Source organism: Oncorhynchus clarkii, chromosome 25 (assembly GCF_045791955.1).
Source record: "Oncorhynchus clarkii lewisi isolate Uvic-CL-2024 chromosome 25, UVic_Ocla_1.0, whole genome shotgun sequence".
In the NCBI taxonomy this organism is placed as follows: Eukaryota; Metazoa; Chordata; class Actinopteri; order Salmoniformes; family Salmonidae; genus Oncorhynchus; species Oncorhynchus clarkii.
The window spans coordinates 26018094-26130953 of record NC_092171.1 but is presented as its reverse complement, the minus strand read 5'-3'; the positions used below and the strand labels follow the sequence as shown (position 1 = coordinate 26130953).

Here is a 112860-nt window from a genome sequence, read left to right as displayed (position 1 = left end):
ATGACTGACCCACCGCCAAACCGGTCATGCTGGAGGATGTTGCAGGCAGCAGAACGTTCTCCACGGCGTCTCCAGACTCTGTCACGTGCTCAGTGTGAACCTGCTTTCATCTGTGAAGAGCACAGGGCGCCAGTGGCGAATTTGCCAATCTTGGTGTTCTCTGGCAAATGCCAAACGTCCTGCACGGTGTTGGGCTGTAAGCACAACCCCCACCTGTGGACGTCAGGCCCTCATACCACCTTCACGGAGTCTGTTTCTGACCGTTTGAGCAGACACATGCACATTTGTGGCCTGCTGGAGGTCATTTTGCAGGGCTCTGGCAGTGCTCCTCCTTGCACAAAGGCGGAGGTAGCGGTCCTGCTGCTGGGTTGTTGCCCTCCTATGGCCTCCTCCACGTCTCCTGATGTACTGGCCTGTCTCCTGGTAGCACCTCCATACTCTGGACACTACGCTGACAGACACAGCAAACCTTCTTGCCACAGCTCGCATTGATGTGCCATCCTGGATGAGCTGCACTACCGGAGTCACTTGTGTGGGTTGTAGACTCCGTCTCATGCTACCACTAGAGTGAAAGCACCACCAACATTCAAAAGTGACCAAAACATCAGCCAGGAAGCATAGGAACTGAGAAGTGGTCTGTGGTCCCCACCTGCAGAACCACTCCTTTATTGGGGGTGTCTTGCTAATTGCCTATAATTTCCACCTGTTGTCTATTCCATTTGCACAACAGCATGTGAAATTTATTGTCAATCAGTGTTGCTTCCTAAGTGGACAGTTTGATTTCACAGAAGTGTGATTGACTTGAAGTTACATTGTGTTGTTTAAGTGTTCCCTTTATTTTTTTGAGCAGTGTATATACACAGTGGAAGAACAAGTATTTGATAACCTGCAAAAATCAGCAGTGTTTCCTACTTACGAAGCATGTAGAGGTCTGTAATTTTTAATCATAGGTACACTTCAACTGAGAGACAGAACCTAAAACAAAAATCCAGAAAATCACATTGTACAATTTTTAAGTAATTAATTCGCATTTTATTGCATGACATAAGTATTTGAAACATCAGAAAAGCAGAACATAATATTTGGTACAGAAACCTTTGTTTTGCAATTACAGAGATCATACGTTTCCTGTAGTTCTTGACCAGGTTTGCACACACTGCAGCAGGGATTTTGACACACTCCTCCATACAGACCTTCTCCAGATCCTTCAGGTTTCGGGGCTGTCGCTGGGCAATACGGACTTTCAGCTCCCTCCAAAAATGTTCTATTGGGTTCAGGTCTGGAGACTGGCTAGGCCACTCCAGGACCTTGAGATGCTTCTTACAGAGCCACTCCTTAGTTCAATGCTCTTACTGAGGGAAGGAGGTTGTTGGCCAAGATCTCGCGATACATGGCCCCATCCATCCTCCCCTCAATACGGTGCAGTCGTCCTGTCCCCTTTGCAGAAAAGCATCCCCAAAGAATGATGTTTCCACCTCCATGCTTCACGGTTGGGATGGTGTTCTTGGGGTTGTACTCATCCTTCTTCTTCCTCCAAACACGACGAGTGTAGTTTAGACCAAAAAGCTCTATTTTTGTCGCATCAGAACACATGACCTTCTCCCATTCCTCCTCTGGATCATCCAGATGGTCAGTGGCAAACTTCAGACGGGCCTGGACATGCGCTGGCTTGAGCAGGTGGACCTTGTGTGCGCTGCAGGATTTTAATCCATGACTGCGTAATGTGTTACTAATGGTTTTCTTTGAGACTGTGGTCCCAGCTCTCTTCAGGTCATTGACCAGGTCCTGCCGTGTTTAGTTCTGGGCTGAACCCTCACCTTCCTCATGATCATTGATGCCCCACGAGGTGAGATCTTGCATGGAGCCCCAGACTGAGGGTGATTGACCGTCATCTTCTTCCATTTTCTAATAATTGCACGAACAGTTGTTGCCTTCTCACCAAGCTGCTTGCCTATTGTCCTGTAGCCCATCCCAGCTTTGTGCAGGTTACACTTTTATCCCCGATGTCCTTACACAGCTCTCTGGTCTTGGCCATTGTGGAGAGGTTGGAGTCTGTTTGATTGAGTGTGTGGACAGGTGTCTTTTATACAGGTAACGAGTTCAAACAGGTGCAGTTAATACAGGTAATGAGTGGAGAACAGGAGGGCTTCTTAAAGAAAAATGAACAGGTCTGTGAGAGACGGAATTCTTACTGGTTGGTAGGTGATCAAATACAAATGTAATGCAATAAAATGCAAATTAATTACTTAAAAATCATACAATGTGATTTTCTGGATTTTTGTTTTAGATTCCGTCTCTCACAGTTGAAGTGTACCTATGATAACAATTACAGACCTCTACATGCTTTGTAAGTAAGAAAACCTGCAAAATCGGCAGTGTATCAAATACTTGTTCTCCCCACTGTATATATATATATAGAACGCGTCTCCTTCCTGAGCGGTATGATGGCTGCGTGGTCCCATGGTGTTTATACTTGTACAGATGAACGTGGTACCTTCAGGCGTTTGTAAATTGCTCCCAAGGATGAACCAGACGTGTGGAGGTCTACAATTACTTTCCTGGGGTCTTGGCTGATTTCTTTTGATTTTCCCATGATGTCAAGCAAAGAGGCACTGAGTTTGAAGGTAGGCCTTGAAATACATCCACAGGTACACCTCCAATTGACTCAAATGATGTAAATTTGCCTATCAGAAGCTTCTAAAGCCATGACGTCATTTTCTGGAGTTTTGCAAGCTGTTTAAAGGCACAGTCAACTTAGTGTATGTAAACTTCTGACCCACTGGAATTGTGATACAGTGAATTAGAATAAGTGAAATAATCTGTCTGTAAACAATTGTTGGAAAAATGACTTGTGTCATGCACATAGTAGATGTCCTAACCGACTTGACAAAAAGATAGTTTGTTAACAAGAAATGTGTAGAGTGGTTGAAAAACAAGTTTTAATGACTCCAACCTAAGTGTATGTAAACTTCTGACTTCAACTGTATGTTTGCAGTAAGAAGAGAGTTTTGATAAGTAATAGTTTCCCATCTTTATTTAATGTAACAGAGTTGAGTTGAGGTCGATGACTCCAATCTAACAATACAAATCAATGAAATATAGATATACAATAATGTGATAACTTGCCATTCTTTGCACCATATTGTTCAGAAGACTTGTATGATGGTACTTCCAGTTGATATTGTCACATAAGTATAGTATAAGTTCCCTATTTTTATGGGGGAGTTTGGTTGGTTCAACAGGGTTGAGGGTAGACTGAGGTACGCAACTAAATATTGTGATTTTAAATCAAAATCATGCATTTATTTGGAAAAAATACATTCTCAGCAAAACACAGATGTTTATATCATTGGCAAAATGTATAGGTTATATATCCTAAGTACAAATTCAGTGAAGGCGAACGGGGGACATGACAAAATGCTTAGTGTCAGTTGAAAACAGGATAACATGAATTTCATCTTTATCAGAAGTTATGTTTCTTACACTTCATTACAGGGACATATCAATTTATATATATAAAAAAGCTTTTTAAATTAGATGGTGACACAATACTTAAAATATTGGACTCAAATCCTACCGTTTCATGGAATGACCCAGATGTGTAAGAAACAGAAAGTGTGCCTTTTGAATTTTGTGTAATGTCAGTAGTCTGGTCAAGGAAGCATCATGCAAATTATAATGGCACACTCCACTTACCAAGACCATTACCAAATAAGGCACGAGGTCACCTGCTTTTATAGTGAGCCTTGAGGTGGTACCACCCAGCACATCTTGAAGGGAGTGTATTTCATACCAAACCCTCCCTTGATATGACAGGAGCACTATCACGAGTTGAACTGCTAGGGGCAAAAAGAGCTAGATGTACTTACTAAAGGACCAAAATCTCACTTTTGCAACGAACTGTTAAAATGAAAACCAGAATTTTTCATTGAAGTTACTTATGTACAATTTGGTTGCACAGTGCATATGTAAAGTCTCCACCATATTAATATAACACTATGGACTCCCCTCGGATCATAAGGAAACCTGAGGAGGAAAGAGAACGAGTGAAGTCTTCAAAAGAATCCCACAAGATTAAAACTCACCATTTTATTATGATAATGTTATTTGATATGACAAATTACAAGTGTATGCATATTTACATTATATATTTATGAAAAGTAACAAGTTACATCTGTATAAAGAAAATACAACTATGACATGAGTTATTGAACTATACATTTCACATCATATACTTAGAATTTTCAAACCATGGTAGAAATACCTAGACATATATAAACCAATATAACCAGAACAAGAGCTGTTAAGTTTTAGATGGAAACTATGATGGACGTGAGGCACTTTTTCAAGGTTGTCAGGATGTGAAGCCAATGGCACTAAGAAACTGATAGAAAAGAGACATGAGAAAGAAAGGAAACAGGCAGTGTTCACAGAAGAATTAAGAGTACCATTTATACTGCAATTTACAAAACACAAATGTTTTCCACAATTTAGAACTAATCACAGAAATGTTACATCATCAAGCGCTGTAAGAAAATAACCTACATTCATCATCAGTGCACCAAAGCATTGGAGAATTGAAAAGTAACCACTCAACTGCTGTGAAAATAAACCCTTTTAAGCAATACACTGAACACGTTTATATAGGCATTTCTTTTTAACGCAGACAAAGTCAAGAATGTACATTTTTAAGCATTCCAAAAATATGCACACTTTCCAAGACTGAAAGAAGAATAAAAGACTAGCAGCAAAGTGGTTAAGAACTGAAGTCTTATGCAAAGTTAACTGACAGGTAAAACATAACTATATTAAAGCAGACAAACATGTTGCATATATAATACAGTACATGATAGCGAGTTACACTGTGCTGGTTAATGCAGAATGAAACAGATGATTTCAGTATCTCTCAGCTAAACTTGTATGAATGTACGTCCTACACTTTACTCCTCAGCCAGCAAGTTTTTAAATCAGGTTCATCTAATCTTGGGTTCAGCTTGAAATATGCAGGGCAATCCAAATTACAATATGGGAGAATAAAAACATTGATAAACCAACCAAATGAGCACGCACACACACGGTTATATGCGGCCATAGGAACTAGGTGCTGACTTTTCTCTCAAATCAATAAAAAAAATAGTGATTGTATCTAGCAGCTTTATATATATATATACTTTTTTTTTTAAATAAGTGGACTGCCACTACTGTACCATGTTAGCATTCTAGCCTTCCTCCCTTCATAGAAAACTAGAATGAAACTCCATTAAAAGCTTAATTGTCATTTCCATCATGAACGCCCTCCACTTTCAATGTGAAGTAATACTAAAAGGTGACCTATGTACATAATGCTGTCAATTGAAGCTACAGTATATGCTGACAGCAATGACAAATACAGCTCTCTTTTAATTTCCAAAAAACAAAATGGGATTCTGATCCGGTATTTAAATATAGTGTTACTTATTTATAGGTGCTTGGAGTTTAGTACCTGGGGTAACGTCTACATAGCGTTAGTAAAGTGTCCTGTCACTGACTCAGTGTGGAGAGGTCTATGTGTTTCTCATGGCCAACAGTTTGCATAGAAAGTAAAGAGTGTTGGTTGGTACCTCGCATGGGGCATAAGAGAGGGATATGGAAAAAGTTGACTGCCCCCATCCAGTCTGGCGACGACAGGGTTGCCACGTCCTTCTCAAGAAGGGGTGGTCCGGGGGATGGTGTGCATATCTATTGGTTACAGTACAGGGCTGTAATGACAAGCTTTTTAAATAGGGGTGATTTTAAATCCTTTTGATAACGATTTTGTCTAAATCACGTGTCAAACTCATTCCATGGAGTGTCTGAGGGTTTTTGCTCCACCCTTGTACTTGATTGATGAACTAATTAGTAAGGAACTCCCCTAACCTGGGTGTCTAGGTCTTAATTGAAAGGAAAAAAACAAAAACCCAATGACTGACACCGCTAGCCTAAATGATCAAAGAAACCAATTTCTTTGTTCTCAAAAACGATTCCGGAACACAGGCAGACAGATTTCTTAAAACAGTGGAATTAGCAATAACATACTGTCTTTTAAAGACGCAGCATCAAATGAATACAACCAGAGGTATGTCTACAGTTATTGTGGCTATGTTCCTCGGAGTGAAACATGGATTTCAACAAGGACCTTCATACTGCATCTCCCCATCAGCTTTCAACAAAGTCAGGTTTGTAACAACGAGTCAACATAGTTATCAGTTTCTATGATCACTGTGCTTGACATCTCACTGCATATGAAGACCTACGCACATATAGTGTGTAACAAACAATCATACCCATATGCTATAATTACCTATAGGCAAATGCCCTTTGACATTTAAAATGAGGTACCTGTTCATTCATGACTGGGTAAATGCCCTTTGACATTTAAAATGAGGTACCTGTTCATTCATGACTGGGTAAATGTTAAACTATGTATTCTCTGACTTACCGTGGACAAGCTGCAAAATGACTTAACAGTAGTACATTTGACTCGTTACAAATGCTTCAAATCGCAAGGGGACAGACATCAAGTACTTTTGAAATTTGAAGATGGTGCTGTAACCAAAGCTTGGAGACCAGTGCTTTCAAGGTTGGCTTTTCGCACACAAAATTGGAGTTTTAGTTGGTAATTTCTAGTTTCAGACTAATAAAAACAAAAGGTTTTCCCCAAACTAGTCTAATTTAAGTGCCTTGTTCAACAAAGGGGCACTCAAGACCCCTTACTCACCAACATTAAACAGAAAAACTTGCTGGTTGAGAAAAACTTCAGCTTTAAATAAAAAAACAACAGTTTTACCATGAAGCGAAGATGTGATGGAGTCAAAATAGAAAATCTGGTAAAGTACCTGGAATTGTGACATTTTGGTCTCATGGAAGGTGAGTCAAGAAGTGCTAACATTAATTCTTGACTAGTTCGGGGGATGGAGGATTGCAGAAGACAATACCATATTTTCCCTCCTGCTCATGGAATTGATCACTTTATGTTGGAATGCAATTAAGTGGTCCAAATCACCTTACCAAAACAAGGAAATCATTCTAACATCTAGCTATGTCAGACTGTACCAGCAAAAGATAAAAAGGTGTTACCTTCTTTTTTTGTTCAACATTTGATGAATAGGAAAAATAAGGAAACACGTACACATCCACCACAGCAACTGTTAAATGACTCAATAAGAATGGTCTTAAGGTTAATGTACCATTAGAATTGTGTGAAGGGGGATAAACATTTCTAGTGCACCTTCTCTAACAATTACACCGTCAGCGAACGCTCGAGTCATAAAGGACCTGCCAATGTTAACCAACTACAAGTTCACAACAACATATCCCTTTTAGCAGACTTCAAGTTGGTTTTCTGTATGCACAAATGTTTTGTTTTTTGCTGTTGTTGTTGTGTAGTTGCTGCACTCTGTACAAAAGACAATATTCCTTCATAAAGTTACACATTACTTGTAGGGAGAGTGACATGGTGGCCTGGTTGTTGTGTGTATTATGTACGAGTGTGAGTACGTGTGTTTGTTTAATAATATTTCCATGTCTGCTAGTCTCAATGCCTTCTCCTCGCGTTCAGCTCCTGAACTCTACTTCACGATCAGAGCCCGTAAAGCACAAGGTTAGTCTTCCGCTGCTCTCTGCGTCGAAGGACACAAAAGACCTCCAGAGCCCGGCGTCTACAACAACATGTCACCCCCTCTGAGGTGAATGAAAAACAAGGTTGCCGGCATTTGAATACCCAGCTTTTTTCCGCTTTCCTGTGTCAGCTAGCTGTGTTGTGGGTAGGTCATCCCGGGTGAGGGGTCAGAGTTCAGTCAGGTCACCCAGCGGCCTTGTGCTTGCCCCCGCAGCATCTGCAGGCCTCCCCACAGTGGTGGCAGGCTCTCAGCGGCAGGTAGCAGCACATACAGGGAGCGATGAAGGACAGTGCCGTCAGGGCCAGCCAGCGCAGGCAGAACTGCTCGTCAGCCGTGTCACACGAGCACGGGTCCGAGAAGTCTCCCTCCGAGTCGGACATGCAGTGGTACAGCATGCTCTCGGCACACAGCATGCAGCTGACTTTATAGATGCACTGCTTGATGGGGTCAGGAGCATCCTGGCACTGGCCCCGCTGGTTGTCCTCATGGTTGAACATTTCCCGGCAGTAGATGCAGCGAGAACGCTCCCCGTCTTCCCTCCTTCGCCGCCCTTTTTTGGACTTGAGCAGTGGTGAGGGCTGCACCTTGGAGGAGTCTTTACCCAGCCCTAGCCCCAGTCCTGTGCCCATGCCCATACTCCCAGGGCCTGAGTGGGACTCCATGCCCGGCCCCTCGGGGAAGAGGTACTCACACTTCTTGCTGTCCAGTTTGTGGAATAGGGCAGGGAAGTCAGGGTCCTCTCGCTCTGCCTCCTGCTTCCACATGACTGGGTGGCGGTAGTCCTCGTAGCCGCGAATCAGAACATCCTTACGAGGGTTGATCCTTACAATCTCCTCCTCATCCATGTGAAAGCTCACATGGCGCGTAGACTTGAAGGACACCTGATGGAGACAGTGTTATTTTATTGAATTCAGTTCAGAGAACACAGACATTTTAGCAGTGTCAGTATATATTTAATTTATTTGAGTATGCATTGTGAATGATCTTTACTGTCCTTCCATGTCATGTAGGACATTCTTCAGAATTAGTATACCTTATTAAACTAGATCTAACATGGAGGCTTAATCTCCAGTGGTAATACAGGGCTATTCATATACTGTAATATAGTGGGTCACGGGTCCAACTTAGGGAATGGAAAGTGGCATTCCCACCTGACCTGATATGAATAAATTAACTTTATAAAAATGGAGACCCTTTTCCGAATGAACCCGAGGACTGTCAGACATGTTCTGAAAAGGCCGTGGAGAAACAGACCCAAACAAACGCCTCCCGATCTGGATCCAAAGACCAGTCAAGATCCGAGAGCAGAAAGAAACCTCAGACTGGACGATGCCAACGCCATCAATAAACAAGTGATATTGGCCAAATGATCAACAGTTGTGTCCTTAAAACCTGCCTATAACAAATAAAATAAAACATTGTAATTTTCGATGTGTAGAATATGAAAAACTTTATAGCCTATTGTTATATTGGTTTTTACTTTCCTAAAACAATAAGTTGTCCACTTCACGGCTCAGCTGTCAGAGAGATGAGTGCTATATGCGCCAGGGCATTGCATGCATATAGGCGTATCGGTCCAGGTGTCCACTGTATGATATTAATATTTAAAAATATATATATATAAAAAAGGAAGATAAGCTTAGGCCTAGCCACACAGAGTTCCTATCTATGTTCACCTGGACAAAAGGAACACCTACGTGAGAATGCTGTTCGACTATAATTCAACGTTCAACACCATGGTGCCCTCCAAGCTCATCACTAAGCTCAGGACCCTGGGAATGAACACCTCCCTTTGCAACTGGATCCTGCACAATCCTGGTGTGGAAAGCTCTTAAGAGACTTACCAAGAAACACTCACAGCTGTAATCGCTGCCAAAGGTACTTCTAAAAAGTATTGACTCAGGGGTGTCAAAAAATATGTCAAAATTAGATTTCTGTATTTAGTTTTCAATAAATTAACTAAAATGTCTAAAAACCTGTTTTAATTTTGTCATTATAAGATATTGTGTGTAGAGGGGTGATATTTTTAATTTATTTAATCCATTTTGAATTCAGGATGTAACACAATAAAATGTGGAATAAGTCAAGGGCTATGAATACTTTCTGAATGCACTGTATATTTACATATCTACCTCAGTTACCTCGAACACCTGCACATTGTCCTGGTACTGTGTACTTATTCCTTGTGTAATTATTTATATTTTTCTCCCTACCAGTTCTTCCTCTCCTCTCTACCCATTCTTCTTCTCCTCTCCTCCTACCTCTCCTCTCCTCTCATTCTTCCTCTCCTCCTTCCTCTCCTCTCGTTCTTCCTCTCCTCTCCCCGTTCTTTCTCCCCTCTAGCAGTTCCTCTCTCCTCTCTACCCGTTCTTCCTCTCCTCTCCACCCGTTCTTCCTCTCCTCTCCACCCGTTTTTCCTCTCCTCTCTACCTGTTCTTTGCCTCATCTCCTCTCCTCCCGTTCTTTGCCTCCTCTCCTCTCTACCTGTTCTTTGCCTCATCTCCACCCGTTTCACCTCTCCTCTCTACCCGTTCCTCCTCTCCTCTCCACCCGTTCTTTGCCTCCTCTCCTCTCCACCCGTTCTTTGCCTCCTCTCCTCTCTACCTGTTCTTTGCCTCCTCTTCACCCGTTTCACCTCTCCTCTCCACCCGTTCCTCCTCTCCTCTCTACCCGTTCTTTGCCTCCTCTCCTCTCTACCCGTTCTTTGCCTCCTCTCCACCTGTTCTTTGCCTCCTCTCCTCTCTACCCGTTCTTTGCCTCCTCTCCTCTCTACCCGTTCTTTGCCTCCTCTCCTCTCTACCCGTTCTTTGCCTCCTCTCTCTACCCGTTCTTCCTCTCCTCTCTACCCATTCTTTGCCTCCTCTCTCTACCCGTTCTTCCTCTCCTCTCTACCCGTTCTTCGCTTCCTCTCCTCCCGTTCTTTGCCTCCTCTCCTCTCCTCCTGTTTCTCCTCTCCACCCGTTTCTCCTCTCCTCTCCACCCGTTTCTCCTCTCCACCCGTTTCTCCTCTCCTCCCGTTTCTCCTCTCCTCTCCACCCGTTCCTCCTCTCCACCCGTTCCTCCTCTCCACCCGTTCTTTGCCTCCTCTCTACCCGTTCTTTGCCTCCTCTCTACCCGTTCTTTGCCTCCTTTCTAACAGTTCTTTGCCTCCTCTCTAACCGTTCTTTGCCTCCTCTCTACCCGTTTCTCCTCATCTCCCGTTTCTCCTCTCCTCTCCACCCGTTCCTCCTCTCCTCTACCCGTTCATTGCCTCCTCTCCTCTCTAGCCGTTATTTTCCTCCTCTCCTCTCTAGCCGTTATTTTCCTCCTCTCCTCTCTAGCCGTTCTTTTCCTCCTCTCCTCTCTAGCCGTTCTTTTCCTCCTCTCCTCTCTACCCGTTCTTCCTCTCCTCTCTACCCGTTCTTCCTCTCCTCTCCACCTGTTCTTCCTCTCCTCTCCACCCGTTCTTCCTCTCCACCCGTTTCTACTCTCCACCCGTTCCTCCTCTCCTCTCTACCCGTTCTTTGCCTCCTCTCCTCTCTACCCGTTCTTTGCCTCCTCTCCTCTCTACCCGTTCTTTGCCTCCTCTCCTCTCTACCCGTTCTTTGCCTCCTCTCCTCTCTACCCGTTCTTTGCCTCCTCTCCACCCATTCCTCCTCTCCACCTGTTCCTCCTCTCCTCTCCAGCCGTTCTTTGCCTCCTCTCTACCCATTCTCCCTCTCCTCTCCACCCGTTCTTCCTCTCCTTTCCACCCGTTTCTCCTCTTCTCTCGTTCCTCCTCTCCTCTCAACCCGTTCCTTTTCTCCTCTCCAGCCGTTCTTTGCCTCCTCTCTACCCGTTCCTCCTCTCCTCTCCAGCTGTTCCGCCTCCTCTCTACCCGTTCTTTGCCTCCTCTCCACCCGTTCTTCCTCTCCTCTCCACCCGTTCCTCCTCTCCTCTCCACCCGTTGCTCCTCTCCTCTCTACCCGTTCTTTGCCTCCTCTCTACCCGTTCTTTGCCTCCTCTCCACCCGTTCTTTGCCCCTTCTCCACCCGTTCTTCCTCTCCTCTCCACCCGTTCCTCCTCTCCTCTCCACCCGTTCCTCCTCTCATCTCCACCCGTTCCTCCTCTCCACCTGTTCCTTCTCTCCTCTCTAGCCGTTCTTTTCCTCCTCTCCTCTCCACCCGTTTCTCCTCTCCCCCCGTTTCTCCTCTCCACCCGTTTCTCCTCTCCTCTCGTTCCTCCTCTCCCCTCCTTCCTCCTCTCCTCTCCTTCCTCCTCTCCTCTCCACCTGTTCCTCCTCTCCTCCCCAGCCGTTCTTTGCCTCCTCTCTACCCGTTCTTCCTCTCCACCCGTTTCTCCTCTCCACCCGTTTCTCCTCTCCACCCGTTTCTCCTCTCCTCTCGTTCCTCCTCTCCAGTCGTTCTTTGCCTCCTCTCCAGCCGTTATTTTCCTCCTCTCCTCTCTAGCCGTTCTTTGTCTCCTCTCCTCTCTAGCCGTTCTTTGTATCCTCTCCTCTCCACCTGTTCCTCCTCTCCACCCGTTCCCCCTCTCCTCTATAGCCGTTCTTTGCCTCCTCTCCGCCCGCTCTTCCTCTCCGCCCGCTCTTCCTCTCCGCCCGCTCTTCCTCTACTCTCCGCCCGCTCTTCCTCTCCTCCCGCTCTTCCTCTCTGCCCGCTCTTCCTCTCCGCCCGCTCCTCCTCTCCACCTGTTCCTCCTCTCCAGCCGTTCTTTGCCTCCTCTCTACCCGTTCTTCCTCTCCACCCGTTCCTCCTCTCCAGCCGTTCTTTGCCTCCTCTCTACCCGTTCTTCCTCTCCACCCGTTCTTCCTCTCCACCCGTTCTTCCTCTCCTCTCCACCCGTTTTTCCTCTCCTCTCGTTCCTCCTCTCCTCTCCAGCCGTTCTTTGCCTCCTCTCCACCCGTTCTTCCTCTCCTCTCCACCCGTTCTTCCTCTCCTCTCCACCCGTTCTTCCTCTACTCTCCACCCGTTTCTCCTCTCCTCTCGTTCCTCCTCTCCTCTCCACCTGTTCCTCCTCTCCTCTCCAGCCGTTCTTTGCCTCCTCTCCTCTCTAGCCGTTCTTTGCCTCCTCTCCTCTCTAGCCGTTCTTTGTCTCCTCTCCTCTCTAGCCGTTCTTTGTCTCCTCTCCTCTCCACCTGTTCCTCCTCTCCACCCGTTCCTCCTCTCCTCTCTAGCCGTTCTTTGCCTCCTCTCCTCTCTAGCCGTTCTTTGTCTCCTCTCCTCTCTAGCCGTTCTTTGTCTCCTCTCCTCTCCACCTGTTCCTCCTCTCCACCCGTTCCTCCTCTCCTCTCTAGCCGTTCTTTGCCTCCTCTCCTCTCTAGCCGTTCTTTGCCTCGTCTCCTCTCTAGCCGTTCTTTGCCTCCTCTCCTCTCTAGCCGTTCTTTGTCTCCTCTCCTCTCTAGCCGTTCTTTGTCTCCTCTCCTCTCTAGCCGTTCTTTGTCTCCTCTCCTCTCTAGCCATTCTTTGTCTCCTCTCCTCTCTAGCCATTCTTTGTCTCCTCTCCTCTCTAGCCATTCTTTGTCTCCTCTCCTCTCTAGCCATTCTTTGTCTCCTCTCCTCTCCACCTGTTCCTCCTCTCCACCCGTTCCTCCTCTCCTCTCTAGCCGTTCTTTGCCTCCTCTCTGCCCGCTCTTCCTCTCCTCTCCGCCCGCTCTTCCTCTCCGCCCGCTCTTCCTCTCCTCTCCGCCCGCTCTTCCTCTCCGCCCGCTCTTCCTCTCCGCCCGCTGTTCCTCTCCTCTCGCTCTTCCTCTCTGCCCCGCCCGCTCTTCCTCTCCTCTCCTCTCCGCCCGCTCTTCCTCTCCTCTCCGCCCGCTCTTCCTCTCCTCTCCGCCCGCTCTTCCTCTCCTCTCTACCCGTTCCTCTTCCCCGTTCTTCCTCTCCGCCCTACCCGTTCTTCCTCTCCGCCCTACCCGTTCTTCCTCTCCGCCCTACCCGTTCTTCCTCTCCGCCCTACCCGTTCTTCCTCTCCGCCCTACCCGTACAGCAATAGAATACATTTTATAACATACCTACTTTTAACCCATCTTAAAATAAAATACGAAGTACAAAATTAAAGTTAATTTTAGATTCATAAGTCTACAATAATAATAATAAAACATATGATAATAAACACAAAATTAAATGAAAGTTTGAAAATTGCCTCAAACCCGAATAGCGAGTTGCACAGAGTCCATTAGGCCACATCAACGTTCTTCTCATCTTTGTCCACTACAACATTAAAACTTAAAACACTCCCCTTGTTGGCTTCTTTTCACTATACTCTTTCTCTTAACTTCAATTAAAACCTGTTGCGACTCTAGGGGCAGTATTTTCATTTTTGGAAAAAAAATGTTCCCGTTTTAAATGGGATATTTTGTCAGGAAAATATGCTAGAATATGCATATAATTGACAGCTTTGGATAGAAAACACTAACGTTTCCAAAACTGTAAAGATATTGTCTGTGAGTATAACAGAACTGATGTTGCAAGCGAAAGCCTGAGAAAAATCCAATCCGTAAGTGCCCCAGGTTTTGAAAGCGCTGCGTTCCAATGACTCCCTATTTGACTGTGAATGTACCATCAACGAGCTTACGCTTTCTACGTATTCCCCAAGGTGTCTACAGCATTGTGACGTAGTTTTACACATTTCTGTTGAAGAATAGCCGTAGGCGAGCACATTGCGTAAGTGGTCACATGGTGGCTCCGAGAGAGATTCTCGCGTAAAGTACAGAGGTAGCCATTACTCCAATCGGTCCTAGAGAAAAAAGAATTGTCCCGACAGATATATTTTCGAATAGATATTAGAAAAACACCTTGAGGATGGATTCTAAACAACGTTTGCCATGTTTCTGTCGATATTATGGAGCTAATTTGGAATATTTTTCGGCGTTGTGGTGACCGCAATTTCCGGGCGATTTCTCAGCCAAACGTGAAGAACAAACGGAGCTGTTTCGCCTACAAAAATAATATTTTGGGAAAAAATGAACTTTGGCCATCTACTTGGGAGTCTCGAACGATTTAATTTGATTGCTTTTCTGATTTCCGTGACAAGGTTGCCTGCTGCTAGCAAGGCATAATGCTATGCTAGGCTATTATAAACAAACACAAATGCTTGTCTAGAGGGTGATTAACAAAAGGCTAAGCAGTTTCTCAATATATTTCATTTGTGATTTTCATGAATAGGAATATGCGGGTTTGGGAGTCACTAGAGGTTAAAAAGGCCATCTTCACAATCAACAATGGCCTAGGCCAAGGCTCCTTTCACTCGCTCCCTGTCTCTCTCTCCTCAGCAGCAGGAGCATGTGAGGCGAGTGGCGGGAACCACTTTTAGCTGGACATAACTTATGTTTTATTGAGTTGCAATTGGCTGACAGATAAAAAGTCGGATCTCAGAATTCCAGGTCTGTTGTACCCGTGAAGACTTCCAGTCTAGAGGTGTTTGGTTCTGACCTGAGGCGGCAGGTAGTGGTGGTTGCTGGAGGGAAACTGGTCAAAGGGCTGAGCGCGGACGTAGCAGCCCCGGTAGGGTTCAGTGGACACCACATTGTGGACACTCAGGGGGGAAAAGGGCTCCTTCATTGGCGTACAGATGGAGGGCAGCGCCTCACACAGGGGCTGCAACACAACGACAAAACTTCTATATCATTCATTTTTCACATTTCACCTTAATTATACAAGACACCATTTTATATTTCACAAGTAGGTATAAGATGCATATCACTGACTCACATTAGCTACAGACACCATTGATATTCTAACTATATTTGTCCCACATTTGTCCACCAGGTAGCGCCCAGAGAACACATTTCTCCCTGTGCCTTTGCCTGTGATATGAGATGACTCAAGCCCCTTCTGTTGAGAACGCAAGAGTTCCTTTCAGCCTCCCATGTGTTCTCACAGGCATTTTATTGATGACAAATCCTAGTAAACTGTATTGGACAACTACTGTTGAGAACTCTAACACACACAAATACATGTATACATACACCCACCAGCCTATTAGGTGACAACAATGGACTATGAGCTCTGGTGCGGAGGAGAGGTAGAACCGGAGGAGAGGAGAGGTAGAACCGGAGGAGAGGAGAGGTAGAACCGGTGCAGAGGAGAGGAGAGGTAGAACCGGTGCGGAGGAGAGGATAGGTAGAACCGGTGCGGAGGAGAGGATAGGTAGAACCGGTATGGAGGAGAGGATAGGTAAAACCGGCATGGAGGAGAGGATAGGTAGAACCGGTATGGAGGAGAGGATAGGTAGAACCGGTATGGAGGAGAGGATAGGTAGAACCGGTATGGAGGAGAGGATAGGTAGAACCGGTATGGAGGAGAGGATAGGTAGAACCGGTGTGGTGGAGAGGTAGAACAGGCCTAATGGTGAGTTCTTAATGATGGCCAGCACATTTCAGCACTCACACAAGCATGGAGCTCGCATCTGCGCACGTACACACAGCCACACACTTAGACATGCAGTCGCACACAAATTCTCTCGCACATATTGGTACACAAACTTATACGCAGTAACACAAAGATGCATATTCTCACACAGATAAGCATATACTTTGTATTTGAAACACAAGCAGAAACACACCGTTCCTCATTCAGGCCACACACTGCCTCGCTCACTCACACTGCCTCGCTGACTGCGTGTGGAGGAGGCTGCTGGCTTTGGTTAGTCAGTGCTGTGTGTAAAGAAGCCCACGCCAGTGTTTTAACACACAGCGGAAATCTGGTTTGCTCCCAGCTGCTGCTACAGTAATTACTGTCCTGTGGTTGCTAAGAGATGCTTCCTTTGACCCCCCCACCCCCCTTCTTTCTCTTTTTACCCTCTTCTCCCCCTCAGACTGCTAAAATACTGTGTGTGTGTGTGTGTGTGTGTGTGTGTGTGTGTGTGTAGCAGTCTGAGCAGGAATGCCAGAATTAGGAGAGGGGAAAGAAGAGAAAGAACAGAACAGGGAAAAATAAAAAAGTGTGTGTATGTGAGCATATGCATACGTGAGTGTGTGTGCATGTGTGTGAGAGAGAGAGAGAGAGCACAGCCAACAAATCTGCTGAGGGAATGTCATAAACCAACTCCAGCTGGAGAAATGCAGGCCAGAATTTAAAATGCCAGATGACAGCTGTGTGTGTGTGTGTGTGTGTGTGTGTGTGTGTGTGTGTGTGTGTGTGTGTGTGTGTGTGTGTGTGTGTGTGAGAGAGAGAGAGAGAAAGAGCGAGAGAGGGGGTTAGGGGGATGAAATTGGAACCAGACTTGGGCTTCCTTTTAAAGCGCTGTGCTGAGCCCCTCCATTCAAAAGGCATGCGTGGGTGCCAATCTGGTTCCGATCTGACCCCAGAGATGTGGAGATGGTGGGGGGTGACCTGGCTCAGGACCAACATACGAGCTCCACGCGGTTCCACCCTCCCAGGCACACACAGGCGAAGGGGCTGGCCTGCTGTTTGTGCATTGTATCAGTGACTCAAAGACTCCCAGGTCCAAGCATCTGCATGTTCACATCATTTCATTGTGAAGCATCCCAAGAAAAAGGAATTCAGATGTGTGTTAGAGAGGGAGAGGAGGAGGGTAGAGAGTGGGATTGTGTATGAGTTCTTCAGTGTTACGGATGATGACTCATCCTTAGAATGCAACCTCGTAATGCTGCTCAGCCCTGCTCTACAAGGATTCTACTGGGGCTTCTCTCCCGTACGCTTTCTCCTCAACCAAACAACCAGACTAGAACATGCCAGGTGCCATTTGACCCACATTTGGGGTTTACTTGTTTAATCTCTCCAGGACTATGGCACCCCACCTCCTCTCAAATACTTGGTTGAGTTCAAATCGCACCAAACACTACATTTCTACAAGTCCTATATCTATTTAAGATGGAAAGGCTCACCCATCCCCCTCAGCAGATATTGTGCAGTACAAAACAGATGTGGTTTTGCGTTCTCAAACACCTGTCAAATGTTGCACTTAAACAGGGTTCTGCAAGAAGGGTGGGGGTGTATGCAATTTGTGCAGTATGTCAGCCTTTGAGTTTGTATGTATGTGTCGACTGTGTGATTATGCATGTGTGTGACTGGCTGTGGGGTGTGCGGTGTCGGGGTGAGAGGAAGACTGTGGCGTTTTGGTGGGGGTGCTGAACCCTGCTGGGCAGGATGTGGGCTGATAAGAGGGTCCTACACGCTACACACACAGCAGGTTAAGAGGTTCCAGAAACCAAGAAACCTGGCTGGCCATTGATGTCTGCATGGGCTCAGAGCTTCAGATTATAAGGGGAAAACCAGACATCCCTCCCAAAACACTACTTGGCAGACATGTCACTAGGCCAGTCCAGCTTATGTAGAGAAAGACTAGGCTAAATCCAATACAGGCCCAAACGAGGCTCCAGAGTACCCTCCAGCCCATGTCAAAGTGACTCGTCTCATGGCTCTCGGCTGGGCTACAGCACAAGGTCACTTTCAGCTAAATCAATTAATGTCAGACCTTTGATGAATAAATGAAACTGAACAAAAAACTCTGAACAAATGTTTTGTCTGTGTACACAGTTCTCATCATTGGAGTCATATTATGTGATGCAGCCAAGGCTGGAACGTGTTAAATTATGAAGAGGTGCAGGCTAATGGCACACATTGTGTGGTGGCATTTAAGTGGAGCGTTTGTTATCTCTCTCTAGCTGGGTGGCTTGGTGTTAGAGTGACTAGCCTCACGGTTTCTCGTCCGTGTAGCTCAGGTCACAGACCGCAACACTCGGATGCCAAATTACCATGGCGACACCCTCAGTTGCTCACTCACTGAACCCCCCCTTTCCTCCCACCGCCTGCTCTTCTGCTGCTTAGCAACAATGCTGCTCTCCACATGAACAGATTCCCCCTCCCTCTCACGCCCTCTGACCTTCTCTACTCCACTCAGTGAATGAGGTCAGATACTGAGGGGTCAAAGGTGACTGCAGCCCAGCCACCGGGGTCACTGATGGACACAAAACTCACAAATACTGAGAACTAAAGAGCAGCAGGAGCTACTAAATGATTGGCTTGGCAGGTCTTCTGAAACAAGGACTTTCTTTAAAGGGGTTCAGTTTGCCATGTATACTTAGCAAATATCAAATCAAATTTTATTTGTCACATACACATGGTTAGCAGATGTTAATGTGAGTGTAGCGAAATGCTTGTGCTTCCAGTTCCGACAATGCAGTAATAACCAACGAGAAATCTAACCTAACAATTTCACAACTACTACCTTATACGCACAAGTGTAAAGGGATGAAGAATATCTACATACAAATATATGAATGAGTGATGATACAGAACGGCATCGTCAAGATGCAGTAGATGGTATAGAGTTCAGTATATACATATGAGATGAGTAATGTAAGGTATGTAAACATATAAAAAAGTGGCATTGTTTAAAGTGGCTAGTGATACATGTATTACATAAAGATGGCAAGATGCAGTAGATGGTATTGAGTACAGTATATACATATGAGATGAGTAATGTAGGGTATGTAAACATTATATTAAGTGGCATTGTTTAAAGTGGCTAGTGATACATTTTTAAATACATTTTTCCATTATTAAAGTGGCTGGAGTTGAGTCAGTATGTTGGCAGCAGCCACTCAATGTTAGTGTTGGCTGTTTGACAGTCTGATGGCCTTGAGATAGAAGCTGTTTTTCAGTCTCTCGGTCCCAGGTTTGATGCACCTGTATTGACCTCGCCTTCTGGATGATAGCGGGGTGAACAGGCAGTGGCTCGGGTCGTTGTTGTCCTTGATGATCTTTATGGCCTTCCTGTGACATCGGGTGGGGTAGGTGTCCTGGAGGGCAGGGAGTTTGCCGCAGGTGATGCGTTGTGCAGACCTCACTACCCTCTGGAGAGCCTTACGGTTGTGGGCGGAGCAGTTGCCGTACCAGGCGGTGATACAGCCCGACAGGATGCTCTCGATTGTGCATCTGTAGAAGTTGGTGCTTTTGGTGACAAGCCAAATTTCTTCAGCCTCCTGAGGTTGCGCCTTCTTCACCACACTGTCTGTGTGGGTGGACCAATTCAGTTTGTCTGTGATGTGTACACCGAGGAACATAAAACTTACTACCCTCTCCACTACTGTCCCGTCGATGTGGATAGGGGGGTGCTCCCTCTGCTGTTTCCTGAAGTCCACGATCATCTCCTTTGTTTTGTTGATGTTGAGTGCGAGGTTGTTTTCCTGACACCACACTCCGAGGGCCCTCACCACCTCCCTGTAGGCCGTCTCGTCGTCGTTGGTAATCAAGCCTACCACTGTAGTGTCGTCTGCAAACTTGATGATTGAGTTGGAGGCGTGCATGGCCACGCAGTCGTGGGTGAACAGGGAGTACAGGAGAGGGCTCAGAACACACCCTTGTGGGGCCCCAGTGTTGAGGATCAGCGGGGTGGAGATGTTGTTACCTACCCTCACCACCTGGGGGCGGCCCGTCAGGAAGTCTAGTACCCAGTTGCACAGGGCGGGGTCGATACCCAGGGTTGATGATGAGTTTGGAGGGTACTATGGTGTTAACTGCTGAGCTGTATTTGATGAACAGCATTCTCACATAGGTATTCCTCTTTTCCAGATGGGTTAGGGCAGTGTGCAGTGTGGTTACGATTGCATCGTCTGTGGACCTATTGGGGCGGTAAGCAAATTGGAGTGGGTCTAGGGTGTCAGGTAGGGTGGAGGTGATATGGTTGTGGACTAGTCTCTCAAAGCACTTCATGATGACGGAAGTGAGTGCAAGTCGTTTAGCTCAGTTACCTTAGCTTTCTTGGGAACAGGAACAATGGTGGACCTCTTGAAGCATGTGGGAAAAGCAGACTGGGATATGGATTGATTGAATATGTCCGTAAACACACCAGCCAGCTGGTCTGCGCATGCTCTGAGGACGCGGCTGGGGATGCCGTCTGGGCCTGCAGCCTTGCGAGGGTTAACAAGTTTAAATGTTTTACTCACGTCGGCTGCAGTGAAGGAGAGTCCACAGGTTTTGGTAGCGGGCGTGTCAGTGGCACTGTATTGTCCTCTAATCGAGCAAAGAAGTTGTTTAGTCTGTCTGGGAGACATCCTGGTCCGCGACGGGGCTGGTTTTCTTTTTGTAATCTGTGATTGTCTGTAGACCCTGCCACATACGTCTCGTGTCTGAGCCGTTGAATTGCGACTCTACTTTGTCTCTATGCTGAAGCTTAGCTTGTTTGATTGCCTTGCGGAGGGAATAGCTACACTCTTTGTATTCGGTCATGTTTCCGGTCACCTTGCCCTGGTTAAAAGCAGTGGTTCGCGCTTTCAGTTTTGCACGAATGCTGCCATCAATCCACGGTATAAATACCACACATTGTACCATCGTGTCACAAATCTGATGGGGTTTTCTACTTGAAGTGTGTTGTTTCTACACCACAAAATCAACTTGGGTGTGTAGTCATATACCTGTACTCCCTCTTGTTCAGATTGAGAAAACCTTTCTAACCGCACCTGTAGCTTGTGAAAGCTCAGACTGAAGAGGACAAAGTGATAACCAACTCCTTTATCAGCTTACCAACAATACGCCTGAGCACAGCTCAATCTATTAACAGACGAGGAACATGAGTAAATACAAGTGGATTCCGATAATCCACGCAATTATTTTTACACAATTGGGTTCCCCCAGGTATCAGTTTTGACCAGATGACAGATGCACACACCTAAGCCGTGGGCACACTCGACAACTCCCCAGCAAAGGAAGGTAAGGTAAGGCCCTGGCTGTTCAAACAGACTCAAATCCTAAAGACAACTGACAGAGTAGAAGACAGAAGGGCCTGAAGCAGTACAGATTTCCCTCTTCCATGCTTCCTGGATTCAAGCACCAGCAAGAGAACTCAAACACACACTAGACTTGTGAGAAGTGGAGTTAGTCCTACAGCAAACCTCAGTGCTAGCAAATAGAGACACAATTACATGGAGAATATGAGGACCCCAGTCTTTGGACTCACCTGTAATCCATCTTCAAGAGAGTCCGAGTCATCAAACGCAGGACAGCCTGGAAAAGAGAAGATATAATAAAATTAGATATTCAATAAGACTTCCAGCTACACAGATACAGGTGAGCTACAGAGAGAGACAGAAAGAGTTCTCATAACACACAGTATGTCCACAAGTCACCAAGTCCCTAAAAATGACTTCCCCACAAGTACGTCACTGGTGATCGAGGAAAGAGAGAAGCCATTAAGGGAGGTATGGTTGGCAAAGACTTCCATTCACCCGAGAACAGCTAAAAAGTAAATGAAAGCGTTTGTGTTAGTGGGACACGTGGCCTAATGAAATCGACTCTACTTGTAGAGTCGAGGCTAAAAAGCCATGAATGTTGCATTCACTGACACCTAATGTCAAGTAAGTACTGATAAGAATACTAAGTCAAATCGTACTGTTGAACTCGTACCCGACTCTTAGCAACATGTCTAAAACAAGCTTATCCTGAAATCTTGGGGAAAGTAAATTAGTCCAAAGTTAAATGTTGGCAGTAGTGTAGAAAACAGATATTAGCTAATTTCCACTGGGACGGACGAAGAGGAAACTGTTTGTACCGGAGGCATCAAGAGGCTCTTTTAAGACTCCTAGTTCACTTAATTAGGATCACTAAGACCTCATTTAAAACGAGCCAGGCAGGCAGCAGGAGAAACCAGGCCTCCGTTTTTTACGTCCGTCTGTGTCTCTCTCCGTTAGTTTAGAGAAGACCGAAGAATATTGTTGGAGCATTGAACAGCGTGTGGGTATCCATCTTCCTGTCTGTCAGTCTGCTATGGTGAGACCCAGGCCGTCTGTCTGTCTATAGCACGTTGAGACAGAGACGACTCTGCCAGTGCTGGGTCACGGAGCTGCCTGGGCCATGTGTCCACTGTTCCCATGGCAACAGAGGACCGCAAGGCTGACACACCACACACTCAAACACACACTAAGAAGAACACACACACACTGCAGTCCGGCAGCAGAGCGATGCAACAGGAATACAAAAGGAACCTGCCTGTGTGGAGAAGAGGTATTACACAACACTGGCGGAAAACAGCTAGAACAGATCAGAGGATACAGAGAGGAGAGGAGTAGAACAGGCACTGAGAGCTAAGCAGAAGTCTTATTATAAACCCATGAATGACAACAAGACCAAAGACAGGTAGCCTAGCAGTTAAGAGAGTTGGTAGAGTAACCGAAATGGTCGCTGGTTCGACTCCCCTAGCCAGCAAGGTGGAAAAATCTGCCGAGAGCAAGGCAGTTAACCACCAACAACAAATGCTCCCTGGGCACTGATGATGATGTCGATTAAGGTAGCCCTCGCACCTCTGATTATTGGGTTGGGTTCAATTTGGAAGACAGATTTCAGTTCAATGCATTCAGGTCTGCAACTGACTAGATATCACCTTTTCTTCCCTTTCCCATAGGCCTGTGTGCTAATTCTGCTAATATGCTTGTATTGATCATCCGTACCTAAAATATCCATAGCTAGAGTTATAAGATTCTTTGGTGTAGTCCATTGTGCTTTATTAATTTAAACAATTGTCATGTTGTTAGACCCCATCAGTTTCCTCCACAGGTCTACAGGGCCGAGGACCGGAGGAGATACAGTAGAGCCCAGGCCAGGTACTAGTTTTAAGTAACACATGTCTACAGGGCCATGGCCCGGATGAGATACAGTAGAGCCCAGGCTAGGTTCTAGTCTTAAGAAACACAGGTCTACAGGGCAGAGGACCGGAGGAGATACAGTAGAGCCCAGGCTAGGTTCTAGTCTTGAGTAACACAGGGCAGGAGGCTGGATGAGATACAGTAGAGCCCAGGCTAGGTTCTAGTCTTGAGTAACGCAGGGCAGGAGGCTGGATGGCAGATTGCTGAGCTGGCGGGTCTCCTGCTAATTGGATGACTTTGCTACCTCTGGCACTACCTCTGCTGGAAATGCGTAACAGAGCCCCAAGCTGTTGTATCAACTTCAGCACATCTCCAACCAGGTTAACGTAGACTAGCCTCAGCCCATCTCCAACCAGGTTAACCTAGCTTCAGCTCATCTCCAACCAGGTTAACCTAGCTTCAGCCCATCTCCAACCAGGTTAACCTAGCTTCAGCTCATCTCCAAACAGGTTAACCTAGCTTCAGCTCATCTCCAAACAGGTTAACCTAGCAGAGCCCAGCTTATCTCCAACCAGGTTAACCTAGCTTCAGCCCATCTCCAAACAGGTTAACCTAGCTTCAGCTCATCTCCAACCAGGTTAACCTAGCTTCAGCTCATCTCCAACCAGGTTCACCTAGCTTCAGCTCATCTCCAACCAGGTTAACCTAGCAGAGCCCATTTTATCTCCAACCAGGTTAGCCTAGCTTCAGCCCATCTCCAACCAGGTTAGCCTAGCTTCAGCCCATCTCCAACCAGGTTAGCCTAGCTTCAGCCCATCTCCAACCAGGTTAGCCTAGCTTCAGCTCATCTCCAACCAGGTTAACCTAGCTTCAGCCCATCTCCAACCAGGTTAGCCTAGCTTCAGCCCATTTCCAAACGGGTTAGCCTAGCTTCAGCTCTTCTCCAAACAGGTTAACCTAGCTTCAGCTCATCTCCAAACAGGTTAACCTAGCTTCAGCTCATCTCCAAACAGGTTAACCTAGCAGAGCCCAGCTTATCTCCAACCAGGTTAACCTAGCTTCAGCTCATCTCCAACCAGGTTAACCTAACAGAGCCCAGCTCATCTCCAAACAGGTTAACCTAGCTTCAGCTCATCTCCAAACAAGTTAACCTAGCTTCAGCTCATCTCCAAACAGGTTAACCTAGCTTCAGCTCATCTCCAAACAGGTTAACCTAGCTTCAGCTCCTCTCCAAACAGGTTAACCTAGCTTCAGCTCATCTCCAAACAGGTTAATCTAGCAGAGCCCAGCTCATCTCCAAACAGGTTAACCTAGCTTCAGCTCATCTCCAAGCAGGTTAACCTAGCTTCAGCTCATCTCCAAGCAGGTTAACCTAGCTTCAGCTCATCTCCAAACAGGTTAACCTAGCAGAGCCCAGCTTATCTCCAAACAGGTTAACCTAGCTTCAGCTCATATCCAAACAGGTTAACCTAGCAGAGCCCAGCTTATCTCCAAACAGGTTAACCTAGCCCAAACTCCACCTAGCCTATTCCCCAGAAAAATATTCCTGCAGCAACAGGATTGTAACATTTAGTGGATAATGTTGCTTGACCTGTAGTAAGGCAATTAGCTGACTAAAATTAAGCTACATGAAAAGTGCAATAATGTTGATATTACTGTTTCAGTGTATTTATGTAAATCACAAAGCTCATCTGCATTACCTGCGGTGCAGGAAAATTCTCAACAAAATAGTTATCCTACATCTGTACCTTAAAGCCTGAACTCCAAATTCCAGACGACCCCTATCCTGACCTAAAGGTGTCCCTCAGCTTGTAGACCTATCCTCTAACTCGACTGTCTGGGCACGGGCTTGTCAGTCTGTACAGGAAGTGGTGCCCTTATGTCCTAGACAGCTGGCACAGATAAGATAGGAGAGCCAATCATAGGTGAGTGAGCCGGGAGCAGGGGAAGTCATCAGCAAATCAACACTACACATCTACCACCAGGAGAACAGGCCAACCATTACATGTCACAGACATAGAACGACACACACACACACAGAAACCAACACACAAATTACTATGAACACAGGCATAATGTCAGAGGCAAGGAGTCTACAAAAGCATATGTTCTGTGAGGTGAGACTGTACTGAGGTGGACTGAAGCTCAGGGGTCCTTCCTAACCCACCTTGGTTGATGTCCTCGATGGCCCTGCGGATCCCTCTATCAAAGGCCCTGGCGTCTGCAGGACTCTGGAAGGTCAGGCCAAACTTCTTGTCGTTGATCCTCCAATGGTGAAATATGGGGTTGACCTTGTTGTAGACCAGGTCCTTCTTTAGAATACACTCCAGAACAACCTGAACAGCGAGAGAGAGACATCTGCTAGTGACTTGAAGTTCACATTTTTCTACACTGACATTTGAGTCATTTACCAGACGCTCTTATCCAGAGAGACTTACAGGAGCAATTAGTGTTAAGGGCATTGCTCAAGGGAACATACTTGCCCAACGATCTTAACCACTAGGCTACCTGGCCAGATGGTAAAACGTTGGTCCCATTACCTTAATGCAGAATAATATGATACAGAACCACACAGCACAGAATCTAGTCTAGATTTCTCCAGAAGCAGCTAGAAAACCCCAAAATCAGTCTCTCACAAAAGCAAAGCCGTAGAAAGTAGAAATCCAACATGGTATAGGAGTGTAAAATCCCTAAATGGAAACTTTGCTATTTACCCCTGTCTGAGAGAGCCTTTGAGGAACAGACATCATTATTTTTAAAATTAGGAATCCAATGTGCCATTTGTTTATTTCTGTGTTTACGTGACTAATGCTACTACTTTTTGGAAAATGTGTTGTATAATTGCCATCTTCCTCATCACCCTAAGCTGTTTAAATGTGTCCCGTTTAATTACAACACGTAGCGTGTTGAGAAAAATTAAAAGCCCCAACCCTGGATAAATTGAAACACTCCAAATCCAACCAAATAACCCTTTTTCCTCCCCTCTTCATTTGTAAAACAGATTACAATATAGTGTGGTTTTATTTTACAAATGATACAGCTGGAGGGTAAGAACAGTTTTGGAGCCAGGCACAGAAACTAAGTGTGAAAGAGAGAGAGATATTATTAATCAAGACTGTTGGGTGGCCTCCAGCCCTTCCTCCAGCCCTTCCTCCAGCCCTCCCTCCAGCCCTCCCTCCAGCCCTCCCTCCAGCCCTCCCTCCAGCCCTTCCTCCAGCCCTTCCTCCAGCCCTTCCTCCAGCCCTTCCTCCAGCCCTTCCTCTAGGCAGATTCAATGAAATTAGATATGGCCATTAGTCTTTAAGGCTTTGGCTTTGGGAGAACGTGCACGACGACGAGGGCTGGGTGAGTGAGAGGGTGCGCGCGCACGTTGGGTTGAATGAGGGCGGGAAGGGACGACGTTGTGTGGCAACTTGTGCATTCTGTTAGACGTTCATGTTTGAAACCGTTACTAGGGTGTTGTCTACGACATGGTAATCTGTGCTATACTGTCACCTTTATAACAAAACGGCAGTATTAGTAAATAAAAAAAGATTGGCAATAACATTTAATTGTCCCTGTGCAAAAATAACATAAGAGACTCGTAACACAAAACAACAGTCAAAGAGACTCAAGCCCCAATGGCATCCTGACGGTCAGTATACAAATCATTGTCACCGTGTACACCTTTGTCTATGTTTGATAAGAGTGCATACGTGGCAGCTGAATGTGTGGGTTGGTGATATATCTGGTGTGTGACGGATCGCATGAGTAGTGCACCAAAACATCTATTACAAATAGGCCTATTAGCTGGAAATGCAGGTGTGTAGACAGACAGGAGTGTTTCGCTCACCCAGAGAAAGAGAGGAGTAAGGGTTAAACCCTTGTATTTACACAGAGCCTGTGGAGGAAAGGAGGGAGGGAGAGAGAGGCGGGAGGAGGTGTCCGCCTCTGGGGCTGATTGTGGGAGACGAGACTGAACGGAGCCGGAGTGGGTAAGGTGAGCGGCTTGCCTGGGAGAAGAGGAAGTATCGTCGTTGAGGAAGGATGCCACTCAACACCGCATTCATTCAAGTCAGGGAAATAGAGAGGTGGATCCACAGAAAGATGGAGAGTGGAGACCAGAGTAGAGACCAGAGAAGAGACCAGAGAAGAGACCAGAGTAGAGACCAGAGAGAGACCAGAGTAGAGACCAGAGTAGAGACCAGAGTAGAGACCAGAGAGAGACCAGAGAGAGACCAGAGAGAGACCAGAATAGAGACCAGAGTAGAGACCAGAGAGAGCGAGGGAGAAAGAACATTCAGATGTAGGATCTTCATTTGAGCCAGTCTCCTACAGCAGGAAAATAATCACGCAGCAACAGGAAATGTGAATTGTGTGTGAACAATTTTGTAGCAGTACATTTTTAGTAAGGGAAAATCAAGTCAAATTTAAAAGTGGAAATTACAAACTGTAGAAGCCTTTTTAAACCACAAATACACTAAGTTATCGTGCAACAGGGGGATCAAATTAAGAACCTATGTATGTAGGAGACAGAGGTGTGGCGAGAGGGGGATTGGTAAAGAGATAGAAGGAGAGAGAAGATGAATTGAATTCAGAGTGAGTCTTAACAGATTGGGGAGTTTGTAGTTGCACTCTGGCTTTTGTGACAGAGGGAGGACTGATTCCACTCTGAGATGTTATCAAGAGGACTGGACTGTTTCTCTGTGTGAGAGCAGAGGACAAGCAGACACCAAACAGCAGACATAAATGCCACATACATTCATTCAGTTATCCATTTGATAATCTACCAAGCAGCAATGCAATAAAAGCAAAGCAATAAACTAAGTACAAAAACGACTTCCCATGCATATAGAATAACTGGGGCAGAGTCATCTTAGTTTGTACAATCTCTTATCTTTATTAATTTATGTGTTAAGAACAAGTCTATAAAATCCTGAAGGAAATTAGTTGGTTCAATCTTTCTTAATCAATCCAATACAAAAGTAGCCTATTGGGCAGGCGACACAAATAAATAAGTACATCTAAGAAGGTTAGGTTAAATCTAGCAGTGGAGAAAGAAATGCCATATTAGAGAGAGTCAGAGAGCTTAGAGAGAGCTGTTATAATCTGAGAGCTGGTAATTCAGCAGCCAATTAAAGCTGTGCTCTTTGACAAAACACAGAAAATGAGTGAGAGGGGGAAAGAGAACAGAGAGAGAAGGGGGGGGTCAGAGAGAGCAGAGAGAGAACAGAGAGCGAGAGAGAACAGTGTGAACAGAGAGAGGAGAGTAAGCAGAGAGAGGAAGAACAGAGAGAAAACAGAGACTAAGAGAGCACACAGAGCAGAGAGCGAGAGAGCAGAGAGAACCGAGCAGAGAGCGCACAGAGTAGAGAGAACCGAGCAGAGAGAGAACCGAGCAGAGAGCGCACAGAGCAGAGAGCGCACAGAGCAGAGAGCGCACAGAGCAGAGAGAGAACAGAGAGTGTGAACAGAAAGAGCAGAGTGTAAACAGAGAGAGTAGAGTGAACAGAGAGAGTAGTGTGAGCAGAGAGAGGAGTGTGGACGCAGAGTGTGGACAGAGAGAGCAGAGAGGGTGAACAGAGAGAGTGAACAGAGAGAGCAGAGAGAGTGAACGGAGAGAGCAGAGTGTGAACAGAGAGAGCAGAGAGCGTGAAGAGAGAGCAGAGAGTGTGAAGAGAGAGCAGAGAGTGTGAACAGAGAGAGCAGAGAGTGTGAACAGAGAGAGCAGAGAGTGTGAACAGAGAGAGCAGAGAGTGTGAACAGAGAGAGCAGAGAGTGTGAACAGAGAGAGCAGAGAGTGTGAACAGAGAGAGCAGAGTGTGAACAGAGAGAGCAGAGTGTGAACAGAGAGAGCAGAGTGTGAACAGAGAGAGCAGAGTGTGAACAGAGAGAGCAGAGTGTGAACAGAGAGAGCAGAGTGTGAACAGAGAGAGCAGAGTGTGAACAGAGAGAGCAGAGTGTGAACAGAGAGCAGAGTGTGAACAGAGAGAGCTAACAGAAAGAGCAGAGTGTGAACAGAAAGAGTAGTGTATGAACAGAGAGCAGAGAGTGTGGAGAGCAGAGTGTAAACAGAGAGCAGAGAGTGTGGAGAGCAAAGAGTGTGAACAGAGAGAGCAGAGAGTGTGAACAGAGAGAACAGAGAGAGCAGAGAGAGAAAACAGAGATAGTGAGCGAACACACAGAGACAGCGAGAGAGGGGAGAGCGAGAACGGAAAGAGAACAGAGAGAACGGAAAGAGAGAACTGAGTGGGAATATAGAGAGTGAGAAATACCGGAGTGAACAGAGAAAACAGAGAGAGTGAGCGAACACACAGAGACAGCAAGAGGGGAGAGCGAGAGGGGAGAGCGAGAACGGAAAGAGAGAACTGAGTGAGAATATAGAGAGCAAGAAAGAACCGAGAGAGCGCAAGCTAGGGAGAGAGAAAGAACACAAAGAGAACAGCGTGAGAGAGAACAGAGTGAGAACAGAGAGTGGAGAGTAAGAGAACAGTGCGAGAGAACAGAGCGAGAACAGAGAGTGGAGAGTAAGAAAACAGAGAGGGGGAGAGCAGTGTGAACAGAGAGAGTGAACAGAGAGAGAAAGTGCAAACAGAGAGTGTGAACAGAGAGAGTGTGTGTGTGTGAACAAAGAGAGTGAACAGAGAGTCTGAACAGAGAAAACAGAGAGAACAGCGAGAGAGCGGAGAGCGAGAGGGGAGAGCGAGAACGGAAAGAAAAAGGAGGGTAGAGAAGACAGAGACCACTGAGAGCGAGAACAGAGATGGAGAGAACGAGAACAGAGGTTAGAAAGAGGGGAAGAGCAGAGAGGTCAGAGAGTGAACAGAGAGAAAGCGAGAGAGAGAACAGTGGAAATAATTTATTTCCTTCTTAATGCATTTGAGCCAATCAGTTGTGTTCATGACAAGGTAGGGGTGGTATACAGAAGATCGCCCTATTCTGTAAAAGACCACGTCCATATTATGGCAAGAACAGCTCAAATAAGCAAAGAGACTATTACGTTAAGACATGAACGTCAGTCAATCCGAAAAATGTCAAGAACTTTGAAAGTTTCTTCAAGTGCAGTCGCAAAAACCATCAAGCACTACAATGAAACTGGCTCTCATGAGGACCACCACAGGAAAGGAAGACCCAGAGTTACCTCTGCTGCAGAGGATACGTTCATTAGAGTTAACGGCACATCAGATTTTAGCCCCAATAAATGTGAGTAACAGACACATCAACATCAACTGTTCAGAGGAGACTGTGAATCAGGCCTTCATGGTCGAATTGCTGCAAAGACACCAATACTAAAGGATACCAATAAGAAGACGAGACTTGCTTGGGCCAAGAAACACGAGCAATGGACATTAGACGGGTGGAAATCTGTCCTTTGGCCTGATGAGTCCAAATTTGAGATTTTCGGTTCCAACCGCCGTGTCTTTGTGAGATCAGGTGAACAGATGATCTCTGCATGTGTAGTTCCCACCGTGAAGCATGGAGGAGGAGGTGTGATGGTGTGGGGGTGCTTTACTGGTGACACGGTCTGTGATTTATTTAGAATTCAAGGCACACTTAACCAGCATGGCTACCACAGCATTTTGCAGCGATATGCCATCCCATCTGTTTTGCGCTAATGGGACTGTCACTTGTTTTTCAACAGGACAATGACCCAACACACCTCCACGCTGTGTAAGGACTATTTGACCAAGAAAGAGAGTGATGCAATGCTGCATTAGATGACCTGGCCTCCACAATCACCAGAACTCAACCCAATTGAGATGGTTTGGGATGAGTTGGACCGCAGAGTGAAGCAAAAGCAGCCAACAAGTGCTCAGCATATATGAGAACTCCTTCAAGCCTGTATGAAAAGTATTCCAAGTGAAGCTGGTTGAGAGAATGCCAAGCATGTGCAAAGCTCTCATCAAGGCCTACTTTCAAGAATATAAAATATATTTAGATTTGTTTAAAACTTTTTTTGGTTACTACCAGTTTCATCGTAGTACTATGTGTTATTTCATAGTTTTGATGTCTTCACTGTTATTCTACAATGTAGAAAATAGTACGAAATTAAGAAAAACCTTTGATTAGGTGTGTCCAAACATTTGACTGGTACTGTACATAATCAAATACTAGTCTTAGAATCAACTTAAAGACAACCAGAACCCACTGGATTCTCCAATTACATTGAATTTACTACCAGACAAAATACAAACCCTCCATGCCAAAAAGGCCTATGGTGTTGATGGTATCCTGAATGAAATGATAAAATATACAGACCACAAATTCCAATTGGCTAGAGTTACTCTTTCACATCATCCTTAGCTCTGGCATCTTCCCTAATATTTGGAACCAAGAACTGATCACCCCAATCCACAAAAGTGGAAGACAAATTTGACCTCAATAACTAACGTGGGACATGCGTCAACAGCAACCTTGGGAAAATCCTCTGCATTATCAATAAAAGCAGATGTACTGAAAACAATGTACAGGGAAAATGTCAAAATGGCTTTTTACCAAATTACTGTACGACAGACCATGTACTCACCCTAATTGACAAACAAACCAAAACAAAGGTGAAGTGGTCTCATGCTCTGTTGATTTCCAAAAAGCTTTTGACTCAAGTTGGCAGGAGGGTCTGCTATACAAATTGATGGAAAGTGGTGTTGGGGGAAAAACACACGGCATTATAAAATCCATGTACACAAACAAGTGTGTGGTTAAAAATTGGCAATAAATACACATTTCTTTCCAAAGGGCCGTGGGGTGAAACAGGGATGCAGCTTAAGCCCCAACCTCTTCAACATATATATCAACGAATTGGCGAGGACACTAGAACAGTCTGCAACACCCAGCCTCACCTTACTAAAATGTGAAGTCAAACGTCTGTTGGCTGATGATCTGGTGCTTCTGTCCCCACCCAAGGAGGACCGACAGCAGCACCTAGATCTTCTGCACAGATTCCGTCAGACCTGGGCCCTGACAGTAAATCTCAGTAACAGAAATAATGGTGTTCCAAAAAAGGTCCAGTTGCCAGGACCACAAATACAAAATGTATCTAGACACCGTTGCCATAGACCACAGAAAAAACGATATATACCTTGGCCTAAACATCAGCGCCACAGGTAACATCCACAAAGCTGTGAACAATCTGAGACAAGGCTAGAAGGGCCTTCTTTGCCATCAAAAGGAACATACAAAACCGACATACGAATTAGGATCTGGATAAAAACACTTGAATCAGTTATAGAACTCATTGCCCGTTATGGTTGAGGTCTAGGGTCCAAGAATTCATGGGACAAACAACAAATTGAGACGGCATGAAGAATTCTTCAAAAAATATGCTCTGTCTACAACGTAAAACACCAAATAATGCATGCAGAGCAGAACTAGGCCGATACCCGCTAATTATCCAAATCCAGAAAAGAGACGTTGAATTCTATAACCACCTAAAAGGAAGTGATTCCCAAAGCCATCCATAACGAATCCATCACCTACAAAGAGATGAACCTGGGGCTCTGTTCAGAAACACAAACAGACCCCAAAGAGCCTCAGGACAGCAACACAATTAGACCCAAACAAATCATGAGAAAACAAAAAGTTAATTACTTGACACATTGGAAAGAATTAACAAAGAAACTGAGTATACTAGAATGCTATTTGGCCCTAAAACAGAGATTACACAGTGGCAGAATACCTGAACACTGACTGACCCAAAATTAAGGAAATCTGACTATGTTCAGACTCAGTGAGCATAGCCTTGCTATTGAGAAAGGCCACTGTGGGCAGACCTGGCTCTCAAGAGAAGACAGGCTATGTGCACACTGCCCACAAAATAAGGTGGAAACTGAGCTGCACTTCTTAACCTCCTGCCAAATGTATTAGAGACACATATTTCCATCAGATTACACAAAACCCACAAAGAATTCAAAAAAACAAATCCACATTTTGATAAACTCACAAACAGCTGAAGTTGGAATCTTAGCCAGATATATTTCAAATCAGTTTTTCCACAATTCCTGACATTTTATCGTAGTAAAAATTCCATCTTAGGTCAGTTAGGATCCCCACTTTATTTTAAGAATGTGAAATGTCAGAAGAATAGTAGAGAGAATTATTTATTTCTGATTTTATTTCATTCATCACATTCCCAGTGGGTCAGAAGTTTACATACACTCAATTAGTATTTGGTAGCATTGCCTTTAAATTGTTTAACTTGGGTCAAACATTTCAGGTAGCCTTGGCCAAAATTCACCCAACTTATTGTGCCATTCCTCCTGACAGAGCTGGCGTAACTGAGTCAGGTTTGTAGGCCTCCTTGCTCGCACATGTATTTTCAGTTCTGCCCACAAATTTTCTATAGGATTGAGTTAGGGCTTTGTGATGGCCACTCCAATACCTTGACTTTGTTGTCCTTAAGCCATTTTGCCACAACTTTGGAAGTATGCTTGGGGTCATTGTCCATTTGGAAGAACCATTTGCGACCAAGCTTCAACTTCCTGAATGATGTCATGAGATGTTGCTTCAATATATCCACATAGTTCTCCTGCCTCATGATGGCATCTATTTTGTGAAGTGCACTAGTCACTCCTGCAGCAAAGCACCCCCACAACATGATGCTGCCACCATCGTGCCTCACGGTTGGGATGGGTGTTCTTCAGCTTACAAGCCTCCCCGGTTTTCCTCCAAACATAACGATGGTCATTATGACCAAACATTCTATTTTTGTTTCATCAGACCAGAGGACATTTCTCCAAAAAGTACGATCTTTGTCCCCATGTGCAGGCGATTTTGGAACAGTGGCTTCTTCCTTGCTGAGCGGCCTTTCAGGATATGTCAATATAGGACTCGTTTTACTGTGGATATAGATCCTTTTGTACCGGTTTCCTCCAGCATCTTCACAAGGTCCTTTGCTGTTGTTCTGGGATTGATTTGCACAATTCAAACCAAAGTACGTTCATCTTTAAGAGACAGAACACGTCTCCTTCCTGAAGGTTATGACGGCTGCGTGGTCCCATGGTGTTTATACTTGTGTACTATTGCTTGTACAGATGAACGTGGTACCTTCAGGTGTTTGGAAATCGCTCCCAAGGATGAACCAGACTTGTGGAGGTCTACATTTTTTTTCTGAGGTCTTGGCTGATTTCTTTTGATTTTCCCATGATGTCAAGCAAAGAGGCACTGCGTTTGAAGGTAGGCCTTGAAATACATCCACAGGTACACCTCCGATTGACTCAAATGATGTCAATTAGCCTAACAGAAGCTTCTAAAGCTATGACATAATTTGCTGGAATTGTCCAAGCTGTTTAAAGGCACAGTCAACTTAGTGTATGTAAACTTCTGACCCACTGGAATTGTGATACAGGGAATTATAAGTGAAATTATTATTTATTTAATATTTACTATCCCTTTTTGTACTTTAACTATTTGCACATCGTTACAACACTGTATATAACCATTATGACATTTGACATCGTCACAGTGCCATGCGTTTTGTCACCAATGCCCCATATACTACCCATTCTCATTGGCTGGACCTCGCTTCATATTTGTCGCCAAAACCACTGTCTCCAGGTCATCTACAAGTCTTTACTATGTAAAGCCCCATCTTATCTCAGCTCAATGGTCACCATACCAGCACCAACCCGTAGCACGCGCTCAAGCAGGTATATTTCTCTGGTCATCCCCAAAGCCAACTGCTCCGTTGGTCGCCTTTCTTTCCAGTTCTCTGCTGCCAATGACTGAAGTTGGAGACTCATCTCCTTCACTAAATTTAAGCATCAGCTGTCAGAGCAGCTTACCGATCATTGTACCTGTACACAGCCCATCTGTAAATTGCCCACCCAACTACCTCATCCCCATATTGTTATTTATTACTTGCTCCTTTGCACCCCAGTATTTCTACTTGCACATTCATCTTCCGCACATCTATTTCTCCAGTGTTTAAATGTAATTATTTTGCCACTATGGCCAATTTATTGCCTTACCTCCCTAATCTTACTACATTTGCACACAAAGTATATGTAATTTTCTATTGTGTTATTGACTGTACGTTTGTTTATCCCATGTGTAACTCTGTGTTGTTGTTTGTGTCACACTGCTTTGCTTTATCTTGGACAGGTCACAGTTGTAAATAAGAACATGTTTTCAACTGGCCTACCTGGTTAAATGAAGGTGAAATAAATCAAATAAAAATATTCAAAATCAAATCAAATTTTATTAGTCACAAGCGCTGAATACAACAGTAAATTCTTACTTACGAGCCCCTAACCAACAGTAGAGTTTCAAAAAATACAGATAAGAATAAGAGATAAAAGTATCAAGCAATTAAAAAGCAGCAGTAAAAAAATATATATACAGGGGGGTGCCGGTATAGAGTCAATGTGCGGGGGCACCGGTGACTATGCAAAAAAAAGAAAAAGTGACTATGCATAGATGACGACAGAGAGTGGCATTGGTGTGGAGATGGGAGGGTGGAGAAGGGAGGGGGGGGGGGGGGGCAATGCAAATAGTCAGGGTAGCATTTGACTAGATGTTCAAGAGTCTTATGGCTTGGGGGTTGAAGCTGTTTAGAAGCCTCTTGGACCTAGACTTGGCGCTACGGTACTGCTTGCTGTGTGGTAGCAGAGAGAAGTCTGACCAGGGTGGCTGGAGTCTGACAATTTTTAGGGCCTTCCTCTGACACCGCCTGGTGTAGAGGTCCTGGATGGCAGGAAGCTTGGCCCCAGTGATGTACTGGGCCGTTCGCACTACCCTCTGCAGTGCCTTGCGGTCGGAGGCCGAGCAGTTGCCATACCAGGCAGTGATGCAACCAGCCAGGATGCTCTCGATGGTGCAGCTGTAGAAACTTTTGAGGATCTGAGGACCTTTTCGGTCTCCTGAGGGTGTATAGGTTTTGTTGTGCCCGCTTCACGACTGTCATGGTGCGCTAGGACCATGTTAGTTTGTTGGTGATGTGGACACCAAGTAACTTGAAGCTCTCAACCTGCTCCACAGCAGCGTGCTCTGTCCCCATTTTCCTGTAGTCCACAATCATCTCCTTTGTCTTGATCACGTGGAGGGAGAGGTTGTTGTCCTGGCACCACACAACCTCCTACCTGTAGGCTGTCTCGTTGCTGTCGGTAATCAGGCCTACCACTGGTGTGTCATTGACAAATTTAATGATGGTGTTGGAGTCGTGCCTGGCCATGCAGTCATGAGTGAACAGGGAGTACAGGAGGGGGCTGAGCACGCACCCCTGAGGGGCCCCTGTATTGAGGATCAGTGTGGCGGATGTGTTGTTGCCTACTCTTACCACCTGGGGGTGGCCTGTCAGGAAGTCCAGGATCCAGTTGCAGAGGGAGGTGTTTAGTCCCCGTGTCTTTAGCTTATTGATGAGCTTTAAGGGCGCTATGGTGTTGAACTGTAGTCAATGAATAGCATTCTCACATAGGTGTTCCTTTTGTCCAGGTGGGAAAGGGCAGTGTGGAGTGCAATAGAGACTGCATCCTCTGTGGATCTGTTGGGGCAATATGCAATTTGGAGTGGGTCTAGGGTTTCTGGGATGATGGTGTTGATGTGAGCCAACACCAGCCTTTCAAAGCACTTCATGGCTACAGACGTGAGTGCTACAGGTCAGCAGTCAGTTAGGCAGGTTACTTTAGTGTTCTTGGGCACAGGCAATATGGTGGTCTGCTTGAAACATGTTGGTATTACAGACTCGGACAGGGAGAGGTTAAAAATGTCAGTGAAGACACTTGCCAGTTGGTAAGCGCATGCTCGCAGTACACGTCCTGGTAATCCGTCTGGCCCTGCGGCCTTGTGAATGTTGACCTGTTTAAAGGTCTTACTCACATCGGCTGCGGAGAGCGTGATCATACAGTCTTCCGGAACAGCTGGTGCTCTCATGCATGTTTCAGTGTTACTTGCCTCCAAGCGAGCATAGAAGTAGTTTAGCTCGTCCGGGAGGATATTCCTTTGGGACGTTGAGTGTAATGTTTACTGTTAATTTTATATTGTTTATTTCACTTTTGTTTATTATCCATTTTACTTGCTTTGGCAATGTAAACATACGTTTCCAATGTCAATAAAGCCCTTTGAATTTAATTGAGAACAGAGCGCGCGAGAAAACAGAGAGAGCCGAAAACACAGAGAGAGAACAGGAGAGAGAGAGAGAGAGAGAGAGAGAGAGCGAAAACAGAGAGAGGACTGAGCGAGAGAACAGAGCGAGAAGTCCCATTGGTGGCAATATCAGGAGCCAGCTGACTCATCAGTACACTCTGTGCCGCATCATTGCGCTTATAGGCAGATCCCCCCCCAAACATTGCAGTCACCACCTCATCTCTCTCAATCTCTCCCTCACTTTCTCTTTTTCAGTCTCTATTTTGTCACCCTCCATTTCTTACAGTTTGACTGGCGATCTTTTTTTCCTCCTCTCCATCTCCTTCCCTTGTTCCCATTGTCTCTCTAGTAAAATGGTGGTTTGGACCTCCCGCTTTAACAAGCCCCTGGGGTGGGTGACATCACCAGAATCATGCTCTATATAGCACGGTGGCCCAGGCTCAGAATAGACAGTTATAATCGAAGTGTCTTAGCAGGCACGAGCCACTTATCCACGATACTTAAGAGTCACCTATTAATTATTGTCAAAGGAAATGGTCATCAATCTAATTGTTTAATATGAATAAAGAGACGCAAGGGCTTCACAGTTTCAGGACGAGAGCATAGGAATATATGACTAGAAGCTCAGCGCACCAATAAGTTCTGTCCTTCATTCCCTTTTTCCTCTATCTTTTTAGTTTGACTTCCTACATCCCTCATCCCATATTCCCCTCTCCTGAGCAGTCTGCCCATCTCTTCTCTCCAATGATGTCAGCATGCACCACACAATCACGCAGCCCGCTCCTATTTACAGATACCTTCCCTGCGCAGAGGAGGAAAGCCAAACAGCCACTTCCTGTGTGACAGTGTATGTGTGTGTGACTGTGTGTGTAAGGCGTAGGTTGATGGTGATCTCATCCCACGACCCCCTCTGTGTGGAATGTGTCACAGGCTGAGTTGGTGCATAGTACATTGCGAACATGCTTGCTCTCCATTGTGACAGATGAGTGTGTGTGGTGTGTATGAGGCCCTCAGAGTGAGTGTGAGGTGCTTTAGGTTTGTGTGACTCCCTGAGTGGGAGGTTTGTAAAGTTTTATACGATTCTTCGGCTACATGTCATTAGGCTGGGCGTTATGGGCTGGGTGACATATTTCCCACATTATTAACGGTATTTGATGTTTTTGAATAATAAAAGTTCTACATTTGCTTTACGAGCAGTGCATGACTCTAGGGTGGCAACACATGAAATACCAGTCAAAAGTTTGGACACCAACTCATTCAAGGGTTTTTCATTATTTTTACTATTTTCTACATTTGAGTATAATAGTGAAGACAACAAAACTATAAAATAACACATATAGAATCATATAGTAACCAAAGAAAGTGATAAACAAATCAAAATATATTTTATATTTGAGATTCTTCAAAATAGCCACCCTTTGCCTTGAAGACAGCTTGGCAGTCTCTCAACCAGCTTCATGAGGTAGTCACCTGGAATGCACTTCAAATAACAGGTGTGCCTGATTAAAATGTACATTTGTGGAATTTCTTTCCTTCTTAATGCGCTTGAGCCAATCAGTTGTGTTGTGACAAGGTAGCGGTGGTATGCAAAAGTGCAATCGCAAAAAACATCAAGCGCTGTGATGAAACTGGCTCTCATGAGTACTGCCACAGGAAAGGAAGACTCTTCAAAGCCGCCACCCTTTGCCTTGATGACAGATTTGCACACTCTTGGCATTATCTCAACCAGCTTCACCTGGAATGCTTGTCCAGCAGCCTTGAAGGAGTTCCCACATATGCTGAGCATTTGTTTTCTGCTTTTCCTTCACTCCGTGATCCAACTCATCCCAAACCATCTCAATTGGGTTGAGGTCGGGTGGTTGTGGAGGTCAGGTCATCTGATGCAGCACTCCATCACTCTCGTTCTTGGTCAAATAGCCCTTACACAGCCTGGAGGTGTGTTGGGTCATTGTCCTGTTGAAAAACAAATTATAGTCCCACTAAGCGCATAACAGATTGGATGTCGTATCACTGCAGAATGCTGTGGTAGCCATGCTGGTTGAATGTACCTTGAATTCTAAATAAATCACAGTGTCATCAGCAAATCCCCCCCCACACCACCTCCTCCATGCCTCAAGGTGGGAACCACACCTGCGGAGATCATCCGTTCACCTACTCTGCGTCCCACAATGACAGGGCAATTGGAACCAAAAATCTCAAATTTGGACTCATCAGACCAAAAGGACAGATTTCCACCGGTCTAATGTCCATTGCTCGTGTTTCTTGGCTCAATAAAGTATCTTCTTCTTATTGGTGACCTTTAGTAGTGTTTTCATTGCAGTAATTCGACCACGAAGGCCTGATTCACGCAGTCTCCTCAGAACAGTTGATGTTGAGACGTGTCTGTTACTTGAACTCTGTTAAGCATTTATTTGCGCTGCAACATCTGAGGCTGGTAACTCTAATGAACTTATCCTCTGCAGCTGGTTTTCTTTCCTGTTTCGCACAAAACTACTCAAAACGAAGTCCGAAGGGTTTTTTACTTTTCCCGAAATAGTCACATTACGTCACAAACCCTGCTGCTGTGGTAATTCTTCAAAGAGAGGATGCCGTATTGAGATAAATTATGTAGCCTAAGCTACTGATAACAGGCCTTTTACAAGACAAAATTATGAGAGGAGCATTTGATTATTATTAAAAGAGATTGAGTCCAGACAGGCTAATTTAAGAAACTTTCTGAATGGACATATACAGTGCATTCGGAAAGTATTCAGACACTTTCCCTTCTTAAGCAAAAAAAAAAAAAAAAAACAGAATACCCTTATTTACATAGGTATTCAAACCCTTTGATATGAGACTCAAAAACTAACCTCAGATGCATCCTGCTTCCAAAGACCATCCTTGAGATGTTTCCACCTGTGGTAAATTCAATTGAATGGATACGATTTGGAAAGGCATACACCGGTCTTTATAAGGTCCCATAGTTGACAGTGCATGTCAGAGTAAAAACCATGCCATGAGGTTGAAGGAATTTTCAGTAGAGCTCCGAGATAGGACTGTGACGAGACACAGATCTGGGAAAAGGTAGCAAAAAATGTCTGCAGCATTGAGGGTCCCCAAGAACACAGTGGCCTTCTGCCCGGCCAAACTGAGCAATCGAGGGAGAAGGGTCTTGGCGAGGGAGGTGACCAAGAACCCGATGGTCACTCTGACAGAGCTCCAGAGTTCCACTGTGGAGATGGGAAAACCTTACAGAAGGACAACTATCTCTGTAGCACTCCACCAATCAGGCCTTTATGGTATAGTGGCCAGACAGAAGTCACTTCTCAGTAAAAGGCACGGCAGCCTGCTTGGAGTTTGCCAAAATGCACCTGAAGACTCTCAGACCATAAGAAACAAGATTCTCTGGTCTAGTGAAACCAAGATTGAACTTTTTGGCCTGAATGCCATGCGTCACATCTGGAAGAAACCTGGCACCATCCCTACGGTGAAGCATGATGGTGGCTGCATCATGCTGTGGGGATGTTTTTCAGCGGCAGGGACTGGGAAACAAATCAGGATCGAGGGAAAGATGAACAGAGCAAAGTATAGCGAGATGTTGGATGAACCTGCTCAGGACCTCAGACTGGGGCAAAGGATCACTTTCCAACAGGACAACGACCCTAAACACACAGCCAAGACAATGCAAGAGTGGCTTTGGGACAAGTCTCTGAATGTCCTTGAGTGGCCCAGCCAGAGCACAGACTTGAATCCGATATAACATCTCTAAAGAGACCTGAAAATAGCTGTCCAGTGACACTACCCATCCAAACTGATTGTGCTTAAGAGGATCTGCAGAGAAGAATGGGAGAAACTCCCCAGATACAGGTGTGCCAAGCTTGTAGCGTCACACCCAAGAAAACTCGAGGCTGTAATCGCTGCCAAAGGTGATTCAACAAAGTACTGAGTAAAGGGTCTGAATACTGAAATGTGACCGACCGGCTCTAAATCGGTTTTCTGCAGCAAAATTTTAAAGTGTGTTTTTCACATTACACAAAAGAGCCTCAAAGCTACAAAATGGTATATTACACACTACAGTTGAGGAACAATTTGAAAGTAATTCTGCTTTTAAAGTTGATAAACTTGTAAACTCACTTTTGAGAAATTAGCCTTCTGAATGTTTTGGTACTACTGCTGGAGAGTCCTTTGTCTACACCTAATTCAGCATCGTTGACACCCTCTTAAGCTTCAGCCCCACCCATCTCTTTAAGGATTGATCCGAGTGTTCTGTATGAACAACAGCAGTCAAGCACCCAAGCTAACTTGCTAGCTACTTCCAGACAAATGAGTGAACAACTCACTGAACATTACTCGCCCTAGCAGAGCGGGTTAGGCTGTTATGTTATCCAGAGCATTGGTGACTAAAGGTGCTGTCAGATTGTCCGGCTGTAAATTCAGAGCGCTTCGCACTCAGAGCGTTCAGAGTGCACACTGGACGCTCTGGCCGATGAATAGGGTTGATCCGACCTCACAACGGCAGTCAAGCACACAAGTTAACGTGCTAACATTGGCTAGCTACAAATGAGAGAACACCCCACTCCGACCATTTTACTCGCCTTAGCAGAGCTGGTTAGGCTGTTTCCATGGTATTCAGAGCGTTCGTGCCTGTAACTGTGCTGCTGGCAACAATTTAATTACGCTTTTATGCCGACGACACCGGCCATATTCAACAAGTGTTAAGCGTTCATAAATTCATCATCACTTATTCTGTGCTCTGGCACACTCAGATGAGAGTGCTCTGAAATCTGAGTAGATGGTCAGACTGGATTTACAATTTTTTTTATTTTATTTTTTATTTTGTTAAAGACATGTAACGGTAACTAACGCACTTTTGTACATTGCGCTATTCCATACAATTGACCTTATTTTAGCACCCAAAAAACGTAATACTTCCAGGTCAACTGTAATATGAATAACATTGTAAAGCACAATTTCTCCCCTATCCAGCAAAATCAATGACAAGACTTTCATGCTGCCCGTCTCTGCATGATTGAAGAAGGCAATGAGCTCTGTCGGGTATTAAAAAAAATGGTGGATGGAGAAGCGAAACCTATTGTGTGCTAGTGAAAGGGGGAGATATGTTGTGTGGGGAAACAGCTTTCTTCACCCGATCTGTCCAACTTATCACATGTAAAATGTAAATAAAACACCATAAAGAGTTTATATAATGTGTCATTACATACCTACTTGAAGGTTTGTGTCGAATTTGAATCAGGTTTTTAGGGCAGCGCTAAAGTTTTTAGAAGTAAACAGCAGCTGTCGCAGCTTTTGAGAGTCATGCAGAGATGATGCAAAAAAATAATGGATTCAGTTGTACAAATGACTAGGTAACCCCTTTACCCTGTGCCTTTCTTGTTTTTAATCTGCAACAGAAGGGCTACCCCTGGTGGAAAGAGACTGTACGGCACAAAATGAGATACAAATGCGTAGTATGTTACGTAGTGACACGTCACAACGTCCCGCATGTCAGAGGGGTCAGTTTTGTCAACACTGAATCGAAACTTAGTTCACACCCCGGATTTTGATGCCAACACAGTAGCTACAGTCCCATTAGGTTTCATTGTAGCCTCGTTTGAATGCTGCGGATGCGCAAATTTGTATGGAATGCGGTTAGTCACCGTCAGCTAGCTAGGTAAACAATGAACAATAATCCCAACTCATGAAGTTACTAACCTGCATGAATCTGCAGGTAGCTAACCAACCAGGTTCAATGTTAGCTAGCTAACAGACTATAGCTAGCCAAGCAAATTGCTCTTAGATACAAATAATAAGATCATACACGTAACGTTAGCTAGCCAGCCAGCCAGCATATGCTAGCTAGCTAACAGTATACTTTAACTTGAAATGAAACCACTTTGTCAAAATTAGAAACGTGCAATATCTGAAAAATGTAGCTGGCTAGACTATCTTACCCGTATACATCATTCATGGATGGACGCGTCTCCTGTCGGGATGCCATGGCTGCCCTTAGTTTGAAGATGTAATCCGGAAACAGGTGTTTTCTCCATCTCCTTAGCTATCACTCAAATTCCACGGATTTAAATAAATAAAGAGTCCTCCAGAAAGTGGAGAGCAACACTTATGCAGCTTTACTACACAATATATATATATTTTTAAATCCGCGTCTAGGATTACCTAGACATACTGAACAACTCAAAAAGACAGAAGCATGCTATATGGCAGACCATTCCAAACTCATCTCTCGGCATGTCCAGCCCACTCATTCTCACCGAATCCCGGCTTGAGTGATGGTTGTCGTCTTTTCTGTGGCTAAACCAACTAGACTCGTAATTTAACAATTTTATTCGTATTTACAGAAGGCATACAACTTTGTTAATGAGGCACATTAAAGTTCACATGTTCGAGAAAGCATTTCTGCCAAAAAAAACATTAAAAATTTGATTAAAACGGCTCTCCTGTGAAGTAGTAATGGGTAAGAAATGTGATATTTCAGTTTTTATTTTTAATACATTTGCAAAAATTTCGAAAAACCTGTTTGCTTTGTCATTATGGGGTATTATGTATAGATTGGTACGGTTGTAATGTAACAAAATGGGTCTGAATACTTATAGCCTATAGTGCTCTTCACCCCTGCACATCATCAGTTGGAAAGAGACGTTTAACGTTTAATAGACAGACTAAGTTAGCAAAACAATGGCTTATAATCATTAGTAAAATGCTCCCATTATTAGGTAAAGTTTATCTACATTAAAATAATGTCAACAAAAACGTAAATAAATCCTAAAATGAATGCAGGCCTATTTTAACAGTTCTGACAGTTATTTTTTTTAGCTTAATGAGGAGAATTGCACTCAGTGTGTGTGTGTGTGTGTGTGTGTGTGTGTGTGTGGAAAGCGAGGTGAACCCTTACCGATTTGTCTTTGAGCCGCTCCCCCTTGATGAGGAAGTCTGCTGTGGTGCTGCTGTCACTGTCCGGTGTCCGGCTGACTTTGTAGACGGTGACGCAGCTGAGGCCCCCAGCTCCCAGAGGCAGCCACCCACCACTGGAGTCATCCCGAGTCATGACCACTGCTCTCACACGCGCATAACTGTCACTGAACAGAAAGAGAGTGAAAGGGAAAGACATGATTAGGGTGGGACTGTAACAAGACCATGGCATCAACTACCTCTGCATATAGAGAGAACACATACTATGACAACACAACCATGTCGCCTCACGGGTACAGGGCTACCATTGCACAGACAAAAAATGGTTAGGCATAATGACCGCAACACGGCCACTGCTTGAACACTTCATGACTTGTCACGAAAGGATATGTTATGGCTGTCCTGTAAGGATCCAAATGTGTCAGATCAGCTTCTCAATAAATAACTTCAGCCAGATCCGTCTCAACTGCAGTGTCGGAAGGAGGGAACTGGTGGGGGTTGACAGCTCACACCCTGTTGTAAATCAAGGTCAAGAACTTTCAGCCATTTCCCTCTGCAAATTCACACAAGAATGTGCCTTCGTTTCACAGACATATCCCGCCGAAACCCTAATATGTTCTAAAGCAAATACCGGAACAATATTTCTAACATAAAACGTGGGGAATGGGCAGAGGTTACCTCGGTGTGGTTGTTACTTTGTGATGTCATAAAAAATGTTTTAAAAGGAAACTAACTTGAAAGGTATACACAATGTGTGAAGTGTCCATCTGATGCGTTGTGCATGAAAGTAATTTTGTTAAAGAGAGGGACGTGATTTTAGAAACTATAAGAGGAAATTATTTCTATAACTTTGTACCGCCCCTGAGATCAGAGAGCGTGTCAGCCTCATTAACTGCCTCTTTTGAACGAACTGTATAAAACAATGGGTTAAGAAATAACATATCAGACCAGCTCACGTCCAAAGTGGTTCAAACTCTGAAATTTCAACAAAAGGTAGAGGAGACCTTTAGAGTTCAATTCAGGAGATGGTAACTCTTTAAAGAACCGCTCTCATGGTGCATCAATTCCTAATTAGTTAATTGTTACATGATTCATTTAAAATTGGATAACAATTAAACAGTTAGTTGATTAGATAAATAACAGTCATCAGATTAATGAAAGTAAATTCACAACACACACCATAACCAACCGTAATTTGACTCACAAATGTCAGTAAGAGTGAGAGAGAAAGAGAGAGAGGATAACAGAAAGATAATTGGGGATGTAAGCGAAACAGTCATTAGAAATGACAGGTAATAAAATACAAGTGGCAGGAGGGCCTGAGAACCCAACACATCCCAAAAAACCTAGAACAATTGTTTACTACCTCCATATCCCATTGGACCTCATGAGACCTCATGAGATGTCACTGACAGAGCCCAGAAATGTTGCACAAGCACAAAAAGCTTACATCCAAGTCAGTGAGCATTTATCCTTTGCCAAGATAATCCATCCACCTGACAGGTGTGGCATATCAAGAAGCTGATTAAACCACATGATCATTACACAGGTTCACCTTGTGCTGGGAACAAAAGACCAGTCTAAAATGTGCTGTTTTGTCACACAACACCACAGATTTCTCAAGTTGAGGGAGCATTCAATAGGCATGCTGACTGCAGGAATGTCCAGCAGAGCGGTTGCCAGATAATTGAATGTTAATTTCTCTACCATAAGCAGTCTCCAAAATCATTTTAGAGAATTTTTAAGTACACTACTGTTCAAAGGATTTAGAACACCTAATCATTCAAGGGTTTTTCTTAATTTTTTACTATTTTATAAATTGTAGAATAAAAGTGAAGACATCAAAACTATGAAGTGCAGAAGTGCAATCGACATGCGCTGTGATAAAACTGGCTCTCATGAGTACCGCCACAGAAAATAAAGACTCTTCAAAGTAGCAACCCTTTGCCTTAATGACAGCTTTCAACACGCTTGGCATTCTCTCAGCCAGCTTCACCTGAAATGCTTTTCCAACAGTCTTGAAGGAGTTCCCACATATGCTGAGCACTTGGTGGCTGACTTTCCTTCACTCTGCGGTCCAACTCATCCCAAACCATCTCAAATTGGTTGAGGGATTGTGGAGGCATGGTAATCTGATGCAGCAGTCCATCACTCTCTTTCTTGGTCAAATAGCCCTTACACAGCCTGGAGGTGTTTTGGGTCATTGTCCTGTTGAAAAACAAATGATAGTGGGACTAAGCGCAAACCAGATGGAATGGCGTATCGCTGCAGAATGCTGTGGTAGCCATGCTGGTTAAGTGTGCCTTGAAATCTAAATAAATCAGTATCACCAGCAAAGCACCCCCACACCATCACACCTCCATACTTTACGGTGGGATATACACATGGAGATCATCTGTTCAGCCACACCGCGTCTCACAAAGAGACAGCGGTTGGAACCAAAAATCTCCAATTTGGACTCCAGACCAAACATGACAGATTTAAAACAGGTCTAATGTCCATTGCTCATGTTTCTTGGCCCAAGCAAGTCTCTTCTTCTTATTGGTGTCCTTTAGTAGTGGTTTCTTTGCAGCAATTCGACCATTAAGGCCTGATTCACGCAGTCTCCTCTGAACAGTTGATGTTGAGATGTGTCTGTTACTTGAACGTGAAGCATTTATTTGGGCTGCAATTTCAGAGGTGCCATTGACTCTAATGAACTTATCCTCTGCAGCAGAGGTAACTCTGGGTCTTTCTTTCCTGTGGCGGTCCTCATGAGAGCCAGTTTCATCATAGCACTTGGTTTTTGCGACTGCACTTGAAGAAAAGTTCTTGAAAATGTTCCGGATTGACTGACCTTCATGTCCTAAAGAAATTATGGACTGTTGTTTAACTTTGCTTATTTGAGCTGTTCTTGCCATAATATGAACTTGATCTTTTACCAAATAGGGCAATGTTCTGTATACCACCCCTACCTTGTCATGAACACAACTGATTGGCTCAAACGCATTAAGAAGGAAAGAAATTCCACTAATTAACTTTTAACAAGGCACACATGTTAACTGAAATGCATTCCAGGTGACTACCTCATGAAGCTGGTTGAGAGAATGCCAAGAGTGTGCAAAGCTGTCACCAAGGCAAAGGGTGGCTATTTGAAGAATCTCAAATATAAAATATATTTAGATTTGTTTAACACTTTTTTGGTTACTTCATAATTCCATGTGTGTTATTTCATAGTTTTGATGTCTTCATTATTATTCTACAATGTAGAAAGCAGTAAAAATAAAAGAAAAACACCTACTCATTCAAGGGTTTAAAACTTTTGACAAGTAATGTATGTCCAACCAGCCTCACAACCGCAGGCTTCTTCAACTGTGGAATCGTCGCAGACCAGTCATCAGGACAGCAGCTGAAACTGTGGGTTTGCACAACCTAAGAATTTCTGAACAAACTGTCAGATGGTAGACAGTACATCGCGCTGCATGAGGCAAATGGTGGTCACACCAGATACTGACTAGTTTGCTGATCCACAACTCTATTTTTTATTATGGTGATTTTTTTTAAAGGTATCGGTGACCAACAGATGCATATCTGTATTCCCAGTCGTGAAATTCATGGATTTGGGCCTAATGAATTTACTTAAATTGACTGATTCCCTTATAGTTCATATAACTCAGTAAAATCTTTGAAATTGTTCAATGTATATAAATTTGGCGACAGGTCGAAAGCACTTGAATAATTCATGGACATTTAGCTAACTTGTTGTTGCTATCCAATTTGTCCTGAGAGATAAACATTGTGTTGTCATTTTACCTGAGATACATATGGTCCTTTTTTCCCCCTGGATCTTTGTAGAATTATGACCCATTTTGAGTCACACAAAATCATGAGTTCTCTATGCCGACAATTAATCCACAGATAAGGGAAACCTAGTTAAACCTATTTTTATTATTAATCTCTCCTCGTTTATTCTTCTTCTATGGATTTTATAAAGAGGCTGGCAACCAACTTTAAGGTACCGCCACCAACTGGATTGGAGTGTGGACCTCGTCCATCTTTCAATCACCCACATGGGTAAGTATGCTCCTAAAAACGAATGAAAAGACCAGAGAGGCGGGACTTTCAGTGAATCAAGCACCAAAAATAGAATCAAGTTCTATTTTAGCGCCTGGCTACGCAGACGCCGTTTTCGAGCGCGAGCAGTTTGGATGAAATTATTGAATAATATGCGTGTATATATATTTGCAACGATCGCAATGGGGGTGGTTTGGGCAGCATGTTATGATAATCTTGGGCAAATTAACATATTTTTTAAATAAGTTAAACACATTTAGTTGAGGTCCTACTAAAATTCAATAAATGTTTGATTATTGTTGAATACCGTTGCAGCAAGCACCAGTTAGCCTGGAGCTAGCATCGTGCTAGGCCCATCTCCCGGCAAGCTGAAGAGGTCCATCAGCCAATTTCTTGGGCTACCTATTTTGCCAATTGGCCTGGGCCCTTTAATTGCCAACAGGGAGCCCCGGCGATCCATCGTGACTGCTCAGCAGACGTAACCGTCCGAGGGGGTTTGAACAAACTCATCCGTCGCGACATCCCCCTAAAGCCCTTCTGCTAGCTGTCTGAATGGCCGTGTCTCCAGGTCGTCTAGCTACTCACTGGACCCTATGATCACTCGGCTACGCATGCCTCTCCCTAATGTCATTTTGCCTTGTCCATTGCTGTTTTGGTTAGTGATTGTCTTAATTCACTGTAGAGACTCCAGCCCTGCTCAATATGCCTTAGCTAGCCCTTTTGTTCCACCTCCCACACATGCGGTGACGGCACCTGGCTTAAATGTTGCCTCTAGAGACAAAAACTCTCATTGTCACTCAATGCCTAGGTTTACCTCCACTGTATTCACATCCTACCATGACCTTGCCTGTACATTATGCCTTGAATCTATTCTTCCGCGCCTGGAAACCTGTTCCTTTTACTCTCTGTTACGAACGCACTAGACGACCACTTCTTATAGCCTTTAGCCGTACCCTTAACCTAATCCTCTTCTGTTCCATTGGTGATGTAGAGGTTAACACATGCCCTGCAGGGCCTAGATCCACTTCCATTCTCCAGGCGCTCTCATCTGCTTTAGCACACTCTGCCAACCCAGATGTCCAAGCCGTGTCTGAATCCTGGCTTAGGAAGGCCACCAAAAACCCTGAAATTTCCATCCCTAACTATAAAATTTCCTGACAAGAAAGAACTGCCAAAGGGGGCAGAGTTGCAATCTACTGCAGATATAGCCTGCAGAGTTCTATAGAGTTCTGTCATACTATTCAGGTCTGAGCCCAAAAATTTGAGCTTCCACCATAAATATTCACCATTCCAGAAACAAGCCTCTCACCGTTGCCGCAAGTTATAGACCACCTTCAGCCCCCAGCTGTGTCCTGGACACCATAAGTGAACTGATTGCCCCCCATCGATCTTCAGAACTCGTACTGTTAGGTGACCTAAACTGGGACACGCTTAACACGCCGCCCTACAATCTAAGATAGATGCCCTCAATCTCACACAAATTATCTAGGAACCAACCAGATACAACCCTAAATCCTTAACCATGGGCACCCACTTAGATATCATCCTGACCAACTTGCTATCTAAACACACCTTTGTCGTCGTCAACCAGAATCTCAACGATCATTGTGTAATGGGTCCACGGTCAAACGACCACCCCTCATCACTGTCAAACGCTCCATAAAACACTTCAGTGAGCAGGCCTTTCTAAATAGACCTGGCCAGGGTATCCTGGAAGGAGACTGACCTCAACCTGTCAGTAGAGGATGCCTGGTTGCTTTTCAAAAGTGCTTTCCTCTCCATCTTAAATAAGCATGCCCATTTCAAAAAATGTAGAACTAAGAACAGGTTCACCCCAGACTTGACTGCCCTTGACCAGCACAAAAACATCCTGTGGCGTTCTGCATTAGCATCAAATAACCACCTCGATATGCCACTTTTCAGTGAAGTCGGGAACCAATATACTCAGTCAGTTAGCTTTCCAAGGCTTGCTTTTTCAAACAGAAATTTGTATTCTGTAGCATTAATTCCAAAATGTTTTGGGTCATTAAATTCCATGGAGAACAAGAGCAGCTCCTCCCAGCTGCCCACTGCACTGAGGATAGGAAACAATGTCACCACTGATAAATCTACGACAATTGATCATTTCAATAAGCATTTTTCTACAGCTGGTCATGCCTTCCACCTGGCTACCCCTACCCAGGACAACATCTCAGCACCCCATGTAGCAACTTGCCCAAGCCCCCCAGCTTCTCCTTCACCCAAATCCAGACAGTTGATGTCCTGAAAGAGCCAAAAAAATCTGGATCCCTACAAATCAGCAGGACTAGACAATCTGGACTCCCTTTCTAAAATGATCTGCCGAAATTGTTGAAACGCCTATTACTAGCCTGTTCAACCTCTCGAATCGTCTGAGATCCCCAAAGATTAGAAAGCTGCCGCGGTCATCCCCCTCTACAAAGGGGGAGACACTCTAGACCCAAACTGTTATACACCTAAATTCATCCTGCCCTGCCATTTTAAAATCTTCAAAAGCCAAGTTAAACAGATCACCGAACATTTCGAATCCCACCGTACCTTCTCCACTATGCAATCTGGTTTCCGAGCTGGTGATGTGTACACCTCAGCCATGCTCAAGGTCCTAAACGATATCATAACCGCCATAGATAAAAGACCGTACTGTGCAGCCATCTTCATCGACATGGCCAAGGCTTTCGACTCTATCAATCACCACATTCTCATCGGCAGACTCAATAGCCTTGGCTTCTCAAATGTCTGCCTTGCCTGGTTCACAAACTACTTCTCTGATAGAGTTCAGTGTGTCAAATCGGAGGGCCTGGTGTTCAGACGTCTGGCAGACTCTATGGGGGTGCCACAGGTTTAAATTCTTGGGCCGACTCCTTTCTCTGTATATATATCAAAGACGGCGCTCTTGCTGCTGTTGATTCTCTGATCCACCTCTATGCAGACACCATTCTGTATACTTCTGGCCCTTCTTTGAACACTGTGGTAACAAACCTCCAAACAAGCTTCAATGCTATACAACTCTCCTTCCGTGGCCTCCAGAAGCAAGTAAAACTAAGTGCATGCTCTTCTACCGATTGCTGCCCGCACCCTCCCGCCCGACTACCATCACTACTCTGGACGGTTCAGACTTAGAATGTGGACAACTACAAATACCTAGGAGTCTGGTTAGAGTGTAAACTTTCCTTCCAGACTCACATTAAGCATCTCCAATCCAAAATCACATCTAGAATCAGCTTCCTATTTCGCAACAAAGCCTCCTTCACGCATGCTGCCAAACATACTATTATCCTACCGATCCTTGACTTCGGCAATGTAATTTACAAAATAGCCTCCAACACTCTACTCAGCAAATTGGATGTAGTCTATCACATTGGTGCGGCTGGCTTCTGGGTTGGATGCGCCGTGTTAAGAAGCAGTGCGGCTTGGTTGGGTTGTGTATCGGAGGACGCATGACTTTCAACCTTCGTCTCTCCTGAGCCTGTACGGGAGTTGTAGCGATGAGACAAGATAGTAGCTACTACAACAATTGGACACCACGAAATTGGGGAGGAAAGGGGGTAAAAAATAAATAAAAATAAAAATGTAACAAAGAGCATAGCAGTAAAATAACTATAGCGAGGCTATATACCGGGGGTACCGGCACAGAGTCAATGTGTGGGAGGACTGGTTAGTCGAAGTAATGTGTACTTGTTGTTAGAGAACATGCATAGATAAAAAAAAATTATAATAATAATTTAAAAAATGAGTAGCAGCAGCGTAAAGGGGGGGGGGGGGCACACAAAGCAAATAGTCTGGGTAGCCATTTGATTAGCTGTTCAGGAATCGTATGGTTTGGGGGTAGAAGCTGAATAGAAGTCTTTGGACATAACTTGGTGCTCCGGTATTGCTTGCCATGCGGTAGCAGAGAGAACAGTCAATAACTAGGGTGGCTGGAGTCTGACAATTTTTAAAGTCTTCCTCTGACACCGCCTGGTATAGAGGTCCTGGATGGCAGGACGCTTGACCCCAGTAATGTACTGGGCCGTACGCACTACCCTCTAGGCTTTGCCATGCCCTATTCACGAGTGTGTTGGTGTGTTTGGACCATGATAGTTTGTTGGTGATGTGGACACCAAGGAACTTGAAGCTCTCAACCTGCTCCACTACAGCCCCGTCGATGAGAATGGGGGCGTTCTCGGTCTTCCTGTAGTCCACAATCATCTCCACTGTTGCGTCATCGGTAAACTTAATGATGGTGTTGGAGTCGTCCCTGGCCACACAGTCATGATTGAACAGGGAGTACAGAAGGGGACTGAGTACGCACCCCTGAGGGTCCCCCCTGTTGAGGATCAGCATGGAAGAGGTGTTGCTACCTACACTTACCACCTGGGCGCGGCCCATCAGGAAGTCCAGGATCCAGTTGCAGAGGGAGGTGTTTAGTCCCTGGGTTCTTAGCTTAGTGATGAGTTTTGAGGGCACTATTGTGTTGAACTCTGAGCTGTAGTCAATGACTAGCATTCTGACATAAGTGTTCCTTTAGTCCAGGTTGGAAAGGGAAGTGTGGAGTGCAATAGAGATTGCATCATCTGTGGATCTGTTTTGGTGGTATGCAAATTTGAGTGGGTCTAGGGTTTCTGGGATATTTGTGTGATGTGAGCCATGACCAGCCCTTTAAAGCACTTCCTGGCTACAGACGTGAGTGCTACAGGTCGGTAGTCATTTAGGCAGGTAACCTTAGTGTTTCTGGGCACAGGGACTATGGTGGAATACTTGAAACATGTTGGTATTACAGACTCAGACAGGGAGAGGTTGAAAATGTCAGTGAAGACACTTGCCAGTTGGTAAGCGCATGCTCGGAGTAGACATCCTGGTAATCCATCTGGCCCTGCGGCCTTGTGAATGTTGGACTGTTTAAAGGTCTTACTCACATCGGCGTGATCACACAGTTGCCCGGAACAGCTTATGCTCTCATGCATGCTTCAGTGTTGCTTGCCTCGAAGCGAGCATAGAAGAAATTTAGCTTGCCTAGTAGGCTCGGTTCACTGCTTCCCTTTGTAATCTATAGTAGTTTGCAAGCCGTGCCACATCTTACGAGCGTCAGATCCGGTGTAGTACGATTCAATCTTATTCCTGTATTGAAGATTTGCCGGTTTGATGTTTCGACAGAGGGCATAGCGGGATTTCTTATAAGCTTATGGGTTAGAGTCCCGCTCCTTGAAAGTGGCAGCTCTACCCTGTAGCTCTATGCTCTATCCAGGCTGTATCACAACCGGCGGTGATTGGAAGTCCCATAGGGTGGCGCAAAATTGGTCCAGCGTCGTCTGGGTTTAGCCGGTGTAGGCCGTCATTGTAAATAAGAATTTTCTTAACTGACTTGCCTAGTTAAATAAAAGGTAAAATTTAGCTCAGTGAGGATGTTGCCTGTAATCCATGGCTTCTGGTTGTGGTAAGTACAGTCACTGTAGGGACGAAGTCATCGATGCACGTATTGATGAAGCCAGTGACTGATGTGCTATACTCCTCAATGCTATCGGAGGAATTCCAGAACATATTCCAGTCTGTGCTAACAAAACAGTCCTGTAGCTTAGCATATGCGTCATCTGACCACTTCTTTATTGACAGTCACCGGTGCTTTCTGCTTTAGTTTGTGACCACGTAGCTACATGGCCACGCTACAGACTCCTCAGTGCTGTGCCCTCACCTTTCCCCTACAGCAGGTGAGGCAGGTAGCTGAGGATGTCACGGTTAGGTTACTACAGTGAATGTATCCAGCCCTCTTCCTTCTCCCTGCAGTCTGATGGCTGTCTGATTAGATAAGAACACTCCCCTGGGCCACCGGAAACGACAAAGGGCAGCACTTTACAGATCCTACCAGTAACATATTTAAGCTGAGAGAAAGCAAGAGAGGAGAGAGAGCGAGCGAGCGCAAAACGTATTTTGCTGTGGCATGTTGCACCCTCACAGGGGTTAGTTTATTAACCTATTGATGACACGGCCAGTGCCACTGGATTTGGTTGACAATGGGTATATACTCCCTTCTGTTTATTGTAATCAATTGTAGTAGTCAGTGAACCATGGATGAGAGATACAATGCCAAATTACACTTGATTTTATATTGAACTTTTATTTAAGCTGGGAGTCATGCTGAGATCATGGTCTCTTTCGCAGGTGAGCCCTGCATGAACACATCAATAAACAACATTTACACTATACATATCTACAGTGCATTCAGAAAGTGTTCAGACCCCTTCCCCTTTTCCACATTTTGTAACGTTACAGCCATATTCGTATTCTAAAATATAGTGAATGAATTTTGTTCCTCAATCTACACAAAATACTCCATAATGACAAAGTGAAAACAGGGAGAAGGGCCTTGGTCAGGGAGGTGACCAAGAACCCGATAGTTACTCTAAAAGAGCTCCTGAGTTCCTCTGTGGAAATTGGAGAACCTTCCAGAAGGACAACCCTCTCTTCAACACTCCACCAAATCAGGCCTTGATGATAGTGGCCAGCCGGAGCACCTCCTCAGTAAAAGGCACAGACAGTCCGCTTGGAGTTTCTGCTTTGTCATTATTGGCTATTGTCTGTAGGTTGATGGAGAAAAAAAACAATTGAATCCATTTTAGAATAAGGCTGTAACTTATCAAAATGTGGAAAAGTCAAGGTGTCTGAATACTTTCCGAATGCACTGTATACACACATCAATTCCACAAAACATGAAAAGCAGAACACAATCATATCAAACAAACACATTCAGTAAAAAGGCCCTGTAGGGCAATTCATGCTATGACAATCATAGCTGTATAAGGGTTGAAAAGATGCTGAGAAATGCAGTAAATTACAAGGACTATGTATTTTGAAAGATGAGATGTTGAGGATTAAAATAAATTATCTGGTTGCAATCTATGATATCACACAAGCAAGCCGAACACCCAGGAGTCTAAATGTACACCTCAAATTTCCATAACATAAAATGTATGCGAATGTAGTCTCAACATTTATGATCACTACATTTGATGTACAGTTACAAGATTTGGCATTATACCCTGGGTTGTCCTGAACAGAATAACCGTTTTTGGATTGCGTAAACAGTAATAAAGGTGGTGATGCAGGGCTGTGTTCCAAAGAAAAACAATTACAAGTGTGCTTGCTCTACTTCCTGAACAGCACAAACAGGGGGAGGGGGGGGGAGCACTTATGAACTGCACACTTTGGACTCAACCCTTTTGTTGTCTAATGTTGCACCTACCCATAATATTCCTTATCATGTTACTGAATGTATTTTCAGATTTAGTCATCTACAAAGGTGGCGTAAAGTACAGTAAATGTAAAATGCACATACAATCAACAGCGTAATGCTTGGATTCAGTCTCGTGTCAGGTGAACCATTGTGTCCTCACCTTTAGTCTAATCATTTTCCCATAACCCCCAAACTGTTCCCTTTTAATTGCTACTATGGTTATGAAAGACAAGACCTGTTCCTATAGGAGAAGCCTATTTTGATTCTTAATTTCTTAACTAAAACATCAATATGCAATCAATATCTTTAAAAAGATAGCTTTTCATCATTCCTGATAAGAGGGGAAACGATAAATGTCATCTTAAACTGTAAATTGTCATGGTCAAGGCATTTGATGTAATTTTTGATGGGGAGAGGTCTGTCTGTGATGAAAAAGATGTTCAGCATTTTTAACACTACAGTCGACCAAACAAGTCCTGCAGGTTCTCATTTTTATGACTCTTGACTATTGCCCGGTGATATTGTCAAGTGCTGCAAATAAGGACGAGAACAGAGCAGCACTTTATCCCTTGAATGACACTTAATTATTTTGTCTTGCCCATTGACACTCTGAATGGCACGCACACACAATCCATTTCTCAATTGTCTCAAGGGTTCTACATGAATTTAATTGGATTCAACAGGTGACATCAATAAGAGAAAATCAAAAACTTTCACCTGGATTTCGCTGGTCAGTCTGTCAAGGAAAGGACTCAAGTAAGACTAGCTTTTCCGTTGGTGTCGGCTAATGGGGATCCTAAATAAAATAAAAATCAAAGCATACACCACAGTTTGCATACAGGTGAAAGTATTTACAAATATTTTTTACAGAACCAATATTGTTCATGTAAATAGTGAAAAGAACCCGACCAAGAATCGATCCCTGTGGGACACCCTTTGTTATATCCAGAAAACCTGATTTAACACCCTCAATAAATACACACTGTGCTCGGTCTGTTAAATAATTTGATGACTCAACGTCTACAAAAGAGATATTTCAAGCAACGTCCAATAGGATAATGGTTTCCGTCACAAGGCAGTTCCTGTCACAGCGTTTTCCATTTTCTCCATTCATACCAGTGTAAAGTCTCTTCCCTGCAATAACAACTCAAACAGGTGCCCTTTGCTCTGCATCCACACCCTTGCAAAACCTTGATGCCAAGGTTATTTGTTATCGATTCATCCATTTGAGCCATCAAGCATTAAACTTAGGTAGGCCTACTTACAAATACTAGCTACCCCTGGTAATAGTTGACCAACGTTCCTTCCACGATCAATGACCAAGGTTAATTACTCCAAAATAAATTAACCAACAAAACAGAAAAGTTGGTTTAAGCAGCCTTGAAACCACACAGTCTATTCCGGCCCCGTGGGAGTGGAGGAAGGAGGGATGAGGCCTACTGCATTACACCCCTTGTGCACACAATGTGGTAACAAGCTCCTGGTCATGCTAATCAAAAGTAGCCTTCCTTCCTAGGAAGGTGGATTCATACAAACAATAGGACTTGAAACACAAACAGAAGAGATGTGAACTAATGCATTCTTTACATCAGTAAAATATGTGTAGTAAGATCTGACTTTCTTCAACATCTGTTTTTCACTATCCTTACATTATCCTTGGATGCGGTGTGGCCAAAGCCACATTTCTGTTTCGTGTGTATAGCTTCAGCAAACACTAACTACCATAGTAGTGTAAAGACAAAGAAAAAAAGGATCGCTATCGCACTATACAGGAGCTCATCTAAACCGTATTGCCAATAATGTTGCACACTTGATTAATGCAACGATTCAAATGTGCCTTTCATTTTTAATTTGCTAACAACAAAAATGCTGTGTACTGTTATTAAAAGGGATACTTCAGGATGTTGGCTATGAAGTTGTTTATCTAATTCCCCAGTCAGATGAACTCGTGGACAGAATTTGTATGTTTCTGCATGCAGTTTGAACAAAGTTGCTAACTAGAGTTGGCGCAACTGCTAACTAGCGTCAGCGCAATGACTGAAAGTCTATGGTAACTGCGGTGATATGGTAATATACAGTGTAGATGTGTCTCATTACCTACGGAGGTGGCTTATGAAATATATTTTAATCTAGATCAGTCTCTTTACACTTCAAAAATGTGTGTCCTGGAACTAGTATGTTTCGTCAAACTAGTGAAGTGTAAAAAGGCCATAATAATGGTCTGTGATGACCTGACATCAGGTCGAGTTGCATTTGGCAGCTCTTTACAGGGTTCTACACTAACTATTTCCATGATTTGGTGGCACCAATGTTGTTATAAAATAATTAATAATGACCGGGCCTGTGTCCCATAATATGCATGCATTCCATATAGAACCAGGGTAATAATGACTAGCCATCTTTTAAATTAGCATGCCCTTATGTTCTTACACTGATTGTGGTAGATTTACTGTAACAGAAAATAAAATATAAATGTTGCACTTTATTTTAAGCATTTATTGCAGATTTCAGTGCTATGTGTAATGAGTAATCCTCTAGAAGGCAGAATTAGTCAAAACAATACTTGATACCTAAAACAAAACATGTCAGGTTTTCTTTCTCAGAATCACACTTTAACAGAAAAACAACTAAATTGGATGTTCTAAGTCCACAACAATGCTTAACCTCTCTAGGGTCGGGGGCAGCATTTGGAATTTTGGATGAAAAGCATATCCAAATTTAACGACCTGCTACTCGGGCCCAGATATGATATGCATATAACTGGTAGATTTGGATAGAAAACACTCTAAAGTTTCCAAAACTGTTAAAATCGTGTCTGTGAGTATAACAGAACTGATTCAGCAGTCGAAAATCTGCCCCATTTTTTGAAAGCCCTGCATGCCAATGACTCCATATATGGCTGTGGAGGAGCTAGGAGTCAGCTTACGTTTTCCCCAAGGTGTCTGCAGCATTGTGACGTATTTGTAGGCATATCATTGGAAGATTGACCATAAGAGACTACATCTACCAGGTGGTCGCTTGGTGTCCTCCTTCGCAATTATTGCGTAATCTTCAGCTGCAGTATTTTTCCGTTTCCCTTTGATGAGAAACCGACTGCCAGGAATGATTTTTCATCAAAGAGAATTGTGAAAAACACATTGAGGATTGATTCTAAACAACGTTTGCCATGTTTCTGTCGATATTATGGAGCTAATTTGGAAAAAAGTTTGGCGTTGTGTTGACTGCATTTTCTTTTTTTTTTTCTTAGCCAAACGTGATGAACAAAAACGGAGCTATTTCTCTTACACAAATAATATTTTTGCTATCTAACTGAGAGTCTCAGTTGCGTTATGGTAATGAGCTTGAGGCTATGATTACGCTCCCGGATACGGGATTGCTCGACGCTAGAGGTTAATCTTTAAACCTATGTAAAATATGTTTTGTTTTCTGAATTTTTATAATTAGCATTTCTGTAATTGAATTTGGCGCTCTGCAACCTCACTGGATGTTGGCCAGATGGGACGCTAGTGTCCCATATACCCTAGAGAGGTTAAACCATATTAGGGGACAATTTTTTAGGTCTGGGAAAAATCAGAGAAATTTCGATTTTTTTCGTAGCTACCCTTTAATTCTCATCAGCCAGACAGTTGTGTTTGGCTAGCAGTGTTTCTGTAGCGTACTCATGACGGAGTTTCCAAAAATAAATGGACACTAAATTGATGCAAATAATCATGATTCTGCCAGGTAGGCATAGGCTACTTTGTAGTTACCTTTAAATTGCCTTTCCATCTACCTGAAAATTCACTGAACAAAAATATAAAACGCAACATGTGAAGTGTTGTTCCATGAGCTGAAATAAAAAGATCCCAGAAATGTTGCACATGCACAAAAATCTTATTTCTCTCAAATTTTGAGCACAAACTTGTTTACATCCCTTTTAGTGAGCATTTTACCCTTTGTCAAGATAATCCATCCACCGAACAGGTGTGGCATATCAAGAAGCATAATCATTACACAGTTGGTGGGAACAATAAAAGGCCACTCTAAAAAGTGCAGTTTTGTAAAAAAAAAAAAAAAAAACAATGCTACACAACTCAAATTGAGGGAACGTTTTTATACCATTTAAAAATATATATATAACCTTATTTGACTTGGCAGGTCAGTTAAGAACAAATTCTTATTTACAATGACGGCCTACACCGGCTAAACCCGGACGACGCTGGGCCAATTGTGCGACGCCCTATGCTGACTGCAGAAATATCCACCAGAGCTGTTGCCAGAGAAATCAATGTCCATTTCTCTACCAAAAGCAAACTCCAACGTTGTTTTAGAGAATTTGGCAGGGAAAAACTAATTTCCCTTTTGTGGGGAAAAACTCATTCTGATTGTCTGGGCTTGGCTCCCTATGCCCTCTCTCAAATTGCTGCGCCCCTGTCCAGTCATGTGAAATCCATAATATTAGGGCCTAATGAATATACTTCAATTGACTTATTTCCTTATATGAACTGTAAAAGCAAAATATTTTTAATTGTTGCATGTTGCGTTTATATTTTGTTCAGAATCATTAGCATCGCTAACGGCTACACAAAGTGGTAGATATATAGGCCCTACACGCATCGCACACAGAAGGGCTCGATATTCATGTACATTTTCTAGTGGCACACCGGGACAGTGCCCGAATGATTTTTTTTTTTCAAGGACCTATAATTCATATTTAATTGTTGTAATAGCATATAGAAAGAAAAACTAACCCTAAAATGTATGCAAAAAAGAATGCATTACCACTAATGCATTTTTTAAATAAGCCTACACAATGGCATTATGAGACTTGAGCTCCTTCCTGGTTCCCGCTGGTGTCCCGAGCTCCTTCCTGGTTCCCCCTGGTGTCCCGAGCTCCTTCCTGGTTCCCCCTGGTGTACCGAGCTCCTTCCTGGTTCCCCCTGGTGTCCCGAGCTCCTTCCTGGTTCCACCTGGTGTCCCGAGCTCCTTCCTGGTTCCCCCTGGTGTCCCGAGCTCCTTCCTGGTTCCCCCTGGTGTCCCGAGCTCCTTCCTGGTTCCCCGAGCTCCTTCCTGGTTCCCCCTGGTGTCCCGAGCTCCTTCCTGGTTCCCCCTGGTGTCCCGAGCTCCTTCCTGGTTCCCCCTGGTGTCCCGAGCTCCTTCCTGGTTCCCGCTGGTGTCCCGAGCCCCTTCCTGGTTCCTCCTGGTGTCCCGAGCCCCTTCCTGGTTCCTCCTGGTGTCCCGAGCCCCTCCCTGGTTCCTCCTGGTGTCCCGAGCCCCTCCCTGGTTCCTCCTGGTGTCCCGAGCCCCTCCCTGGTTCCTCCTGGTGTCCCGAGCCCCTTCCTGGTTCCTCCTGGTGTCCCGAGCCCCTTCCTGGTTCCTCCTGGTGTCCCGAGCCCCTTCCTGGTTCCTCCTGGTGTCCCGAGCCCCTTCCTGGTTCCTCCTGGTGTCCCGAGCCCCTTCCTGGTTCCTCCTGGTGTCCCGAGCCCCTTCCTGGTTCCTCCTGGTGTCCCGAGCCCCTTCCTGGTTCCCCCTGGTGTCCCGAGCCCCTTCCTGGTTCCTCCTGGTGTCCCGAGCCCCTTCCTGGTTCCTCCTGGTGTCCCGAGCCCCTTCCTGGTTCCTCCTGGTGTCCCGAGCCCTTTCCTGGTTCCTCCTGGTGTCCTGAGCCCCTTCCTGGTTCCTCCTGGTGTCCTGAGCCCCTTCCTGGCTCCTCATTTTCTGAGACAGCCGCACTATGGGACCATGATGACACACACACACAGTTGAAGTCGGAGGTTTACATGCACCTAGGTTGGAGTCATTAAAACTCAGTTTTCAACCACTTCACGTCTTAGTTTTGACAAGTCGATTAGGACACCTACATTGTGCATGACACGTCATTTTTCCAACAATTGATAACAGAGATTATATCACTATCAACTAACTGTATCACAATTCCAGTGGGTCAGACGTTTACATACACTAAGTTGACTGTGCCTTTAAACAGCTTGGAAAATTCCAGAAAATTATGTCATGGCTTTTGAAGCTTCTGATTGATTCAAATTATGTCAATTAGCCTATTGGTGGATGTATTTCAAGGCCTACCTTCAAACTCAGTGCCTCTTTGCTTGACATCATGGGGAAATCAAAAGAAATCAGGCAAGACCTCAGAAAAACAATTGTAGACCTCCACAAGTCTGGTTCATCCTTGGGAGTATGAGCGGTATGACGGCTGCGTGATCCCATGGTGTTTATACTTGCATGCTATTGTATGTACAGATGAACGTGGTACCTTCTAGCAATTAGACATCTTTGGGACTGGGGGGCAGTATTGAGTAGCTTAAATGAATAAGGTGCCCAGAGTAAAATGCCTGCTACTCAGTCCCAGATGCTAATGTATGCATATTATTAGTAGATTTGGATATAAAACACTCTGAAGTTTCTAAAACTGTTTGAATGATGTCTGTTAGTATAACAAAACTCATATGGCAGGCAAAATCCTGAGAAAAAAATCCATCCAGGAAGTGGGAAATCTGAGGTTGATCGTTTTTCAACTCAGCCCCTATTGAGGATACAGTGGGATATTGGTCATGTTGCACTTCCTACGGCTTCCACTAGATGTCAACAGTCTTTAGAACATTGTTTGAGGCTTCTACTGTGAAGGGGGGCTGAATGAGAGGGGATTGAGCCAGGTGTCTGGCAGAGTGCCACAGGCTCGTGACGCGCGGTCATGAGAGAGTGACCTTGTGTTCCATTGCTTTTCTAAAGACAAAGGAATTGTCCGGTTGGAACATTATTGAAGATTTATGATCAAAACATCCTAAAGATTGATTCTATACATCGTTTGACATGTTTCTACGGACTGTAACGGAACCTTTTGGACCTTTCGTCCGACCTTTCCGCTGGACTTGCCCGCGCCTCGTGAGTTTCGATTTGTTTACTAAACGCGCTAACAAAAGGAGGTGTTTGGACATAAATTACAAGCTTTAGCGAACAAATCAAACATTTATTGTGGAACTGGGATTCCTGGGAGTGCATTCTGATGAAGATCATCAAAGGTAAGTGAATATTTTTTATGCTATTTCTGACTAATGTTGACTGCACAATATGGCGGATATCTTTTTGGCTTGTTTGAGCTCTGAGCGCTGTACTCAGATTAATGCATGGTATGCTTTTTCCATAAAGATTTTTGAAATCTGGCACAGCGGTTGCATTAAGGAGAAGTTTATATAAAGTTCAATGTATAATAGTTGTATCTCTTATCAATGTTTATTATGAGTATTTCTGTGAATTGATGTGTCTCTTTGCAAAATCACTGCATGTTTTGGAACTGCTGAACATAACATGCAAATGTAAAATGAGATTTTTGGATATAAATATGAACTTTATCGAAACATGTAACATGAGGTCCTATTAGTGTCATCTGATGAAGATCATCAAAGGTTAGTGATTCATTTTATCTCTATTTGTGCTTTATGTGACTCCTCTTTGGTTGGAAAAATGGCTCTGTTTTTCTGTGACTTGGTGGTGACCTAACATAATCGTTTGTGGTGCTTTCGCTGTAAAGCCTTTTTGAAATCAGACACTGTGGCTATAATTTTATCTTTAAAATGGTGTAAAACACTTGTATGCTTGAGGAATTTTAAATATGAGATTTTTGTTGTTTTGAATTTGGCACCCTGCACTTTCACTGTCCGTTGGCGGGGTGGGACGCTACCGTCCCACATTTCCCAGAGAGGTTAAGCAGTTAGATTATACAACTCCTTTGTATGATAAATGTTTTAAATGAAACATGTATGGAAAACAGGCACAAGCAAGCTAAAGCAAACATGGTAGCAAAAACGAACTAGCAGAAATTATTAACACGGTAGAAATGATTTAAACACTTTCCTGTACGCTACTATTTACTAGTTAACAAAAAAGGTGATGGCTGAGGGTAAAACTGGCGAGTGTAGAGATTATAGGGATATTGTTATCATGTCGGCACCAACGATGTTAGGATGAAACAGTCAGGTCACCAAGCGCAACATAGCTTCAGTGTGTTACTTTGCCAGAAAGATGTCGGCACTGAGTAATTGTCTATGGCCCCCTCCCAGTTAGGGGGAGTAATGAGCACTACAGCAGACTCGCACAACTGGTTAAAAACTGTTCTGCCCCTACCAAAATATAGAATTTGTTGATAATTATCTCTCTTCCTGGGACTTGCCCACAAACAGGACCAAGCCTAGCCTACTGAGGAGTGACGGACACCATCCACGCTGGAGGGGTGACCTCATCTTATTCATCAACATAGACAGGGCTCTAACTTCTAGCTCCACAATAAGATAGCCAGCCTGCCAGCTTAGTCAAGTCTGCCCCTAGCACAGTCTTCCCCATTGAGACTATCTGTGCCCCGATCTAGGTCGGGAAAAACTAAAAATGGCAGTGTTCGCTTTAGCAATCTAACTGGAATAAAGACCTCTTCCATTCCTGACATTTTTCTAAAGAGATGTGATAATACCGCAAATCTCAAAATAGGACTACTTAATGTTAGATCCCTCACTTCCAAGGCAGTCATAGTCAAACGAATCACTGATGATAAACTTGATGCGATTGGCCTGACTGAAACATGGCTTAAGCCTGCTGAATTTACTGTGTTTAATGAGTCCTCTCCTTCTGGTTACACTAGTGACCATATGCCCTGCGCATCCAGCAAAATGTGGAGGTGTTGCTAACGTTTGAAAGCAAATTCAAATAAAAAAAATACGAATGCGGTTTTGTCTTTTGAGGTTCTAGTCATGAAATCTATGCAGCCTTTTCAATTACATTTTATAGCTACTGTTTACAGGCCTCCTGGGACATATTCAGCATTCCTCACCAAGTTCCCTGAATTCCTATACGACCTTGTAGTCATGACAGACAATATTCAAATGTTTGGTGACTTCAAAACTCACTTGGAGAAGTCCACAAACCCACTCCAAAAGGCTTTCTGACCCCATCTTATTAGGTTTGCAATCGCAAAAAATAATTTGCTTAGACCACAACCAAGGATTATTAAAAGCTGTGCTATAAATTCTTTGACAAACCAAAGACTCCTAGATGCCCTTCCAGACCCCCTCCATCTATCCAAGGACGTCTGACCTAAAAAAAAAAAAAAATCAGTTAACCACCTAACCAAGGATATAAACTTTACCTTGTATAATACCCTAGATGCAGTTGCACCGCTAAAAAAAATATATATATATTGTCAAAAGAAACTAGCTTTCTGCCATACAGAAAATACCCTAGCGTTGAAGCAAGCTTGGAAATGGAGCTCCACCAATTTGAAAGTCTTCCGACTAGCTTGGAAAGAACGCAACATGCAATATCAAAAAGCCCTCACTGCTGGTCCTACATTAAATGTATTTTTTGTACTGTCGCAAGGCTAACTAAAAAGCAGTATTCCCCAAGTGTGGATTGCCTTCACTTCAGCAGTGACAAACTTCTTTGATGAAAAGATGACGGACTCCTCACGGAATAAGCGTATTTCACCAAAACTCATTTGAGTCTACACATAACTGCCAGGACAAGGGATCAACGGAGATGCAACATTTTTCTCCTCAACACATTCACAAATGTAGTAAGGGCCTCTAAACCTTCCATACTGGACCCTATTCAAACTAAACTACTGAAAGAGCTAATTACTGTGCTTGGCCCTCCTATGTAGAGAATAATCGGCGTCTCCCTATCCTCCGGATGTTAACCAAATTCACTAAAAGTGGCAGTAATAAAGCCTGTCCAGAAAAAGCCAAACCTTGAACAATAAAAAAAATATAGAATCTCCCATGTCCATTGCTCAGCAACTCACTGTCTTCCTGAAGACAAATAATGTATACGAAAGACCCCATCATAGTACTAAGACTGCACCCGCGAAGGTGGTAAATGTCCTTTTAATGGCGTCAGACCAAGGCTCTGCATCTGTCCTCATGCTCCTACACCCTAGTGACACCTGACACCATCGATCACCACATTCTTTGAGAGATTGGAAACCGTAATTGGTCTACACGGAGAAGTTCTTGCCTGGTTTAGATCTTATCTGTCCGAAAGATATCAGTTCGTCTCTACGAAAGGTTTGTCCTCTGACAAATCAATTGAACGTTTCGGCGTTCCTCAAGGTTCTGCTCTATGACCCCTATTGTTTTCTCTCTGTATCCTACCTCTTGTTGATGTCATTGGAAACACAATGTCAACTTCCACTGCTATGCAGACGACACACAGCTGTACATTTCGATGAAACATGCTGAAGCCCCAAAATGGCCTACTCTGGAAGACTGTGTTTCAGATATAAGGAAGTGGATGGCGGCAAACATTTGTACATTTAAAGTCAGACAAAACAGATGCAAGTTCTAGGTCCCAAAAAAACAAAGAGATCTGCTGTCGGAAATAACAAGGAATCTTGGTAGTACATTCATCTAAAATCTAAAAATTGAAAGACCTCTTACTCTGGGCCCTGATCTCTTTTGACAAACTAAAATATTTAAAGAGCAGCCTTTTTCCATCTTCACACCATTAGATAAATCTGAAAATATATATATTTTTAATTATGCAGAAAAGCTCATTCATGGTGTTTGTGACTTCAAGATTAGACTACTGCAATGCTCTACTCTCGGCTACCCAGATAAGGCACTAAATAAACTTCAGCTAGTCCGAAATACGGCTACTAGAAACTTGACAAGACTAGGGCTGATTTCAAGGCTTTGCTGCAAACCTACAAAGAATTACATGGACTTCTTCCTACCCATCTTGATGATTTGGTCCTGCCAAAAACGTTGGCCTCATTGTTCCTCTAATTTCTAAGCAAACAGCTGGAGGCAGGGCTTTCTCCTATATAGCTCCATTTTGATAGAATGGTCTGCCGATCCATGTGAGAGATGTAGGCTCTGTCTCGACCTTTAGGTCTTTACTGAAGACTCATCTCTTCAGTAGGTCCTATAATTGAGTGCAGTCTGGCCTAGGGGAGCGAAAGTGAACGGCAAGGCACTGGAGCGACAAACCACCATTTCTGTTTCTGCCTGTTTCAACCTCAATGTTCGGGTATGAAAAAGCCAACTAACATTTACTCCTAAGGTGCTGACAAGAGGTCGGCCGATTAATCGGAATGGCCGATTAATTAGGGCCGATTTCAAGTTTTCATAACAATCGGAAATCGATTTTGCCGATAAAAAAAAAGGGGGTTTATTTAACCTGTTGCGACTCTAGGGGCAGTATTTTCATTTTTAACGTTCCCGTTTTAAAAACGGGATATTTTGTCAGGACAAGATGCTAGAATATGCATATAATTGACAGCTTTGGACAGAAAACACTAACGTTTCCAAAACTGTAAAGATATTGTATGTGAGTATAACAGAACTGATGTTGCAGGTGAAAGCCTGAGAAAAATCCAATCCGGAAGTGCCCCATATTTTGAAAGCGCTGCATGCCAATGAGTCCCCATTGAGCTGTGAATGTGCTATGAACCAGCTTACGCTTTCTACGTATTCCCCAAGGTGTCTACAGCATTGTGACGTAGTTTTACGCATTTATGTTGAATAATACCCGTAGGGGGCCACATTGCGCAAGTGGTCACATGATGCTCCCGGAGAAAATCTCACGTAAAGTACAGAGGTAGCCATTATTCCAATCGCTTCTACTGAGAAACTAATTGTCCCGGTGGATATATTATCGAATATATATTTGAAAAACACCTTGAGGATTGATTCTAAACAGCATTTGCAATGTTTCTGTCGATATTATGGAGCTAATTTGGAATATTTTTCGGCGTTGTCGTGACCGCAATTTCCGGTCGATTTCTCAGCCAAACGTGAAGAACAAACGGAGCTATTTCGCCTATAAAAATAATATTTTGGGAAAAAATGAACTTTGGCTATCTACCTGGGAGTTTCGTGAGTGAAAACATACGAAGTTCAAAGGTAACCAATTTAATTTGATTGCTTTTCTGATTTTCGTGACAAGGTTGCCTGCTGCTAGCTAGCAAGGTATAATGCTATGCTAGGCTATCGATAAACTTACACAAATGCTTGTCTAGCTTTGGCTGTAAAGCATATTTTGAAAATCTGAGATGACAGGGTGATTAACAAAATGCTAAGCTGTGTTCCAATATATTTAACTTGTGATTTTCATGAATAGGAAGATTTTCTAGGAAGATTTATGTCCGTTGCGTTATGCTAATTGGTGTCAGATGATGACAACGGTCCCGTTCACAGGATGGGGTGTCACTACAGGTTAAGAACACATTCTTATTTTCAATGACGGCCTAGGAACGGTGGGTTAACTGCCTTGTTCAGGGTTGGAACGACAGATTTTTACCTTGTCAGCTCAGGGATTCAATCTTCCAACCTTACGGTTAACTAGTCCAACGCTCTAACCACCTGCCTCACGAGGAGCCCGCCTGTTACGCGAATGCAGTAATAAGCCAAGGTACAGTGCCTTGCGAAAGTATTCGGCCCCCTTGAACTTTGCGACCTTTTGCCACATTTCAGGCTTCAAACATAAAGATATAAAACTGTATTTTTTTGTGAAGAATCAACAACAAGTGGGACACAATCATGAAGTGGAACGATATTTATTGGATATTTCAAACTTTTTTAACAAATCAAAAACTGAAAAATTGGGCGTGCAAAATTATTCAGCCCCTTTACTTTCAGTGCAGCAAACTCTCTCCAGAAGTTCAGTGAGGATCTCTGAATGATCCAATGTTGACCTAAATGACTAATGATGATAAATACAATCCACCTGTGTGTAATCAAGTCTCCGTATAAATGCACCTGCACTGTGATAGTCTCAGAGGTCCGTTAAAAGCGCAGAGAGCATCATGAAGAACAAGGAACACACCAGGCAGGTCCGAGATACTGTTGTGACGAAGTTTAAAGCCGGATTTGGATACAAAACGATTTCCCAAGCTTTAAACATCCCAAGGAGCACTGTGCAAGCGATAATATTGAAATGGAAGGAGTATCAGACCACTGCAAATCTACCAAGATCTGGCCGTCCCTCTAAACTTTCAGCTCATACAAGGAGAAGACTGATCAGAGATGCAGCCAAGAGGCCCATGATCACTCTGGATGAACTGCAGAGATCTACAGCTGAGGTGGGAGACTCTGTCCATAGGACAACAATCAGTCGTATATTGCACAAATCTGGCCTTTATGGAAGAGTGGCAAGAAGAAAGCCATTTCTTAAAGATATTCATAAAAAGTGTCGTTTAAAGTTTGCCACAAGCCACCTGGGAGACACACCAAACATGTGGAAGAAGGTGCTCTGGTCAGATGAAACCAAAATGTAACTTTTTGGCAACAATGCAAAACGTTATGTTTGGCGTAAAAGCAACACAGCTGAACACACCATCCCCACTGTCAAACATGGTGGTGGCAACATCATGGTTTGTTAAAAAAGTTTGAAATATCCAATAAATGTTGTTCCACTTCATGATTGTGTCCCACTTGTTGTTGATTCTTCACAAAAAAATACAGGTTTATATCTTTATGTTTGAAGCCTGAAATGTGGCAAAAGGTCGCAAAGTTCAAGGGGGCCGAATACTTTCGCAAGGCACTGTAAGTTGCTAGCTAGCATTAAACTTATTCAATCCTAATCACTAGTTATAACTACACATGGTTGATGATATTACTAGTTTATCTGTGTCCTGCGTTGCATATAATCGATGCAGTGGGCATTCGCGAAAAAGGACTGTCGTTGCTCCAACGTGTACCTAACCATAAACACAAATGCCTTAAAATCAATACACAGAAGTATATATTTTTAAACCTGCATATTTAGCTAAAAGAAATCCAGGTTAGCAGGCAATATTAACCAGGTAAAATTGCACGCAGAGCCAGGGTATATGCAACAGTTTGGGCCGCCTGGCTCAAACTAATTTGCCAGAATTTTACGTAATTATGACATAACATTGAAGGTTGTGCAATGTAACAGGAATATTTAGACTGATGGATGCCACCCGTTAGATGAAGTACAGAACGGTTCCGTATTTCACTGAAAGAATAAACGTCTTGTTTTCGAGATGATAGTTTCCGTATTCGACCATATTAATGACCTAAGGCTCGCATTTCTGTGTGTTATTATGTTATAATTAAGTCTATGATTTGATAGAGCAGTCTGACTGAGCGATGGTAGGCACCAGCAGGCTCATAAGCATTCATTCAAACAGCACTTTCGTGCGTTTTGGTAGCAGCTCTGATGTTTATGACTTCAAGCCTATCAACTCCTGTGATTAGGCTGGTGTAACGATGTGATGTGAAATGGCTAGCTAGTTAGCAGGGTGTGCGCTAATAGCGTTTCAAACGTCACTCGCTCTGAGACTTGGAGTAGTTGTTCCCCTTGAAGCAGCGTTACCCATGCAGAGCAAGTGTGGCTGTTGACGTTGTGTTCCTGGTTCGAGCCCAGGTAGGAGCGAGGAGAGGTACGGAAGCTATACTGTTACACTGGAAATACTAAAGTGCCTATAAGAACATCCAATAGTCAAAGGTATATGAAATACAAATGGTATAGACAGAAATAGTCCTATAATTCCTATAATAACTACAACCTAAAACTTCTTACCTGGGAATATTGAAGACTCATGTTAAAAGGAACCACCAGCTTTCATATGTTCTCATGTTCTGAGCAAGAAACATTAGCTTTCTTACATAGCATATATTGCACTTTTACTTTCTTCTCCAACACTTCGTTTTTGCATTACTTAAACCAAATTGAACATGTTTCTATACTTATTTGAGGCTAAATTGATTTTTTTGGTCCTCCAATAATCGGTATCGGCGTTGAAAAATCAGAATCGGTCGTCCTCTTGTGCTGACCTGATGCACTCTCTATAACCACTGATTATTATTTGACCCTGCTGGTCATCTATGAACGTTTTAACATTTTGAAGAACCATCTGGCGTTAATGGCCATGTAGTCCTATGATCTCCACCTGGCACAGCCAAGAGGACTGGCCACCCCGAAGAGCCTGGTTCCCCTCTAGATTTCTTCCAAGATTCCAGCCTTTCTAGGGAGCTTTTAGCCACCGTGCTTCTACATCTGCATTGCTTGCCCTCCGGTGTTTTAGGTTCAGTTCATGAATAAGAACTTTGTGACAACTGCTGATGTAAAAAGGGGTGATTGTTTTTAAAGGTTATTGGGAAAGCCTTTCCAATTACCAGAAGATTTGCTAATCATTTCTAATAGTGCACCGCACAAATAGACAGGGGGAATTCTCATTGCTTCTTCAGACATTTAATACATTTCCCTACTAATTTTCCTAAATATTTTTTATATTGTTGAATACAGTTTTAAAATGTCTAGATTCCGTCTGTGTTTTCCACATCGTGTATTTTATAGGGCCCTAACATGCGCACACACAACCCCCTGTCCTGTACAGAGTGGGGCGGTCCATGGAGACAGGCTGGGCTCCGTGCCCCTCGCTGGGTGCACAGTCCATTGGACACACAATGAGAGCGGAAGCGGATCAGCTGGCTTGGGCCCGCAAGCAGAGAGGGAAAGAGAGAAAAAGAGAGAGTAGCCCTGCCTCAGTCCCCCTCCCAATTCCAAATTATTCCAAGTTATTCTGCTGGATGACCGACTTCATTTCCAACAAAAAAGTAGAAGAAAACAGAGGGAATGAGTGAGTGAGGGGAAGAACGGGGGCATGGTAGGGGGAGGGAGGGAGTCGACAGCACTCATACGGATTTAAACCCCTCAAGTCCATCAACAAACTATGGCATAATTCTCCTCTTCTCTTATAAGAGCGTAGCCTATATGCGCATTTCAGGATTATATCATCTTCCTCAATATAGGCTAGACAAACAGGTTTGTTGAGAAAGGTCATTGAGAAAGTTCGCTCAGCCTTCTCAATACAATCTAGTAGCATGTATGACGACAGAGATATCAAACTCAACATAAGGTTGTTTTACTCCATTGTTTGTAAACATTGTATTTGTCAACAAAAATATCAGTGTCCCTCTAGCTTTATAGTACCCTTTAGCTAAAAAATGAATTAAGGACTGTCTAACTGAGCAAGTAGACAACATACTACTGGAGAAGCAACAGCAAAATACCTCTAAATACCTAAAATTATAGAATGGTCTAAATAACCTAATAAGCTTTGGTGAAATAAACAGAAAGACACTTTCAATCACTTGCAGTTTTTCTTATACCACAACTGCTTGCCTATAATTTCATACCTAAACCAGTGTTTGAAACGCCGTCCATAAGCGGCACTTCATTAACCAGGCTTCTTTTCATTTAAAAGTTTAAATTCACTAGTCAGAAAAGTCTGTATAGCCTTCTCCAACTACAGAATAACGATATGCATCTTCTAGTTATCTATTGATTGGACAGGCACCTGTCAGTCACAAAGCGAGGAAAACACTTCTGGTTTTCAGTCTGCAGTCTGTCCAGCCTCTCAGCAATCTGTGTTACTTGTGTATGCTGTGGTTGGTTGCAGTCAAATTTCATTTCACGGAGGAGCGAGAGCATGATGAGTCTCCTGCGAGTGAATTTTCACTTCCCATGTAGTGGTAAGGATGAGTTGAAACCTATTTAAAAGCTCAATATAAACTTTCTGGGTTGACCCGACTAAAATCACATTGAAAAAGTCACTCATTGAAAGCAAATCTAAGAAGTGGTAGATCTGTTCTATGTGCACTATTTCTATGCTTCCCAGTCTTAAATTTAGTTTTTTCTTTCGGTTTTGTACACTAGCTTCAAACAGCTGAAAATACAATATTTTGGGTTATTGAAAGGATATTTCACAGTGGTTTAGATGGTACAATGATTCTCTACACATTGATTGTTTTCTCATACTGAAATTATAATTTTTTTCAGGACCCTTGACAGATCTTCATTGTAAAGGGTTTAAACACCGTTTCCCATGCTTGTTCAATGAACCATAAACAATTAATGAACATGCACCTGTGGAACAGTCGTTAAGACACTAACAGTGTACAGACAGTAGGCAATTAAGGTCACAGTTATGAAAACTTAGGACACTAAAGAGGCCTTTCTACTGACTCTGAAAAACACCAAAAGAAAGATGCCCAGGGTTCTGCTCATCTGAGTGAACTCTGCCTTAGGCATGCTGCAAGGAGGCATGAGGACTGCAGATGTGGCCAGGGCAATAAATTGCAATGTCTGTACTGTGACAGGACGGACAGCTGATCGTCCTCGCAGTGGCAGACCAAGTGTAACAACACCTGCACAGGATCAGTACATCCGAACATCACACCTGTGGGACAGGTACAGGATGGCAACAACAACTGCCTGAGTTACACCAGGAATGCACAATCCCGCCATCAGTGCTCAGAATGTCTGGGCTTGTAGGCCTGTTGTAAGGCAGGTCCTCACCAGACACCACCGGCAACAGCGTCACCTATGGGAACAAACCCACCGTCACTGGGCCAGACAGGACTGGCAAAAAGTGCTCTTTACTGACGAGTCGCGGTTTTGTCTCACCAGGGGTGGTGGTCGGATTCGCGTTTATCATCGAAGGAATGAGCGTTACATCGAGGCCTGAACTCTGGAGCGGGATGGTCTGGGGCGGTGTGTCATAGCATCATCGGACTGAGCTTGTTGTCATACAGGGAAGACATCCTCCTCCCTCATGTGGTACCCTTCCTGCAGGCTCATCTTGACATGACCCAGTCATACTGCTCGTTCTATGCGTGATTTCCTGCAAGACAGGAATGTCAGTGTTCTGCCATGGCCAGAGAAAAACCCGGATCTCAATCCCATTGAGCACGTCTGGGACCTGTTGGATCGGAGGGTGACGGCTAGGGACATTCCCCCCCCCCCCCCCAGAAATGTTCGGGAACTTGCAGGTGCTTCTCACAGCAAGAACTGGCAAATCTGGTGCAGTCCATGAGGAGATGCACTGCAGTACTTAATGCAGCTGGTGGTCACACCAGATACTGACTTTGATTAACCCCCTCCTTTGTTCAGGGACACATTTAATTTCTGTTAGTCACATGTCTGTGGAACTTGTTCAGTTTGTGTCTCAGTTGTTGAATCTTGTTATGTTCATACAAATATTTACACATGCTAAGTTTGCTGAAAATCAACGCAGTTGACAGTGAGAGGACTTTTCTTTTTTTGCTGAGCTTATAATTATTGTTTTGTGGCACCTATACAGCCAGCCATGTATTTGGAGAACATGGGCTATTTACTGCACTTCGATTGATGACAGAACAGCTTGTGTCGACTAGCATATAAAAAGGTGTTGAATTGACTAAATAAAGTAAATACCTACAATATTTCTTTGCTATTCATAAATCATACAACATAGTCATGTCCATGGTATCGCATCGGGACAAGTAAACCAAAAAATCTGGTTTATATTTTCCAATAATTTGAAGCCCTTGACTGCTAAAGTGACATGACAGTGTAGCCTAGTGTTGGGTTGGGTTGTTCAAACCATTTGTTTAACTTATCTGTTAGGTCAACGGAACCTGAATCGAGTGAGAGAGCTAGCTGTTAATTTGGTTCCCTAATTTGCATACTGGTAGGCTACTACGGCTTTTGGCGATTATCTGCAGATCAATTATGAAAACACTCATTGAAGATGTTGAATCTCCACTGCAGGAACCATAGGTAGTGGAGAGAGAGCCTCATTCTGGTACATAATATGATAAAAGAGGACAGATTGAAGGTTATAAAAGCTAATGTCACGATACACTACATGATCAACAGTATCTTGACAAACCATTTCTGTATGGACCTCGCTTTTTGGCTTAGCCCGGACCAAATTTGACATTTGGCACTATGCATTGGGGCAGGTACTGTTCTCCTGGTATCTGCAGAATTTGACAAATTGACTTGTTGGAAAGGTGGTATCCTAGGACGGTGCCACATTGAAAGTCACTGAGCTCTTCAGTAAGGCCATTCTAATGCCAATGTTTGTCTATGTAAATTGCATGGCTGTGTGCTCGATTTTATACACCTGTCAGCAATGGGTGTGTCTGAAATAGCCAAATCCTCTACTTTGGAGGGGTGTCCACATACTTTTGTATATATAGTGTACTTATGTCATTGTTAAAGATATTGAGATAGGCCTACTGACTTGATTAGTGTCAACAATGGAGTAGTCAACTGCTGCTTTCTGTGTAGCAAAGCCCATGTTTAACACCTGCTTCATTCTTCAAAACATTCTCGTAGGTCTATTCACGGGCGCCTGTCTTGTGCACCCCTACTTTTATACAATTTGGCGGGGGGGCTGGGGGTACTCCCCATAAATGTTTTGTTTTAACCATTTTCCTTGATTACTATATTGTTTCTCAACAGGGAATCCATGTTTACTTTACAGAGCATTTTTCATTAGGTTAAGAAAATAAACCAAACTGAAAGAGTCGACTAGTTTTAGTTTGTCACGATATGTTAGATTGAAAAGGGTAGACTAGAATAATAATCTACCGCCTTCCCTCAAAGTCCCACCCACAGTGATTGATTGACAGGTCTGAAACCCTACCATGTGACTCACAGACATCCTTGATTGACAGGCCAAACTGTTAAAGGGATAGTTTACCAAAATAACATACTGGTTTCCTTACCAGTGTACACAGCAGCAGAGCCCCCAAAAATACATAATTTGAAGACCAAACATAATTGTGGTAATTCATACCTTGCAGCAAAAACTGGAGATATGGGAGGTAAAGTCATTAAAGTAGTCCATAACTTAGCTGTGTATTTCAGATGGAATTATGGGCGTTAGAATGTACCAGAGGTCACCAAAAGAGCTCATTCTGGAATTGTTTTTTCCTCAGGGGGCATGCCTCCCGGACCCCCACCGCCCAGAACTACCTGGCTGGCTACTTTTTCTATTTGGCTGGCAACTCCATGTACTTGCGGAAAACACTGCTAAACCAGCTCAACTTCCACAAACTAGGCTATACATTACACACACCACCACAGTACACACACCACCACAGTACAAGCCACCCAAACACACAGCAGGAACAGCAACATAAAGGGCTGTAGGCTAGGACTGTACTTGAGAGCACGTGCTGGCCAGGCCTGCGCCCAGAGGGCCTGGCTGCTTCAGTGTGTGGTGGTGAAGGGGGATCCTGGGACAACCATTTCCTGGCCTAACAAAGTGGCCGTTTGTCTGTGGCCCTGGACCGTGGCTCACAGAGCTCCAGCATGCCATCATGCTCTGCTTCTGCCTCAGCCCCTGGGCTTCCCAGCCCCTGGGGGGACAGGAGGAGGAGGAGGCCTGAAAGTAAGACAGGAGTGGGACGATGTGGCCTGAGCCCTGGGTGATCGCCAAGTCACCCTCGCCTCCTTCCCATCCGCCCATCACCCTCCATGGCTGCCTCTCTACACAATGGCTGCTTCTCTGCTGATATTTCACGTTATTGGATCCCAGGCCTGGAGTTTTGTGCTCTCACAATGTCCAGGCAATGGAGCATGCTGCAGGAGAGACACACTCTGCAAGCTAAAGGCTGGAAAACCATTCCTCTTTTCATTAGCATTAGAAAAGTGGAGAGACATCACCACCACTCCCCCTTGTACCTAAAGGGGAGGCAGGCCGTCAAGCCCCAGCAGCCCACTTTGGGATTAAGATTTAGAATTTAAAAAGTAACTCGGAAAATAAACACAAGCTACTTATCCCAATCTGATTCTTTAGATTATCCTTCCGCAGAGTGGGAAAGGAACCGCAAGCAGAGAAAACATTTAGAGCACTTATTTTTTTCACTAGCATGGACTCATTTTTTTTTATTATGTCTGAATCATCTGAATACCTTCTTCCATGCAAACTGAGCAACTGCATCAAGGATGAACATACTCTAAACACACACATATCTTTACGTTTCCAAAAGGACATTGGCTACTGTTTAAATGTTTTATAAATACACAACAGGCATGTAGACCCAAAACAAAACACCAACACAACCCTTTGGATGCTGGACAAAATGACAGAACCCAACCATGGAATTGAACAATTTTAGTCATTTAGCAGACGCCCTTATCGAGAGCGACTTAAGTCCATAGTTTCATTCTCGTCCCCCGTGGGAATCGAACCCACAACCCTGGCGTTGCAAGTGCCATGCTCTAAAGGGTTCTATGTACAGCAAGTATTAGGGTAGTTAACGATGAACCTAGCTATCCTGAAATTCAACATGCCTTCCGTACAAGAGCAAATCTACCCAACAAGATGGCTATAAATAGGCTACGTATCCTAGCCTATATAGAACTGTAACAAAGAATGAGAGACTGGTTGAAGAACAACCTTTGTTAAGCTCTAATCACAGAAAACAGGTAGAAAATGTAAAAAGAAACTAAGAACTAATTTACGTTGACTAAAGTTAAAGTACATTCTCAAGGAGTTTTTTTTTTTTAAATACAGAATAGACGTATTACTGTAATGTAGGCCTAAAACTGGGGTTGCAAAGGGTCAGAAAATGTCCGGTAAAATTCCCAAAATGTTCCATGTGAAGTATATCCCAGTTTCTGTGGGATACAAGGCAATTCTAGGTCTTGAGGCATATTTTGGTTAAACTATCCCCAATTCAATGGAATTGCAACCCTCCGCATGCACAGTGCACTCTTCCATCACATGTACAGCTGATTCTCAAGATCTTGCACACTAATGAGATGCTACTGATCCCACACTACTACACTGTCTGAGCCAAGTACTACATGCTTTCTGGTAAGTTTTGATTACAATACTGGGTGGGGTCAATATATGTTATATGACATACATGATTTCTTGTTAACTAGTAAATAGTAGCGTACAGGAAAGTGTGTCATAAATCATTTCTACCTTGTTAATCATTTCTGCTAGTTAGTTTTTGCTACCATGTGTGTTTTAGCTTGCTTGAGCCAGCTAACTTAGGAGTGTTAATTCACCTGTTTCCATACATGTTTAGTTTAAAAAAAAAATATCATACAAAGGAGTTGTTTAATCTAACTGCCTAACTATTTATCTATACATGGAATTGTATTTGATGTTTTTTTACTCCTTTTTAAAAAATCTTTACAGAAAAATGCCACAGGCACTATCTGATGTGTGGAGGCATTTCACTGCACCTAATGTAGAAGGAAAAGCTGTGTACATTTGCAAATACTGTGCCAAAATCATGTGTGAAGAATGCAGCAGAATTTTGATTTTGATTGGCAGAATCATCTGGCCAATTGCATAAAGTTCCTTGAGCGCTCACAACAAGCAACCTCTGACAAAAGTTCCTATACTTCTAATCAAGGTGAAAATTATGAATCTGACGATAGCAACAGCTCATGGTCCTCCTGGAATTAGAAGTTTTATGGACTCAATGGAGGAACGTAGTCAGAGAAATGCTGATGAATGTCTTGCTCGAGCTGTGTATGCAACTGGTTCACCTCTGATGCTCACAGGCAATGTGTATTGGAAGACCCCCCCCCCCAAACAGACATGCTTTCTCTACTAATTTTCTGGATGCAGAGTTCAACAGAGTTCAAGTGAAGGTCAAGCAAATCATTGAGAAAGCAGACTATTGCAATCATCTCTGATGGGTGGGCAAGGAATAATTAAAACTACATAATCGCCACCCCTCAACCAGAATTCTACAAGAGCACAGACAAATGGGACAACAGACACACATTGCAAATGAGCTGAAGCCAGTCATCAATAACCTTGGACCACAAAGTATTTGCACTGGTGACAGACAATGCTGCGAACATGAAGGCTGCTTGGTCTAAAGTGGAGGAGTCCTACCCTCACATCACACCCATTGGCTGTGCTGTTCATGCATTGAATCTGCTCCTCAAGGACATGATGGCACTGAAAACAACACTACAAGAGAGCCAAGGAAATGGTTAGGTATATGAAGGGTCATCAAGTTATAGCAGCAATCTACCTCACCAAGCAAAGTGAGAAGAATAAGAGCACCACATTGAAGCTGCCCAGCAACACCTGTTGGGGTGGTGTTGTCATCTTGTTTGACAGTCTCCTGGAGGGGAAGAAGTCCATCCAAGATATGGCCATATCACAGTCTGCCGATATGGACAACCCCATCAAGAGGACCCTCCTGCATGATGTATTTTGGGAGAGAGTGGTAAGCAGCCTGAAACCTATAGCAGTAGCCTTTGCACTGATTGAGGGAGACAATCCCATATTGTTTGATGTTCAGACTGCTTGCAGATGTAAGAGAAGAAATCCGTACTGCCCTGCCCACTTCACTGTTGCTCCAAGCAAAAGAAACTGCAGTTCTGAAATACATCAAAAAGTGTTAAGACTTCTGCCTGAAGCCCATACACGCCGCAGCGTGCATTTTGGACCCCAAGTATGCTGGCAAGAGCATCCTGTCCAGTGCAGAGATCAACAAGGCCTATGATGTCATCACTACTGTGTTTTGTCACCTTGGCCTGGATGAGGGAAAGGTTCTTGGCAGTCTGGAAAAGTACACTTCCAAGCAAGGGCTTTGGGATGAAGATGCTATATGGCAGTGGAAGGGACTTTGTGGATCTGAGGCTCTTTCACCTGTGTCCTCCATCATCCTCCATATCCCACCAACATCAGCTGCCTCCGAGCGCAACTGGTCCTTATTTGGGAACTCACACTAAACAGGCTGACCAATACAAGGGTTGAAAAATTGGTGGCCATCTGGGAAATATCAGGATTTCTTTAGCCTGACAACATGCCATCCTCAACAAGGTAGTACAGAGACAGTGAAGATGAGGCCTCGGTCTGATGTTCAAGAGGTGGACATTGAGGAAGTCCAGGGAGAAGACATGGAAGCCTGAGAGAAAGACAGTCCAGAATCTAAAGCTTTGGTTATCATTTTACAGATGTATACTCAGCATAAAAATAAAATGTCCCTTTTTTAGGACCCTTTCTTTCAAAGGCAATTGGTAAAAATCGAAATAACTTCACAGATCTTCATTGTAAAGGATTTAAGCATGCTGCAAGGAGGCATGAGAACTGCAGATGCGGCCAGGGCAATACATTGCAATGTCCGTACTGTGAGACGCCTAAGACAGCGCTACAGAGAGAAAGGACGGACAGCTGATCATCCTTGCAGTGGCAGGTCACGTGCAACAACACTTGCACAGGATAGGTACATCCGAACGTCACACCTGCGGGACAGGTACAGGATGGCAACAACAACTGCCTGAGTTACACCAGGAACGCACAATTACTCCATCAGTGCTCCAACTGTCCGCAATAGGCTGAGTGAGGCTGGACTGAGGGCTTGTAGGCCTGTTGTAAGGCAGGTCCTCACCAGACATCACCGGCAACAACGTTGCCTATGGGAAGAAACCCACCGTCGCTGGACCAAACAGGACTGGCAAAAAGTGCTCTTCACTGACGAGTCACAGTTTTGTCTCACCAGGGGTGATGGTCGGATTCACGTTTATCGTCGAAGGAATGAGCGTTACACCAAGGCTTGTACTCTGGTGCGGGATCGATTTGAAGGGAGGGTCCATCATGGTCTGGGGCAGTGTGTCACTGCTAGAGGTCGACCGATTAATCGGAATGGCCGATTAATTAGGGCCGATTTCAAGTTTTCATAACAATCGGAAATCAGTATTTTTGGGCGCCGATTTCCGATTATTATTTATTTATTTTTTTATTATTTTTATACCTTTATTTAACTAGGCAAGTCAGTTAAGAACACATTCTTATTTTCAATGACGGCCTAGGAACTGTGGGTTAACTGCCTTGTTCAGGGGCAGAACGACAGATTTTCACCTTGTCAGCCCAGGGGTTCCAATCTTGCAACCGCACAGTTAACTTGTTCAACGCTCTAACCATTGCACTCCACGAGTAGCCTGCCTGTTACGCGAATGCAGTAGAAGCCAAGGTAAATTGCTAGCTAGCATTAAACTCATCTTATAAAAAACTATCAATCATAATCACTAGTTATAACTACTAATCCAGTTTAGCAGGCATTAACAACCAGGTGCAATTGTCATTTCTCTTGCGTTCATTGCATGCAGAGTCAGGGTATATGCAACAGTTTGGGCTGCCTGGCTCATTGTGAAGTAATTTGCCAGAATTGTACGTAATTATGACATACATTGAAGGTTGTGCAATGTAACAAGAAAATTTAGACTTGGGGATGCCAACCTTTAGATAAAATACCGTTCCGTATTTCACTGAAATAATAAACGTTTTGTTTTCTAAATGATAGTTTCCGGATTTGAACATATTAATGACCAAAAGGCTTGTATTTCTGTGTGTTATTATGTTATAATTAAGTCTGATTTGATAGAACAGTCTGACTGAGCAGCAGCAGGCCCGTAATCATTCATTCAAACAGCACTTTTGTGCGTTTTGCCAGCAGCTCTTCGCAAGCACAGCGCTGTTAATGACTTCAAGCCTATCAGCCTAATGGCTGGTGTAACCAATGTGTAATGGCTAGCTAGTTAGCTTGGTGTGCGCTAATACTGTTTCAAGCGTCACTCGCTTTTAGATTTGGAGTAGTTATTCCCCTTGCGCTGCAAGGGCCGCGGCTTTTGTGGAGCGATGGGTAACGATGCTTCGAGTGTGGCTGTTGTCGATGTGTTCCTGGTTCGAGCCCAGGTAGGGCGAGGAGAGGGACAGAAGCTATACTGTCACACTGGCAATACTATAGTGCCTATAAGAACATCCAATAGTCAAAGGTATATGAAATACAAATGGTATAGAGAGAAATAGTCCTACAAAATACTATATTAACTACAACCTAAAACCTCTTACCTTGGAATATTGAAGTCTCATGTTAAAAGGAACCCCCAACTTTCATATGTTCTCATGTTCAGAGCAAGGAACTTAAACGTTAGCTTTCTTACATGGCACATATTGCACTTTTACCTTCTTCTCCAACAACTTTGTTTTTGCATTATTTAAACCAAATTGAACAGGTTTCATTTTTATTTGAGGCTAAATTGATTTTATTTATGTTTTATATTAAGTTAAAATAAGTGTTAATTCAGTATTGTTGTAATTGTCATTATTACAAATAAATAAATAAATAGGCCGATTAAACGGGGCTTTAATGGTCCTCCAATAATTGGTACCGGCGTTGAAAAATCATAATCGGTCGACCTCTAGTCACAGCATCATCGGACTGAGTTGTTGTCATTGCAGGCAATCTCAACGCTGTGCGTTACCGGGAAGACAACCTCCTCCCTCATGTGGTACCCTTCCTGCATTCTCATCCTAACATGACAATGCCACCAGCCATACTGCTCATTCTGTGCGTGATTTCCTGCAAGACAGGAATGTCAGTGTTCTGCCATGTCCTGCAAAGAGCCCGGATCTCAATCCCATTGAGCCCGTCTGGGACCTGTTGGATCGGATGGTGAGGGCCAGGGCCATTCCCCCCAGAAATATCTGGGAACTTGCAGGTGCCTTGGTGGAGGAGTGGGGTAACATATCACAGCAAGAACTGGCAAATCTGGTGCAGTCCATGAGGAGGAGATGCACTGCAGTACTTAATGCAGCTGGTGGCCACACCAGATACTGACTGTCACTGTCACTTTTGATTTTGATCCCCCTTTTGTTCAGGGACACATTATGCCATTTCTGTTAGTCACATGTCTGTGGAACTTGTTCAGTTTGTCTCATTTGTTGAATCTTATGTTCATACAAATATGAACATACGCTTGTAAGCAAGCATTTCACGTTAAGGTTGTATTCGGCGCATGTGAAAAATAAAATTTGAACTTGACAGAGCTTGAATTGTAAAAATGTGTAAATATTGTACAATCCAGGTGTGCAAAGTTTAGAGACTTACCCAGAAAGACTCACCGCTGTAAATGTGATTCTAACATGTATTGACTTAGGGGGGTGAATACTTATAATTTTCAATACACTTGCATAATTTAATAAAAATAAACATGTTTTCACTTCATCATTATGGGGTAGTGTGTGTAGATGGGTGAGTAAATAACGATTTAATCCATTTTGAATTCAGGCTGAAACAAAATGGAAAAAGTCTAGGGCTAAGAATACTTTCTGAAGGCACTGTATACATTGCATTCGGAAAATACTCAGACCCCTCGACTTTTTTCACATTGTTACATTACAGCCTTATTAGAAGAAAAAAAATCTCTAATCAATCTACACAATACCCCATAAACAGGTTTTTCAAAATGTTTGCACATTTATTTAAGAAAAAAATATATATACTTTATTTATACAAGTATTCAGACGCTTTGCTATGAGACTCAAAATTGAACTCCAGTGCATCCGGTTTCCATTGATCATCCTTGAGATGTTTCCACAACTTGGAGTGCACCTGTGGTAAATTCAATTGAGGAACACACAGGTCTATATAAAGGTCCCACAGTTGACAGTGCATGTCAGAGCAAATGGAATTGTCCAAAGAGCTGAGACAGGATTGTGTTGAGTCACAAATCTGGGGAAGGATACCAAAAAAAATGTCTGCAGCATTGAAGGTCCCCAAGAACACAGTGGCCTCCATCATTCTTAAATTGAAGAAGTTTGGAAGCACCAAGACTCTTCCTAGAGCTGAACGCCCGACCAAACTGGGAAAACGGGGGAGAAGGGCCTTAGTCAGGGAGGTGATCAAGAACCCGATGGTCACTCTGACAGAGCTCTAGAGTTCCTCTGTGGAAATGGGAGAACCTTACAGAAGGACAACCATCTCTGCAGCACTCCACCAATCAGGTCTTTCATTGGTAGAGTGGCCAGACGGAAGCCACTCCTCAGTAAAAAGGCACATGACATCCCACTTGGAGTTTGCCAAAAGGCATGGGGTATTGTGTGTAGATTGATGAGGAAATTTTAGAAAAAGGCTGTAACTTAACAAAATGTGGAAAATGTCAAGGGGTCTCAATACTTTCCGAATGCACTGTATCCCATGTAATTACTTGCATTACAGGATAAAACAAAGCCTGGTTAGTTGAGGTAGTTATCTTAAATTGTAATATACTCTAACTGAACAAAAATATAAATGCAACATGTTAAGTGTTGGTCCCATGTTTCATGAGCTGAAATAAAAGATCCCATACACACAAAATGCCTCAAATTTTGTGCACAAATTTCCTCACATCCCTTTTAGTGAGCATTTCACCTTTGCCAAGATAATCAATCCACCTGACAGGTGTGGCATATCAAGGTGATTAAACAGCATGATCATTACACAGGTTCACCTTGTGCTGGGGACAATAAAAGGCCACTCTAAAATGTGCAATTTTGCCACACAACACAATGCCACAGATGTCTCAAGATGAGGGAGCATGAAATTGGCATGCTGACTGCTTGAATGTCCACCAGAGCGGTTGCCAGAGAATAGAATGTTAATTTCTCTACTATAAGATGCTTCCAACGCTGTTTTGGAGAATTTGGCAATATGTCCAAATTGGCCTCACAACCGCACACCACGTTTAACCACGTCAGCCCAGGCTCTCCACATCCGGCTTCTTCACCAGCGGGATCGTCTGAGACCAGCCACCTGACAGCTGATAAACCCTCTTAAAATGGTCTGCACATACGTGTGAATTGGTGTATAATGTTGTATTATTGAAGTACTGTAGGTCTAATGGTTAAGATGAGAAGATGCTCGCATAGCATTCTGTGAGATTTACAATACTAGAGGTAGGGCAGAGAGAACATATTGTCGCTTAAGCCACGGCAAGTGTAGCTAATGTGAACACCGGTGCTGGTAACAAGTCTAGTAAATCTGAACGGGCACTAAAGCGCCATGTCAAGCTACTCCAGCAATGTTTCTGTAACAATGATTTTATGCCTCACACCAATGCTAACCAACCTCATTACACGTTTGGGCCTGTAACACCAACGACAATGTTCTGTTTACCCCAGCACCAGTGTACTGAAATAAATCAAAAGAATCCCATATGTGTATCAAAAGCCCCAAAACTATTCTCAAAACATCAAAGCACAACATATTGAGATGATCATAATTAAAACAGCAAGCATTTGGCAAATTAAAACCTTGCACTCACCATTACAGAAAAAGAGGAATGGCAAATTTGGACTGCTACGACGTCTACGGGCGGCTTTGATGTGGAAGTAGTCTTTGGAGACCCTGCTTCTAATTGCAATAGTTACTGCAGAATCTCAGATTTAAGACTGGGGAGTGCTAGGAACGGGTACTAGGACAAGGCTGAGAAGAAGCAAGACCTCATTACAAGGAATGCACCATGCTGTAAAGAAGCCATCATCCATCCACCATGGTTGTTAACAATCACAGAAATGGCACATTAGTATGCTGTAAACTATCCCTGTAATCCACACTGTTGTTAAAGCATCACAACCACAGCATAATATAAAAAAATATTCACATTGTGGCGAGTTGTAAAGAAACCATAAAACTAGACTACTGTACTGCCCTTTACAATCTAGCACGCTGTAAAGAACTGCGCTGAAAAATGTTCTAGCTAGAAGACCTTGTGAGAAACACTTCACACGTGTAGGCTACACATTGGAGAAGTGGCTTCTCATAGAAAGTCAGGTTCAATTTCTAAAAATGGCTAATAAGATGACTCAGCAGATGAGCATCAATTTCCCTATAATAGGCTACATACCCGGTCAAACGTTTGGTTCATAAAATATTACTTCTATAAAATTAAGTTGTTTGCTTCAATCCCCTCATCTAGCCTATAGCTACTTGTATTTTATAGACACAAACTAGAAAAGCATGTACACATGCGAATACACTCACAGGCCCCAACTCCTTCCTGTTTTCAAAGAGTTTGGAAACTCAATCAAAAGACAAGGTTTTGGATTTACATCTGTGCCCTTTTATGTCAGTGGTCTTGCAGGAAAGAACCGTCTTACCTCAGCTGCAGCAGCTCCCAGCAAAGCCTTCATGCAGCAGCACAACTGAAAACAATACCTAAAATGCAGACGTTTTACTGCTCAAAGAATTTCGTAGAAGCATTGCGATATGGCCAAGGCACACCAGAGAGCTCTTTTAGCCTGGTCTAATACGACACAGCATAGCCTAGCATTTTCAAAGGTAAATGGGCATTGCATACGCATTATCATTTTGTCTTGATTGTTGAGACAGTCAACAAAAATGGGTACAGTGCTGTTTAAAAGAATGAAATATTACTATCCAAATACACTGATGATATTTACTAGTTCAGGTCCGCTCCTAAAATACTTAAGAGGAAATGAGAATTAAAATAGGGAAGTTGCTCGGGTTTAAAATACACCGAATCGTAACTCTGGCCATGGGAAGAGAAGAGCCAGAACAGACTACATTCATACTGTACAGGGCCTGCTCAGTTACACAGTAACACACTGTCAGTAACAAATCATCCCATTCATCCAGACAGGTTTATAGAGAAGTATTGTCATGCAAACAATACAACACCATGTAAAAGAAAAGCAGACTATAAATAGCCCGTACACAGGGTAATTTCACAGATTAAACAACTGCTCATCCTCCATTAGGCTTGGTACATGTAAAATCCCATAGAGAATAACAAAATGCTGATGTGTGCATTAAACATTGTATACAGTCTGACCTAAACTATTTGCAGGACAGACATCCCAGCTCATAAAGTTATACTAGTAGCTCAAAAAAGCTACTCAGTTTGCTGCAAGCACAAGACAAATATTAGACAGCTCCAACAGGGGATTCTGTGCTGTTACCAAAAAATGATTTATTTTGGAAGAAGCTAACCACTTAGCTAACTAGCTACTAAATTAGCAAACCAAATCCACAACTGCAGAGCATTTAGAACATATTAGACATCCTTAGCATGCTAGTACTGGAAGCCTATGGGCAACGCTAGTAGGCATTGGCTCATGAAACTCCCTTCATACTGGACACAGAAACATAAAAAAATGGTATCCACAAGTTCATCTTACTCTGGGGAAGTAGATAAAGGGCATCATAGCCAAAATCCCAAAGTGTCCCTATAATAGTTAAGTTATCTAGCTGGCACTTAGTTGTGAATTCCATACGGTAACTAGATCACCTGCCTCGTGCTGCACAACAGTGAGTGACTCACAAGGCTACGGTCTCTTGTATTTGTGTGCTTGTAAACAAACACCACATGACTGGGGACTACTGGTAAACTTTATAATGAAACATTTTGTGACAGGTGAAATGAAAAATGCATTTGTCTTTATCTCTTAACATATTGCACCGGTTGACTGCAGGTATTTACTTAAAAAGTAGATACAAATATTAAAATGTATTTAAACAACTTCAAAATAAATAGTTAACGATATTGAGAAACTATCCCGTGGCCATTTTCAAATACCCCGGTATATATGGTATACTGCCCAAGCCTATCCCCCATAGCTAATTATCATATGTTCAGAATAGGTCAAGAACAAAAGGAGAAATGATGACGTTGCGGCAGGAAAAATACATTTTCTGACATTTGGCAAAATAAATATCTTGAGATAAGTGGGAGCAAGAATCGGTGATAATTTGACAACCTACTAGGCCAGCCAGATATAGTTAGAAAAGAACAACGCGCTCTGACCCAATCCAAAGTCAGGATGTTAGCCTATGTAAGACCAAAACTTCCTTCGTACATTTTATTTGCACAGATGACAAGTTCCAATTCAATCAATACAGAGCAGTGGCCAGAAACTATCGAAAGGCTAACTCCCAAAAATAATACAGAAGCAAAACTACAGACAACTCTGAGGACCTCTAAAGCCTTTGACTACCCACTTCACACTAGGCTTGGGCGGAATACCGTATATGCCGTATACCGGGGTATTTAGAAAATGCCACGAGATGGTTTTCCAATAACATCAAAACTATTTGTAGTTTCCATAAATTGGACAATTTGTTGCTACTTTGGAAGTTAATACCTGCAGTCAACTTGTGCAATACATTGAGAGATTAAGCATATTGCTTTCTTCCCTTCAGTCACATTATGAAGCTTACCCTAGTTCCCCAAAACAGTTGAGCCAGACACGTATTCGTTGTAAAGAGCACAACGGGAGAAAGCATTCTATGTACATTCAATACAAAAGTTGTATATAGAGTACAAGTCAGAAGTTTGGACACCTACTCATTCAAGGGTCTTTATTTTGACTATTTTCTACATTGTAGAATAAAAGACATCAAAACAACAAAATAACAAATATGGAATCATGTAGAACCAAAAAAGTGTTACAAACCAAAATATATTTTTTATTCTTCAAAAGTAGCCACCCTTTGCCTTGATGACAGCTTTGCACCTGCTTGTCATTCTCTCAACCAGTTTCATGAGGAATGCTTTTCCAACAATCTTGAAGGAGTTCCCACATATGCTGAGCAGTTGTTGGCTACTTTTCAATCACTCTGGGGTCCAAATCATTCCAAACCATTTCAATTGGGTTGAGGTTGGGTCATTGTGCATGCCAGGTCATCTGATGCAGCTCTCCATCACTCTCCTTGGTCAAATAGCCCTTACACAGCCTGGAGATGTGTTGGGTCATTGTCCTGATGAAAAACAAATGATAATCTCACTAAGTGCCAACCAGATGGGATGGAGTATCGCCACTGAACGCTGTGGTAGCCAGGCATTGAATTCTAAATAAAAGCAACAGTGTTACAGTCAATGTCTTCACTATTATTCTACAATGTAGAAAATAGTAAAAAATAAATAAAAACCCTTGAATGAGTAGGTGTGTCCAAACTTTTGACTGGTACTGTATATCGGAATGTCTGTTGTGCGGCACACGAGGCAATGAAGTAAGTTACACTTGTACGCAATTCACTACTAAATGTTTGCCATCAGATATCTTATAACGTCTTTCTGCCGTGTTCGAGAAGTCAAAGTTCTGTACAGCTGCCTGTGCTTCCCCCCCTTCCTACGTTCTTCCGTCTTCTGCTCAGTGCTCTTCCTTCAGAAAAGCATGCATCACAACTTTGAGAGAAATTGTGCGAATGAACATTCACTTGTAAATGTCCACACTCACTGTAAATGAAATTCAGTAGCTACTAGCTATGCTTGTATAACTTTATGAGCTGGATTTGCTCATCTTTTCAATTAGTTTGTTAGTTTTCGCTCGTTAGCATTTAGCTAAAGGCATTTTAGCAATGTAACAGACGCTCTTATCTGGAGCTAATAATTTTTTTTATAGAGGCTCAATGGGCACTTTTAGCACCCCCTTGTGTGCTATTCCAGTAATACCGTAAATCCCAGGATGGTGTGAAAATCTGGATACCGCCCAAGCCTACTTCACACCAATTGGTATTTGAAACTCAGGCCTAGGAGTGTGTAAGCCAAGGCTACATTCAGGCTTCAAAACTACAGGCGTGGCGCATTTCCAAGAGGATTTACCCTAATGTTTTACAGAAGGCTCAGACTATTTTCCAGAACCAGCAACCTTTTGGTTACAGGCCCAAAATTAACCGCTAGGCTACCCGCCGCCCTAAAACACTGGCTGCCCACTGATGTGGGGGTAAGTCTTGATGGAAAAGCACCAGTTGTGTTATGTAGGCTATTAATTTCCCCCCATTAGACTGAATCACCCGAAACACTAGCCTAAAGAGATTAACAAAATGTAGCCTACTAAACATTATTTCACAGAGTTCCACAGCACATAACTTGAGCAATTACCACCACCATAAACGACTAACCGAACAGCTGAAGAAGCTATGCTCTGTCGGAAAGGCACAATACTCACATTCAATCAGTTATTGTTTGAGGGAATTCTTTTGGGAGAAGCCTGTCAGAGGAATGGAGCGAGGGGCAGAACAGGCCCCCAGGTGATAAGATCGTGACAGCCCACATTGACAGAAATGCTGAGCTGTCAAATCAATCACACAGATAGGAAGAAGAGGAGTCCAAGAGGAATCACCTGACTGGCAAACTAGGCTAAACAGAAAACAAAACATCAATCCAAAACCATTAGGCTAACCCTACTTATTTATTAATGACCTTACCAATGCCAGACATAAAATATGTAATTATTTCCCTGTGCTTCTTACTAGCATTTTTTCCCCTCCCAACTGCTCCGTACACTTGCTGCTCTTCCTTCAGGAAAGCATGCATCAACTTTATTCATTCATTTGCAGTTTCTCTCACTCACTTTCACTTGTAAAAATGTCCACACTCACTGAAAATGACATTCGGTAGCTACTACCTATGCTTGTATAACTTTATCAGCTGAATTTGCCATTCTTTGCAATAAGTTTGTATTTGCATTTAGCTAACAGCATGTCTGATTTTGCTATTTCGTTATCATTTTGGGCTTTATTAGCCCACCCTTGTTTACTATGCATGTCATAGCTTAAATCCCTGGATGGCAGAAGAACCTTATTAAAGACTACTTCTAAGCTCCCTCGTAAGGATATGTCTCCTATAGACCCAGACAGACACACCCTGGTTCTTCTACTTTCTCTGTGTGATTATTTTTAGAGGACTACGCTACCTTCTTCGACCACACACACAGTAGGCCATGTTAGGCCTAGCCCTTCCTCTTTTCAGTGTATCATGCAGACTGGATATTTAACATGGTGGTATGCATTTCACGTTCACAGCAAAAAATGTTTTAATAACCTGTACGAGTGCATCGTCGCGTGTGAGTGAGTAGCACACACATTCAACCACATTGTATTCATCACACAGCTTTGTGATCATTTGATGAATCAACAAGCTGTAATGAATGATATATTACTATGCCCGTGATGCTAACAGAGAAGTGTCCAGAAACTCCCAACAAGACGACAATGTAACCTACTGAGCCTCCCATTGTATTCACACAAACGACTCACAACAATAAGTGTGCGGTTTAATGATTGTCCTTGGCTACTCATTGACATGGTTAACGTTAATGCTGTTGTGAGGAGAAACTGAAAGATACACATTACAATGGCTCTGTCATATGCTTTACAAGTACACAACCTGATAGACCTTAATATTTGATACAATAGTGTAGCTCAAATGTGTCAAAATGGCATCCAGTGACATTAAAAACATATTGCTTCTTTGTGTGTTCTTTGTCATTAGATGTGTACATTATGTACAACAGCTGCTAGACTGAACGTAAATTCCAGCCAGCATAAATATAAAAATGGATCAGGTGGGGCTTACTGTTCTTTTCCCACCATCTTCCTTGATCTTCAATTGCATCATATGTTGGCCATCTTATGTGTTGTGCTGCTGCAGTCACTAGGAAGAACAAACGCAAAGCACCATACATCATGGTCCTTGCTTATGTAATATATTGAATATGAAACAACAATATGCCTACATTGCCTAGTTCAAGGACAGAGTTCTTTTTTCCCCCACTTTAAATCAATCAATCAACCTGTTGTGTGCGAGCATGGGCGTCTTTCAGACACAAACGATGGAAATGTCAGCATAGGAACAGATTTCAACCATCTAGAATAAACAAATAAAATATGGATGCCAGTTTTGATAGCATCAGAAGAATGCAATAAGAACAAATCATCCTTGCATGATTTATTTGTTTTCAAATGAATGGATGTCTGTCATGTCTACATCCAGATTAAGCTCATCCCAAATCTTTGTGTGATCGCCAGTGAGTTGCGAGACACTGTACTGTACAGCGTACTGTGAATGGGCACCCAGGTACTCTTTATGAATGGAAGGGGTCACGTGATAGCAGCACCTCCCGAGCAGATATTTCTAACTGACTGTCAACAAGCCACGCAAGAGATCAGCCGATTAAAACAATACGGATTTACAGCGACACAAAGGACCATATGTCAATTCACATAAATGTTGCTTTCCGGGCGTAGCCCAGTCACATTTGGAACGTCCATTTAAAAAAAAAATATATGAATGGAGATTGTGATATGCAAATGAGTGCTATTGAGAAAAAAAATATGGCGTCTTCTACTTTTGCAGCAACCAGTTTACAGCCACATTTCCATTGAAAAAAATAATAATATTCGAGAGAATATACATTTAAAACCTCTACATTAACTAACAGAGTAACCTGCTATCAAATGTCAAGAAAATACTATTGTATAATATTGATTCTTATGACAATATAATTTTAGAGTAGGTACAGTAAGCATATAAATATTCTTAAATCATACGCTTAAACACAAAATCTAGCCACAGTGATTGTAATAAATTACGATTTAGTCACACATACAATCTGAAATATCAATAGATATTATTCAATTGCAGTCCAATCATAAGGTATTTTTCAAAGACATTCTTGATGAAACAACTATCATATATATTGCATCCATTTTCTATACAGTCGTCAAAAGTACATTTAGCATCTGCCGTTGCCATAATATAATAAGACGGTTTTATTTCTATTGCATCAAGTCCCAAAACACGTTGTTGTGATCACAAACCAAACAAAATAAATGGATGTATAACTTCAATAGTAACCTCATTAAAATATGAGTTCTCAAAATGGTATTTGTAGAACCAAGGATCATCTGGAACAGAGTCATTTAGAATCGTGCAAATCGTTGCAGTGAATTCGATACATGAAGGCAGAATTATCATCGCGTTCTAGAATGTGGGATAAAAATGTACTCACTCGTTTGGATTTGTTGAATCTTCGCTCATTTTTTCTCACGGGGATCCAAATCCTGGCAATAGCATCGAGGACGCAGTGACGGCGGGGAAATAAACCGCAAATATCACCATTTTCTTTCGCATAAAATCACTAGATATTGTATAAAAGTTAATTGTCTTACAATGGTGCATGCATAACTGAGCTCTTTTAGGAAAACCAAGTAGCCTAGCTAATTGTGTAACTCAATTGCGAGGAGGAGTGACAACCGATCATTAATTTTATTTTCCCTGGAAGTAAAATCCAACCTCAACAAAATGCACATCTTCGTCATCCTCTTCGGTAAAACGAAATCCAATGCGTTCAGATGCTAAAAAGTGTACAAAATAAAACCGACATTTGGCACGTTATTAGTGGCTAGTTATCGAGCATTCCCCTCTCCAACTTCAGGTCCAGGACAACACTTAAAAAGCGCTGGTTGGTCCGTCAATGTGTCGGTGTACGTTGAATTATAGCCTCCACAGCTAGAAAAATGTACAACATAATTTATATTAAGAAATTGACATACAAAAGGCAAATACAGTGAGTTACATTTTCCCGAATAAGTTGTTGGACATCTGCTTTAATCGAACTCCATTTTCAACTCGAGCAATGAACATCGGAAAACTGGGCGGAAGCGTCGACCACCAGTTCTACAATGAAATCCTTCCGCATGGCTGCAAAAAAATACATATGATATGTCAAAGGATTCTCAACTATAAATTCTATTGCTTACATCAATTCTAACCATATGTGAGAAACATTTGATAAAATATGCCTGTGTCATTAGGCATATATTCGGATTATTTATATCCAAAATTGACCTAAAGTAGTCCCTGCACTTCCCACAGAAGTTTCCCTTCAGTCACGCAGTGATACAGAAAAAAGGAAGCGTCTGTGTGATAGCACGAAACATAAAAAATAATCTGTGAGAAGGATTGTGTGTGTGATACCACCATCAATAAACTATAATGTGTAGATTATGGTGGTGTTGGTTGCATTTCGCGCCTTTGGCGTCACAGAAAACAACTGCTTTCATACTGGAAGACTAGTGCTATAAAATGGAGGAGATTGTATAGACATATGAGCCGAATACATGGGGCAGCACGTGGAATTACATCAGATTCCACTTCATGATTTCAAATAACAGAGAACGAAGGCTACAGCTGTATTCTTCAATCGTTTTCTCATTCATTGGCTGTAGGCTTGATCTCAAGAGTAGGTCTGAGGCCAGATATGTGAATGATGATGAATGTAATTTGTTTGAATTCCAGAAAATGATTGTTTCATGTTGACATCACCATGATGGGAAGTGTTAAAAATAATCCAGAAAATTATATTGTATCTGCAGTGACTTTTTGATCCGGCCAGGTAAATGAGTAATCTTCAATATATTTGCTTCGGGCCAGAATATCCGTTTTGACCATCTTCTTGGATGCAAAAGGCGATACTAATAGACAACAATATAAACATTATTCAGATCGAAATTACATTTGAAGACAGATAATAAAGTTAGCCAATTATGTTTTGCCTTTCACAGCCATAGAATTATTAAATAATATTTTATTTTATTTTAAATATTACATTAACCAGAAAGTGTAAGTAAACCTTTGAAAAACACAACCCACTCATGTTCACAGATCTTTAACTTTATTATGATTATTGTATTTTTCTAACTACATGTTTCTCCAAAAGATAGTGAATGTAGTATATCGTGCTATTACATTGGCATTCTGCAAACAACCATTGGACATGTTTATTTTGTGACATAAAGCAATACCAATTGACAATTTAACCCCAAATTCATATGATATGCATTTATCTTATTCACTCCTGTGAGATGTCATATGCCATGAGAAACAAATGGGGTGGTTATATGAGACTTTAACGCTATTGGATTTCTGGGCTGTCTGGAATAGCGAGAAATTGGGCTAAATGATTCTGCCCGGTTGTCATAGTGACAGTATGTTGTGTGAGAAGTTTCTTTGTATTTCACTGGCTCCCATACAGCTTGTTTTATACAGCTGATATTTAAGGCTGTGGCACAAACTGTAGTCGTCACTAGTTACCACAGCCACAAAGTCATACTTTTGGCTAAATCCCGCCTATTTCTACAATTTCTCTTCTTAAAGTTAGATTTTAAACCTAACCCTAAATTTAACCACACTGCTAACCTTATACCTAACATTAACCTTAAATTAAGACAACAACAAAAAATTGCTGCTGATATTCTTAGAACAAAGTTATTTTAAATGTATTTACAAAAAAATCTATATGGTTCAGACTCAATTACCATGCTATTTGCAGTCTTATAAGCATGTTGATGTCACCAAACAGACATTTGTGGCAATGGGTCTATACAATTAATTAAATTTGAAAAGTAGGTTACAGTAGTACACTTTTCACCCCTCCTTTAATATAATTGAGTGTCCTCATGTTTAGGCTTAGGTCCACAAGCTCAAATAAAGTGTCCCTTGTTTCATTTGAGCAGTAAAACAATGACAATCTTTGAATTTTTCCACTAGCAGTGCCTCTATTCTTTGGAGGACTATTCAGAGTTCAGGAAGTCAGTTTGTTTTCTCATCTCACAAATATGGATGGCCTAATGCATTTCCTGTGTTGTTCACACACAACACAGTGTACAGAGCACAAGGGCACAGGATGTTTAGCTCAAAGGGAAAAGCCTCATTGCGCTACTTCCCTCACATAGAGCAATCATGGTCACCCGTTAAAGGAGATAAATAACATAATGAATCAATACGATTTTCAATGGTGACCTCAATACCTGAAGATTAGATCTAGAGCAGGGTTACCTACTCAAGTTTTAAGGGAGCAACGACTCCTAGTATTTTATAAACACATATCATAGATGCAGTAGATTAAGTAACTCACTCACATACTGCAAGAATGCACACCAACATTGAAAACATTCCAAGGAAAGTGAGTTATGAAAGTCAGGATGGTGTAAAGCAAGACACACATTGAAACACACAGCTTAGGGACACAACGTATATACTGAAGGAAGATGAAGTTGCTCAAGGTGAAACATCCAAACTAAGCTGCGTTCTATTCAAAGCAGCACCAGTTTCTAGCTCTCATGCATGACCACAATCAGGTGACGACCTCAAACTCAGGTGATCACTAGCGTAAGCAGCAGAGTGATCTAGAGTAGACAGTCAACCTCCGGTCACAAGTGAAGGGAAGTGAAGGTCCCTCTTTGTATGAACATTATGGAGAGAACAGGATGTGTGTGTACATCATCTGACATTCAGTCTGAGAGACCTCTTAGAGCCCATAGACAGTAAGGTAAACAACAACTCCTAAAGACACTAATCTAAGGATCCTCTGCTTTTTTATCTACATTGTGTCCCTCCCTCTCTTGTTTATTTGATTTAAGCCACACGGATTGGTTCCCTTTATGTTCTTGTTGATGTTGTTGATTCCTGTTTCCCAATAGCATACCTGTGGGGGAGCAACTCCGTTCCCCTCATCCCATTCTTAAATCTGGAGATCTCCCCTTCAGTTCGCCATCTAACCAGACAATGTACTAGCCTAGTCTAAGGGCTTGGCCTGTGCCCAACTCAACAGAGAGGAGGGGCTTTAAACAAGAGGTGCTGTTTAAAGGGCTGCGAGCTGAACACAACAATGCATACCTATGATTAGTGTGGGCCCGGCCTCGGAAGCCTGTGGCAGCCAGGCATGTTAATTGCTCTGTGGCTGGCAGAAAAGGTGTAGCTGTTCCAAGGAGAGGAAGTGCAAAGCCTTCAGGCATGTTTGACTACTGCCTATGTACAGTTGAAGTCGGAAGTTTACATACACTTAGGTTGGAGTCATTAAAACTTGTTTTTCAACCATTTAAACTCGTTTTTCAACCACTCCACAAATTTCTTGTTAAAAAATCTATAGTTTTGGCCAGTCGGTTAGGACATCTACTTTGTGCATGACACAAGCAATTTTTCCAACAATTGCTTACAGACAGATTATTTCATTTATAATTCACTGTATCACAATTTCAGTGGGTCAGAAGTTTACATACACAAAGTTGACTGTGACTTAAAACAGCTTGGAAAATTCCAGAAAATTATGTCATGGCTTTAGAAGCTTCTGATAGGCTAATATTTCAAAGCCTACCTTCAAACTCAGTGCCTCCTTGCTTGACATCATGGGAAAATCAAAAGAAATCAGCCAAGACCTCAGAAAAACTATTTAGACCTCCACAAGTCTGGTTCATCCTTGGGAGCAATTTCCAAACACCTGAAGGTACCACGTTCATCTGTACAAACAATAGTACACAAGTATAAACACCATGGGACCACGCAACCGTCATATCGCTCAGGAAGGAGACGCGTTCGGTCTCCTAGAGATTAACGTACTTTGGTGCGAATTGTGCAAATCAATCCCAGAACAACAGCAAAGGACCTTGTGAAGATGCTGGAGGAAATAGGTACAAAAGTATCTATATCCACAGTAAAATGAGTCCTATATTGACATAACCTGAATGTCCGCTCAGCAAGGAAGAAGCCACTGCTCCAAAACCGCCATAAAAAAGCCAGACTACGGTTTGCAACTGTACATGGGGACAAAGATCGTACTTTTTGGAGAAATGTCCTCTGGTCTGATGAAACAAAAACAGAACTGTTTGGCCATCATGACCATCGTCATGTTTGGAGGAAAAAGGGAGAGGCTTGCAAGCCGAAGAACACCATCCCAACCGTGAAGCACGAGGGTGGCAGCATCATGTTGTGGAGGTGCTTTGCTGCAGGAGGGACTGGTGCACTTCACAAAATAGATGGCATCACGAGGAAGGAAGATTATGTGGATATAATGAAGCAACATCTCAAGACATCAGTCAGGAAGTTAAAGCTTGGTCACAAATGGTTCTTCCAAATGGATAATGACCCCAAGCATACTTCCAAAGTTGTGGCAAAATGGCTTAAGGTCAACAAAGTCAAGGTATTGGAGTGGCCATCACAAAGCCCTCACCTCAATCCTATAGAAAATGTGTGGGCAGAACTGAAAAAGTGTGTGCGAGCAAGGAGGCCTACAAACCTGACTCAGTTACACCAGCTCTGTCAGGAGGAATGGGCCAAATTTCACCCAACTTATTGTGGGAAGCTTGTGGAAGGCTACCCGAAATGTTTGAGCCAAGTTAAACAATTTAAAGGCAATGCTACCAAATACTAATTGAGTGTATGTAAACTTCTGACACACTGGGAATGTGATGAAAGAAATAAAAGCTGAAATAAATCATTCTCTGTAATATTATTCTGACATTTCACATAGTTAAAATGAAGTGGGGATCCTAACTGACCTAAAACATGGAGTTTTTACTAGGATTAAATGTCAGGAATTGTGAAAAACTAAGTTTAAATGTTTTTGGTTAAGGTGTATGTAAACTTCCAACTTCAACTGTATGTAGGACTGCCTGTGGGACTTTTTTAACCGAACGTGACTTATACTGGTTTAGTGTAGAGAAAGACAACACTGCATGGTAATATTGAGGTACCTTTTATGTACATTATTAGCGACATGTGACTATGAGTCCATGTGTTGGACCTGTTGTTGAGCCTCTAATGGGAGTGTGCTTATCCAAGGAATGTGCCAGTTAGAGGATCTGGTTAAATGGATGTGTCAAGTGTATCAACAGTGTCATGCTTAGGAATTATAGTACATGACAAGAATGTATAATATCTGACAAAAAGTATATGGACACCTGCTCGTCTAACATCTCATTCCAAAATCATGGGCATTAATATGGAGTTGGTCCCCCCCCCCCCCCCCCCCTTGCTGCTACAGCATAACTCTTCTGGGAAGGCTTTCCACTAGATGTAAGACATTGCTGCGGGACTTGCTTCCATTCAGCCACAAGAGCATTAGTGAGGTTGGGCACTGATGTTGGGCGATTAGGCCTGGCTTGCAGTCTGCGTTCCAATTCATCCCAAAGGTGTTCGATGGGGTTGAGGTCAGGGCTCTGTGCAGACCAGTCTTCCACACCGATCTCGACAAACCATTTCTGTATGGACATCACTTTGTGCACGGGGGCATTGTCATGCTGAAACAGGAAAGGGCCTTCCCCAAACAGTTACTACAAATTTGGTAGCACGGAATCGTCTACAATATCATTGTAAGCTATAGCGTTAAGATTTCCCTTCACTGGAACTAAGGGGCCTAACCCAAACCATGAAAAACAGCCCCAGACCATTATTCCTCCCAGATTCATCCGTCGAACTGCCAGATCGTGAAGCGTGATTCATCACTCCAGAAAATGCATTTCCACTGCTCCAGAGTCAGTGAGCTTTACACCCCACCAGCCTACACTTGGGAGTGCACATGGTGATCTTAGGCTTGTTTGTGACTGCTCATTTCATGAAGCTCCCGACAAACAGTTCTTGTGCTGACGGTGCTTCCAGAGGCAGTTTGGAACTCTGTATTGAGTGTTGCAACCAAGGACAGACGATTTGTACGCGCTTCAGCACTCGGCGGTCCCGTTCTTTGACCTTGTGTGGCCTACCACTTCACGGCTGAGCCGTTGTTGCTCCTAGACATTTCCACTTCACAATAACAGCACTTACAGTTGACCGGGGAAGCTCTAGCAGTGCAGAAATTTGATGAACTGACTTGTTGGAAAGGTGGCATTCTATGACAGTGCCACATTGAAAGTCACTGAGCTCTTCAGTAAGGCCATTCTATTGCCAATGTTTGTCTATGGAAATTGCATGGTTGTGTGCTTAATTCTATACACCTGTCAGCAATGGGTGTGGCTGAAATAGCCAAATCCACGCATTTGAAGGGGTGTCCACATACTTTTGTAGATACAGTGCAAATTCAAATGGAGGGTCATTGCTGTGAAGCCCTTGCTAGAGAGAAATGCTTATAATGGATGGCCCCAGCTAGGATAATAGGTAGAATGTGAACTATGTGTGTCTATGTGACCATCCATGATGATGATGATGTTGGGTAAGGAGATAAGTAATTTACCCCTGTATGAGGATATAATAACACTTTAAATGCCATTCAGAAGACACATGAGAGATGTGCTTGACCAGATTGGAAAAACTCCTGTTTAGTTCAGCAACATACTGCACTGTGGGCTTATAGGAAATGAATACTTGGACTCTTTGTTTTCATTTCACCTACAATGGGCCTTTTCTAGTGGTTTCAGACTAGTTTCCGTGATTGTATCCTATGTTAGTGTTATTGAAACCTGAGCCTGCTAAATGGGGGAACTGTGTTTTGGGTGAGGTGGACAGACCTTTGTTGCTAACTGCAGCCGTATTTGGGCGGCTGCAGTTAATTTGGCTTCCCTGTAATCATCCGACCCCACCATATAAATGGGATTATTGAACATGTTGGAGAGGAAGTTACAGATTACTCTTTATCACTCTCATGGGGATGTTACGGAGAGCAGCGAAAGAGAGAGAGAGAAAGAAAGAGAAAGACACTGAGAGAGACAGAGAGAGGCACATCGATACAGCCAATATGACAAATAAATTGACCAACATTGCGGAGATTAATTCGAAATTTCAGAAGCTGGTCCATTTTAAGCACAGTCTAACTTGGGTTTTTCACGCAAAAATATCACTATCTGGCTAATAATGGGGGTCTCAAGGCAAAAAATGGGCTGGTGTGCTACTGGTTTCAATTGAAGTCCCCCGGTGCCTAACCTGGCCCGGAGACATTTCCGCTCTCCCCACAATCCCAGAGGAGGACTCACTGACCAATAGCGCTGAGTCACTCATGACTCCTCATCTTACTCTATGCAAGAATATTTAAATATTTTTTTCTCCCAGCTTTCTCCCAGCTGTGTGATCCCACCTTCCTCCCTCATCCTCCCCTCTTCATCTGGGAATCACTGCTTCCCCCTCCATAAAGAGTTGCATTGTGCCCAGATTATTTGATTGTTTTCAGATGTTGGAGCTCTTCCTACACAAAAGAAGAAGAGAAAAGAGGAAGAACAGGGACCTGTCCAGAAAAGCCTCTCCGGGGCCTCCTAGCCACCGGGTGTGGGTGGGGAGACACATGGGGATCGGCGGAGGCAAAACGAAGGGGTGGCATGTGGAGAGCAAAGGAAGGGACAAGCTTGATGCTGGGTGGGGGCGACAATTCAGGGATGAAAAATTTGCCATATGGAAATGGATGAGTAATGGGCAGGGGTGGGTATGAGGTGGGAATTGGCCCACTCTACCAGTATACGTGAACAGGGATGGAGGGATGGAAGGAGAGGAGTGGTGGAAGAAGAGGGAAAGGGGTGGGGGAGATACAGGAATAGGGGGATGCAAGAAGAACCGTGAAGGGTGTATAGTCTGCCAAGAATGTATAGTCTGCCATGCCAGGGAATAATGGGTATGATTCAGGGCTTTTCAAGCATGGTCCCGTGCTTGTCAAATAGCATGTAACCAGCAGACTTGTGTGAGGATTGAGTAGTGTGGAGGGGAAGCAACGGACTCACGCTGAATGGCGCTTTTGTTTCCGAGGCTGTTGCGGCTTTTTACATTTGACCAAGCCTGCAGGAGAGGAAGTAGATATCAGGCCTTTGCCTTGTGATTCCTGTAGAGCTCAGAGACAGAGGCAGAAAACCTGGTGATGCGAGAGAACAAGTGAGAAAAGGACTCCTACTGTGTAGTGCCACACACACAAACACAAACACACACACACAAACACACACACTCCACCCCCGTCTGCCCTGTCCATGTGTGACTCACAGCACATCAGCAGCAGCACCGTGAGAACTTCAAAAAGAGTCTGGCTGTACATTCACCGTGTATTCAACCCCTGCTCTTTAAATAGCTCTGCCTCCAAACAGAAAAATCTATGCATTAGAAATGACTGAATCATACATGAATTAAAGAGACAGTGCTCAAAGGAGTGCTGCACAGACAATGGCATTTTGTATCACCCTTCCCTACGTATCATATGTGTATGAGAGTGGAGGCTGGTGGGAGGAGCTATAGGAGGATGGGCTCATTGTAATGGCTGGAATGGAATGGCTGGAACAGAGTCAAGCCTGTGGTTTCCATGTGTTTGATGTGTTTGATACCATTCCATCGATTGAGTGTTACCAAGATGGCATAGCAGTCAGACGTCTTTTGTCCTCGTCTTGTCGTGTCCCGTATATATATATTTACAACTTTCTTCGCATACCTTTTTATATATATTTTTTATTTTCCATAAACTCAACTTCAAAACACTCTCCTGCAACCAGCCTCACCAATTTATATTTTAAAAAAGAAAGTATTATTTACCTCAAATCTGTAATCCTCCATAGAAGCTAACCAGAAGCTAGCCAGAAGCTAACCAGAAGCTAGCCAGAAGCTAGCCTGAAGCTAACCAGAAGCTAACCAGAAGCTAGCCTGAAGCTAACCAGAAGCTAGCCAGAAGCTAGCCAGAAGCTAGTTAGCTTCTTTACTGGTTAATCGTTAGTATTCATCTAACCACGGTTTGTGGTCATCAGCTATCCTTTAGCTCGAAAATCTATCGCCAGTTTTGTACGGCGCGGCTCGGACCGGAACATACCGGACCTATTTTTCTCTCCATGTCCCCAGATTTCAACCGCAAGCTCTGGACATTTATACCTGGATCTCGCAGCTAGCTAGCTGCTATCCGTGTGAATATCGGCTTACGTCGATCCCGGAGCAAACATCAATTATTCCGGAGCTAGCCAGCTGAAGTGTTCCATCAGCCACTCCTGGGCTACAATCACCTAACCGGACCCGTTTTACTGCCAACACGGAGCCCCACCGGCCTTCACAACTGGACTACCGACGTTATCTGCCTGAGGGAGTTATCCAGCTGGCTCCTCCGTCGCGACGTTACCTGAACGCCCATCTGCGGTCCGCTAATTGTTAGCTGTCTTATCAGCTGCAATCTGAATAGATCTATCGGACAATTTTTTTTTCTTTTTTCTTGGACCTCTATAACTATATCTATTTTTTTTTGCGAATTGGATTGATCCCCTCTACCACACGAAACCCCACTAATCCTACCGACGGAAACGCACGAGGTGGCTAAAAACAGACCTCCATCCTATGCTAGCTTGCTACCGATGGCCCGGCTAGCTGTCTGAATCGCCGTGACCCCAACCAACCTCACTACTCACTGGACCCTTTTGATCACTCGACTAAGCATGCCTCTCCTTGATGTCAATATGCCTTGTCCATTGCTGTTCTGGTTAGTGTTTATTGGCTTATTTCACTGTAGAGCCTCTAGTCCTGCTCACTATACCTTATCCAACCTATTAGTTCCACCACCCACACATGCGATGACATCTCCTGTTTTCAATTATGTTTCTAGAGACAATATCTCTCTCATCATCACTCAATACTTAGATTTACCTCCACTGTATTCACATCCTCCCATACCTTTGTCTGTACATTATACCTTGAAGCTATTTTATCGCCCCCAGAAACCTCCTTTTACTCTCTGTTCCAGACGTTCTAGACGACCAATTCTCATTGCTTTTAGCCGTACCCTTATCCTACTCCTCCTCTTTTCCTCTGGTGATGTAGAGGTGAATCCAGGCCCTGCAGTGCCTAGCTCCACTCCTATTCCCCAGGCACTCTCTTTTGATGACTTCTGTAACCGTAATAGCTTTGGTTTCATGCATGTTAACATTAGAAGCCTCCTCCCTAAGTTTGTTTTATTCACTGCTTTAGCACACTCTGCTCTTGTTCTAGCTGTGTCTGAATCCTGGCTTAGGACGACCACCAAAAATTCTGACATTTTCATCCCTAACTACAACATTTTCAGACAAGATAGAACTGCCAAAGGGGGCGGTGTTGCAATCTACTGCAAAGATAGCCTGCAGAGTTCTGTATTACTATCTAAGTCTGTACCCAAACAATTTGAACTTCTACTTTTAAAAATCCACCTCTCTAAAAACAAGTCTCTCACCGTTGCCGCCTGCTATAGACCACCCTCTGCCCCCAGCTATGCTCTGGACACCATATGTGAACTGATTGCCCCCCATCTATCTTCAGAGCTCGTGCTGCTAGGCGACCTAAACTGGAACATGCTTAACACCCCAGCCATCCTACAATCTAAGCTTGATGCCCTCAATCTCACACAAATGATCAATGAATCTACCAGGTACCTCCCCGAAGCCGTAAACACGGGCACCCTCATAGATATCATCCTAACCAACTTGCCCTCTAAATACACCTCTGCTGTCTTCAACCAAGATCTCAGCGATCACTGCCTCATTGCCTGCATCCGTAATGGGTCAGTGGTCAAACGACCTCCACTCATCACTGTCAAACGCTCCCTGAAACACTTCAGCGAGCAGGCCTTTCTAATAGAGCAGGCCTTTCTAATTCCAGGGTATCCTGGGAGGATATTGATCTCATCCCGTCAGTAGAGGGGGCCTGTTTTTTTAAAATGTATTTAAATGTATTTCAATTTTACATTTTTAAATGCCTTTCTAACCATTTAAAATAAGCAAGCCCCCTTCAAGAAATGGAACCAGGAACAGATATAGCCCTTGGTTCACCCCAGACCTGACTGCCCTTAACCAACACAAAAACATCCTATGGCGTTCTGCATTAGCATCGAACAGCCTCCGTGATATGCAGCTTTTCAGGGAAGCTAGAAACCATTATACACAGGCAGTTAGAAAAGCCAAGACTAGCTTTTTCAAGCAGAAATTTGCTTCCTGCAACACTAACTCAAAAAAGTTCTGGGACACTGTAAAGTCCATGGAGAATAAGAACACCTCCTCCCAGCTGCCCACTGAACTGAAGATATGAAACACTGTCACCACTGATAAATCCACTATAATAGAGAATTTCAATAAGCATTTTTCTATGGCTGGCCATGCTTTCCACCTGGCTGCCCCTACCCCGGTCAACAGCACTGCACCCACCACAACAACTCGCCCAAGCCTTCCCCATTTCTCCTTCTCCCAAATCCAGTCAGCTGATGTTCTGAAAGAGCTGCAAAATCTGGACCCCTACAAATCAACCGGGCTAGACAATCTGGACCATTTCTTTTGTTGCCACCCTTATTACTAGCCTGTTCAACCTCTCTTTCGTGTTGTCTGAGATTCCCAAAGATTGGAAAGCAGCTGCGGTCATCCCCCTCTTCAAAGGGGGGGACACTCTTGACCCAAACTGCTACAGACCTATATCTATCCTACCCTGCCTTTCTAAGATCTTCGAAAGCCAAGTCAACAAACAGATTACCGACCATTTCGAATCTCACCATACCCTCTCTGCTATGCAATCTGGTTTCAGAGCTGGTCATGGGTGCACCTCAGCCACGCTCACGGTCCTAAACGATATCTTAACCGCCATCGATAAGAAACATTACTGTGAAGGCTTTCGACTCTGTCAATCACCACATCCTAATTAGCAGACTCGACAGCCTTGGTTTCTCAAATGATTGCCTCGCCTGGTTCACCAACTACTTCTCTGATAGAGTTCAGTGTGTCAAATTGGAGGGTCTGTTGTCTGGACCTCTGGCAGTCTCTATGGGGGTGCCACAGGGTTCAATTCTTGGACCGACTCTCTTCTCTGTATACATCAATGATGTCGCTCTTGCTGCTGGTGAGTCTCTGATCCACCTCTACGCAGACGACACCATTCTGTATACTTCTGGCCCTTCTTTGGACACTGTGTTAACAACCCTCCAGGCAAGCTTCAATGCCATACAACTCTCCTTCTGTGGCCTCCAATTGCTCTTAAATACAAGTAAAACTAAATGCATGCTCTTCAACCGATCGCTGCCTGCACCTGCCCGCCTGTCCAACATCACTACTCTGGACGGCTCTGACTTAGAATACGTGGACACCTACAAATACCTAGGTGTCTGGTTAGACTGTAAACTCTCCTTCCAGACTCACATCAAACATCTCCAATCCAAAGTTAAATCTAGAATTGGCTTCCTATTTCGAAACAAAGCATCCTTCATTCATGCTGCCAAACATACCCTTGTAAAACTGACCATCCTACCAATCCTCGACTTTGGCGATGTCATTTACAAAATAACCTCCAATACCCTACTCAACAAGTTGGATGCAGTCTATCACAGTGCCATCCGTTTTGTCACCAAAGCCCCATATACGACCCACCATTGCGACCTGTACGTTCTCGTTGGCTGGCCCTCGCTTCATACTCGTCGCCAAACCCACTGGCTCCATGTCATCTACAAGACCCTGCTAGGTAAAGTCCCTCCTTATCTCAGCTCGCTGGTCACCATAGCATCACCCACCTATAGCACGCGCTCCAGCAGGTATATCCCTCTGGTCACCCCCAAAACCAATTCTTTCTCCTTCCAGTTCTCTGCTGCCAATGACTGGAACGAATTACAAAAATCTCTGAAACTGGAAACACTTATCTCCCTCACTATCTTTAAGAGCAGCTCACAGATTACTGCACCTGTACATAGCCCACCTATAATTTAGCCCAAACAACTACCTCTTTCCCTACTGTATTTATTTTATTTATTTATTTATTTATTTTGCTCCTTTGCACCCCATTATTTTTATTTCTACTTTGCGCATTCTTCCACTGCAAATCTACCATTCCAGTGTTTACTTGCTATATTGTATTTACTTTGCCACCATGGCCTTTTTTTGCCTTTACCTCCCTTATCTCACCTCATTTGCTCACATTGTAAATAGACTTGTTTCTCCTGTATTATTGACTGTATGTTTGTTTTACTCCATGTTTGTTTTACTCCATGTAACTCTGTGTCGTTGTATGTGTCGAACTGCTTTGCTTTATCTTGGCCAGGTCGCAATTGTAAATGAGAACTTGTTCTCAACTTGCCTACCTGGTTAAATAAAGGTGAAATAAAAAAATAAAAAAGTAAAAAATAGATTACCTTCCAGCCAATACAATGAGCCTGTCCTCCTATAGCTCCTCCCACCAGCCACCACTGGTGTATGATGCATTCATGGGAATAGTGTGTGTGTTTGTTTGAGTGGTGCTCTCTGCGTGTGTGTATGCGCGCATGTGTGTGTGTGTCATGTGTATATGTGTGTGTACATGTGTGTGTTTTGGCCCCACCTCACAGAGCGGAATGCAGGTGGTGGAATCCAGGCGGTGGAATGCTGCAGGCCCGCCTCTCACCAAGGGAGGCTGGGCTGCAGGCCCTCTCTCTTTATCTCAACTGCACAGAGATCCAGATACCCCCCCCCCCCCTCCACACACACACACACACACACACACACACACACACACACACACACATACACAGTCTTTAGGCTAGGGTCAGCCTGTAGCCAAGGGCTCCACACGCACCTGTGTGTGTGTGTTTGTGTGTGTGTGTGTGTGAGAGAGAGAGAGAGAGAGAGACTGTGTGTGTTTATGTGTGTGAGAGAGAGAGACTGTGTGTGTGTGTGTGTGTGTGTGTGTGTGTGTGTGTGTGTGTGTGTGTGTGTGTGTGTGTGTGTGTGTGTGTGTGTGTGTGTGTGTGTGTGTGTGTGTGTGTATGGGTGCGTGTGCACACTAAGTGTAACTGTATTATACACTCGTAGGGGGGAAATGCTATCTAGAACATAAAAGAGTTCTTTGGCTGTCCCCAAAGGAAAACACCTTTGAATTACCCTTTTCGGTGAGATTCGGGGTCCTGACAAATTTCATTATCTGGACAAAGTTCAGCTTTGCTGGGAAAAAATCATGTGATTCCAGGGACCAAAACTCTGGGAATACACGTTCACTAAAATGGATCACTCCTACAGACACGTGGCTTGCAATATAAAACAGGCAGACAGGCATCCAGGCATTCAGTTACTGTTCGATTGAATGTTAGAATGGTCAAAACCAGTGACCTAATCAACTTTGAGCGTGGTATGATTGTCTGTGCCAAGCACGCCGGATCCAGTATCCCTGAAACGGCCGCTCTCATGGCCTTTTCACGCACGATAATGCATAGGGTTTCTCAAGAATGGTGCGACAAACAAAAATAATTTAGTCAGCGGCAGTCCTGTGGGCGAAAACAGCTTGTTGATGAAAGAGGTGGAAGAAGAATGCCTAGATTTGTGCAAACTAACGGGGGGGTCACAAACAGGCAAATAACGACTCAGAACAACAGTGGTGTGAACGGTATCCTTTGAGTGAAAACAGCTTGTTGGTGAGAGAGGTTGAAGGAGAACAGAATCTTAGAATGCACAACTCGTTGATATTTGTCACGGATGAGCTATTGCAGCAGACGACCTCACTGGGTTCTACTCCTATCAGCTAAAAACAAGAAGAAGCGTCTCCAGCGGGCACGCGAACACCAACACTGGACAATTGAGAAGTGGAAAAACATTGCCTGGTTCAATGAATCCCAGTTCCTGTTGTGTTATGCTGATTGCAAAGTCTGGATTTGGTGTAAGCAGCATGAGTCCATGGACCCATTCTGCCTGGTGTCAACGGTACAGGCTGGTGCCGCTGGTGTATCGGCGTCCAATCTGCAGCAACCCAACACTAGATGGGTGTATCTACTAACCTGGCCGGTAAGTGTATGTTTGGTTGCATATTAATTAAAGGTGGAAACAAATGATGAATGATCTGTTATTCTTCTTCATACTTTTAATGGTTAAGGCTAGGTTTGGTAGGAGGATAATCTGACCCTAGATCTGTAGTATTGGCGCAACTTCTACTTAAATGTACCCTTTTTAGCCCTTTTTAGTGATTTTGGATGTGGCACACATAGCACAAGACACACACTGCTTTCAATGAAGAGTCCCTCCATCCACATGATTCAAATGCATTTCAGGAAGGAGACCCTCCTAAAAGATTTGTTTTATTTTTTGAAGAGAGGAGCTATAAAAAGAAAGCCTTCGCATAGTGCCGTCTTTCAGGGGCAATTTGCTGCATGGCAGTCTTGAGACTCGCAGAGCCAATTGATTTTTGCATTGCTTTTCTGATCCTTTGCACAGCACCAGGATTTTAGGATTTGTTTCTCAAACGGTACAAATAAGCAGGGGCTGTCTGTTTGTTTGGGATGGGAAAAGGGGGAGAAAGGGGTGAGTGGGGAAGGCAACCCAAGGGGTGCTCCCATCCTTTTGGGGCCTGTTGCATTGACTCTGACCGTGGTTAGAAAGCAAACTCAAAGCGTCTCCTTTCACATTTAAAGTGGCTTTATGTGGGCTGACAGTGGCGCTGAGCTGACTGACAGAGGCTTGGTGTCACACAGACCCAGCTCAGACCCAGCACAGCCCCTAGCTCCCCCAGTGCTGGAGCCTAGTGGGGCTTATTCTCTCAACTCAGGTTGTAGATGGGAAATGGCAGATTTCACTGTTTAGTCAAATAGAGTGAGCGTGCGTGTGGCGGGGGGAGTAGTACACAGTGCACACGCAGATGTTGGGTGTGCCTGTATGTGCTTGTTTGTATGTGCTTGTGATGAATTGCTTTTGCATGTGAACATGGAAGAGAAAAAACGTGTGTGGATACAGTGACTGGGTAGATGTGGAGATTAATAACCAGCAGCACTGTTGCTAAGTTAAATATGAACAAATTTTTTGTATAAGGTTGTTTTGTGGTCTCTAATGCCACCTAGTGTAAAGTGGGATCATGTGTCCACTCTTAGCTTCAGACACAGTGCTCTTCACATTCACACTAATCCATCGGTCTGAATCCCTCTTCAAAGAGTGCAGTCAAATGGAAGGAATGGCCTGTGAGTCACCTTGGAGGAGGGAATCCACTGAGCTGGGATAGCACAATTATAAACACTGGGGCTAATTCATTAGCACATGATTTCTCACTCTTAATGAAAGCCTGTGCCTGGGGGTACCTCTGTCTGGGCACTGTGGGCCTGCCCCAGACCTTTTGTCGCTTGTGTGTTTGTGTCAAAGGAGGCTGGTGGGAGGAGCTATAGGAGGACATGGTCATTGTTATGCTGGAATGTAATAAATGGAATGGAGTCAAACGTGGTTCCTGTATGTTTGATGTGTTTTATACCCAGTGGTGGAAAAAGTACTCAATTGTCATACTTAAAAGTAAAGTAAAAGTAAAGATGACTCAAGTAAAAATGCAAGTCACCCTGTAAAATACTACTAGTAAAAGTATTTGGTTTTAAATATACTTTAGTAGCAAATGTAAATGTAATTGCTAAAATATACTTATGTATCAAATGATAAATAATTTTATATTGCTTATATTAAGCAAACCAGATGGCACAATTTTCAGATAGCCAGGGGCATGCGCCAACACTCAGACATAATTCAGCGGCTCAGACACGAGACATATGTGGCAGGAACTACAGACAATCACGGACTACAAAAGGAAAACCAGCCACGTTGCCAAGACCTACGTCTTGCTTCCGGACAGGCTAAACACATTCTTCGCATGCTTTGAGGATAACACAGTGCCACGGACAGGGCCCGCTACCAAGGACTGTGGGCTCTCCTTCTCCGTGGCCTACGTGAATAAAAATGTAAACGTGTTAACCCTCACAAGGCTGCCGGCCCAGACGGCATCCCTAGCCGCGTCCTCAGAGCTTGCGCAGACCAGCTGGCTAGTATGTTTACGGGCATATTCAATCTCTCCCTATCCCAGTCTGCTGTCCCCACAGGCTTCAAGATGGCCACCATTGTTCCTGTACCCAAGAAGGCAAATGTAACTGAACTAAATAACTATTGCCCCGTAGCAATCACTTCTGTCATCATGAAGTACCTTGAGAAACTAGTCAAAGATCATATCACCTCTACCTTACCTGCCACCCTAGACCCACTTCAATTTGCTTACCTCCCCAATAGATCCACAGACAGTGCAATGACCATCACTCTGCATTCTTCCCTATCCCACCTGGACAAGAGGAATACCTATGGAAGAATGCTGTTTATTGACAATAGCTCAGCATTCAACACCATAGCACCCTCCAAGCTCATCCTTAAGCTTGAGGCCCTGGTTCTGAACCCCGCCCTGTGCAACTGGGTCCTGGACTTTCTGACGGGCCACCCCCAGGTGGTGAAGGTAGGAAACATCACCTCCACTCTGCTGATCCTCAACACTGGGGCCCCACAAGGGTGCGGGCTCAGCCCCCTCCTGTAATCGCTTTTCACCCATGAGTGGGTGGCCAAGCATGCCTCCAACTCAATCATCAAGTTTGCAGACAATGCAACAGTAGTGGGCTTGATTACCAACGATAACGAGACACGCTACAGGGAGGAGGTGAGGGCTCTGGAAGTGTGGTCCCTGGAAAATAACCTCTCACTTAACGTCAACAAAACAAAGGAGATGATTGTGGATTTCAGGAAACAGCAGAGGATGCACCCCCCCAATCTACGTTGATGGGACCGCAGTGGTGTAGGTGGAAAGCTTCAAGATCCTTGACGTACACATCACTGACAAACTGAAATGGACCACCCACACAGACAGTGTGCTGAAGAAGGCACAACAGAGCCTCTTCAACCTCAGGAAGCTAAAGAAATGTGGCTTGTCACCTAAAACCCTCACAAAATTCTACAGATGCACAATTGAAAGCATCCTGTCGGGCTGTATCACCGCCTGGTATGGCAATTGCACCACCCGCAACCGCAAGGCTCTCCAGAGGGTGGTGCAGTCTGCCCAACGCATTACCGGGGGCAAACTACCCACCCTCCAGGACACCTACAGCACCTGATGCCACAGGAAGACTAAAAATATCATCAAGGACATCACCCCGCTATCATCCAGAAGGCAAGGTCAGTACAGGTGCATCAAAGCTGGGACCGAGAGACTGAAAAACAGCTTCTATCTCAAGGCCGTCAGACTGTACAGGCATCACTCGCACATTAGAGTCTGCTGCCTATAGGCATAGACTAGAACTCACTGGCCACTTTAAGGAATGGAACACAAGTCACTAATAATGTTTACATATCTTGTGTTACTCATCTCATATGTATATACTGTATTCTGACTATTCTACGGTATATTAGTCACTTAATAATGTTTACATATCTTACATTACTCATCTAAATATGTATATATTGTATTCTATACTATTCTACTGTATTTTAGTCCGTTCTGCTCTGACATCTACCGTTCAAAAGTTTGGGGTCACTTAGAAATGTCCTTGTTTTTGAAACAAAAGCAATTTTTTTGTCCATTGAAATAACATCAAATTGTGTAGACATTGTTAATGTTGTAAATTACTATTGTAGCTGGAAACGGCTGATTTTGAATATCTACATAGGCGTACAGAGGCCCATTATCAGCAACCATCACTCCTGTCTTCCAATGGCATGTTGTGTTAGCTAATCCAAGTTTATCATTTTAAAAGGCTAATTGATCATTAGAAAACCCTTTTGCAATTATGTTAGCACAGTTGAAAACTGTTGTGCTGATTAAAAAAGCATTAACACTGGCCTTCTTAAGACTAGTTGAGTATCTGGAGCATCAGCATTTGTGGGTTTGATTACAGGCTCAAAATAGCCAGAAACAAAGCACTTTCTTCTGAAACTTGTCAGTCTATTCTTGTTCTGAGAAATGAAGGCTATTACATGCGAGAAATTGCCAAGAAACTGAAGATCTCATACAATGCTGTGTACCACTCCCTTCAAATGCTGATATTACTGCACTTTCATAAAGTCTTGTCTAAAACTGAGTTTGTAAGCTCATTACGTCACAACAAGTAAATGAAGGTTGGGTTTGGATTAGAATTATGTCAACAAATCATGGCCTTTTTTGCCAAGCTCCATGTGCAAATCGACCTTCAGCCAGTGGTGTAAAGTACTTAAGTAAAAAATACTTTAAAGTACTACTTAAGTAGTTTTTTTGTACTTTAATTTACTATTTATATTTTACTTTTATTTCACTACATTCCTAAAGAAAATTCTGTATTTTTTACTCCAACGATTTTCCTGGACACCCAAAAGTACTCCTTACATTTTGAATTCTTAGCAAGACAGGAAAATGGTACAATTCCTGCACTAATCAAGAGAACATCCCTGGTCATCCCTACTGCCTCTTACAGTGCATTCGGAAAGTATTCGGACCTCTTGACTTTTTACACACTTTGTTACGTTACAGCCTTATTCTAAAATTGATTAAATTAAATGTTTTCCTCATCAATCTACACAAAATACCCCATAATGACAAAGTGAAAACAGGTTTTTAGAAATTGTAGCAAATTTACAAAAAATCAAAAACAGATACCTTATTTCAGACCCTTTGCTATGAGACTCGAAATTGAGCTAAGGTGCATCCTGGTTCCATTGATCATCCTTGAGATGTTTCTACAACTTTATTGGAGTCCACCTGTGATAAATTCAATTGATTGGACATGATATGGAAAGGCACACATCTGTCTATATAAGGTCCCACAGATGACAGTGCATGTCACAGCAAAAACCAAGCCATGAAGTCGAAGGAATTGTCCGTAGAACTCAGAGACAGGATTGTGTTGAGGCACAGATCTGGGGAAGGGTGTAAAGAAAAGTATGTGTTGAAGGTCCCCAAGAAGACAGTGGAATCCATCATTCTTAAATGGAAGAACCTCCAAGACTCTTCCTAGAGCTGGCCACCCGGCCAAACTGAGCAATTGGGGGGGTTGGTCAGGGGGGTGACCAAGAACCCGATTGTCCCGTTCTGACCTTTACTTCCTTTGTTTTGTCTTTATTTAGTATGGTCAGGGCGTGAGTTGGGGTGGGCAGTCTATGTTTGTTTTTCTATGTTTGGTTTCTGTTTTGGCCTATGGTTCTCAATCACAGGCAGGTGTCGTTAGTTATCTCTGATTGAGAATCATACTTAGGTAGCCTGGGTTTCACTGTTGGTTTGTGGGTGTTTGTTTTCCGAGTCAGTGTTTGTCACCACACGGAACTGTTTTGTTGATGCACGTTATTTTTGTTTTGTTCGAGTGTTCAGTTGTTTTCGTAATAAATAATTATGGACACTTACCACCCTGCATTTTGGTCCGATCCCTGTTACTCCTCTTCGGACGAATAGGAAATCTGTCGTTACACCGATGATCACTCTGACAGAGCTCCAGAGTTCCTCTGTGGAGATGGGAGAACCTTCTAGAAAGACAACCATCTCTGCAGCACTCCACCAATCAGGTCTTTATGGTAGAGTGGCCAGACAGAAGCCACTCCTCAGTAAAAGGCACATGACATTCCACTTGAAGTATGCCAAAAGACACCTAAAGGACTCTCATGCAATGAGAAAAAATATTCTCTGGTCTGATGAAACCAAGATTGAAATCTTTGGCC

General features: G+C 43.4%; 1 protein-coding gene across 1 annotated transcript; it reads right to left on the bottom strand.

Moving 5' to 3' along the window:
* Positions 1-4074: 4074 nt before the first annotated feature.
* On the bottom strand, positions 4075-92408 carry LOC139384161 (sprouty-related, EVH1 domain-containing protein 1-like). The gene is made up of 7 exons (XM_071128858.1): positions 91734-92408; positions 44102-44285; positions 25322-25490; positions 21534-21580; positions 15044-15208; positions 6408-8518; positions 4075-6357 (listed from the first exon to the last, which is right to left on the bottom strand). The coding sequence occupies exons 1-6, from the start codon at positions 91760-91762 to the stop codon at positions 7820-7822; spliced, it is 1293 nt and encodes a 430-aa protein (XP_070984959.1). The 5' UTR covers positions 91763-92408; the 3' UTR covers positions 4075-6357; positions 6408-7819.
* Between the last annotated feature and the right edge of the window lie 20452 nt (positions 92409-112860).

What these genes read in the sequence shown, in the direction of transcription:
- LOC139384161 (XM_071128858.1), bottom strand. Translation starts at nt 91,762, where the DNA reads ATGAGCGAAGATTCAACAAATCCAAACGA. An exon ending in GATTCAACAAATCCAAACGA is followed by an intron (nt 44,286 to 91,733) that starts GTGAGTACATTT and finishes CTTTCTGTTCAG; the next exon opens with TGACAGTTATGCGCGTGTGA. An exon ending in AGCGGCTCAAAGACAAATCG is followed by an intron (nt 25,491 to 44,101) that starts GTAAGGGTTCAC and finishes CTCGCTGTTCAG; the next exon opens with GTTGTTCTGGAGTGTATTCT.